This window comes from Urocitellus parryii, chromosome 16, assembly GCF_045843805.1.
Source record: "Urocitellus parryii isolate mUroPar1 chromosome 16, mUroPar1.hap1, whole genome shotgun sequence".
NCBI classification, from domain to species: domain Eukaryota; kingdom Metazoa; phylum Chordata; class Mammalia; order Rodentia; family Sciuridae; genus Urocitellus; species Urocitellus parryii.
In genome coordinates this window covers 13,067,054-13,210,781 of record NC_135546.1, presented here as the reverse complement: position 1 = coordinate 13,210,781, position 143,728 = coordinate 13,067,054, and the positions used below count along the sequence as shown (strand labels likewise).

The following is a 143,728-nucleotide window of genomic DNA, read 5'->3' as shown; positions in this document are numbered from 1 at the left end:
GTTCTGTACAGAGGGTGAGAGAACACAGAAACACAGATTTGGAACAGAAAAACCTGAGATCAGAAAAAAAAGGCCTGAATTCAGCTGAGCTAGAGGCTGCACTATACACCAGTGCAGGAAAGGCGCCCTGTGTTTCCCAACTGGCTGCAGAGAGCAGAGAGGTGAAGTCATCTTGAAGCCGCCACCCTGCAGCTGCTACTGCAGAGCCCGGGACAGCCCAGCAAACACTGCCGCGCTGTCCCCAGCAAGCAGGGTCTAGGGTGTACCAACGGAATGGAAGTGAAACAGGCACAGAGAAGACTGTACCCAGGAAGACTCAAGTCAGAAAAGCAAAGTGTGGTGGTGCATGTCTGTAATCCCAGCAGTTGGGGAGGCTGAAGCAAGAGGATCGCAGGGTCGAAGCTAGCCTCGGCAACTTAGCGAGGCTGGAAGCAACCTAGTGAGACCCTGTCTCAAAATAAAAATAAAAGAAAAATAAAAAAATAAAAAGGTCTGGGGATGTGGCTCGGTGCTTGGGAGCCCTTTAGGATCAATCCCTGGTACATCAAAAAAAGAAAAAAAAGACATTCGAGCATAGATAGCGACCATCTATTCTTTTTATTTTTATTTATTTATTTTTGTTGTAGATGGACAGAACGCCTTTATTTTATTTGTTTATTTTTATATGGTGATGAGGATTGAACTCAGTGCTTCACACATGCCAGGCAAGTGCTCTGCCACTGAGCTACAGCCCTGGCCCAACCATCTATTCTTGTAGACTATTTTGATCACCTCAGTGGACATGATTTTCTCATTTTTCATTATGAATCTTTTTCCTTTTTGTGTGTGTGTGTATATGTGTGTTCCTGCTGTCTGATTGGTTCATGGACACATACATACACACACATACATATATTTGTTTTTCTTATTACTTTTAGCATTTTCTTAAAATGTAGTTATTTCTCCTTACCTTGTCTTTTGAAGCTTTGAGTTTTTTGTTTGTACATTTTAATTTTGTTTTGTTTTAATTTGACTGTTTCTCATTTATCTTTTCCTCTTTTCTTCTGCTGACAGCCAAATTCTATTGTTCTCTCTTTCTCCCTCCCTTTGCTTTGTTTCTCCTATTTTTTCTTCCTTCTTTATAACCATCAATCATATCCTACATCACTTCTGTGCTCTCTCTGCTCACTTTTTGAATTTGTAAATTCTTTCACTATCACATTTTTTTTCTTAAGTAACTATATTTTTACCATCTTTGGTTTTTTTTTTTTTTTTTTTTTTTTTTTTGGTGTATGGGATTGAACCCAGGGGTGCTTCACCACTGAGCCACAACCCAGCCCTATTATTTTTTATTTTGAAGCAGGGTCTCCCTAAGTTGCATAGTACCTCCCTAAGTTGCTGAGGCTGGCTTTGAACTGGTATCCTCCTACTTCAGCCTCCTGAGCCACTGGGATTATAGGCCAGCACCACTGAGTCCAGCTATTTTTACCATCTTTTAGAACTAATTGGTTTAGGGGCTTGGCATGGTGGCACACACCTATAATCTCAGCAACTCAGGAGGCTGAGGCAGAAGGACCGCATGTTCAAGTTCAGCCTTAGAAACTTAGCAAACTAATTGGTTTACATAATTCCTGCCCCCACCATTCATGCTGTTGAAATCATTACTGCTGTGGATGACATAGTTGTCAACTGTTATTTGCTTTAATGCCAGATCTAATTTGTGGTTACATATGTTTTTACCATTGGCAATTGCTAAGCCCACCATGTCTGTTTTTTGTGGAAGATGTCATTGTAGGAACTAGGCATTTAGCTGAATGTTATATGTTGTTTGCATTGGTTGTTGCTATTGTTTGTTTCTTCTTCTTCTGTGAGATGCTGGAAACCTACAGGGACATTACAGATTCACAGGGTAGGGACACCACTACTGAACTAAAGTCAACTGGAAGTCAGTGCACCTTGCCCCACAAACAAATGAATGACTCTCTATCTTTAGCTATACTTCAAAACAAAGAATAGAAAAGACAAAATCACACAGTACCCAAGTAGAAACAGCTAGAGGGTGGGCCCCCAGGTTCCACCTATGGATGGAGACATCCATGACTACAGTAAAAAAACAGAATTAACACAAAGACTGTGGATACCACACCTACAAAGGGGGGTCTCAATCTGGATCATTCTAGGACACTTTGACAAGTGAACATTGTGCCCCAATAAGGCCCACACATAAGAGTGGAAGAGAAATCCTCCCCAACAGATGCATACAAACCAACAAAGAAATATGAAAAAAACAAGATGACATGACACTTCCTAAAGTTCATAATTTATTGGCACCTGACCCCAAGATACTGAAGTGGATGAAATATCAAACAAATAATTCAAAAGAATTGTCCACAAAATAATCAATGAATTCCAAAAGAGCACAGAAAAATAATGAAAGGTTTAAGGAAGTCAGTATACAATATGAATCATAAATTCAGTGAGGAGGTAGAGATATTGAAAAAGAACCAAACAGAAAATCTTGGAAATAAAAGATAAATAAATTATTTATCCACAGTCTTTGTGTTAATTCTGTTCAGTTGAAAATCTCTCTAATAGAGTAAACTGTGCCGAAGACATAATCTCAGAGCTGAAAGGCAAAGTCGTCAACCTTGAACAGTCAAACAACATTAAACAAGAGAAAATAAGTAGCCATGATCAGAATATACAATAATTCTGGGACAACAAAATTTAATAATATAATTGAGGAAGGGTGTAAGATGCAGGTTAATGGAATGGATAACCTTTTCTGGGAAATAAAAGCAGAAAATTTTCCAAACCTTCAGCATGAGATGGACATCTAGATACAGGATGCATTCAGAATCCCAAAGAGACAAGATTAAAAAGATCCTCTTCATGACACATTTTAATTAAAGTACCTAAGATAGAGAACAAGGACAGAATTTTAAAATCCTCAAGAGAAAATGTCAGGTCACATTTAGAAGCAAGCCCATCAGAATCACTTCTGATTTTTTGGCATAAACTCTAAAAGCTAGGAGGGCTTGGAGTGATGTGTTCCAAGTCCTGAAAGAAAATAACTGTCAACCTAGATTGCCATATCTATCATTAAAAATTGAAGGAAAAATAAAAACCTTCCATGATAGGTAGAAACTAAAAGAATTCATGACTACTAAATTGGCACCACAGAACTTACTTAAAGAAATACCCTTCCACACAGTAAAAATAAAAAACAAACCCCAGAGCTCACAAATGAACAAAACTCATTTGAAGAGTAATTAAATAAATTATAAAAAGGACCAAATGAAATATGATAAATAAATCAAAATGGAATTAATCACATCTCTCTATATAACATTAGATCTAAAGGGTCTCAACTCTCTAATGAAAAGAAATAGATTGGCAGAATGGATTAAAAAACAAGACACAACTAAATGTTGTTTGTAAGAGACACACATTATAGGAAAAGATGGCCATAGGCTGAAAGTTAAAAGATGGAAATTGATATACTATGTGAATGGAGACCCCAAAGAACTAGAAGTAGCTATTCTCATATCTGATAAAGCAGACTTCAAACTAAAATTAATCAGAAGAGACAAGGCTACTTCATACTGGTAAAGGAAATGATACAACATGATGATTTGACAAGGTGGGTGCAATTAATTATACAAAAGTGACAGCACTCAGCTGGGTGTGGTGGCTTATGCCTATCATACCAGCAGCTTGGGAGGCTGAGGCAGGAGGATTGCAAGTTCAAAGCCAGCCTCAGCAACTTAGGGAGGACTTAAGCAACTCAGTGAGTCCCTGTCTCTAAATAAAATACAAAATAGTGCTGGGGATGTGCTCAGTGGTTGAGTGCCCCTGAGTTCAATCCCTGGTACTAAAAAAAAAAAAAAAAAAAAGGGACCACTCATATTGAAGCATCAAAGAGACCCCAGTACAATAATACTGGGTGATTTTAACACACCTCTCTCACCATTGAATAGGTCACCCAGTCAAAAACTTGGTAAATACTGTTCAGACCTGAAAAATATTACGAATCAAATGGACCTATCAGACATCTGTTTCATCCAATAACAGCTGAATACACTTTCTTTTCAGCAGCTCATGGAACCTTCTCCAAAATAGATCATATTTTAGGCCACAAAGCAATTCTTAGCAAATACAAAAAAATTGATTTAATTCCTTGCATCTTATTAGATCATAATGCAATTAGAAATCAACACAACAAAACTCTGTAGAAACTTTATAAGGACATATAAAGACATATAAAAACTGTATAAGGACATATAAAGTATTTTGCAATGGAGATTGCAAAATACTCTTTTGAATGGTCAGTGGGTGATAGAAGAAATCAAAGGAGAAATTGAAAAATTCTTAGATTCAAATGAGAATAGTGATACAACACACCAGAACCTCTGAGTCACCATGAAGGTAGTTCTAAGAAGAAAGTTTATAGCTATGCGTACCTACGTAATAAAATCAGAAAGGTTCCCAAATAAACAACCCAATGATGCATTTCAAGACCCTTGAAAAAGAACAAACCAATTTTAAAACCAGTAGAAGGAAAGAAATAATCAAGCTCGGAACTGAAATCAATGAAACATAATTAAAAAAAAATACAAAGATCAAAGAGTTGTTTCTTTGAGATGATAAACAATATTGATAAGCCCTTAGTCAAACTAGCAAAAGAAAAAGAACATCCAAATTAATAAAATGAGAGATTTAAAAAGGAAGAATCACCACCGATGTCAGAGAAATCTAGCAGATCTTTATGGATTATGTTGAAAAACCGCATACATTAATAGATTGGAAAACCTAGAAGAAATGGATACATTTCTAGACTCTTACAAACTGCCAAAATTTAATCAAGAAGACATAGAAAACATATACAGGCCAATAACTAGTGATGAGATATAAATAAAAAGTCTTCCCTATGTGACCCCAGTCTTCCTTAAGGTGCATCATGGTACATCTCCAGTAGCACATCTGGGTTGGAGAGTCTGTTTAGACTCATCTGGAGGAGAGTGATGATCTTCCAAGGGTTGCAGTTGAAGGAATTTCTCCCCTAATGCAAAAGGTTTAGGAAAAGACCTTTAAAACTTTGCATATGGGGCTTGGGGCTGTAGCTCAGTGTCTCTTGGCGTGCATGAGGTCCTGGGTTCAAACCCCAGCCACTCTGCCCCTCTACAACCCACAGATTTTTCCTAGGGCCCAGGTGGGTATGGAGCCAGTAGTAATCCACAGATAGGATGGTGGACCGTGCATCCTGGGTTGGCAGCCAGCTCTTGTTATGATGTGCTATGTAGTTTTGGAGCCTCACTTCATAACCCCAGCCTCTAATGAGAAAAGAGCTTGGTGCCCAAGACCTCAGTCTGGGTTCCCAAATGTTCTTACCCCCTTCGACGGGATCTGCCTGTGGCTATTAAATTTTTCTATATGGCCCTGCCCCTACTTGGAAACCTGCCTCCCCCAGATGTACAGTGTGCTTGGTGGTCAACTTGAGAAGCAGGTAGTCAAGGCTTTGAATCCCAGCTCAGAAAAATGGGAAGAATCTGAGTGTCCCTCACACAGAACTGCAGCAATGGCCCAGGGAACTCTAGAAGCATCCACAAGCAAGTGGCAAGCCAGAGGCTCTTGTGGGGAGGAACCCCAAGCACCCGTGGAGTGGGTGCCAGGCAGCCTCTCTGATGGACACGGTGGCTTTGCCTCTGTTGTATGCAAATCAGGTAACAATGGGCCTGACGTTCTGGGAGGGGCCCAAGGGTGGCCCCTTAGATTCCTGCAGCTGGCCTTCAGGAACGCAGACACTGTCTTGACTGGAGGTCTAGACCATGGACAGGGACCTGAGTGAAGACGACAGTAAGTAGAGGGTCAGGGCTGGTGTGGGTGCCTGTCCTCCGTAGCCAGCACTGAACAAGACCCTGTGTCAGCCCTGAACATGTCTCGGGTCTGGGTCTGCATTGCCAATAACTTCCTTCTTTTCCTCCTTCCTGCTGTCATGATAAAGCTCATTTGCAGCCTGCAACCTCTTCTTCTATTGTGTGCTTCTAGACAATGAAGAAGGACCGGCAAAAATGAGCAAGAACTTTTAACAAGGACCTTTCTCCCTACCCATTGGGATGATGTGCAGCCTTGTGCTCTTTCTTTTTCCTTTCTCTGGCTCTCACCTCCCCCCAACCCCAGCCAAACATAAGCGTGAATATCTGGGTTCTTACTTCGATCACATTCTTAGATGAGGTTGATTTCGTAGACACGGTTAATTTTTGTAGTGAAGTCTTTATGTAGGACCTGCCTGTAGCAAAAACCTGCTCGTTCATGAGTGCTGGGGAAACACAGCCCTGGTGACCCTATTCTGTCATCCCTAGGACAGAAGTACAATGGAATTTAAAGACTAATTTAAAACATAAGGAAGGAAATGGTATTTTAGGAAGAAATGTGCTATGTTTAAAACAGGAAATTTTTCATACTGTTTTGGAATGGGTAATGAGACAGAACATAAAACACGGACGCTGGGGGACTGGGAGGCCAGGTTCAAGACCTGGTTCTGATTTAAAGAGGTTCTGTGATCTTGGGCAAGTCATTTTACTTATCAGAGCCTCAGTTCCCCCAACTACAGAAAGGATCAGGAGTCTTTAATTTGAGGACCCCAAGGGTGGGGACAAGATGTCATGTAAATGTAGTATTTGCAGAGTGTTGAGGAGTCTGTGTCTTTCATCTGAATCCTACAGGGGCCTGTGACACAAATACATTGTCATTGTCACTGGACCTGATGACCTTGAAGGTCCTTGGCAGATCTGACACTCCATTGTCTTTAATGTTGGTATGTTTTAAGATTGAAATAGAGCCAGGGTGCGGTGGTGCATGCCTGTAATCTCAACAGCTCTGGAGGCTGAGGCAGGAGGATCAGGAGTTGAAAGCCAGCCTCAGCAAAAGCGAGGAGCTGAGCATCTCAGTGAGACCCTTTCTCTAAATAAAATACAAAAAATAGGGCTGGGGATGTGGCACAGTGGTCAAGTGCCCCTGGGTTCAATCCCTGCTCCCCCCCACCAAAAAAAAGATTGAAATAGAATATAAAGTTAAGCTATGCTAATCTTGGAGAGAACTCAGTTTAAATTTTGTTGGATTCCTTTTTCATATTGAACTAGGAGACAGTATGGAGATATTTTTCCAAGTATTTGAGGAAGACCTAACATAATCTCTGATCTACTGAAACGATGTGTCCATAGTCTTATTTTGATCAGTTTGTGGATGTTTATTTTACAAATATTCTAATGAAATCTTTTCTCTTCAAACCATTTTTCATTAGCAGATTTTTCAAGGTATAATTGGAGTTTCTCTTAGTATCCATGGACTACATCAGATGTAGATTCTAATTCAAGCTCTTTCTCCCTAATGGTTGGGTAACTAGGATCAAGTCATTTAACCTCTCTGAGCTTTATTTTCCTTATCAAAAACAGAGATGGTGTCATTCTGCAGGGCTGGTGGAGGATTCATTGGTTCTAAAGTGCCTAATACATCACCAGGGCCAGAGTAGGCATGGAGTAAACACTGACTGTCAGAAGTGACCAGATGATGTCCCCAGAGCTTCAAAAATTAAACTGCCATTAACAGCAATTATTGTCACCTGTGAGGTTTTTGTCTGGGCCTCACACCTTTTGGTAGGCTCTGTGAGAACTAATGAAGGATTTAGTTCCCTCATTATCCTCCAAGCCCAGGGTCTGTCATAGGGTTGCCCCGTGTGTTGGCTTCAAACACCATGGGGCTAAGGTCAGAAGCTGGGGTATCTGGGTTCACCCAGAAAAGATTTTAGAAATAAGTGGGTGAAATATGAAACTAGGCACTTTTTTCTCAGGAAGGGGACCCTCCTGTAATACTTACGTATGTGACTTTTAAGGTGAGCAGTGTATCCCAGTTCATCTTAGGGCTTTCCCTTCTTCTCACTCAGTATTTGAGCCCTTAATTTGGGGGTCCCTAATATAGGTGGCCTCAGAGAGAGAGGAGAACTTCCTTCCTTCAAAGTGGATATGGATGAAGACATCCTGGGCGGTGGCATCCAGGTGGAGATTGCCCTGAAGGCCTTTTAGCCTCCCTGCCTCTCTGCAGCATCCCTGACCAGGGCAGGTGCCTTCCTCCAGTGGCTGCCACATTCCCGTTGCTGAGCTTGTCCCCTTCTTATCTCTGAGAATATTTCTTTCTTAAATTGGAGTGACATCTCTTCTACTCTTGCTCTTGATCTTAGGTGTCAAGGCTACTTGGAACATGGGTGTTCCTCATTTAAAACAAGAGCCCTTCAAAGTCTTTTCTTCTGCTTAACGTGTCACTGGTGACTTCAACAACTTTTGCTTAACCTGCTCCTGCTTCTTCAGCAATCCCAGGTGGGAAGTGGTTTCAATTTCTAAGAGCACCATGTCCTGGCACAGAGCACAGGAGGAAAGATCTCCTCCCTTATTTTATACACCATATGTCCTGTAATATAACTTCCTTTGTTGCAGACTGAACACCCCTCCCAAAAATGGAGAACAAGAGCTTCTTCAAGTAAGAGAGGCTTTTATTAGAGCCCCTGGTAATTTTAGGAGAGGGCTTCTCTGGCCTATAAGACCTAGATTGTACCTCCTGATCTCTGGGAATTGGTCCCTTGGAGGAGGAGAGGTTTTGAAGTCACAAGTGACTGACCTGAGGCCATACCAACCATCACCTTCAGTGGCCCAGGGCTGAATAGACGGGGCTCTTCTTTTGGATCACAGGCCAGCTCTGTTTCCAAAAGGCTTGTTCATTAAAGTGTCCCTCCTCTACCAACAAAATTCTGAACTGAAGATATGAGACTGGGTTTGAGGCTGCCATGGAATTGTGGTGGAAAAGGATGCTGGACTTCCCACAAGGGGCCCAGAGGCTAGCATCCCTAATGACTGACATGGGGCCTCAGTGTTTTGCACACATCCTAGTGATGGAGCCACAGCCACCAGGAATCCGGGCTTCACCTGCTGGGTCAGACATGGCCTCATGGGGCCTGTACAGTGTTTCCTGCACACTCCACATTGCTGGAGTGGATGGTGGGTCCAGTAACTCCTAACAGTAGGACAGCACATCTAACCTGGGGAGCCTGTAAGAAATAAACAGCTTGAGCGAAGTCATATAGAGCTTAGCAGGGCTCTCCAGGTCAGCTGTGGAGCCCTCTCTAATCCTTTGCCCCATCTGTTCCTGCCAGTGGCTGTATTCCCTAAGACTTCTTTTTAGGGAAGGAAATTAAAGCCCTAAAATTAAATTACTTCGCCCCCCAACACTACCTGGTGGGCTAGGTATTTTGCGCTAAGCTCGGCCTGCAGAATGAGGGTAAATCAAACACCTCCTACCTCATGGTGCCCAAAGTCTGGTGGGACCCAAGTAGACATTTTATAAAGAATGTGTTGGAACAAATTATGTGCACACATGAACTACTATGTATAAATTAGAATATGCTGATAAAATTGTTTTTTTAGAAAGAATTCTTAAAAGCCATCTAGCAAAAGCAACAACAGGAAGAGAGAGAAAGTACTGAAGGGGCACTTGGGGGTGCCAAGGACAGGAACAGGCAGAGCAAGGCTGGGAGCAATGGCCTGTGTACCAGTGAGGGCAAATGCAAATGCAAAGCAGGGACAGACCATAGAAAATCCAGCTGCCCCCTCCATGGTCCTATCTTGGCAAAATGGAGCTCTTTACAGTGCATAGGTTATACTTCCCAGATAGCTGTAAAGCAGCTGTAAATCATAATCCCAAATAATTTTTAAAAATCGCAAATCATGAGCCTTCATAATTAAAACAAAATATTGTAATATGCGCCTCGTTTTCTCCTGCAATGGCAGAGACCTACCCAGCGTAGAGCAGAACCTCCCCCAGGTCTGAGTTCCCCATTTCTCTTCATTTTGCTCTTGGCATTTTGGTCTTGCCATATGGTGGGCATTTGCTCCTGCAAATGTTTTCCTGGTGTCTCCCACCCCGAAGCACCTACACTTCTCTCTCTGGCCTCAAGCAAGCCTATCTCCCTCCTTCCATCTTTCTGCATTTATCTTTATTGCCATCTCCCTTTTCCTCACCCTGGTCTGGACAACATAGGAAGACTTTTCCCTGGCATGTGGACAGATGAGAATCCCCTTTTCCTGTCCCTAGGTAGGGGCCCAAGTAGGGGCCTAGGTAGTGTCAAGCTCAGGGGTTCAGTAATCATGAGCCTCTGCAGGGTTCAAATGAGGGGGTGCCGTGGTCAGGTTAGCCTCGCCAAGAAGTCCTTTAAATATTGTGGCTAATCATTTACTCATTTGTTCTTCTTTGCAAAACAGATCTCCTTTCTTTCTTCTTCTCCTCCTCTTCCTCCTCCTCCTCCTTCTCCTCCTCCTCCTCCTCCTCCTCCTTCTTCTTCTTCTTTTTAATGTTTCAATCATTGAATATCTACTTTTTAAAACTTATTTTTATTTGTGGTAAATTATACGTAACATAACTTTTGCCATCTTAGCAGTTTGTTTTTTTTTTTTGGAGGGGGAGGGTTTACTGAGGATTGATGTGGCTCTTAACCACTGGGCCACATCCCCAGCCCTTTTTATTTTTTATTTTGAGATAGAGTTTCACTAAGTTGTTGAGGGCCTGATTAAATTGCTAGGGTTGGTCTTGAACTTGCCATCTTCCTGCCTCAGGGTCCCGAGTTGCTGGGATTACAGGACTACGCCACCATGACTGGCTCCTACCCAGTTTTAAAGGTAGAATTTAGGGTATTCACACTGTCCATTTCTAGAAGGCTTTTCGTCTTGCAAAACAAAAACTCTGGACCCATTAAACAAAAATTCCCCATTCCTTACCCTTCCCCCAGGCCCTTGACAACCACCATTTTATTTTTCTCTCTGTGAATTTTTTTTATTGTTATTTATTTGTTTGATTAGTTTTGCTTTGGTACTGGGAATTGAATCCAAGGGTGCTTAACCACTGAGCCACATTCCCAGCTCTATTTTGTATTTTATTTAGAGACATGGTCTCAATCAGTTTCTTAGGGCCTCCCTAAATGGCTGAGGCTGGCTTTGAACTCACCATCCTCCTGCCTCAGCCTCAAGAGCTACTGGGATGACAGGCGTGCATCACCAGGCCCAACTTCTCTGTGAATTCGACCATCAGACTATTTCTTGCACAATTTTAAGTATAATTCAAGTCATAACGGATTTTTGTACACCAGCTGTATGTCCACCTTGTTTGACACTCTGTGCACGGAACACTTGTATGTCTCTACTGCATGCCTACCCTTTGCTGGGGTATACAAGAGGGGCCTCTTTCTCAAAGGTGCTGTCATACCTGTTGAAGGGGATGAACTATGAAACAAAGTAAAGCAAGATGGTAGTGGTGGGGCCATTGGAGCATGATGTCAGTGTTTTTAAGATGATTAGTTTGAAATCAGGGGCAAAGGGCATGGATTCCCTTTTTCATCTGAAGGAAAGACAGTGACATTTTAAAAAAAGAAAAGGTTAAAGGAGTTATCCATTAATTATTTCTTCCCCACAAGAAAAAAAATCCTTTTATAAAAAAGAAAAATAGCTGGCGACTGGTGAGCAGAAACACTCCCTTTTCAGATGTCCTTGCAAAGTTTTCTCAAAAACCACTTGATGCCATTGCCATGGAGACTTGGAGACACACAGAGTGGAGTTCAGTAGCAAGGTCTTTGGGCTTGCAGTCAGGTCTGAGTTTTAGCCTCTATTTCTGTCTCTGCCATGAACGTGCCAGCTAGTTTAGCCAAATCACATCTCTGAGCATCTGGGGGACACTGGTGACCTTGAAGTGCAGAAGAGGTCGTATCTGCAGCCTTCCTCTGTGAGCCACGGGTTGCAACATCTATTTCAGGGTGGGGTGGCCCAGCTGGACAACTGCCCAACACCATGGGGACAGTGACACGGCTGGAAGCCCCCATCCAAGTGCCCCATGTTAGGAGTTGCACAATGGCCAGTGACGTCCACGGTCCTGTTGTGCCTGTTGGTTTTTGCACAGGAAATGACGCATCCTTCTGGGGGTCAGTCTGGAGTCCTTTATTTTTGCACATAGCATAATGGTGAGATTAATTTAGCTCTGATGAATTGCAACTGCCCCAGAGGTCAGGGCAGCTCCTGGTTGATGGATAGAGCTCTTAATTTCCCACCCCTCATTCTTCCCCCCTTCCTGCTTCTTTTGTTTGGTTCCCAGCCATATGGCATTTCCATCTTCCCGTCAACGAGAGCATTAATACCCCAGCCGACCCCAAGACTGCTCTGCAGGCAGGAGCCATCCCAGGGGATATGATTGTCTTTCTTTCTACACTTGACATTTTCTTTGTTTTCCTCTGATTTAAAAGAACACAAAGAAAGAGGAAGACCCACCCTCCTCAAATCCAAGGCATTCACTGAGCACTGCTTATACGCCAGGCACGGGACTAGAGACGGCTCAGACATTGGCTCAAATATGATTTGCTCCATCATAAGGTCCAAAGTCTGAAATATTTCCTGCCTGGCTCTTGACAGCAAATGGTTACTGTCAGGGTCCCTGCTAGCTGCATTTCTTCAAGTGCTCATAAGATCACTCAAAGCAAAACAGTATTGAAGACCAAGGTTTTAATAAGAATTCCAGAAGAATGATCATGTTGGGGACATTCGTGCACCTTGTCTGGCCTCTGTGTGAGGTTTTGGGATGATGTCACTTTGCATCACCATCATACCTGGTCCTGCCTAGAAAGACACTCTCTTTATCTGCAAACGTTCTTCTCATTTTCATTGGTAGGTTTCCTGCAAGAGACAACTACCGCAGAGATGGAGAGAATATTCTCAATGTCAGAGGACAAGGGCATTCCTAACTTTGAAGGGGCAGCTGAGGGGCCATATTCATTTGTCTTAATGACAACCCCTCTTTCCTCTGCCCTTCCCCCCCACACACACACACATTTCAGGATTTCAGTCTTCCTCATTCCTTGACTTTCAGATAAACCTGGGTTGCTCTCATTTAGAACAAGAGCTGCTGATTAGTCTGACCTTCATTTTTATTAAACTTGAAAGCACGGGGCATGTCATTCTCTTATTTTTGTGGAAGTAATGATATGTAGGCTTTCAAGCAGCGGATCGGCTGGGAAGTGCATCAGGTGGGGAAGTCTGACTTGAGTATAGTAAATAGCACCTCCATTTCATAGCCCGCTCTTTATAGGCCTTGTAGTGAATTTCCTGTGGCAGAGTTTCCTCCTAGAAAGAAGTCAGAGCCAAGGGATTCTTGCCCCCAGCACAAGGGCTTGTGGGAACATTTTTGAGAGGCAGTCAGTGGGGCAGGCATAGCACTGAGTTCCCCCTCTAGCCCCACAGCTGTGTGATCCAGGAGTACTGCAGTAGCCTCTCAAGTAGAATCAAAAGTCCCTGCCTTCCAGTCCTCCGAGGAGGCAAAGGTGTGGCAGGTGCTTCGTGAGCCCGCCATCACGTCTCACAGCTTGCCTTACACTTGCCTCTGTGGACTCTGAGGGCCATCTGGATCCATGCCACATCTGGCAGGTCACGATGGGGTACTGAAAGCAGATACGCATGCAATGATTTCCTAATAGTGTTTCACCTTATGAAAAGTACCCAGAAAGAGCTGGAGCTTTGGTTTGGATCAGTGCCACTCACCGCCCGCTGGCTGGATGATCTTGGCCGAATCACAGCTTTTGGTGCCTCAGTGTCCTCCTTGGTAGAATGGGGGTGGGGGTAGTGCTAGTGTGTCAGTCTGGGTCACCTGAGGTGCAGACACCACGGTGACATGAGGCATGCCAGCAAGTCCTGGGATACACTCATGAAAGGAAAGGGCAAGGAGGATCTTTGTACTTCAGTGGGACACCTGCAAAGGTAGAGAGGGATGGAGGGACACTGAGGAGAAGGACCTCACCCTGTGGCGTGGCTCTTAGGCAGCCTTGGCTCTTAGGCAGCCTTGGCCAAGTCTGTGGGGAGTCGCAGAGCAAGGACTACCCACTGGGAGTAAGCCATGCACATCTCAGAGCCTTTAGGCGACACTGGTGTTATATCTCAGGATTTTGTGGGTCAGGAATTTGGACAGGACCTTGCTGGGAAATTCTTCTGCTCCATGTAGGGTTGAGTAGGGTCACTCAGTGGTACTCACAGGCAGCTGGCTTGGAGGGGCCCAAGATGTTTTTGCTCACATGCATGGTGGCTTAGCAGGAAGGCTGGACTCCAAGAAGCCCTCTCCATGAGTCTCAGGGCCTCTCCTCGTGGTTCTCTAGCAGGACAGCCTGCCTTCTCCAAGGCTCAGGATCGCTCGCTATCTTTCCGCAGGTGTGGACCTGAGTTTTGAGGCCGAGAGTCCTCTGGCACCCCCTGCTGAACTCCTGGAGAGGCTGCCCAGCTATGATTGGCTTCTTCATGGGGGCGGTGGTAAGTTCTCTTTCTGGGGCTCACGCTGGTTGGTGAGGACAACTCTGGAACAGGTTGGCTGGTGCTGAGGTAGCTCCTCTTTCCCCTGGTGGGGTTGGGAAGCCCCACATCATGGTTGGGTGGAAGCGGGCAGAAGTGGGGCATAGCCCTGTGATTATGGACGTTCCTGACTACAACCCAGCGTTCGGCCTGAATGAAGCTTGTCTTGGAATCCCCATTTGTTTGCATTAGATGCACCAAATGCCCGTTCCTTTCCCTCATGTTCTTGCCCACGCTCAGCCAGGCTTTCCTCCTTTTGCCTCACAAACATCTGTTCCTTGGAGCTGCACTGTGCAGCCCCTGGATCATTTCCTCCTTTCCTCCAGGGCAGCAAATATTCTTCCCACCTTCGGAAGCCCCGGTGAGAACCCAGGAACCACCTTCCTGGTCCTCGTTTCTGGAACACAGGTGACTTTGGGGTTCTGTGTCTGCACCTGTCACTGTTTCCCTATGAACACCCTCTGGCTGGAGGGTGTGTGTGTGTCTTAACCTGGGAGTGCATTGGGATCCATTGAGTGGACTCTCTTCATCCCAGACCCACTGAACCAGATTCTCCAGGGAAGGAGCCTTGCAATATACATTTTACCAGGTTTTTTCAGGTCATTTGCCTACAAAGCCAGATTTGAAAATCATTATCAATACCACAAGTTTGCAAACTCCAATCTGTAGGCCAAATCCAGTCCCCCCATTTATTTATTTACTGGTACTAGGGATTGAACTCAGGGATACTTAAACACTGAGCCACATCCCCAGACCTATTTTATTGTATTTTATTTAGAGATGAGTCTCACAGAGATGCTTAGTGCCTTGCTTTTGCTGAGGCTGGCTTTGAACTCGTGATCCTCTGATTTCAGCCTCCTGAGCTGCTGGGCTTATAGGCTTGTGCCACCACATCCCCCCGCCCCACCATCACCATTTATTTTTATAAGTCAAGCTTTATTGGAACACAGTCACACTCATTCATCCAGCATGGTCTATGGCAGCTTTTACACTCTGATGGCAAAGTGTAGCAGTTGAGGTGCAGACGATGTGGTTCATGAAAACTAAAATATTTGCTAGCTGGCCCTTGGCTGCAGGAGTTTGTAAGCCCTGGGGCTAGATCCCTCACGGCCTACCTGTGTTGGTTTTAAGAGTGCTGGGGTAGAGCTCTGGGTTTCTAATCAGTTTTGTGCAGAAAGAAGGTGAAGCCCCAGGGGGCCCCTGCCCACTCTCTGGGTCCAGCCTCCCAGCTGGGCAGCTATGGCCTGCCAGATAGGAGTCTCCTGGGTGTTCCTGGTCCTCCTGCAGCCACAAACAGCTCACCTTCTCCTCTGGGCTGCCTAGCTTCTGTGCTCAGTACAACCCCTTCCTCTGTGGACCTGCCTCTGGCCTCTGCAGCCCATGGCATCTCTGCTGCCCACTGATCTGAAGGCACGTGCTGGGCCTAGTGGGTACTGGAGACACCAGGTGTCCATGTCAGGTTCAAATGGCTCCAGGGTTGCCACAGAGGTCTAGCAGAGGAAGATATGAGGGCAGAGGAAGGAGAGGGCTCCTTCTTACTGGAGGGGGTGGGGACAGGAATAGCTTAGCCAAGGACGTGGCCTGGCCTCAGGAGGAGGGGAAGCTGTTCAAAGAGAGGGCAGAGGATGGGCCCTAGATCTGCCTCCCTCCCCATCATTATCCTCCAATACTCTGCTGCTCCACCTCCTCCAGTCAAGTTCTCTTAGGGCAGAAGCCTCATCTTTTTTTGTATGTGGATGTTCTGAGATTCTCTGAGTCCCTCTCCTGAGCCACATACTTTCACTCACATGGCTTTGCTGACCTTTAGAAAGGCCTACTTCTCCCCCTGGGCATCCATTCATGCTCGGGTCACTGTCCCCAGTTGGACTCCTTGGGGCTTCACAACCACTGTTGACCTCAGGACTCTTCCCCACTCTCTGGGCCTTGGTGCCCAGTTGTACACCGAGGGGGCTGGCCTGGATGAGCCCGAGGGCCCTTCCCAGACCTCTACCTCTCTGGTCCCCAGCAGAGTCCCTGTGGTGACAGAGGAGGTGGCCCGTGAGGCCCTTCTCAGCTTCGTGAACTCAAAATGCTGCTATGGCAGTGCAGCCGCAGATGACCTCATCATCCGGGAGCTGAGGCAGCAGACTCTCTGTAGGGTAAGGGGGCTGGGCTTAGTGGAGGCCCTGGCCAAGGGGCTGGGGCATGGGGACATTGGGACAGAGGGGATATTTATGGGAAGCCAGCCAGGAACAAGGAGTCCTGGTGGGGGGCAGCAGGTGAATGGTAGCAATGTCCAATTCCTTCTGCACCATCTCTGGTCTGTACCTGGGAATCATAATGAAGCAAGTGAGTGCTGTCAGTCATCATTCAGATGTGCCGCGCTTCATGGAAACGCGCGGCATCCATGTGTTGCCACACCCTCCTGGCCACCCTGCACTCTAGCCTTGTTGTCAACAGCTTGGAGAGGAGGGTAGGAGGCCTGGGAAAGCAAAGTGACTTACACAGGAACATGCAGTAGAAGGGTCGGAGCCTCAGTCTACAAACCCAGGTTGCTTATCCCAGAGCCTCACTCCAGTCTTCCACCAGGGGCGGGCTGATCCCAGCTCCCTCTGCTTCTTCCAGATCATGTCCACACTGCAGAATCATTCATCCATCACTCCAGGGCCATCCTGACTCTGGTACATTCTTCTGTCTCCTGCATTAAAGGGGGAAGAGGGACAGCTTTTCTGTCCATATTTTTTGAGTGTCATGGACACAGCTGTCCTCTGATGAGCACATACTCATGCAGAAACACAGAGCAGCTAGATTGGGGATCTGGAGGAAGCGGCCACTTTAGAGCTGTTTGACCCTGGGCAAATCAACTGACCTCTCTGAGCCTGTTTTCTTACATGTGAAAGGAGGAGCCAAATTCTGAGATTTTGTAGATGAAGATCTATAATATTTTGACATGAGTCAGATAAATTCTTCCTAATAGGGACCCTCAGAACTGTGGACTCCAGTGGCCTGCATCTAAAGGACAACTACTGCTTCCAAACTTGCCTCATTGAACATTTCTGCGTGGAGATTCCTGGGGACCTGAAATGGTTCAGATTGGGAGCCTGTCAGGGGGTTTCCCAGGACTGCCTGAGTTCTCTGCAGATGTCTCAGGGCATCTATAATAAAAATCACCATTGCCAGCCTGTTCTAAGCAACCAGAGGGCACCATGCATAGGAGCCTGGGTGTCCCCAACCAGCCCTGGCAGATGGGCTCTGTCTTCCCAGGAACAGGAATGTGAAAGTGCTCTTTTTCCACCCTCTGTAGTATCGACTAGAGACCTTCAGTGAATCCAGGATAAGCGAGTGGACATTTCAACCTTTTACGAGTAAGTGAATCGTCTTGAAATCAGTATGACAGGTAACAAACGAGGCAGGGGGCTGGTGGAAAATCTCAGGGCTTGGCTCAGCAGCAGACCTGGAACAAGGTGCTCATCTGCTCAGAGCCTTGGTTTCCCCATTCCCTGTAGAATGGGGGTGAGTGGTGGATGCTGATCTTGGAGCCTCTCCCGCATTGACCACAGTAAGTAAATCCTGCCTCCTGGAAGTGGTTTGCAAGAGGCCTGAGGAAGTCCAGGGCTTGCTTCGGCTGCAGGCTGGTGCTGGCAGGAGGGTTCAGACATGTGATTGGCATCTGCCCGCCTCCCGTGCCACCTCAGCCCCTCAAAGACTCAAGACTGTTGCACCACCCCCCTCATCAGCTATACCTCCCACCTTCCACGAACCCCACTAGAGGCTTATGGTTGTTTGTTTGGGAAGCCCTCTGTCCTGCCTGTGTTCTCGGGTGGGCCATTCTGGTCCCTTCTTCAAGATGGAGCTCATGTGTCACCTCTTCTGGGAAGCTTGTCAGGATTTCTTGTTTGCTATCCGCTGCTCATTAGGATAGATCCATCTTCTGAGTTCTTACAGTCGTTCATACAACTTTTGCCCAAAGAACTTATCATATTTCATGACATAAAACTGAGGTTGTATGCTGTGACTCTCTGTGATCAGAGAGGAGGAAGATGGGATGGTGAAGGGGATGGTGGTGATAAGGATCAGAGCTGGTATTGATTAATCCTTCAGGAGACCTGTGCTAAGCATTTTATATATTTTTATATTTATTTTTCTCTACATTCCTGTAAGGTAGGTGCCACTATTAGCCCCATTTTAGAAAAGAGACAGTTAAAGCTCAGAGAGGTTAAATAACTTGCCTGGAGTCACACAGCTAGGAAATAGTAGAGCCAGAAATCAAACCTGGGTCTGTCCAGCCCTACAGATTGAGTTCTTAATCATGGTCTCCAAGGGGGCTCTTTTATACCTAGCTGTGTAGCCCCAGAATCTAACCCAATGCCTAATTTCTGATGCTCTTAGCTGCTCTGATGATCGTTCCTTTTTGTAGACCACTCAGTAGACGGGCCACAAAGAGGCACCTCCCCTAGGCTTTGGGATATCAAGGTCCAGATCCCTCCAATGTTTCAGGAGGACACCAAGAAGTTCCAAGTCCCTCATTCTTCACTGGTGAAGGTAATGTACTCATTGGAACACGTGCCTGTCTCTCTGGGCTAATTTTTCAAGTGTGGAAAGTTTCTTCTAACTTTATCCCTTTAGGAAAAAAACCCCCAATCCAGCCTGGTGGTTCATTTGTGGGTATAAATAAGCCTCCGTTTAGAATATCCAGGGTATGGAATGTAGTCTCATACATAATTCCACACAAATTAGGGACTGAGTCTTCACATAGCAATTTCAGAATTGTCCCCAGCCTTAAACAGTGAACAGTAACATTCCTAGACCATTTGAGTGTATTTGTATCTCTCTTTTTAATCTGACAAAAATAACTGGAGGGGTGAGTGAAAATGACGTGAAATAAAAGTTAAAAACATTATTGGGATCTTCTTGGAAGTCAGTAGGGAAACGGAATTTCACTTCCATCCTGTTTGATAGAAATATCATCATAGCTGGGTGCAATGGGACATTCCTATAATCCCAATGACTCAGGAGGCTGAAGCAGGAGGATCACAAGTTTGAGGCCAGTCTCAATAACTTAGTTAGACCCTGTCTCAAATTAAAAAAATATTTTTTTAAAAAAGGGCTGGGGAGGGGGTGAAGCTCAGTGGTAGAGCACCTCTGGGTTCAATCCCCAGAACAGAAATATAATCATGGCATGGAGTGAGGGGAACCTGGAACAGGTATTTTATATTCTGTTCTCATCTAATTCCTGCCTGTTTTCACCTAAGGACTTGACTGAATGTGTAATTTTATTCTCCTGAGTTTTTATACAGTTATGAGATGAAGAGGTCGCAGAAAGGTCAAAAAACATTCCATTCTTTTTTCGAGGGTGGAGAAGCTATTTTCATTCAGTCATGAAGTTCCAGTAGTTTTCTCGTGGCCTTTCACAAACATGGCGTCCATTCTGTGTGGCCCCTCTTCCTGAAGACCACTTTCGCCATGATAGGCAGATGTCATCAGACTTTGCAGTGTAGCCTGGTGGGAAGTCGTGGGGTGTGGGTTAGCCCAGAGTAAACTCTGAGAGCCCCCTTCTTGGCCCACAGGATGGAGGGGGCGGGGGCCTGCAGGCAGTGATAACGCAGTGTCCTTGACTTGGCCTTCAAAGCCTTTGGGGATCCTGGTCAAATGGGAAGGACGGTACCTTGCTCATCGTATCTTCCTATCCCTGTTCTCAACGGGCACTTCTATTCAAGATGGTGACATCACGGGGCAGGGGGCTGGTGCTTGGGAAACTGGAGCTAAGGAGAGCGTCTCACTTTCAGGAATGTCACAAATGTCATGGGCATGGGCGGTACAAGTGCAGTGGCTGCCACGGGTCCGGCATGGTGAGTCACATATGGGCCACTGGTGAGTGAGAACTTGTGTGTGGGAGGGAGGGACACGGGAGAGGAGGGCTGGGCTGGGGCTGTGGGGCTCCCTGTGCATCATCTTCCCTTTCTGGGCCGCCATTTTTCCGTCTGTCCAATGGGAAACCTAGCTGGGGTCATCTCTAATGACCTTCACAGTTTGACATTCTAGCTGTAAGTGTTCTCTCCCGTCTGATTCATCTCCCAGTATTCAATGAGCCCCTGCTTACTGCTTGGCCCTATAAGGGGACTGAGACCTGGGGTCCTTCGCATCAGAGACACCCTCTGTGGGGGACAGTGACAAGCCATCAGCATCTGTAGCCCAGGGTGATGAGGGCTTTGATAGATAAGGTAGACAGGTGCCTTGTACTGGTTCCCCAGGGCTGCTCTAATGAATTAGCACACCTGGGTGGCTTAAAACAACAGAGATCCCCCAGTTCTGACAGCCAGAATAGCAAAACCCAGGCACGGGCAGGTGTGTCCTGGAAGGCTGTGAAGGACAGGCTGTCTATGCCTCTTTCCCAGCTGCCCACCGTCCTTGGTATCCCACTGGGTGGCTGCAGCACTGCCTTCCCTGCCTCTATTGTCCACTAGCCTCCTTCCTGGGGTATCTTTTCATCTTCATCTGTTCTTCTGAGGACACCAGTCATTGGAGTGGGGGCCCAGGCTGGTCTGGATGAGGCTGTTGAACCTTGTCTTAACCAAAGGCATCTGCAAAGACCATTTCCAAATAAGGTCATGTGTTGCGGCTCCAGGGCACTTGAGTGGGGTTGAGTTTGAATCCAGCCCAGTGCAGGCCTGGAGCAGGCGACCAGGCTCTTGGGCCATCAGTCTTCTTCTCTGAAACTTTCAGGGCCGTGCCTGGGAGTAGAACCAGACTCCCCACGTGTTCTCCGCTCTGCCAGTTCAAGTCTGATCTTTGGACACCTACTGACGACTTCATCCTAAAATACATCCAGTCAGCCCTCCACCCTTTCCGTGGCTCATTTCTCCCCTCTGGGTGCTGACCTCCCACCCACTCACACTCTGTTTTTTCCAGCAGTGGCCTGTGCCTGGCTTTTCTCTGTTCCCTCCTGTGTCCTCATCCCTGCTACCTGCCTCCTTGGCTGTCCCAGGACACCCTCCCCTAGGGTCTTTCTGTTCCTTCCTCCACTCCTGCTCTTCCTGCTTCTCACTGGGCAATGCCTGAGCCATTTCTGGGGCCACTATCGAAAGGGATCTCCCCCACTCCCTCTCTCCTGCCTCCAGTTCCAACACCAGGTCCCCAGCCGGCCACTCTGCCCCCAGCTCCCTGTCCACACTTGGTTGGGGAAGGTCTCTAGGGTTGTGGGAATCAGAGAGAAGGAGGGGAGGCTGATGTCTCAGAAGAAACATCCCCAACCGAGGACGTGGAGTCTTTGAAAGCTGTATCTGGAAGGGTCCCACATTCCATGAAGGGACTGTGGCCCAGGAGGCAGGGAGTCACTTGTGCTAACGTCACCAGGCTGGTCTTGGGAGGGTCTTGGCCTTGCTGCCAGGAGCCAGTGGGGCTGAGGCTGTGGTGTGTCTCCAGGTGAGGTGCCCGACCTGCAGTGGAGCCAAGCGCAAAGCCAGGCAGCCCCGGAGGTGTCAGATGTGCTCGGGCTCTGGCAGGCGAAGGTAAGAGCCCGTGGGCGTCCATGGCATGCAGGCCAAGGGTCTCATGTACTGGCTTTCTTGCTTTTTACCCTCTGCTCATCTAGAAGGGGGGCAGGCGCCTGTCTTGTCCCTGCTATGTCCCCAGGAGTGTATTTCTGGGATGGCTTCAGGTTGAACTGGATCCAGGGGCTTCAACAGTATCACCAGGCTGGAGTGGTGGAGGTAGCTTCAGCCTTAGGAATCCCAGTAGACAAAGATGCTCTTTTCCTGATAGTCTCAATGGTTGTCATAGGATGGGTCTCGCTGCATTCACCTGGGTCCTGAGTTGGCCTTTGTATCAGTTATCATTGCCAGAGAGATGAAACGATTGACCAGGCTGGCATCCTAAGCTGGTCAAAGTAGGGTGGGAGGGCAAAGCCCAAGAACCAAGCAGACCAGGAGGGGAGGTCCCCAAAGACACCCTGCCACCAAGGTAAGGTAGGGAGATGGTGGCGGGTAAAAACGATGCAATCCCATCCCCATCTTCCTCTCTGAGGAAGGATTTGGGGATGGGGACCTGTGGAAGTCACCAGAACCCCGTGACTGATTGCAGGTGCAGCACGTGCTCAGGAGGGGGAAACAAGACGTGTGCCACCTGCAAGGGGCAGAGGAGGCTGGTGCACTTCATCCAGCTGGTCGTCATGTGGTAGGTGGCAGAGCTCAGTGCTGGGCTTCAAGGAGGTGGCAGAGGACATGTCCCAGCCTGGCTGCTGCAGAGCAACTCCATGGAGCAGGGAGCTGCCAGGACACAGAAGGGGGAAGAGTTCCCTGGGAGAGGCTGCATGGGGTGGTGGGTCCCACAGGCTTTAGAATAGAAGGACCTAAGTTCAAATGCTGACCTTACCGCTCTGTATGCAGCAATCCCTCACCAGCTAAGTGCCTGTGTCAGGGAACAGAATCCCGGGGCCCTAAAAGCTACAGTCTGGAAGTCAGTGCTCCAAGGCATTAAGGGTGTCACCTGGGCCCTCATAAAATAAGAACTCACAGGGCCAAGCCCGCAGGCTCCCCTGTTGGACTCCCACTGCAGGGGAGCTCCCAGGCTGGGAGAGGCCCCGAACTTTCCCAGAGCCTACCAGTCTGCGCATGCGCCCTTGAGCCCAGGTGTGCCTGATGCCGAAGCCCATGTTCTTGCACTGTGTGCATCATCCCACTCCCATGTGCTTCCAGGAGGAACAGCGTGTTTGAGTTCCTGTCCCAGCACCAGCGCCACTGCCCCCGGGAGCTGCTGGCGAAGGCCAAGGGAGAAAACCTCTTTAGGGATGAAAACTCAGCGGTGAGGAGGGCTTTGTGGACAGGTGACCAAGGCAGTGGGGTTCCTTGTCCCCTCCTGCAGGAGGCAGCTGGGTGGGAAGATGGGCTGTGTGGGGAAAGGCTAGGAAAGAGGCTCTGGGACCCCAGGGGCTGCCGGCTCCCGTTGGACTTCAGTCCTGGACACTTTGTCCCTGTTTCTGTCACTTTGTACTGTCTTCCTTCCTCTATTCCTCTCCCCCTCTATTCCCCTTTCTCTTCCATGAGGTTTGAGGATTCAAGTGCACAAACAAAGCAGTGGTCTGGTGCTGGGGATTTCATGGCCAAAAAAAAAAAGCAAAGTCCTGTCCTCAGGGCTCTTACAGTCTGGAGGGGGAAATAATGGCCGTTGCCAGGTGGTGGTAGGTCTGGTTATGGTGGAACACTCAGGAAGGGTGAGGGAGCAGGCTGGGAGGGGTAGTTGCCTTAGCTGGGGTTAGGGAAGGCCTCTCTGAAGAAGGGACCTGGGGTAGAAACCTGCACACCCAGTGCATTGGGGAGTAGTAGCCTGCGTGATCATGGGAGCCAGGGGACAGCTGGGCATGGCAGAGGGCAGAGAGCAGGGCTGAAAGAGAAGCCTGGGCCTGACAGGTGCCTGACAGCCAGAGGTCTGCAGATCTGGCCCACTGCCTGCTGTTATAAATCAAGGTTTTTATTTATTTATTTTTTTAACCATTGATTTAACCCTGGGAGTGCTTAACCACTGAGCCACATCCCAGCTATATCTTATTTAGTGAAAGGGTCTTGCTGAGTTTGTTTGGGCCTTGCTAAGTTGCTGAGGCTATCTTTGAACTCACAATCCTCCTGCCTCAGTCTCCCAAGCTGCTGGGATTACAGGCATGCGCCACCATCCCTGGCTATAAGGTTTTATTGGAACACAGCCCTCCATTTGTTTATTTATTGTCTTTGGCTGTGTTCTTGGTTCTGGGGTAGAGTTGAGTTAAAATAGACTGTGTGGGCTGCAAAACCTTCCTGTCATGGCCTTTGCACAAATTGTTTGCTGAGGGCTGGGGTGGTGGCTCAGTGCTAGAGCACTTGCCTAGCACGTGTGAGGCACTGGGTTCCATCCTCGGCACCACATAAAAATAAATAAATAAAGTTTTTTTTTTTTTTTTTTAAAAAAAGAAAAAACACAATTATTTTTTAAAAATGGGGGCTGGGGTTGTGGCTCAGTGGTGGAGCGCTTGCCTAGCATGCACGGGGCACTGGGTTCGATTCTCAGCACCACATAGATGTAAGATAAAGATGTTGTGTCCACCTAAAACTAAAAAATAAATATTAAAAAAAATGTTTGCTGTCCTCTGCTGCATGGACTTTGTTGGCAGACTGAAAACTACTTGAGTTGACTTTAGCACATCCTCAGGCTTGCAGACAGAGCCTGGCACTCAGCAGGCAATTCCAGTATTGAGTGAGAAACTACTCAAGTGAGCTTTCTAGCTGCCCGTGTCTGTGACCAAGGCAAATGTGGTCCCTACGGCCTCCCAGCCCCTAGCACGATGTCTGGCACACAGTAGGCACTCAGCAAGGGTTTTCTGGGGGAAGGTAGGCTTCAGGTGAAGGGGTCCTCTTCCTGATCACAGATCTCCTCCTCTCTGTGTTGACCTTCGTGGGCCTCTAAGGAGTGTGTGGGAAAGAGGCTTCCTGTGTGGCCCTGGGCTCCCCCCACTGCCTCTCTGGGCCTACTCCTCTGTTTGGCTCAGTTTAGTCCCAGTGTCTTCCAAACCTCCGGGTTCTAATGCTCTGAATCTGAGAAAGTGAACTGGTATCTCTCTGTCCCCCAGGTGTACCCCATTGTTGACTTCCCCCTGAGGGAGATCTCTCTGGCCTCCCAGAGGGGCATCACAGAGCACAGCGCCTCCCTGGCCTCCTGCGCCCGCATCCTACAGCAGGTGAGCTGGAAGGGAACCTGGGGTGAGGCCTGGAGGGGCTGCCTGGCTCTGATCTCTCTTCCTGGGGCCCATGACCTTTTGGGGATGGGACCTGGGGCTGTTGAAGGGGAGGCTCCCGGGGCCAGGCCTGGGCACTTCCTGAGCTCAACAAAAAGGGGAACCTAAGCCCTTTTCTCTGCCTGGAGGATTTCCTGAGAATGTCAGAGTGGTCCAACCAGGAGGCCAAGGGGAGGAGTTGCAGGTGGGGAACACCTGGATGCCAACCCGAACCAGTGCAGCTAATAGGGCAGACACAATGGTCAGGACCACAGGCTACCCAGAGAGGCTGAGGGTGTTATTCTGAGACATCAGAAGTTGTTGGCAGGGTTTCACGCACACAAGAGGCCTAGTGTGATTTAGATCGGGACTCCCTGGAATTCAGAAAAAGGAATGGGTTGGAGAATCAGGTCATAGGCTGCTGGTGGCCACTAGGTGGTGCTGGTGCCTGCCCTTTCTCTGGGTGTAACTGAGCTTGGAGCAGGGGTCTGGCTCTAGAGCTCCTGTGATAGCCATGGCCTGCACCTTGCGGTCAGGGTCAGACCCTGGGTCGCCTGCATCTTGATGTGACCCTGGGCCAGCTACTTCATCCTCCTTTAAGTCTAGTTTTTCACTAGTACACCACCTTGGGGGGTAGGGGGGTTTGCTTAAAGTGGTTGGCAATTAGTGCTTGAAATGTCCCTTTTTCTTCCCAGCCCCTCTGCAATGAACATTTACACTGCCTCCTTCCCTTTCTCTTACCTCTCTTTCTCTCTGTCTCTGAACATCTATCTTATTTGCATGAGAGAAAAGGATGCATTTAGTAAAAATTAACAAGGGCCATTGGGACCTAGAAGGGAACTTTGAAATCATGCAGGTGGTCATATGCATGGGAGAGCCCCGCATCCAAAGGGGCCAATAACCCCTCAGCTTTGTGCTGGCACCGTGCCCAGAGTGTCTAAACTTTCCCATGTCCATATTTTCACATGAGACTTTCAAATTTTTAAATATTCACAACAGAATCCTAACAAAGCTATGAGCATCGCGTGGGCAGATGGGGTCACTTGGGGCTTCTGATCCAAATGCATGACTTTTCCCATAAATGAGAGGAGGCCCAGAGAGGAGAGGGACTTTGCCAGCAGCTTAGTAGCCACTCAGAAAGCTACTGGAGACTTGGTATCTGTGTCACCTGCCAGTGAGATGTGGGATTCAGATCCCTTTTCATTGGACCCAGTGCTGCAGGGACGATTAACTTATGGAGTTAGCGCCTCCTCCCAGCTCTGACACTCACTCGTGATTTTGATCCCCCCTTTCCCTTCCTTGGGCCTCGATGTCCTTGCTTGTCAAAGGAGAGGCACTGGCTCTTGTTTTGGGGTTGGGCTCTGCAGAAGCAGAGACGAGGACTTGCATCCACATCATTTTGGGGGGAAACTGAGAAGGAGTGGGGGTGGGGAAGAGGAAGAAGCCAAGAAAGGCCCCCACTTTGGGTGACAACTTGGCCTCTCTGTGACCCCACTCCGAGCTTAAATCACCCCCAGAAATCACCCCTTGCCTGTCCACGTGCAGGCAAGGGAGTTGACTGTGTTCGAGGGAATGTGCAGTCATGGGGCACATCCTCCTGGGCACTATCTGGCCCTTGTGTAGGAGGTGAGCTCTGTACCTCCAGGTCAGGACTTGGGAGCATGGAGCTGTGGACAGCTGGACACCAGACATGAGGGGTGGTGAGACAGACTGGGGGAAGCCTGGGGAGGGGGTGGCACGAGAACAACCTACTGAATGGTCTCAAGGCGGCTGGCCCTTACAGAACAGGTGAGCTATGACTTAGTTACAATTAAAAGAGCCCCAAATCTTGAGGCATCTCCTCTGGGAATGGGCAGAGGGTTCACAGGCTCTAAGAAAGTGAGGAGACTTGGTGTTAACCAGCGACTTCAAAAGGTGGGAAATCTGAGTCCTCTTTGGATCCTTCATTTGGCAGCGGGGGAAACTGAGGCCCAAGGAGGAGAGGTCAGTCACCTGCCTAAGATCATAAGTGTGAGTCTCCTGGGTCATGTGTCCCTCCTGTAATGTACTCCCAGTGATATGAACCACCTGTGGACAAATTCTGGAGCCAGAAAGGGTCAACCAGGTGGCATGCACATTTTTCTTTAAAAGGGAACATAATAGTTTAAGAAATCAATTCTGTGAAACATTTTTCTCCATCGGCCTTTTGGTCCTGGAACCGAAGATAAAGATTCACATTGACATTTTACTGAAGATGCAGAAGGTGGCAGGTGGAATCCAATCATGTGGAGACATCTGCCATTTCGCGGTGCCACGGCTGTGACGCAGAAACCTGGGATCTGTTTCCTACGGGGCATGGCCAAGCCATCAAATGACAAGATGACCACCTGATGGCCACTGATCTCTTGAGCAATTTGTGGTCTCAAAGTCAGATACTCATCAATCCTGTAATAGGTAGAGGCCGGTGGAGGTGGGGATGGTGTTGCTGTGTTCTTCTTTGATCTTAGTAGAAAATTCTGGAAGCCAGAGGGGTCCTGACCCGGCTGTCCAGGCTTTCTGAGCAGTGATGTCAGTTCTCATTTCCTCATGCCCCTGAGTTGGGACCATTTACGATGAAATTTCAAGAGAAATCTTCTGCCTTGTGTTTCCAAAGTCATGATTTGGATACCAGTTTTTGGCATGAGAAGAAAACTCAGTCCTCCTTGGATTTCCTTTGGTTGTGTCAACAAGACTGTGAAGTAGTTTTCATTCCCTTTTCACAGAGGAGGAAACTGAGGCTCAGAGAAACAGGGTGCAAGATCACAAAGAGAGCTTAACAGACATTTCCCTCCCTGACCCGGATTCCCCTCTTCTTTCCCCATTGGCACACTGCCCTGGCTCCTCCTCTAGTAAGAGTTGAGAGCCTGCTTCTTTTTCTTTTTTAATTTTTTAAAACTATTTTTTAGTTGTAGAGCCTGCTTCTTAAACCCCCCGCCTGCCCCATTCTCCTGGGTCAGGTTTGTTCTTGTGCAGAGAGAAGTCAAGCTGCTGTGTGGTTTGAACCTGAATCCCTCCCAGCCCCTTCCCCCAGGTCCTCTGTCCCATCAGCTATCACAGGAGTGCTCTGGGCTCATTTCCCAGCAGGAAGAAATCGCTGCAAGTAGTGGGTGACAGACCCTGGGCCAGTCCCACTACCTCTCCCTGTGTTTGACATCCCCAAATCTTAGTGTGGGACTTAGGACCACTCTGTGGTCAGGGGAGAGCGCTCCCCATTCTGATGGGGCATTTAAAAAGAGGCAGATGTTGCTGGGCACGGTGGCACATGCCTGTGATCCCAGCAACTTAGGAGGCTAAGGCAGGAGGACCACAAGTTGGAGGCCAGCCTCAGCAACTTAGTAAGGCCCCAAACAATGTAGTGAGAACTTGCCTCAAAAAGGGATGGGGATGTGGCTCAGTGATTAAGTCCTCCTGGGTTCAATCCCCCAGACAGGGCTGGTACCAAAAACAAAACAAAACAAGACAAAACAGAACCAGATGTAGGGGGAAGGAATTTGAGCCTTAACTGGATATAGTTTTGGTGAGCAGACAGGGCTTGAACTGGGGTAATTCCACACCGAAAACTTCATGAGCCCATGGGCCTCCATTTCCTCATTTATAAAAAGAAGGGAATGTTTGCGGAAGACTGCTGCAGGCAGGGTCAGCCCGAAACTGTGGCAGTGGTGGGGAGGGAGGTCTGAGGACATAGCCCAACACAGCCTACCAAACTTGGAGGTTTCTTTGGTACCAGTGTTTTATCTTAAAATTTAATTCAGAATTTATAAATGCCTCCCTACTATCTCCATGGTTGTTTTAATATATAAATCTTTTTAAAAAATCACTTTATCCTCCTCCTTCCTCTAGCACCTTGACTAAAAATTAATGCCTCTGGAAGATGTTGTGTTTGGCTGATAGCTTTTCATGTACCAGAGAACTTCCCCAAAGATGCCTCTGTCCTGCTTGGTGAAACTCGGAAGTGGATGGTGGCTCAAGATGAGGCATCAGTTTTGCCCAAAGCTTAGGTTAAGGGAAAAGGAGCATGGTAGGAGATATAGGCACCAATGCTAGAGTGCATGCCAACTTCAGAGAATGAACTTTATTCCATAGGCAGTAGGGAGCCACTGAAGATTCTTGAGCAGGTGAGTGACATGAACAGAACACTGAAGTTTTTGTTTTTGTTGTGGCCATTTGTTTCCTCAGCGCCAGACCATCGAGTTGATCCCTCTCACAGAAGTTCACTACTGGTACCAAGGAAAGACTTATGTCTACTACATCTATGGCACCGATCACCAGGTGTATGTGGCAGATTACCCTGAACGATACTGCTGTGGCTGTACAATTATCTGACACAGTGGCGCAGCTGTCCCCAGAGCCCACCATTCACACTTGCCCGGGAGGTCTCTGAGTTTTCTCTGCATTGGCTGAACTGAACAAGCACACACAAACCCTGAGTATCCTTCTAGAAAACTCAGTCATCTATCAAGCATTAATTGTTCTCTGGTAAAATCCATATTTAACCTCCAAGAATACAACTGCACATGTTTCTTTAGAACAAATGACAGAAACACACAACACACACACACACACACACACACACACACATTTTGGCACTCAGATTGAACCCAGGGAGGCTCAAGCACTGAGCCACATTTTATTTTTTTGAGAGAGGGTCTTGCTAAGTTGCTTAGGGCCTCACTAAGTTGCTGAGGCTGGCCTTGAACTTGCAATTCTCCTGCCTCAGCCTCCTGATTTCCTGGGATTACAGGCGTGCGCCACTAGGCTGGCTGAGAGAAATAATTTTAATGCCCCTGTGGAGCTCGTGGCTTTATTTTGCTGTTCCTTCTGTTATCTGGGTTCTACAGGGCTGCATCTAGTGTGACCCTCATACCAAGTGAACATTATTGAAATGCTTAAACACACACACAAGTTGGCTGCCCTTAATCCAAGTAGTGTCATGTTTTACTACCTGTTCTATGGGTGAGGAATTTAGGGATGCTTTATTTGTGCCCCATGAGAGATGGGACCTCACCTGGAAGATTCCAAGGCTGGCGTGGCCCAAGGAAAGGATTGAAGCCATTTAAATGTTGTTTTACTCAGACATCTGGTGGCTATTGTTGATGGATGGCTGAGGCACCTCTTCATGTAGCCTGGGCTTCCTCCCAACATGGCAGCTCTGATGGTGCACATTCCTTGTGCATGCCTCAGTTGAAAAAAATACAGATTTTTCCCAAACCAGAGAACAAACAGGCTGCATTGGATGGACTGAGACTGTATTTGCTGATCCCTAGCCAGGGGCCCATGCAAAGGAGTTTAGAGAGTGATTTTGAGTAGATACAGTTTTTGATGTCACAGGTAGCAGCCATGGAGCCTGTCCATTGAGCAAGATGAACTGGGTGTGCCCTGCATGCAGGCACTGGTGGATCGAGGCTGAGAAGATGGATGGATGCCCTGAGGACACAGTGCCGTGTCAGCTTTGGAGAGGATGTGTTCGGCTGGTCACTGTGTACGTGGTTGTAGGGAACTGAAGGCCCCTATCATCTGGTGTCTCCTGCCTTGGATGCAGAAAGAAGATGCTACGGAGGGAGTGACCTCTAGCAGCCGACCTGGGTAGGGCCAATTGGTATCCTGTCTTGATGTCCAAGCTGCAGCCATCCTGCCCTCTACCCGCTCAAACCACCCTAGGAATGCATGTGGATCTGGGAGGCCTGGTTGGGAGATGTTAAGGGGACACAAACCATCTCCCTGGGCATCCCTGATAAACCACTTGGCTACTGTTTAGATGTTGCTGTTTCCTTGGGCCTGACTGAGCCACACACTGGAAAGACCTGATGGACAGGTCCTGCTTGTTGACAAGAGCAGCAGGTTCCAGGATGGGAGGGGTGGTTTCTGACTCCATCAGGACTGCACAGTGGATTAATCCACTGTTTAGGTTACACGTCCCATAATCCAGTCATTTTCACCTCTGAACTTTCTTGCGTTATCTTACACAAGAGCTTTTGGGGGACACCTCATATCTAAACCATAACATAGTGTGTATAATCATCCGCCGATTTCATAATAGGAATGTTCTCACGTGACTTTACAGATTGAAATACATGTATTTTAAAAAATGACTGTCTTTTGATTTCTGTCTTACATTTAAGTTTGGGCATTAACTTGCTTTTTATAAAATGGTATATAAGTGGGCTATGTGTACATCTTATTTTAGATATAAAGGAAGTGTTGAGAATGTCAAGGTTGACACCAAATGGCACTTACACACCGTTGGCTTGTGAACCCAACAGGAACAGTCCAGCCAGAATGAAGTGGGCTCTCAAGTGAGCAGCAAGCACGGGGAGCCACCAGCCAAGGAGACCTTAGCTGAGATGATTTGGGAACAGAACCCAGATGGACCCTGGCCCTCCTGCCAGTTGCAGATTTTTTGCTACTGGATCCTCCTGTTTCCATGCTCATCGCTATGGCCAGGATTGGACTTATTTGCTATTTCTGCCACTCCCTACTGTTGAGCTGATTTGCTGATACTGTGAGCCCTAGATCCAGCTGAAGTCACTGGAGGCAGAGAGTAGAACAGAGGACACTCCAATCCTATGTCCTTTGTCCTAAATGATATCTTATCTCTCCTAAGTCCTGCTTTCTCTTCCCTGTGTTTGTTGGGGTTGCAGGTTGCTATTCTGCTAGATTTTGATGATTAGAAATGAGAACTTGGGCTGAACTTGGGATTCCTGTGGCTCTCAGAAGAGGCACAGGGTCTGGAAGGGGAGAGAGTGTATGTAGGTGCAAGTGTGTGTGCATGTTTGCCAGGTGGCAGGGTCACTGCCTAGAAAGCTGAAGGGACATCTCCCCCCCCCCATTGGGTTTATTCCCCTCAAAGTTCTCTGTAATTCTCAGTGCCTTGGCCTTCAACAACTCAATTTGTAGTTACAGTAGTCCTTTTATGGATAAACGATGAAAGAACAAATACAACTCCAGTTCTAGATCCATTGCCTCGAACCTTCTAGAACTTCTTGACACAGTAGCTTGGTTCCTGCAGGTTTACATTCGGATTTTCAATATCTTCTCTACCTTCTTTCTTCCTTCTTCCCTTTCTCCTTCCCTCCCTCTCTCCTTTCTTTCCTTCCATTGAAACTAGGAATGTTCTAACTTTAAGCTACATCCCCACCCCTTTTATTTTGAGACTTCTAGATATAGTAGCTAGAACCTTGCAGAAGCTTCTACATACAGTAGCTTGAATTCTGCTAGTTTACCTTCAGGTTTTCAATGTCTCCCTATCCTTTGGATTTTTTTTTTTTTTTTTGAGCTGAGAATTGAATCCCAGGTGCTTTACCACTAAGCAATATCCTTGGTCTTTTTAAATTTTATTTTGAGGCAGGGCCTTACTAATTTCCTGAGACTGGCCTTGAACTTATATCCTCCTGCTTCAGCCTTCTGAGTTGCTGGGATTAAAAGCATGTGCCACTGCACCTGGCTTCAATGTCTCTCCATTTGTATGTAACATTCTGGAATTTTGGAAAGAACTCGGGCTTGGAAATCAGACATACTTGGGTTCTAATTTTGGCCCTGCCTCTCAGAAGCTCTATGATATTTAGGCATCTCGGTTGACCTTGCCAAGCCTATTTTCTCATCTGTGCAGTGGGATGATGCCATTTGCTTTGCAGGATGGGGAGGAAAGATCCAAAGAGGCCAGGAGCTCAGAGGCCAGCCTCAGGAGGGCCCGGGTACCTAGAAGAGCCCATTTCTTCCTGGATTTAGTTTTTGGGTATAGGTCAGTGCAGATCACCTGTCCCAGGGGCTCTCCAGGGGGCTGATGAGCTGGCCATGTGCACTGCTGTGGCCTTACGTCCCCTGCTGGGTCCCCTCTTCACTCATCTTTCAGCTTCCTTGGAGAAGTGTCCCCTCGCCCTTTGCTCTGGTCAGATGCTGTTGCCCTTCCCTAGAGCTCGCCTTCTGGCGCCCCAGGTACATATACTTGTCTTGTGTCTGCCTCTTCCACTGAAATGTGGGTCTCACAGGCTGCAGGGCTGTGTTTTGCTTGTTCCTGAGTCCCTGTTCCCGAACACTACCAAGTACGGGTGAATGGCTGGATGAAGACGCAGGGTGTGGGTTTAACGCAGAGTGTGATTTTAAAGCCAGCCTGGCCTCGACAGCTCTGCCATCCTCAGTGTGTCCTTTCATCTCAGGTTTCCTTTTTTTGTGGTAGCAGGAATTGGGTGGAATCCCATTCCCCCCTCCTTTTTTTTTTTTTTTTTTCCTTAGCAAGGGAAACTTTTCTCCTCTTTCAAATAAAGTATTATGTGGGACATGGACATATAGATTGCCTCAAGTGGAGCTGGAGCCAGAGGTGGAGGTGTGGTAAGGGGACCTGGCTCCCCTGCTCCCAACACCCAGCCCTTCTCACATCTAGCCCTCAGCTTCTAGGATCCCACTGAACACAGCCAGACCAGAGTCACTGTGCAGCCTTGGTGTCCCAGAGTCTGTCCTGTGGGTCAGAGAGGTGGGCTGCAACTCTTGTAGACCACAGTCTTCTGGAAGTATTTTCTTTTTCTCTTCTTCTTTTTCCTCCTCCTCCTCCTCCTTCTTTTCCACATCCTCCTCCTTCAAGAGTTAAACTCTTGGCACAAATTGAATTTCTCAATGACGAATGTTTAGAACTATAGAAAGTTCGGCTAAGGAATACTCTGGGCAGCTGACAGCTTTACTGTACTTTACCTGGAGCAGAAGGGGCCTGGAGCATCCAGATTTGGGGTCCCTCTCTTTTTCTCCTGGTCACCAAGGTGAACAGTGCTTCTTGTATCCTTGTCTTCAATTCCTGAATATTTCTTTGCTTTCCCCAACCCCATCAGCTGGCAGAACTGAAATCCAGCTAAAAGAACAATATAGCTGGCTGCAGTGATGCACACCTGTAATCTCAGCTGCTCAGGAGCCTGAGGCAGGAGGATCGTGAGTTCAAAGCCAGCCTCAGCAAAAGCGAGGCACTGAGCAACTCAGTGAGACCCTGCCTCTAAATAAAATACAAAAAAATAAGGCTATGGATGTGGCTCAATGGCTGAGTGCACCTGAGTTCAATCCCCGGTACCTTCCCGCCACCCAAAAAAAGAAAAATGTGGTTTGGGAATGGGGTGGGGGCTTGTGCCAATCTATTAGGTGAAAATCAGTCACAGTGCTTTTTAGTAATAGTTTCTGTCCCATGATCAGAAAATAGGACAGGAAGTTCAGGGGACCAGAACACAGGATGGAGACTTTTCTAGGGAAGACAGAATAGTAGGCTCCAAAGACAGACTGAGTGTGGCCTCTGTGATCACAGCCTGGTGTTCCCATCCTGGCTCAGCCGAGTGTCACTGCTTGATCTCAGACACCTCTGCTTGGCCACTCCGTGCATGAGGGTCCCAGTGACTCTTGGAACCATGCTAGAGACCCAGTGCACTGGCCTGTGAGACAGGACCTCTTAACTGTTAGTCATGTGAGGGGCCATAGGCAAGTCCAGTGTTAGAGGTCAGGTCCTCAGGCGTTGAGAATAGAGCAGAAGGTGCTCATTGAGACCTATTTGCACCAGACTCACCTGGAAAGTTTGTCAGAATGCATGTTCCATCTCTCTCCTAAGCCCTGGGGGCAGGGGTGGATAATGATGGCTGATATTCTGATTTCATCTGTGAAATGGGGGATAATCCCTAGCTTTGGTAATGATGGCTGATATTCTGTAGTTTTAACCAGTGTCCTTAGGGGATTTATATGCCCCCTCAGAATGGGAAATTAGAATCAAAGGAATTGGGCTTTGGAATCACAGTATTAACTAAGCTTGTACTCATTAGCTTTGTGTTACATCAACAGAATACCTGAGGCAACCAACCTTATTATAAAGAGAAAAGGTTTATTTAATGCGTAGTTTGGAGGTTTGGAAGTCTGAGATTGGGCAGGGGTTTACGTAGGTTTTGGCCTCTAACCAGATAGCAGTGGCCTCAAACGAGGCAGAGAGAGAGAGAGAGAGAGAGAGAGAGAGAGAGAGAGAGAGAGAGAGAGAGAGAAAGAGAGAATCCTCTTCAAGGGTACACTCTCAAAGATCTGAGGACCACCTCCTAGTGGTTGCCCCACCTCCCAATAGCGCCCTGTGCAGATTAAGCCTTTAATCGTGGAGGAAAATATCGAAGCCTTAAATGTCGATCCTAGCTCATCTTGCCTGGTCTCCTTCAAGCCTCAGTGTCTTCGTCTCTGAAATGAAGATAATCCCTGGCTACTTTGCCTGGCTGTTTTAGAGCTCACACAAGGCATTGAATGAGAAAGCCCTTTGTAAATCAAAGCAATATTTGGAAACCAAACATTTTCCCCCTGATTTGGGAAAATGACTTCCAAGGCTCCCTGCTGTTTTGGACTTTGTCCACCAGAGGGCAGGTGATACACGCACAAGAAATATGCCCACCATTCTACAGAAGCTCAATGCCTGTGTCAAATCTCTTTTTAGTCATGGAGCCCCTGGGCAGGGATCAGAGCCTCAGGGAAATCGAGGTAGCTCTGGAAAATTTGTTCAGGAATGGGTTTAGTATGTCCTCTATTATTTGGAGACTGCAGTTAAAGTGTTTCATCCTCCCAAAGAAGAACCCGAGGGAAGTCATAGTGCCCGTCCAGGTTAGCTGCAGTGGCTATTTAATCCAATCCCTTCATTCATTCATTAGATTTGAAGTGAGCCCCTTCTCTGTGCTGGGCACCAACTAGGTCAGCCTCTGGGGAGACTAAGGCCAGGCAGGTGCTGATCTTGCCTTGATGATTCTGGAACTTAAAATGTCTGGGGACCACCCCTAGGGCAGGTATTGTTCCTGACATGAGTCCTGTGAGTTAGGCATTATTCTTCCCTCCCTTTGATAAAGGAGGGAACTGAGTCCTGAAGAAGTTGACTCAAGGTCACCCATGAGGGGAGGGGAAGGGATTTGGAGACAGGTCCTTGAATTGCCACACTCTCTCTGGGTTAGTAGGGAAGCAGATGTATAAAAAAGTCACTGAGGCCTGAGCCACATGTGATTCCCAAGCCTGCTGCTGCTTCCTCACTTTGAGCCCCTGGTCTGTCCATCTGCCACTTTCTTCACTTTCTTCCTGTGGACAGTGCAGGGAAGTAGGGGTATTGCCCCTGGGAGTGATCCTCAGCCAGTGACCCCAGCTCCTACAGTAGGTCAGTTCAGTAGCATGTTCTTTACTGCCCCCTAGTGTCTCCCAATGGAACTGCACTCCAAGTATCCAGAGGGCTACCCCATTCAGTACTGTATCCTCCCTGGCTCCCTTCCCTATATTCCTACCGTTGCTTCCTGAGATTGCCTTCCAAATAAATGATTCCCATTGAAGATCTTGGTGCATGGAACCCAGCCTGTGACACTGTATCTTTCAGAATTTTCTATCTTTTTTTTTTCCTTCAAGTTGTAGATGGATACACTATCTTTATTTACCTATGTATTATTATGTGGTGCTGAGAATCGAACCCAGGGCCTCACAACTGTGAGGCAAGGGCTCTACCACTGAGCTTCAGTCTCAACCCCAGAATTTTATATCTTTTAAAGAACAAAGAGTTCAGTCTTAGTTTTAGCTGTAGTCCAGCCCAGAACACAGTAGGGACGAACAGAGTGGAATCAGACTCACTACAAACATTTGGGGGCATTGCTTTATGCCCATGGAGTGGGGGGGATAGAGAAGGCCTCTCGAAGGGATGACATTTGAGTTGCTGGTTCTGAACACTTCCCTCCCCTGCTGAACCTCTATTTAAAGGGGGTCCTCTCTCTGATTTCCTCTTTCTCTTTAGAATTCATGCATTTCTCTGAAGTCATAGGAAGCCAGGAACCAGCCTTCGAGAGTCCCTGAACCCTCTTTACCTGCACTTTTATTCTTTTTTATTTTTAATATTTTTTAGTTATATAGATGGACACTTTATTTTATTTATTTATTTTTATTTGGTGCTGAGGATTGAACCTAGTGCCTCACACATGCTAGGCAAGCGCTGTACCCACTGAGCTATAGCCCCAGCCCCTGGACTTTTATTCTTGCAATGTATTTATCAGACATATTAAACAGTTGGCTGCTTCTACTCAACTTTTCTGTAGCCATTTAAGGCCACAGATATTCTCCTAGAGCCTTATTCCTGTGTCAGTAAAGTGGAGATGATAAGCCTTCCCTCACAAAGGGCTGAAGAGTCTCCAGCGAGAGGTTGGGAACAGCTCAGGGTTTCCCTGAATGGAGACCTCAGCCCTCCCTGCCGCTGGCTGCGGGCTGTGTCTGGGTCAGCCTTGGTGCCCAAAGGTGGCTCAGGCACTAGTTGCTTATATCTTCAGCCCTGCTCTGAAGTTGGACGCTTTTTCAGTCTCATCCTTGACCCCCTTTATGGTTTCCTGAGTTTCTAGAAGAGCCAGAAGAGATGTTCTACTTCTTTCTCATCTTTTTCATGTCCTTATCACCTCCAGAAGAAACCAAGTACCTCCTTTGAAGGACTCAGGTCCAAGCAGACTCCCTGACACCATGCCCAATTTCTGTTGCCCACCCCCGCCTTGTTTTTTTTTTTTTTTTTTTTTTTTTAGTAATTCCTGCATGTCATCTTCTGAAAAAAATTTTATTGGTCAGATAACAATTATACAGAATTGTAGCATATTTGTCCATGTATATTATAGAATTTGAACAATTGCATTCCCCCTTCCTTTCCTTTCCTTTCTCCTTACCACTGACCTCTTCCTCAATTTTATTGGTTTTCCTTCTATTCTCATGTTGATTCCTTTTTTTAAAAAAAAAAAACAACATTTTTATCTCTAGCTTCCACTTACAAGAGGAAACATTTGACCCTTGAATTTCTGAATGTGGCTTATTTTGCTTAACATGATGCCCTTCAGTTCCATCCATTTTCCTCCAAATGACACAATTTCATTCTTTCTAGTGGCTGAATAAAACTCTATTGTGTATTTGTTACAAAACACATTTTCTTTATCCATTCATGTACTGATGGGCACCAAGGCTGATTCCATAATTTGGCTGTTGAGAACTTTGCTGCTATAAACATGGGTATGCATGTTTAATTTTAAAGTCAGTATGCTGACTTTTAATTCTTCAGGGTAAGTATTGAAGTCTGGTATAGCTGGGTCACATGGTGTTTCTATGCCTAGTCTTTTTTTTTTTTTTCCTGGGGCAGGGGGGTACCAGGGATTAGACTCGGGCACTCAACCACTGAGCCACATCCCCAGCCCTATTTTGTATTTCATTTAGAGACAGGGTCTCACTGAGTTACTTGGTGCCATGCTATTGCTGAGACTAGTTTGAACTCAGGATTCTCCTGCCTCAGCCTCCTGAGCTGCTGGGATTACAGGCATGCACACTTCCACAAACTTCATACTGATTTCCAAAGTGGTCATACTAACTTAATTTTCCAACACTGGTCTATCAGAGTTTCTTTTCCCCGCCAGCACTTATTGTTATTTATATTCTTGATGACTGCCATTCTGACTGCAATGGAATCTCAGTGCAGTTTTGACTTGGATTCCCCTGGTTGCTAAAAATGTTGAGTATTTTTTTATATATTTATTGGCCATTTGTGCTTCTTTTGAAAAGTGACTGTTTAGTTAATTTGACTGCTTACAGATTTTGGGGGCGGGGGTGTTAGGTTTTTTGAGTTCTTTATAAATCTTGCATATGAATCCTTTGTGGGAAGAGCAGCTGGCAAAGATTTTTCTCCCATTCTGTAAGCTTTCTCTTCATACTCTTATTTCCTTTGCTATGTAGAAGGTTTTAAATTGATATCATCCCTTCTATTGATTCTTGGTAGTATTTCCCGAGCTATAGGAGTCCTATTGAGGAGGTTGTGGCCTGCATTTCTATGTTGGAGAGTTTCCCTTATGTCTTCTTCTAGGAGTTGCTAAGTTTCTGGTCTTCCTGCAGATAATCCTAACAGCAAACATTTATTAATTCTTCCTCAATTGCTAAGCGTCATTTGAACCATTTTATGAAGGAGACGCTTCCTCTTCACAATGATCTTATGAAACAGGTACTCTTTTCATTCCCATTTTACAGATGTGGAGATTGAGGTCCAGAGAGTTTAAATCACTTACCAAAAGTTAGGGAGCTGGGGGTTGCAGAGCCATACTTTTTTGGCTTTGAATCTTGTGTGTATGTTATATGAGAAAAGTTGACTCCCAGGGATGCCCAGGGATGAATGTGCAGATCAGCAGACAGGGACAGCAGACTCCCCTAACCCCCAGAGCCTGGTGGGGGACCCTGGGGCCAGTAGCGAAGCATCCCTGCCAGGAACAGCTGTGACAGCTAGGAGGCCCCAGCTGCCAGCTGCTGAGTGGAACTGGGTCGATCTCCTTGGGCAAAAATTTGGGGCTCCTTTGCTTGGTTTTCAAGGCTGGCTTGGCTTCTGGCAAGGTGGACTGGGCCCAGGTACCCTCTTTAGCCACACTTGAGATTAGAAAGATCTTCATTTTGGAAGGCAAGCCACAGGTCTCCCCACCACTTCCTGTTGATGTCATTGCCCAGGGTGGGACCAAGACATATACATGTATATAGATATACATAATATGTAATATATAATAAGTTTTATATTTATATATAACATATTGTAAGATGGCACTTATCTTTGAATGCATCTTGGTTCTTCCTTTTCCCTGTCCCCAGAGGTTGACTTCTCAAATCCCTCTGAACTTGGTATGCTCATCTGCAAAATGGGCATATGAGTAGTATCAATAGGTATTGCTCCTAGACCTGCCGTGAGGACTAGCAACAGGAGTGTATGAAAGTGCTTTAGAGCAGAGCTGCACACCTGCTAAGCTCTCAGTAGTTGTGACCATTGACAATCCAACGTTAAATAGCATTGTCATTATCACTGTTACTTTTTTTTTCTTGCAAAATGGCCACGGGATTTCAATGAGACAGCAGAGTAAGTGTTCATTCGTGGGTGATCTATTAAATTGCTGCTGTGATTGGGTTTCACAAAGTTCTATTTCCCGCCTTTGAGCCCCACTCCAGATCTGAGGGAAAGCCGGGATCCATTTTCTCCTATGAAAATTATTGAAAAAGATGCACACAAAAAAGCAAAATGTCTCATCACAGGTTTCCTGAACAGTAAGCTGTGATTGAAATTTGGATATGTGGGCTCAAGATTCCATGTCCTCCTTCCTAACCACCAGGAATTCCCAGTCAGGGCTAAGGTCTTGAAGGCCTTCCTCAGACTGCCCCCCTGTTATATACGAATATAGCCTTCTACCAGCTACTAACTGCCTCTTATGGACCCAGATGTTGTCCTTGCAACATTCATGTGCCAAAACCTAATCCCCGTTGTGATGGGGTGTGAGTGTGAGTGACTGTGCCCTTGGGAAATGATTAGGTCACAAGGGTGGAGCACTAGGGGGTGGGCTTAGTGAGAGTCCTTGTAGGAACGGGGAGAGAGAAGGAGGGAGGGAGGGAGGAGGAGAAGCAGGAGGAGGGAGGGAGGGAGGGAGGAGGAGAAGCAGGAAGAGGGAGGGAGGATGGGAGGGAGGGAGGGAGGAGGAGAAGCAGGAGGAGGAGGAGAAGGAGAAGAAGAAGAGAAGGAGAAAGGGAGGAGGAGGAAGAGAAGGAGCAGGAAGAGGAAGAAGAAGAGGAGGGAAGAGTGAGGAGTAGTACTCTTTTTGAGGATACAAGGAGGTGCCATCTGCTACCTAGAAGAGAACCTTCTCAGAACCTGCCCATACTGGCTCCCTGGTCACCCACTTCCGGCCTCCAGAACTATGAGAAAGACAATTCCATTTTCATAAGCCCCCAACTCCAATTTATGCTATTTTGTTACGGAAGACAAAATGGATTTATGAAACACTGTCCCATCCACCATCCCAATTTAATACTCTGGTGACTCCTTTGAGGCTTCTTTAGTTTGAGACCCATTTCAGATAAGAAACCTGATGTTCCAGGAGGTTGAGCATTCTGCTCAAAGTCACCCCATGAGTTGGACTGGAACTGGAGTCTTTGGTTCTGTGGTTACTGAAGAGAGCCCCTCTGTGTCTAGCAGAGGCTTGGGGTATTCCAGGGAGTGCTACCTCCATAGATGGTGGCTTTCCCTCCCCATCCTGGCTGTCTAGTAGCTCCTGTGGTGTGGGATGGCCAGCTTCTGATTGTGGCCTCTGTCCCTTCTTCTAATTGATGCCTCCTGGCAGCAGGCTGTGCCTTAGAATTCAGCACACCTAGCTTTTCACAGCTCAAAGTGGGGAACTTCCGAAGAGCCTGTGTCACCATTCTACCCCTGGTTGTCCTTGGGTACTGCTCCCCTGTTCTCACCTCAGACCTGCTAGCACACAGTCACCTGTCCACCATGTAGCCAATCAAGGGCTCTCACCCACCACACCCTGCTGTCTCCAGAAAGATATGCACAGGATGGATGCTGTTAACATTGCCAGCAAAGAGTGAAACAAAGAAAAAGGAGATGTCCCCCATGGGCATTAGGATACTTGGTTGCAAGTGACAGAAACCCAGCTCACCTGAGGGAGGCAGATGATTGGCCTGCGGAACAGTCTGGGCATCCTTCCAGCTCTGGGCCTGGTTGTTCCTAGAGGTTCAAACAATGCTGTCAGGAACCAGCCTTTTGCCAGCTTCTCTCCCTGCTGGTGGCAAGATGTCTACACTTAGTTCTGGGCTCAGGGTGACATTCTCAGCCCTCCAGCAGCTAAGTGCACGTGGCTTTCCTGGTTGCTTTAGAAATGGTTCTGCAACTGAGACTTGTTGGGCCCAACGTCCTGGCTTGGCCTTGCGGTGAAATGAGTGATTAGCCAGAGAATGGCATCAGCTGCATCCAACTCTCCTGGATCAAGCAGCAGGGAAAACTGGCTCTGCAGGACAATGCAAAGCCACCACCAACCAGAGCAGCTTTTGTGCATGCAGTAGCCCAATGGGTTCCTCAGCTTATCTCTTTCAATATAAGGAAGTAAGCTTGGGTCTGTTGAAGGTCACACATGAACTTGAGAAGAATCCACTGTGTGTTCCTCTGAGGAGGCAGGAACTGGACTGCAGATTCCCAGTCTACACCAGCTTGAGTCCAGGAGCAGCAGGCTCCCAACCTCCCTTCCTCCCTGAGCTCTGCAGCATCTATGGATATAACCCTGCCTGCTGGGGGAGGGTTGCTGAGGAAAACAGATGCTGGTTGTTTCTAAGGGACATACAGTGCCCTTCTTGGGTATAGAAAATGGACTCTTCACTAGAGTGAATGAGGACACGCCAGGCTGCAGGAGCCAATGTGGTCTACCCTCAGGGAATCCATGTGCAGACGCGGGCAGGTGGCTTTGAGTCGGTGGTTGTTTGTGAGCACAAGGGAATCCAAACTCTTGCCGAGGAACAGATCTGATCCGATTATAGAAACATGAAAATCCTCCCGGCTCCAAGCATCTGCTTATTTTTCTCGTTCCCCAGCTTGGCTCAGAGACAGTTTTCTCAACGAAGCTCCACTGAGTGGCTGCCCCTTACAATTAAAGAAAAGCCTTCATTTTTTCCCCCCTGAAGCACATCTCTGTAAATGCAGCAAATGATCCACGAAGGGATGGGATTTGTATTGACACACACATGTTTATCCAGATCAATTAGGGAAAATCATTTTCTTCCCCACACTCCCCAAACAGGATTTTGAAGCTAATAATGATTTTGAGCTGTGCGACATGAACGCCAAAAAATGTGTGATGAGATGAGAAAGCTGTTTGCCAGATTGCCTGTTGGGAAGACAGGGTATGGTAGGGGGAAGAGATGCCCCCAAGGCGTGGATGCCTGGGAACAGAGGGCAGGGTGCATAATTAAGGAGGGAGAAGTTCAGAGTCAGGGAGGGAGCCATGGGATTTAGCAAAGCAGACCACTACGTGGAGGGAGGGCAGGGGAAAGGGAAAATACCGACACTGGAGGGAAAAGGGGCCTAGGGAATGTTGATGTTTTCAGGTGGGAAATGTTGGAGGGAAGTCCAGGATACTGGGTGATGCACACTTAAAGTCAATAAAAACTGTTAAGAAATCTCCAGGGGCTGGGGTTGTGGCTCAGTGGTAGAGCACTTGCCAAGCATGTATGAGGCAGTGGGTTGGATTCTCAGCACCACAAATAAATAAATAAAAAACAATAAAGGCCCATCAACAACTAAAAAAAAAAAAAAAAAAAAAAAAGAAATCTCCAAATGTTTGGTGGGCTGAATCTTGTAATTTTGTCTCCAGAGACACTCTCTGCTTCTCATTAGGTCTGAGCATTGGAAGGTGGTTCTGCAGGACTCCCCTGCCCCCTGCCCACTTCTCCCAACTTTCTTTGGGCTCAACCAATGAGAACCCTCATTTGGATTTGACTGACAAAGACATTTTGAGTCTGACCAAGGGGGAGGGCCATGCAGTAAATACCTCCTGCCTCCCAAATTCAATGGTGAAATCCTACCCCTACCCCCAAGATGATGGTATTATGTTATGAGGGTGGGGATTCGTGCCCTGGATGGAGTTTACTAGGGTCTTTCTTCAAGGCCTTAGTCCCACCCCCAGACCCTGGCTTCACCCCCCAGATCTGGCCATGGCACCAAATCCTACCTCTATTGATCTCCGTGAGTGTGTTTTTATTATAATTAACACATTAATTGTACAGATTAATGGAATTCACTGTGATATTCCATACATGCCTACATCATGCATTGGTCATATGTACTTTGCCTTCTTCTGCCTGCCCTCCAAGCCCCCTCTCACCCCCGACTCCAGTCCCTAGTAATCCACCTATTTTTCAGATTGAAATTTTTTGTTTCCACATATGAGAAGATACTTGTCTTTCTGTGTCTGACTTCACTGAAGGTGATGTTTTCTAGTTCCATTCGTTCTCCTGTGAATGACAGGACTTCATTCTTCAGTACTGGACAGTACTCCATTGTGTAGATCTATAATATTTTCTTTACCTGTTCATCAATGGCCAGATACCCAGGCTGGTTCCATATCTGAGCTACCTTGAAAAGTACACCTGTAACCATGGGAATGCAGGTATCTCTTTTGTATGCTGACTTCATTTCCTTTCAGTATGTGCCTAGAAGTGAGATAGCTGGATCACATGATCAATCTATTTTTAGACTTTTCAAAACTTTAAAAAATTTTAAAATTTGTTTTAATTAGTTATATATAACAGTAGAATGCATTTATGCACTTTGATATATCATACATAGATGGGGTATAACTTCTCATTTTTCTGATTGTACATGTTGTAGAATCACATTGGTCATGCTGTCATGCATGTGCGCGCGTGCGTGCACACACACACACAAGGTAATAATGTTTGTTTCATTCTACTATCCTTCCTATCACCACATCCCCTCCCCTCCCCTCCCTTCACTCTCCTCTACCTAACCTAACTCTATTCTTCCCTAATGCCCCCCTTATTGTGAATTAGCATTCATATATCAGAGAAAACATTTGGCCTTTGGTTTTTTGGGATTGGCTTATTTCGCTTAGCATGATATTCTCCAACTCCATCCATTTATGGCAAATGCCATAATTTCATTCTTCTTTAAAACTGAGTGATAGTTCATTGAATGAATATACCACATTTTCTTTATTCATTCATCTGTTAAATGACACCTAGGGTTGGTTCCATAGTTTAGCTATTGTGAATTGAGCTGCTATAAACCTTGACATGGCTGTGTCAATGCAGTATGCTGATTTAAAAAATTTGTTCTAAATAGTTATATATGACAGTAGAATGCATTTTGACACATCATACTTAAATGGAGTATAACTTATTCTTCTGATTGTACGTGATGTAGAATTACTCCAGTTGTGAAATCATATATGCACATAGGGTCAAATGTTTGATTCATTCTACTGTCCTTCCCCCCCATATCCCTCCTCCTTTTTTCTCCCCTCTATCTAATCCAAAGTACCTCTATTCTTCTCTAGGACTACCTGCCCTTATTTTGAATTAGCATCTGCATATCACAGAAAATATTCTGCCTTTGTTTCTTTGAGATTGGATTATTTTGCTTAGCATAATATTCTCTAGCTTTATCCATTTACTGCCAAATGCCATAATTTCATTTTTCTTTAAGGCTGAGTAATATCCCATTGTGTATATATACCACATTTTCTTTATCCATTCATCTGTTGAAGGACATCTAGGGTTGGTTCCACAGATTAGCTGTTGTGAATTGAGCTGCTATAAATGTTGATGTGGTGCATCCTGGCGATTTTAAGTCCTTTGGGTGTAAACCAAGGAGTGGAATAGCTGGGTCAAGTGGTGGTTCCATTCCAGGTTTTCTAAGGAATTTCCATACTGCCTTCCATAGTGGTTGCACCAATTTTCAGTCTCACCAGCAATGTATGAGTCTCCTTTTTTACCACATCCTTGTTAACATTTATTGTTGCTTGTGTTCTTGATAATTGTCATTCTGACTGGAGTGAGGTGAAATCTTAGAATAGTTTTTATTTGCATTTCTCTAATTGCTAGAGATGTTAAACATTTTTTATATGTTTGTTGATCACTTGTATTTCTTCTTCTATGAAGTGTCTATTGAGTTCCTCTGTCCATTTATTGATTTTTTTTTTGGTGTTAAATTTTTTGAATTCTTTATCCCAGAGAAGTTCTATCTGAGGTGCATGTGATAAAGACTTTCTCCCATTCTGTAGTCTCTCTTCATGTTATTAATTGTTTCCCTTGCTGAGAATAAGCTTTTTAGTTTGAATCTATCCCATTTAATGATTCTTGATTTTACTTCTTGTGCTTTAGGAGTCTTGTTAAGGAAGTCAGTTCCTAAGCTGACATAGTGAAGATTTGGGCCTACTTTTTCTTCTGTTAGGCTATAGTGCCTAAGTCTTTGATCCACTTGGAGTTGAGTTTCATGTATGGTGAGAGATAGGGGTTTAATTTCATTTTGATACAAATGGATTACCAGTTTTCCCAGCACCATTTGTTGAAGAGGCTATTTTTGCTCCACTGCATGTTGTTAGTGCCTTTGATTGAGATAACTGTATTTATATAGGTTTGTCTCTGTGTTTTCTACAGTGTACCATTGGTCTATGTGTTTGTTTTGGTGCCAATACCATGTTGTTTTTGTTATTGTGGCTCTGTAGTATAGTTTAAGGTCTGGTACAGTGATGCCACCTGCTTTACTCTTCTTGTTAAGGATTGCTTTGACTATTCTGGGTCTCTTATTTTTCCAAATGAATTTCGTGATTGCTTTTTCTATTTCTATGAAGAACATCATTGGTATTTTAATAAGAATTGTATTAAACCTGTATAAAGCTGTTGGTAGTATGGCCATTTTGACAATGTTAATTCTGCCTGTCCAAGATCATGGGAGATCTGTCCATCTTCTAAGGTCTTCTTCAATTTCTTTCTTTAATGTTCTGTAGTTTTCATTGTAGAGGTCATTCACCTCTTCTGTTTTTTTTTTTTTGATGGGGGAGGCTATTGTGAATGGGGTAGTTTTCCTGATTTCTCTTTCAGTGTGGATTCATCATAGGAACATGTTTGATCTATAGGTGTTGATTTTATATCCTGCTACTTTGGCTGAATTCATTTATTAGTTATAGAAATTTTCAAGGAACCTCCATACGCTTTATATAGTGGCTACACTAATTAATATTGCCACCAACAATGTGTAAGGGTTCCTTTTCTTCCTCATCAGCATTTGTTATTTTTGGATAAGGCCATTCTAACTGAGGTGAGATGGTATCTCATCCTAGTTTTGATCCGCATTTCCCTGATGACTGATGATAATGGAACATTCTAAATATATTTATTGACCATTTGTATTTTGAGAAATGTTTATTCAGATCATTTGCCCATTTTAAAAGTGTGATCACTCAGTTTGTTCTTAATGTTTTTCTTGAAAGTTTTTTGAGTTCTTTATATAATTTAGAAGTTAACCCTGGGTCAGTTGAGTAGTTGGCAAACATTTTCTGCTGTTCTGTAGTTGTCTCTTCACTTTGTTGATTGTTTCCTTTGCTATGCAGAAGACTTTTAGTTTGATGGAATCCCATTTATCCGTTTTTACTTTTGTTTCTTGTGCTTTTGGGGTCCCATCCGCAAAATCATTGCCAGTACCTATATCTTAAAAGTGTTTTCTCCTTGTAGTTTCAGAGTCTCGGGTTTTACATTAAGGTTCTTGGTCAATTTTGAGTTGATTTTTATATAAGATGAGAGATAAGTATCTAGTTTTGATATTCTATGTGAACACCTAGTTTTCTCAGCACTATTTATTGAAGGTGTTTGGCAACTTTGTCAAGAATCTGTTGGCTGTAGATGTGTGGATTTATTTTTGGGTTCTCTGTTCTATTCCAATGGTCTATGTATCTGTTTTTATGCTAATACCATGCTGTGTTGGTTACTATGGCTCTGTAGTCTTGTAATAAGGTATTATGTTGCCTCTAGCTTTGCTCTTTTTGCTCAGGATTGCTTGAGTTGGTCAGGGTCTTTTGGGCTTCCATATGAATTTTAGGATTTTCTTCTTTATAGTTCTGTGAAGAAAGTCATTGATGTTCTGATGGGAATTGCATTGAATCTGTACATTGCTTTGGGAAGTGTGCACATTTTTACCAACCTTAATTTATCCATCCCATGAGCATGGGAGGACTTTCCACATTTAAATGTTGTTTTCGGTACTTAGCAGTTTTTTATTCTGTAATTTTCATTGTAGAGATCTTTCACTTCCTAACTTCAGTCCTAGGATATTTATTTTTGTGGCTATTGTGAATGGAATTCCTTTCATGAATTTTTTCTCAGGAAATTTATTATTTATTATTAGTATATCAAAAACCTATTGGATTTTGTAAATTGATATTTTATACTGTTATTTTACTATATATATGTATTTTGGTACTGGGTATTGAATTCGGGGGCACTCACCCACTGAGCCACATCCCCAGCCCTATTGTATTTTATTTAGAGATAGGGTCTCATTGAGTTGCCTAGTACCTGGCTTTTCTGAGGCTGGCTTTAAACTCACAATCTTCCTATCTCAGCCTCCTGAGCTACTGAGATTATACTGGATTTTTTTTTTTTAAAATTAGTTCTTATAGTGTTTTGGTGGCGTTTTCAGGATTTTCTATGTATAGACTCCTATCCTCTGCAAGTAGGAGTGATTTGGCTTCCTCCTTCCCCATTCTAATATGCCTTTTATTCCTTTCTCTTGCCTAATTGCTTATGCTAAAATTTCTAGTGCTATACTGAGTAAGGGTGGTGAGAATGGACACCTTTGTCTTGTTTCTGAACTTAGAGGAAATCTGGTGTTCCATCCATTCAGTATAATGTTGTCTATGGGCCTATTATATTGAGGACTTATCCTTCTATCTAATTTATTCAGGGCTTTTCTCCGGAAGGGATGTTGAATTTTTATCAAATGCTTTCTTTGCAGGTATCCTGATGGACATGCCTTTTTTACCCTTCATTCTATTCATGTGCTGTATTACGTATATTGATTTGTGTATATTACATTATCATTGCTTCTCTGGAATGAAACTAACTTGATCATGGTGTCTGATCTTTTTAATGTGCTGCTAAGTTCAATTTGCAAGTATTTTGTTGAGGATTTTTGCATCTATATTCATCAGGGATATTACTCTATGGTTTTGTTTGTTGTCTCATTGTAAGGTTTTGGTAACCACATAATGCTGGCATCCTAGAGTGAATCTGGAAGGGTCCCTTCCCTTTGAATTCTATAGAATAGTTGGAAAGTATTGGTATTGATTATTCTTTAAAAATTTGGTTAAATTTAGCAGTGAAGCCATTTGGTTCTGGCCCTTTTTTTGGCAGGGCGGGGGCTTTTATTGCTGATTTGATCTCATTTCTTATTATTGGTCTATGCAGGTTTCTTATAACTTCTTGGTTCAATTTTGGTAGGTCACATGTGTCCCAAAATGAGTTCATTTCTTCTAGATTTTCTAATTTATGAGCATATACTATTTCACAATATTCCCCAATAATTAAGCTGGGCGTGGTAACTCATGCTGGTAAACCCAGCATCTTGGGAGGCTGAGACAGGAGGATCGTGAGTTCAAAGCCAGCCTCAGCAATGGCGAGGCACTAAGCCACTCAGTGAGACCCTGTCCCTAAATGAAATACAGAATAGGGCTGGGTATGTGGCTCAGTGGTTGAGTGCCCCTGAATTCAGTCCCAGTACACCCTCCCCCCAAATGTCCCAAATAATTCTCTGAATTTCTTTAGTATTATTTGCAATGTCTCCTTTCTCATCTCTTATTTTATTATTTGGGTCTTCTCTCTCCCTCTCTCTCTCTCTCTCTCTCTCTCTCTCTCTCTCTCTCTCTCTCTCTCTCCACATTAGCCTAACTAAAGGTATGTCAATTTTGTAATTTTGTATATCTTTTGAAGCAACCAACAGTTTTTTTGGCTTTTTTTGGTATCAGGGATTGAACCCAAGGTGCTTAACCACTGAGCCACAATTCCAGATCTTTTAAAATATATTTTGTTTAGAGGCAGGGTCTTTGTAAATTGCCTAGGGATTCACTAAGCTGTGGAGGCTGAGGCTGATTTTGAACTCGTGATCCTTCTGCCTCAGCCTCATAAGCTGCTGGGATTACAGGCATACACCACTGTGCCTAGTCCAACAGTTTTTCTATTTTTCTTCATTTATTTATGCTCTGATCTTTATTGTTTATTTCTTACTAATTGGGGGTATGCCTTGTTCTTGCTTTCGTAGGAACTTGTCCTACCTCCACTGATCTTAAAGACAAGCCCAGTGTTAGTGAGTACGTGTCGTGCATGAGGGCTTCTCTGGTTTCAGAGTAATAGGTGCTTATTTTCTACTTTCCAGATGCTTTCCCCCTCTATTCCACCACTCCTGCAGAAAGGGATCTATTCTACCACTCCTCTGGGATCTATTCCACCACTCCCTGGAAAATGATGTGATGACATTGGGCTTCAGCCCAAGGAGAACAGGAGAGTTTTGGCAAGTTCATGGTATGTTGGTGCCAACCCATTTAGAGCAAAAACACTGTAGGTTGCATTGATATGGAAGAGCATATGGATTCAGAGATATCACAGCCTCCCCCAAGAGACTCCTTGGGTAGTAAGATCACCTTGGAGGAGAGTGAACAGAATGTGTTTGAGAAAGGATTTACATCGTGTGGTGCTGACAGGTATAGATATTCAACAGATAAGCAGATCTGGAGCTGTGGCTCTGTAGAGACCACCCATACCAAGTCAGTTCTGGCACGAGAAATGCATATCTCATTCAGTAGTCAGGGGTTCCTCATTTGTGTGTGTTAGTGTTAGAACTTTCTTAGGGCCTTTACCACTGAGTTTAGATTGGGCTCATATAAGTGCACAAACATATACAATGTATCCCAAGTTTATGTTCTGTTGTATTATCCATTGTGGGTGATAGATGATGTGTGTGGATCTGTTTAGGGCTGCTTAGAGCCACTGGTACTCAGTAAGCAAGTATTAATGAAGTCCAGGAAAGCAATATGGAACCTCTAAGCTAGGTCATTAAATCCAAGGCTGAATGGCATAGTGATGAAGAGTTGAACTCTAACGCTAGACTGGGTTCAAATCCTGACTATGTTGCTTACTTGGTGTGTAAAGATGGGTGATTCATGCAACCTCTCCAGGTTTTCATCATCTGTAAGATAAGCTGGATCACAGCATCTCTGCTAATGAGGCCACCAAAATAACTAAAACAGAGTCTAAGCTCTTAGTATGCAGTAAGTGCTATTAGTTACTGATAGTGATGATGGTAGTGGTGATGTTGATGATGGTGGTGATGATTGATGCTAATGGATGGTGTTGATGATGTGATAGTAATGATAATGTTGATAATGGTGACATAATGATAATAGTGATGGGATGGTAATGACATTGAGACTGGTGATAATGATGACATTGATGATAATGATTATGATAAGATTGTGATGGTGGTGGTGGTGGTGATGTGGTGATGGTGGTTGTGTTGATGGTGGTGATAGTGATAGCAGTGGTGATGGTGACAGCGATGGTAATGGAGGTTGATGATAATAATGGTGAGGATGGTAATGATGATGGTGTAGCAATGACAATGATGATGATGATGGTGACAATAGTAATGACAGTGGGATGATGGCAATAATGGTGGTTAAAGATAGAAGGGATGGAGATGATCAGTGGGATGTGGCAGGGAGTCAAGGCTGGCTCCCAGAATTCTAGGGCAGAATGACTAGAAGAGCCCTTTTTTAAAAAGCACACAAAATAAGTTCCTATATTCGAATACTTTTGTACAAATAGAAAAGTTGGCCTTGTCCATTGCAGGGGCTCAACTGCCTTCACTTTTCACTCTCACTTCCTCCTCTCTTCTTCCTCTCTGCTGTCTCTTGGGGCCACTCCCCCACAGTCCCCTGCAAACTTCATTAGCTCTGTGTTAAATCTATCTCTGTTCCCTCACAATTTGCAGAATGTGCCACTTGTATTTACTTAACATTTCTAACACTGTCTTATGGTTGTACAAGGGAAACCAACATCATTTCCATAGATAGATTTGGGTTTAGAGCTACAAACGATGGTGATCAGCCAGATTATTCAATATTGGGTTGATACTCTTACCTATAGATACCCCCAAAATGAGACCTACTTGGTTTTGATGAAACTGGAGATTAGCTAATATTAGCAAGGCGGGAGGGACGGGTACCCAAGTGAGACTTTCTCCTTGATGTAACCATCAAATCATGAAAAGAACTGCTGATAGTGTATGGTGAAGTCTGGGTTTTCCCTACACTGTGGACAGCCCTGCCCCAAAGATAGGCTGTCATACTCACGCCATGTGACCTCACTATTCAGGACCTGTGGAAACTGACATCAACAGGTGGACACAGGTAAAAATTAGCTCAGAGCTAATCAGCCTGGCCTCTCCGCCTGGCTCTTGCAGAAAGGCAAATGGGGAGGCATTATCAAACAGAGCTTCTATTTCGAGAAGGCATCTAAGCAGCTGGGCTGTGGAATGGGCCAGACTCTGCAGAGGGGATGCTTGATCTGCAAAGCAGACTTGCTATGGGTGGGGTGTCACTGCAGCCAGTGGGCATTCGCCCAGCTCAGAGGTCACTGTGAAGCAATTCCAAGCATAGGAAAGGCTCCCCTCTAGGGCCATGTGCAGTGAGGAAGAGGAAGCCTCTGCAATGAAGAAGGCAAAAGCCAGTAGCTAGATCTTTCAGAAAAGAGGCAGGAAGTGAGTACAAGCGACATTTTTGCGATGTTTTTTATGAGTGTGCTTCTCACACTCCCGGTCTTGCCCAGTAGCCGTTTGCTCAAATGACTTCCAGGGAGACTAATGAGCTCTAGAGTAATTCTGGTCACCCAAACTCGGCCTTGGCTGAATATTCACATCCTCTATGACTCTCTTTCTAGGCAGTGGCTTGGCAACAGGGCTCAAAATATTGGCACCATCTCCTTCTTTTATTTTTAATTATAGAAAATTTCAGACATACTGAGAATTGTCAGAATCATGAGCCCCCCTCATCTCCAGTCCCCTGTTTCAGTAATTATGAACTCAAGGCATTACAGCCCCTGTCATCTCTCCCCATTAGGTTACTTTGAAGGAAGTCCTAGAATCGTGTGCATCCATCAGCAAATACACGAGAGTGTATCAGGCTGTGTGAGACAAGTGCATTTAAAATGGAATTATTTCTTTGGAAGAAGATTCAAACATAGCTCACTTATTTTGACAGCACCTTCAGTCTCTGACTTTCTTCCTGGGTCCCCTCCGTTTACAGTCACCCCCAAGAGCAGACACTTGAAAAGGAGGCACATTTGACCTTAGAGCTCCCAAGCTCCTCTGGACCTTGACTTCTCTCTGTGGGATTTCTATCCAGTCCCTTTAGGCATTCAGAAATTGTCTATTTTCCATTATCTATTTATTTTTTTCTATCTGACTTTATTTTTCATTTTCTTTTTTTTTTTTTTTTTTTTTTTTTTAAAGAGAGAGTGAGAGAGGCGAGAGAGAGAGAGAGAGAGAGAGAGAGAGAGAGAGAGAGAGAGAGAGAATGAGAGAGAGAATTTTTAATATTTATTTTTTAGTTCTCGGCGGACACAACATCTTTGTTGGTATGTGGTGCTGAGGATCGAACCCGGGCCGCACGCATGCCAGGCGAGCGCGCTACCGCTGAGCCACATCCCCAGCCCTTATTTTTCATTTTCATATTTTCTTCCTTTTTAAGAATTTTTATTCTCAGCAAACCATAATTCCCTGAAGAAAGAGTTTCCTATGGTAAGAGGAGAACCAGTGGTTGGGGGGTGCAGAGGTCTCCTGAGTCATTCAAGGCCTGGGGGCTGACATTTCTAAGAAAACTTTGAGGGTGGGAGGAGACCTGGGTCTGACCCTCAGCCTTGCCATTGCTCTGTGACCCTGGCTAACTCACTCAACTTCTCTGGGCTCTGGTATCTTCATATGAAACAAGAGGGAATGTTTGTTCACTTATTATTTCCTTTCTTTTCCCATCAGAGTTGAGGCTGATGTCTCACATATCATAGGCACATGCTCATATCTACTAAGTAGGGGTCATGCTGTCCACCATGGTTAAGACTCTAGCCAGGCCTGTGTTACTCAGGGCTGGATACCACCTCTCATCCTGGACTATGTTTGGCTGGTTGAATAGAGGGAGAAGTGTATGGGGCAGTGGAGGCCACTTCTTTGTGTCCTTGACTGAGTGTCCGCTTTCTGGGCAACAACCTGGGTCCCATTGCTCATCTCTATTTTGGTCATCATTTGGCATGAATCACTGGGGCTTTGGGCCCTCAGGGACGAAAGTCCAAAATCTGCTATAAGAATGGTAATTTGAGGAAACTTGGCCCCCTGCCCCTGGGGCTTCGCTGTTCTCTGGGACAAGCGGAGTGCTGATATCAGGGACTTAATTACTTTCTGCATAGGGCCCTTGTCTCTGGGCAGCAGCAGTGTGAGGACCCAGGGAGCCTAATTTAAGAAAGGGAATCAGTGGGATAGCAGCTGTTTAAAGTGCTTGGCTTCTCTCTTTAGCTGGAGAATGTAAGAAACAGGTGCTTGGAGACACCTTGCAGCAGAGACAGGTCTCTCCTGAGGCTTCTGAGGAAAAGGCTCAGTTATTGGAGAGGAGAGGCCTGCAGAGGTCATCCGGGCTAGTTAATACCTGTGTCTCCGTCTTCCATGGAGGTGCTCATTCTGCCTGTGCGTGGTTACATCCAGTGACAGGGAGCCCAGTCTCTCCAGAGATAACAATTTCATCATGGGATCTCGGTGTTAGTCGGCACCACGTGACTTCTACCTAGCCCAGATATGTCTCCATGTCACTTTGCTGGCCTGTGGTGCCAGAGAGAACAAGGTTAAGTTCCTTTTCCTTGTAATGGCTCTTCAGATATTTGAAAGCAGCTCTCCTGTCCCTCCCTGAGTGTCCCCAGGCTAAACATAGCTCTTTCAGCATGGCACACATGACATGGCTCCCGTCCCCCTTACTGTCCTCATCAGTTTCTATAGGACAGGAGCCAGTTTTCACTGTCCTCCTTAAAGCCTGGGACCCCAGAGTCTCTGCTCAGAGCTAAGGCAAGTAGAACACCCCACTTTTTCCAGACTCTCCCACGTCTGTGATCGCAGCTCCGCTTGGCAGACGCCGTGTACTCTGGACACACAACAGAGTCCCCCACGACTTTCTCACACATGCCACTGTGAAGCGGTGCCACCCACTCTGAGATTTGGCAGCTGCATTTCAGGGCCCAGCATAGAGCTTTCCACCATCTGTCCCTGTTAAAGCTTGGTCTTGTTGGACCCGTGCTGTGTTGTTCCAGGCTGTCTGGGTATTTTGCAGTCCTAATGCTCTCATTCAATGTTTGGCAGCTCCTCTCAGTTCTGTGCCACCAACACCGTCCATTTACAGGCGGCCCATTTCCCTCTAAGTCATTGATAACCATGCTCAGCTGTGTTGGGCTTGGGTGTGGCTTTTGGGCTGTCATTCAGCACCCTCTGGGGGATGGTCGCATTGCACAATACAGGTCGTACTATGACGCAGCTCCCATTTCTTCACCTACCCACAAGAGTGTTTGGGAAACCTGATTGCAAACCAGATATTCCATAGCAACACAAGACCCCTGACCAGCGTGCCCCATCTTAGTATTAAAAGCGATGAGTTGAGTCACCCATATCCTAGGCTGGGTTAATCCCTGCTGCCTCCTAGTAATCGCTCCTTCTAGTTAGGGAGTCAGCAGAACTCTGGGTTGCCCTGGAAGCAGAAGAGAGCAAGCCACGAGGTAGCAATGGTGGTCTGGGACTCTGATAAGCAGGTGGTGAAGACTGTTCCAAGTCACTAGGAAGACTGAGTTCGGGGTGACAAATGGAGGGAAAGGGGATCCTTTTTCCTCCTCTGTAGGTCAGCTCCAGAAACATATTCCGAGGCTGGGCTCAGTGGTTTTTCTCATTAGAGAGGGTGATAGGACTCATTTCTGTGCTCAGTCTTCCTTCTTCTTCCCCTCCCTTTCCTCCTCTCTCTGGATTCCTTTCCTTCCCTCCTTCATGTTGATAGTTGTTCATATTTACCATTGCCCCAGAGGTTTTCTGTGTCTGGTTCACAAGCCACTGGGTAAGACATGTGTCAATCATCAACCTCCATGTCTGTGCTCAGAGGCTGATCCAAAGCACACCAGGGAATTCATGGGAGCATGGCGGTGCTGGGTACTCCCCACTGTGGACACCAATCATTGAACTGCCCCAGGAAAGAACACACGTTGGAAGCCAAATGACAACTTCTCAGATTGGCTTTCATACATGAAGGAGAATAAAATTCCTCTGTTGGATTTTGAGTTCGTTTTTCAGTTTGGAAAATGTATCTCCATATTAGGTGAACTTCAAGTTAGCTCAGGTCATTTTGAGAGTTAAGATGCCATTGAATTTGTTGGGGACCCACCAACCCAGAGTCCAAATGATAAAGAGGAACCAAAGCCAGCTATGAGCTAGGAGTGTGAGAGGATTCAGTACCTTCTGGTAAGAGGTTACACTCATATTGGATGGTCTTGGGTTTGTATGGTGGTGGTTCTTATCTCTGTCTGTGTGGCCTTGAGCTTCTTAGTGTTTCTGGGCTTCACTCTTCCCCATCTATAAAGTAGGGGGTGGTACGTAGCGGGGTTATTGTAAGGATTCGTTGACTGAGCATAGTACCCGGGCATCCATTAGACTGTTCCGTTTATTCACTTTTCTGTCTTGAATAGTACGATGGCTTCTTTTAAAAAACCCATGACTCTTCTGAAAAGAAAAAGGTAGATCATGTGAATAATATAGGTTCCATAGGTTCTTGAATTAGTTTCATAATGATTTCTAATTTGTGTTTCTCACCTAGGTACATTTTGTGAGTTCACCTTTCTTTGCCATTAGGTTTTTATTAGAAAGTCTTTTCAGAAGGGAAAATTCAGCTGCATTTCATAAGTAAAATCCTCTATACCCTGCCTTTGGTACTGCTGGGCCCTACAAAGTGGGGGGTCTGGTCTTATTGAACAGGGATTCGAGGGTGGGCCTGCCTTGCTCTGTGCTCCTTGCTCCAGGGAGCCTCCCGGAGTTGGAAGTACTTATGTATGGCTAGCACAAGAGGATTAAACCAGGACCATAGAGTGACATGCACGAGGGACAGGTGGCTTTGCCACTCACTTCTCATGGCTCCCGGCCAGGATTCAGTGTTGAGGAGACTCAAAGTTGGAGAGGTTCCTCTTGCTCCTCTGACTTCCCTCCCCCTTCCATCTTCGAGGCCAAGACCTTGAAGTTCCATGTTCTTCATCCCAGTCACTGAAACCTTTTTATTTCCTGGCAGGACTCAGGCCAGCCCTGAAGCCAGCTCCTGCAGGTCAACGTGATCATTTCTCTGATGATAATTTCTCTCCTGGACAGGTCTCCGATCTTCGTCCCTGCCCCTGAGTCCCAACACTGTGCGATTTCATTAGGATTTCCCAACTCCGCATTCCTATGACGTCCTTCCACAAAGAGGTAGGTCAGCAGATTTTATCCTATTTATAGAATGACGCCACCGCCTGGCAGACCTGGTGCCATGTCTGCTGGCCTGGCAGCCGTGGTAGAGTTTCTGTTCTTTTCTTCCTTTATTCTCTAAAGGTTTAAAGGTAACTATTCTCACAAGTAATACACAGATACAGTCTCACTTGGAAAAGATTTTAAAAATAGAAAAATGCAGGAAGCACCTGTAAAGTGACATATTTAGGTTCCTCTTCATTCATTTCTCACTTAATGGTATGGTTATGTGTTTTGGTCATTTTCTTTTTGGTCATTGTGACCAAAAGATCCAACAAGAACAATTTTTGGAGGTGGATATTTTATTTGGCACTCGAGATTTCAGAGATCTCAGTCTATAAACGGCCAAATCCATGACAGAAGAGTTGGTGGAGGAAAGCAGCTCAGGACATGGTATTCAGGAAGCAGAGAGAGCTCTGCTCACTAAGAACAAAATATAAACCCCAAGGCATGCCCCCAGTGGCCCATCTCCTCCACCCACACCCTACCTGCTTATAGTGACCACTCAGTTAGTTTGTATCAGAGAATTAATGCATGAATGTTTGGGGTTACCAAATATCCAAGCTATAAATGGTATGTTTCATTTCAGTTTTATTTTTCTGCATTTATGTATAACTCATATTGTCAGCCTAAACACAAATGTGAATATGTATGCATGGGTGCAGTTAAGAGTTTTGCCTAAAAGGAAGTCTGGCCTTTGGCCTCTACTCCTGGCAGGTGGTTTTTGTTTGCCTGGGGGTTTGGTCTACCTGAACAGTGATTTTTGGTGGGGCTGAGCCAAAAGAGAGACCACAGTGTGATTTAGGGTGGATGGGGGCTTTGTGTCAGGCACTGTCCGTGGACCTGGAGAGCAGGTCAGTCACATGGGTGATCTGTCTGTCCATCCATCCTTCATGCCTGTGTGAGGTAAGGTGAGGTAAGCACCCCCAAACCTTCTGAGCACCGACACTCAGGTGAGCTTCCCTGTCTGGTGATGCTCTGGGCATATTGCCACACAGGGATGCCAGGAGAGGATGGTGTCCCCGAGTCTGTGGGGAGAAAACACAAGGAGCTCCACATTTGAGACTTTCCCTGGATTTTGTCTGAAGAACTTCTCTCTGCTGATTTTCATCTGTGTCATTCTCTGTAATAAACTAGGCTGTAGGAGCATAGCTGCTTTCAGTGAGGTCTGTGAGTTCTTCTAGAAGATGACTGTACATGAGGGTTTGAGAACCACACCCTGAATGTGCAGTTGGTATCAGGAGGGCAGGGGGTCTTGGGGAACAGGGCCTTCTAACTTAAGAATTGGTCTAGGGCTGGGGATGTGGCTCAAGCTGTAACATGCTCGCCTGGCATGTGCGAGGCACTGGGTTCGATCCTCAGCACCACATAAAAATAAAAATAAAGATGTTGTATCCGCCGAAAACTGAAAAATAAATATTAAAAAAATTCTCTCTCTTCTCTCTCTGTGTCTCTCTCTCTCTCTTAAAAAAAAAAAAAAAGAATTGGTCCAAACTCATAAGTTACATAACAGGGAACTCTGTTCATGGCCCTTGGGTTCAAGTTTTGCTTTTCATCTGCTCAGAGGCCTGCTGTAATTATTTTGTGCCTCAGTGTCCTCATGTGCAAAATGCAGTTGATAAATAGCACATGCATCCAGAGGGCTGTTTTGAGGAATGAATGAATACACATAGAGGTCTTAGGACAGTACCTGCCATGGGCTTAGGGCTACAGAGTGCAGATAATGATCTCCATACCAGCCCTTACTGCTTTTAATCACTGAAGGGACTTCACTTAGTCACCTGTGGGCCTTAGAGAGTATTTGGGCACCAAAGTGCTTTGCAGGAAATGACTCTTGGGCTGCATGACAGAGTTTAGTAAATTAGTCAGCTAGTCGACAACAAGTATTTATTGAGCACCAGGTATTACCTAGAAAACACTAATTTGGCACACACTATATACAGGGCCCTGCCCTCATAACCATAGTGTTACAAAAACAAGTATATTGGGAAAAGAGAAAAGAAAAAAGTAAACATCTATGTTGCCATCTACTAATTTTCTGTTGCTGTCAGTTTATTATTTCATTTAATCCTCATGCCAACCCCAGAGGAAAATTACCATTGTCTAGAAAATAGGTTAAAACTCTTGCCCAAGGTTACATAGCAACATGCTGAAGGTATAAAGTAAGCCTTGCTATGCTTCATTTCAAAGCCTGTTCATCTTGAGTGTGTTTCAATGCTGGACAAGATGTGGAAAGGGTACTTTTTTTCTGTTTGGAAGAGGGGTGGTAGAGTTGGGAAAGAGGAGACATAAAGCCATCATAAAAGGCTCAGACTTTGGTAAGCACTTCCCCATTTTACACAATTGCTTTGTGACTCTGTGCAAATTAGTCAGCTTATGAAGAGTAAAGATTTACTTTCACAGTTTTGTGATTTCAGTTTGGTTGGTTGGGGCCTGTGGCAAGGCAGTGCATCCCATGGTGGGGAGCACAGGCAGAGGAAACCTGTCCACCTTATGACTGCAGGTGAAAGAGAGAGGAAGAGGAAGGGGATGGATTCCCACAGTCCCCTTTGAAGGCACGCCCCCAATAACCTGACATCCTCCCACTAGGCTCCACCTCTTAAAGGCTCCACTACCTCCCAATGGCATGAACCTGGAGCCCAAGTCTACAAAACAGCAATATGTCATTGCAGTTTTCAGGACAATTCTGAAATAAGCAAGCATATAATGTACACTTATTTGCGGGCATAAAAGACAGTTGCCTCTGTACTGTCCATAATAAGTGTACTTCCATAATAAGTGATCTTTTTCTTGAAGAGGAAGACAGGTGTGCCATTCCCTAACACCTTTGCACCAAGCCTTAGAAGGTAGTTTGCCTATTGTGTGACTCAGTGCCAACCTACCTGGGAGTCATTGTGACACTGCAAACGTATCCCTTTGGGCTTTGGGTAATATAATATTCCAAAATTGAACCTGAATTAAAAACAAGAGCCTTAATTAGTTTCCTTTGCATCTTTATCTGCAACCAAGTACATGGCTGCCTCTGGAGAGTTTGCTTCAATTTTCCAGGTCTGAGTCATCAGGGCAGCCTAATGTCTGCAGAGCATTTAAGCTCTGCTGAGTAAAGTAGCAAAAAAATTCAAGTTCAATCCAGAGATGGCCACAGGGCATTCAGTGAGTGACTTAGGATGCCTTGCTTCATTACCCAAGTGTGGGCTTCAGCAGAGTGGCAGAGCTCTGAGCTGGCAGAATAAGGTCATAAATGATATTGACATTTATTTTTCTAAGTAAACTTCAATTTATGACCCACTGCTTGGATTTACATTCCCTGTAGAGAAGGCCTCATGTGCAGGGGTGGGTCCAGTTTGGGGGAAGACACTGTCCCTGGTCCCAATCTGCACCTGTGTCCTAATCCCCCTGGAAACTGGGATCTGTCTTTATTCTTCAGAATTCCAGATGAACAAGGATCATATATTGTAACCATCTGTAGGTTCTTATCCTGAGACTCTCAAGATTCTTAGGAGCTTGAGATAATTCAGGAAGTGTCTATTCTCAGAAACCTCTACTTGGCAGAAGCAGTAGCAATTAAATTTGCCCAATTCATCCAGCTACTTTTAAGTGGGCACCCACTGTATCCAGTCGAAGAGCTCAGAACAGGGGATACTGATATGGGGAGAACAGACTTAGACCATTTTCCCTCCCCAGGAAGCTTGAATACAAGGCATTGCTGGATTTAGACTTTCATCATGACCAAGTGCTTGTGCAGCCACCATCTCAACTGACTTCCAGAAAGTGTGTGAAGGAGCCAGGTCCCATCTTTCAGGCAAGGAAACAGGCTGAAGAAGACTATGTAGGTTTGACAGTCAGAAACTGGTATTGGACCTGGGTCTTCGAGGTCACAATTCTCTAAAAGCCTGGCCTTCAAAACCAATAAACTGGTATTAGTAACACTTTTGGAAAGTAACTTCAAGTTTCAGAGCCTCCATTTCCCCTGTTAGAAGATGGGGATAAGAAAATCTCTCTTACAGAGTTGCTGAGATGGTTTTGTTAGGTAATATATGTATCTTCATAGATACAGGTAGATAAAATACATGATAGTGTGCTTAAGCACTTGAGAAATAGCTGAGAACTTAGGAATAATCCTGACTACTATGATAATACTGTCCCATATTTATTGAGTACTAACTATGTTCTAGAAAATTTCTATTATTTTCCCTATTTTACAGCTAGAAAAACCTGAGTATAAGGAGGTGAGGTTTCTTGTCCAACGTTACATAATTCATTGATAAAGATCATAAAGAAAATATATAAAATTTATAATACAGATACATATTTTGTATAACTCAAAAGCAGTCTCACCTCCTGAAGTAAGATGGAGCCTCTGTTTTCTCACCTGTTCAGTGAGTAATAAATCTCTCAAGGTTGTTGTCAAAATGAAGACTGTAAGAATTGCTTTGCAAGTCTGCAAGTGCTGTCCACAGAATTCCTTATTCTCGTATGTTAAGATCAGAGGGCCATAGCATAAAGGATTTGTTTAGGTTCAGATGAAAATGTATCTGCTAAGTTGACATCTCCAAAGATGGTATTTTATTGGAAATAAAGGACACCTGGTCAGCCATGTTGGAAATTTCAAGTAAACAATTTAAATTAAATACTGGTTTACTGATGACTCTCTCTATTCAAGCTGAAAATCTGACTTGACTCTCATTTTTTGAAGATTTGTTTGGCAATAATAAATTCTGGAGTGGATGTGGGGAAAAAAACTCACATACTGCTGTGTTTGTTATTTAGTACAACCACTATGGGAATAAGTATGGAGGTTTCTGAAAAGACTAGGCACGGAACCACCATAGGATCCAGCTATATCCTGAAAAATTAAAGTCACCATATTACCACAATACATGCGTACTCATGTTTATAGCATCACAATTCACAATAGCCCAACTATGGAATCAGCCTACGTGTTCATCAGTGGATGAGTGGATAATGAAAATGTGGTCTATGTACACAATGAAGTTTTTTTTTTTTTCAACCATAAAGAAAAATGGAATTATATCCTTTGCAGGAAAATGGATGGAGCTTAAGAACATTATGTAACTGAAATAAGTCAAACTCAATGTAAAGGACCAAATGTTTTCTCTCATTTGGGAGGTAGAGAGGAAAAAGGAAAAGAAAGGTGTTGTAGTGGCGGGGAATCTCATGAAAATCAAAGGAAGATCAGAAGAGGAAAGAGACCAAGTGGGAATGGAACAGGAAAATACTGGACAATGATATTGGCCAAAATATATTGTTGTATAATTGTGTGCTTGTGTGAATATGTAACAACAAATCCCACATTATGTACAACTATAATTCACCAATAAAAAAAATCTGAAGAAAAAATTTGTTTGGAAGTAGTTTTCTGATTCTCGTTTTGCCTTTGGTAGCCTGTCTCTTATCTTAAAATAAAGGTTGGTGTCATTGTACAAGGCACATAATTCAAAGGGAGGGAAAAAAACTATAGAAAACCGAAATTTCTTATGTCTCAAGAAATGAGGAAAATTGAAATACTCTCTGCTATGACACCAATTTCCAGATGTGAAAGAGAAGAAATTTCAGGCAATAATTTCTTTTTGTAGATTTTTCTTTAAAAGTATTTTTATTGTGATAAAATAGAGAAAACATAAAATTTACCATTGTAACCACTTTAAGTGTCTAGTTCAGTGACATTAAGTACATTCACAGTATCACACTGCTGTCACCACTATCCATTTCCAGAACTTTTTCATCATCCCAAAGAGAAACCTTGTGCCCAGTCAGTAATGACTCCCTGTCACTACTCCCCCTAGACCTGGTATCTTCTGTTCTACTTTCTTTCTCTATGAATCTCAATACTTCTATTAGCTCATATGATTGCAGATTTCTCCTTTTGTGTCTGTCTTATGCATTTAGCTTAATGTTTTTGGGTCTCAGCCATGTAGTAGCAAGTTAAAGGATGAATTATATCCTTTCAGTTCCCCAAATTTATATGTAGAAGTCCTAAACCCCAGTCCCTCAGAGTGCAATCATGTTTGGAGATGAGGCCTTTATAGTGGGAATTAAGTTACAATCAACTCATTAGAGTGGGCCCTCATCCAACATGACTGGTGTCTTTCTAAAAAGAAAATATTGGGACACAGACATGTACAAAGAGAGATGATATGAAAATCTAAGGAGAAGGTGGCCATATGTAATCCAAGGAGAGAGGCCTGGGACAGATCCTGCCCTCAAGACCTCTAAGAAGGAACCAACCATGCAGTACCCTGATCTGAGAATTCTAACCTCCAGAATCATGACAGAAAACCAATTTCTGTTGCTTATGGCACCGAGTCTTTTGTATCTTGTTATGACAGCCCTGAAAAACATAGAACACATTGTAACTTTATTCCTTTTTAAGGCTGAATAATATTTCATTGTGTGGATATAGCTCATTTTGTTTATCCACTCACCTAGTTTTTAGTACCAGGGATTGAATCCAGGGGTGCTTAATCACTGAACCACATCCCAGCCCTTTTTATTTTTTATTTAGAGACATGGATTCGCCTGTCAATGGGTACTTGGGTTGTTTTCATCTGTGGGTTGTTGTGAAGAATGCTGTTAAGAATATTAGTATACAAATACCATCTGGAGTCTCTGCTTTTAATTCTCTTGTGTATTTATTCAGAAGTGGACTATATCAAAAAGCAATTCTACACTTAACTTTCTGAGCATCTACACAACTGTTTTTCAAGGTGGTCACATAATACATTCCTGTTAGCACTAAGCACAGGGCCCCAATTTGTCCATGTCCTTGTCAACACTTGTCAGTCTCCAAGTTTTGGAGTATTTGTAATTCTTATTCAATCAGAGGCATTAAAAATCAAACCAGGGAGGCCTACTTCGGGAATGGCAGAATAGACTCCTAATAGGCCAGTCTTCCCTCAGAGAACATATATAAACTCTGGGTACAAAGTACGAAAACAAAACCCAAAGTCTCTGAAAAATTCACTAAAGCCAGAAGATCTTGGAAAAGGTCAGAACTTGAAATCAGCACCAGTTAAGTTTCTAGTTTGTATGTCTTTTGCTTGAAGGCAAGATCCAGTCACGGTGAAATGAGCACTAGCTAAAACTTCAATAGAAATCCCATCCCATTTGTGGCCTGGGAACCAAAGTGAGGTTCTTCAAGGCTTCTGTAATTACTGGAAAGTGGAGGTAGCGTTCTGAGTGGAAGAGAAGAAGGGGACCCCACGAATGCCTTGGCTAAACACTTCAGATGCTTGTGCAAGCAGCTTATAGAAACAAAATTAATTGTGCTTGTACACTTTGGTAGCAAAATTTCTAAAAATTTCTGTGTCATTAGCTTAAGAACGAATTCAAAACCTCTGCAATGAAAGACATCTACAATAAGATAAGTGAAAGAAGATCTAAATAAAAGGAGTGAGATACAATATTTGTGGATTAGAAAATGCAATATTGTCAAGATGTCAATTCTTTCCGAATAGATCTATTGACTCTATACAATCCCAATCAGAATTCTAGCAGGTGCTTTTGTAGAAATCAGTGAACCCATTGTCAAATTTGTGTGGAAACGCAAATGACCTAGAATCAACCTAGATAATTTTGAAAAAGAACCAAGTTGGAAGACTTACCCTCCCTGATGTCAAGATAGTACAGAACAGTAGCAATTGAGGCCATATGGTGTCCTGGGGAAGGATAGATATGTAGATCAGAGAAACAGAAACAAGGAAGAGTCTGAAGTAGATCTGCACACATCTGATCAACTGATTGTCAACAAAGGTGCCAAAATAATTCAATGTGTTATGGTTTGGACATGAGGTGTCCCTCCAGAACTCAGGTAACAGACAATGCAGGGATGCTTCAGAGGTCAAATGACTAGATTATGAGAGCTGTAACCTCATCCGTGGATTAATTCATTTTGATTGATTAATACTCTGGACTGCGCAGTGGTAACTGTAGATGGTGAGGTGTGGAGGAAGTGGTCACTGGGGGTGTGTCCTTGGATTATAGTTTGTCCCTGGCTCCTGTCTCCCTGCTTCCTGGCTGCCACGAACTGAGAAACCGTCCTCCACCACACCCTTCCGCCATGATGTTCTACCCTACTTCAGGTTCAGAACCATGCAGTCAGCCAACCATGGACCGAACCTCTGAAACTCTGAGCCCAAAGCAAACTTTTCCTCCTGTAAGTTTGTTCTTGTCAGGTCTTTTGGTCACAATAATAAAGAGTTGACAAACACCATGTGAAAAGAATAGTCTTAGCTTTTTATGGGACCAAGTTTGTCATAGGGCTGGTCCTGGTTTATGGAGTACGAAAATAATGTCTGCCTCTTGGTGGGAGCAATAACAAAGTCACATTGCTCGGATCATGGTCACAGGAAAACATGAAGGCCTGAATCCATTTTAGAAATGCCATCCTAGGAAACCTAGATGAGCCATGAGGACCATTTGTCCGACAACTCTACTTGTCCGCTTGGGTTTCTGCTCAGAGGCCACCCCCTCTGAGAATAGCCTTCCCAGGCCACTCTATCTCAAGGTGACCCACAGTGACTTTCCATTTGATTTTCCTGATCAGTTCCATCTTAGCTCTTCTACAGTCTTGTTTTTTTTTTGATGCTTCCTTTGTTTATTGGGTGTCTTGCTCGTTAAAATACGATTGAATTTTAAGATGGTTTTGTGGTAAATGAAAAGGAACGAGGTTAGGGAAGTAGCCAGAGGCCAGGCTGGGAAAGGCTGGAGTACTCCAGAAAGGAGTTTATTGACATTTTGTTGTAAAGAAACAAAGAGGGTTAGAGCCAGGGTGTGACCTGATAAAATTGGCATTTGATAATAAGACTCCTGTGGCATGGGTCCCAGAGTAGGATTCCTTGGGACCCTCTGTCGTGGGAGGTGGTATGAAGGGTGGATGGGAGAACGAGGTCACAGTGGAAACCTTTATGGAGGTGCTATTATATCCTGAGTCAGAGAGAATGGCCTGGCTGCAGGGGGCAGTGGGAACAGGAGCTAGGTCCCTGGGGTGGCCAGACCTTCTGATTTTCTGACAGAGAATGGACATTCAGATGTTCTATGTAGACTCTAATGATTTTCCGTCACTGCCAACTAATAAACATGTTTAAATGGTGTCGTGGGGAAGGCTGTGGCCTAAGCCCCACTGGATGGCTTTGTGGAGTTGCCTGTCTCTCTGCCAACCATAATACAGTCATGATTTCACAGGCATTAATTGCAACTTCACTTGAATGCTTGACATAAAGGTTAGGCTGTGTGGTTTGCGTGTTCAACCCTAGATACAGCCCCCGAGAGACAAGACCAGGAGGTGTGGAGGACAAGAAGCAACAGGGAATTGTGAGCCGCACGGGGAGATGAGGCCCAGCTCTCTATCCTTATGTGGGACCTTGGGCTGTGACACGTGACAAATGATCAGGACGTGGTTTTGCCAATTCCTGGCTCTGCGTGCTGGCTTGGCCAAGCCACTTCTTCACTTGTTAGAACTCCTGTTTCCTGCTTGGTGTTTGGGGAATAATAATCCCTTCTTCTCGTGGCTGGCTTGTGAGGAAAATAAGAAAGTATAATTATTTATACAGGGTATCCTGTGCACTTCTGTGTACTTTGCCTAAATGAATTTGCTTAGTATTCATGGCGTCTCTCTTGAGTTTATTATTTTCACAAAGACCCAGAGAAGTTTAGTCACTGGTCCAAATAGCCAAGGAGTGTGAAATCAGCCTTTACACCCAGGTTTGAAAATTGGTGGCTCCACACACTGGACTATATGCATGTATGTGAAAATATCTGATGCTTAGTAGGCCCTCAGCAAAGTCATTTTCCTACTGTGTGCCAAGCATTGTGCTGGGCTCTGAGGGTTGCTTGTAGACTAAAAAAAATGACTTCTCTCCTCATTTGATTTTTGTTGTTATTTTATTTTGGGAAATTGAACCCAGGGGCACTAAAAAACTGAGCCACATCCCTAGTCCTTTCTGTATTGTGTTTACAGACAGGGTCTTGCCAAGTTGCTTAGGGTCTCACTAAGTTGCTGAGGCTGGCTTGGAACTCATGATCCTCCTGCCTCAACTACCGAAGCCTCTGGGATTATAGGCATGTGCCACCATGCCTGGCTCCTCATTTGATCTTTTTTGAACATTCACTGAAGGTGGGCTCTGTTTGCAGGTAGGAGCTTCATTGAAATGTAGGTTTTATTATTATTCAGGTTTGGTGAGACCAACAGATCAGGAGAAGGCTGTCATTGAAAAATACTTTTTTACAGTTCCCTTTTCATGCCTTTGGGGACTGTGTGGGGGCACCAGGTTGGTCAGGAGGTAGAGAGAGTGAGGCAGAAGCATGCACCTGAGTCTTGATTGTGAAGGAACGGGCAAGGCAGAGTTGGCTTGTTTGAATACTTTGGTAGGCTCTGGGAAATGGGAGTGGCACACAGTTGCCTGAATCCTGGTTCTGGTGTGATGTTAGGCAAATGATGATACTTCAGCCTGCAGAAACTTTATAAAGGAGGCCCTGGGGAAATGCAAACGGAAGATTTGTGGGTCTGCATGCCAGAGACATGGTGACTGGCAAGGTGTTGGCCATCTTAAAGGATTGGTGAGTCCCTCGCCCATCAGCAAGGATCCAGATGCAGACCCACAGGGAACAGAAGTGAGCAGCTTGCTTTCCCTGCACCAGCCTGGGAGCCTCCTTGCCCAAACTGGTTCTCTAGTGCATGGCTCTGTTTCTAAAAGATCTCTCCGGCTGGGTGAAACCACCAAGGCCTTTCAGGAAAGTGGCCCCACAAGAACCTTCTTAAGGACTTACAAAGCTCTGCTCTTTTATATGCCAGGGTCACCTCTCCCTGGGAAGAGAGCACATGGTGGAGAGTTCTGGACCTTGAACTTCCTTTTCACTACCATTTGGGTGAAACAGAAACAGCACTCCAAGCCCCTCCAGCAGGTGCCTTGACTCTGGGTGACTCTGCCAGGGTCTTGTTGCATTTTGTCCTGACTCCTGTCACGAGTTCCAGTCGGAACATATTATATTGTGTGAAATGCCGAGGCCCCATCCTGGTCTGTAGCTTCCCGCCATTGGCTTTAGGCTTCTTACCTTTCTGAGCCTCATGGGCAAAAAATAAATAAATAAAGGGCCCACGTCACACCCCTGCTTCTGCATAAGTCAAAATACTGGGCCAGGGCAAGGTGCTTGGGACACACTATTTCTGGGCTGTGACTGTCCTGATATATATTTTTCCTGTTCTAACTTTCCTTTGTGACCTGCTGAGTGTCAGGTCATCTATGAAGACACCCAAGGAAGCGACACTGTTGTTTTGGAACAACAAGTGCTACCGGGAATGTCAGACTGGGGAGAAAGCAGGAGCAAGCAGGTACCCCAGTTGTCCCAGCCCAGGCGCCGCGGTCACAGTTCATGGGTTCATTGATGTCATTTCCTGCTCCATGGTGGTGGTTGATGGTGCAGAAAGGGGCCACATCAGGGTGGACTAAGGATCCTTCCCTGACCTCAGCAGCTTGGGTGGGACACACGCCCCACATCTCCCATCTACACAGCTCTGGCATCTGCCATGGGAACCGACAGCTCCCGGGAGGAAGGGTCGCGACATCTGTCTGGGGTGGGTTAAGAAAAACAAACGCAGGGCAGTGTTTCTCTGGCCTCCTGCTCATCACCATGTGGATTGTCCAGACAGAGCGTGGGTGGTGATTTTCTCTCACATCAGACATGGGGGAAGGCGGGCTTGGGAAAGCCTCGACAGTCTCTGCACAGATTTCCAACCTCTTCTGTAGCCACTGGAGTTGTGCAGTCTCCCATCCCCAGTGACAACCTTTTCCCTCTTCTCCCTGAGTTGAACCTTCCTGTCAAATTGCCTGCTCTTCCTTCTCTCTTCTCTCAGAGTTTTTCCTTAAAGGACTTGCTGAAGAGTGGCCTGGCCAATCGGGAGGGACTGTCTCAGGTTTAGGATGCTGTCTCTAGTCACGGAGGAGCCTGTGGTTCAGTAGGTCTTGACCCTTTCCTGGCTGATCTCCAGGGTCCCTGGGGGTCTGAGAAGGGGCCTCAGAGGCTGCCACGAGAGGCAGGTGGCCGTGTCAGGGGGCAAATCTCTAACTCCCCTTTCCCTAGTTATAGGTCCTGCTTTTATTTATTTCAAGAACACTTCACAAAATTATTTGAGCCTGCCTGAATCTGCCCCTTGGGTGTTGCCAGAAGAATGTTCCTCTTAAACCAGATTAGGGGAAAGCCCCTACCAGGTTGTGTGTGGCTAGGACTCTTTGTCATTTACACAGCTCACTCCTCTCTGCTCTCCCATTTACTCCACCTGAGATGTCATCAGCCCATTCTAAAGGTGACTATCAGGGCTTAGGGAGGTCTTGTGTCTTGCCGGGGTGTGGTAAAGCTCAGGTCTTGGCCAGAGCTTCTTTGGTTTTATGTGTAGAAACCACGAGAGAAGAACTAGAGAGCCCTAGGCTGCTGTGAGAGGGCCCTGGTTAGAAAAAGCCTAAACTAGCTGGGCACAGTGGCACACGCCTGTGATCCCAGTGGCGCAGGAAGCCGAGGCCGGAGGATCGCAAGTTCAAAGCCAGCCTCAGCAACAGGGAGGTGCTAAGCAACTCAGTGAGACCCTGTGTCTAAATAAAATACAAAATAGGGCTGGGGATGTGGCTCAGTGGTTAAATGCCTCTGGGTTCAATCCTTGGTATGAAAAAAAAGAAAAAAAAGAAAGAAAGAAGGAAAGGAAGAAAGAAAGGAAAGGGGAAAAAAGGCCTAAGTTACTGAGCTGCAGTGCCCTGATGTCAGGGTAGCGATAGAAAGATGCAATGAGAGAATTAGAATGTGTTGTTGCCCTCAGGAACCTAAGAAAGTTCTTTTCATTAAGTGACCCAGGCACTGATTTAGGTGGGTCGTTTGGTGCAGGGTTATAGTATCTGCCGTTTTCTCTATTCTCAAACCTTTTCCTGAAACCTTGTCATTGAATGTAGGAGAGAACAGCCCAGACGTCTGGGCTCAAGGGGTGTGTACGTGTGTGACCCCCTTTTTGCCCTTCACAGAAAGAAAGTCTGACACTAACACCAGCTGGTTACTCGCTCACGTCTGGGCTTTTCAAATAACTGCCCAGTTGACTGCTGATGACTTGGTCATCTGGAAAATGCCATCATTGAAGAAAACAGCTCTAATTCTGTATTATGAATGACCCAGACAGGATCCAGATTAGCTCTGTCTTTTAGGTTTATGTTTTTCCCTTTGGAAAGTTTCCTAGTGTGGAAGATGCTATATTGTGTCATTAAAACCTTCGTCTGGAGCTCAGTTTGTTTTTGAACTTGGGAGTGAAAACAAGTTTCTCAGAGCCAACAGTTCCCTGACCCTGAAGCAAAATCAGTCCCCAAGTCACTCTCCATAGGAAGTTAGGGCCATCAAAAGAGCCACATGTGCGTTCTCCTGAGAGGGAACCCTCTTCAAAATGGTAGAGGGCAAGGGCAATGTTGGCAAAATCTAGAGGGTCACACTGTGACTAGTGGATCAACGCCCTAACTAAAACAGAAGGAAACTACCCCTGAGTACAAGTCAGAAGGTGTCTGTGGGAAACTAAAAGAAAAGTGGGTATCCCAGAGTCAGGCTGTGTGCAGCCAGGTATTTTTAGATTTAAAGGATTCAGTTGCTCACTGCTAATAGGAATTGTCTCTGGAACTATTTAACTGTTGGTTCATCATTCCAACATGAGGCATTTTCATTTTAGGCTGTAGGTAGGTGTTTCGTCTAGAACTTTTGGTCTTTTCTTCCAGGCCCCTATTTTAACAATGCTTTGTTTTAAAAAATGCTTTCTTGACTGGGTGCAGTGGCACACACCTGTAATCCCAACGACTTGGGAGGCTGAGGCAGGAGGATTGCAAGTTCAAGGCAAGCCTCAGCAATTTAGTGAGAAAAAAGGGTTGGGGATGTGACTCATTTGGTTGAGTGCCCCTGGGTTCTCATAGTAAAATGAATTTTAAAATGCTCTCTTTTAAAAATATGAATATGGTGCATTCTCTCAGACTGACTGGCTAATTTAAAATTTGGGACCATTCAGCCGTTATTGAATAGGTTTCCTTAAGTATAGTGACACTGGCTGTAGATGATATTTAACTTCCAAAAGGAAAGAAAGATTTTTCTCCTGCTAGTTCCAAATGGATCAAATCCATTCACTAAAGCACACCATGAAGTTTCTAGCAGGTGGACAGGCACTGGTTGTGCTGACTTTGAATTTCTGCTTGCCATCTCCTGTCGCTGTGAACCAAGGAGTCAAGTGTTTTAAACCAGCGCCCTCCCTGAGGCTGGTATTTTGAAAAGAGCTGCTTCAAGTGACTGATGTCCCCATATGCATGGTTTTGCCTCCCTGTGCATGCCCCCTCCTTGAGGACAGCCTTGTGGGGTGCTGGGGGAGAAACTGCTATGTTAAGTGTCCACGGGGACTCCTAAGTGAATCCCCATTTTAGAGAGCTAAGAACTTCAATTTTATATCCTTTGGAACTGAGGACTCAAGAGAACTAACTTCTAGAATATTTACTATCTGCTCTAAGGTTATAGGGGATGCAAGGCCAGCCTAAAAGCATTGAATAGGTTTCCCTAAGTATAGTGATGAAGTTTCAAGAAATAGAGGAATGAGTGTGTACAGAGGTGCATGCCTGTTATCCCGGGGACTGTGGAGGCTGAGACAGGAGGATTACCAGTTTGAGACCCACCCTTGGTAACTTAGCAAGGCCCTAAGTAACTTAGCGATACCCTGTCTCAAAATTTACAAAAGTAAAAAATGTTTTAAAAAGGTCTTGGGATGTGACTCAGTGTTAAAGCACTCCTGGGTTCAATTCCCAGTACAAAAAAAAAAAATAAAAATAAAATCAACAGACATTGTAATTGTAAGGAAGATGATGATAGGCACCATTATCTTACCAGTTGGTGATAATTGTTAGCATTTTAGTCTGAAGACCACTTTGAAATGTTTATTGACCATTTATTTGTATGCTGTGTGCATGTGCATGAATTATCTGTTCATAGTCTTTGTTCATTCCCTTAGAAAATTTTTATTTTTAATTGAATTTTAATACGCATTAAAGAGCATTGACCCATTGTCTATAATATTTATGACAGAGCTTATTCCAGTTTGTTATTTACCTTTTAAGTGGATATTTTCTATATCTTTGAGGTTTCCTTCAGTAGTCAAATCTATCAAACTTTTTTCTTTAAATTCTATGTTGCTTTTATGTTTAGAATCTTCCTTATTCAAGTGCTAGTAAAAAGTCATACCTGTGCACATAATTCTATTTCTATCAATATATCTTTTTCTCCACTTAAATTTTTCATTTAACTCTTCGATTCATTCAAGTATTTGTAAGTTTTAGTTGCCAGTAACACTTAAAAGAGGAATTTCACATCATTACCCTAGGTACATGTATAAAGACAGGAATGGTATGATTCTACTGTATGTACAACCAGAGAAGTAAAAAAATTGTGCTCCACTTGTATACCATGAACTGAAATGCATTCTGCTGTCACGTAGAACAAATCAGAACAAATTAATTAATTAATTATTTTTAAAAGGAATTTTAATGGCTAATTTTCCTATCTGTCTCCCCTATTATATGGGAAGATCCTTGAGCCAAGACATGCTTTTTGTTCAGCTTTTAATCTCAAATCTCTTTTATGAGGCTGGCATCTTATTTTCACTATATGTGTGTGGGGGTGTGTTTAATTGAACAATGAGTATAATTATTAGAACAAGTGGACTACTTGCTACCTTTTAAAGTTAAAAAAATAAATAAATAAAGTAATGAGCTTAGTTCCAGCTGCTGGTACCTGGGCTGCTCTGTGCATTTACCAATCTGCCTGGCTCCTGGAGGTCCGGGGATCTTGTCGTGGGCTTGGCAGATTCAGAAAGGCTGTTGGTGTGGAACTAGAGAGACCAGGTTGCAGTCTTAGCTCTGCTGGGAACTTGCTTTGCGGTGCTGATAAATCTTCTCTCCTCTGGCCCTCGGTTTCCCCACTTCTCGGGGGAGAGGCAGACCGCGGGGCTCTCACCCGTCCTTCCAACACACCCCCACGATGCTCCTCCAAGTGTGGCCTCAGACCAGGAGCCATCAGGGGTACCGAGTCTCAGGCCCCAACCAGCCCCACAGAACCAGCTCTGCATTTTAACGAGCCCTCGGGAGGTTTGTCATGAACACTCAGGTCAGCATCCTGGAGTGACATGAGTGGTAAACACTGGCTTTCATTTTGTAAACTTGAGGCCTTTGGGGATTTCAGTTCCTGAGTTTTAATCCTGCTTGGAGTGAGGCGAGATGGAGGGGACTGTGCCCTCTGTAGAGTGTTCCCCAGCCTGCTCCCAGGTGGTCTCTTGGGGCTTTATGGGGACCCACAGTGAGTCTGAAGGTCCATCCTGCTCCTTGTCATTCGTAAAACGAGTCCCCCACAAATCCAGGACAGGCAGTGCTTGGCTGTGAGATGGCAGGAAGGTGTCACCAAAGTGAAGTGACTTTTCTACCAGCGTCAGGATTGGAATTCAGGCTGTCTAGTGCCAAAGGCCGTGTGGCTAAGGGCCATGCTGAGCTGTGCAATATGGGGGGTGAGGGGAAAGACCAGGCCCGGAGGATCTCTGGGAATGGAACATAGTCTAGAAATGTGCTGGGGTTCAGGCATGATGGAGTGGACAGTTATCTGTCGGTTCCTGCTCCCATCCAAGAGACTGCAGCTCCTTTTAGGCAAGAGCCATATCTGCTTTGAAAAAAAATCGACCAGAGTGCGAATGAGTTGCCCATTGTTTGGGACACAACTATGGAGTGTTAATACAAGTACAGTGTAAACCAGGGCCATGTCTATCATACAGTTGCTTGAGACTCTGAGAGCTGTTAGGAACCTCTGGAGTAATCCCTGAGGGCTTCCTGGAGGAGGGAGCTTTGTGCTGAACATTAAAAACAAAGGCAGCTGTGAACAGGCTGATGGCTCTGTATTTGCAAGCTCTGGTCCCAGATGTCACAGACACCTCCCCTGTGGACTGGACCACACAGGCAATGTCCTAAACAGGCAAATATCTTCCTGCTTGGGCCTGGGGCTTGGGCCGAAGCATGTCCTTCCATCCAGCTTTGGCACCTCGTGGTCCCAAGCTGCCTGCCCATCTGCTCCTTCCCCGCTGTTCCCTTATCAGCTGAAGACGGACTCCACAGAACTCTTCTGTCAGCTGAAGCACAAACCATTCCCTTGTAGGGCAAAAGCCTCGCGATTCCTTGTAACAATATTTCATAATTTATATATTTGATTAAAAACCGGAGCCCGTGCCAGAAGCCTGCATAATCTAGCATATTGGGATCATTAGCTGTCTGTGTCACTCTTCTATTTTAAAACTTTCCATATTTGAACTCATGGAAGCCCATCCTTCACATTTATTAAACTTTTCCCATAAAACAGTTTAGTAAGTCTCCATCATCTTTCACAGGGTTTAAAAGAAAAAAAGAAAAAGAAAAAAAAAAAAAAGGACCGCTATAAAACCCTCTCCATAATTCCTTCAGGGAATGCCATTTTATTTAGGCCTCTTAAAATACATTTGTCTTATCTTGCCAGTAATTAAAAAAAAAATCAAGACAAATGAGCGGTTTAGTGGTGTTGTAATTACTTTACGATGAGCCTCGTGACTTGGCCTCCTTCTGCGCTCCAGGCAGGAGTGTCCCCAAGCTTCCTGTGAGCCTCTGTTCCCAGACCTGGAACAGGCTTCGTCTCCTTGAGTCTTCGCCCCCCTCCAACATTTTGGATTGTTTCTCTGCTTTGCTTCTGTTTGATTTACCTGAAGTTCCCTGCTGTTCTTTGGCAAACGGTGCCAGCTCTCCTTTGCCCCAGAGGACTTTCTCTTCCACCTCCACCTTCTGTGTTTTACAAGGAGCCTGTTGCTTGTGCTGTGCAATATGGCTGCCTCTTTTAATCCTTCCCTCCCTTCCTTAGAGGTTGGCCAGTTGGCCCATTTCAAGGCAGGGCCATTTGGAGCACCCCAGCGCTGTGGCACAGACATTAGGCAAGGGATGATTCTGGTTGGGTCAAAGTCATTCCTGAAAAACAGACAGTCCTTTGCCCTTGGGCTTACTGTACCAAAAAGGACCACAGGCCCAGCTGCTGGTGGTGGCCACATTTGCTACCATCTGTGTGAGCCTGCCTCAGAGTGAAACCAACATGGAGGAAAACAGAGGAGAGTGAGAGCAAAGAAGCCAAGTTGTGACTCGTAACTTGATTTCCTGGATCTAGTTGTTCCTGAAGCTGGAAATTCTTTAACCAGAAAGTAGATTCTAGAATGTAGATCCTCTCTCAGTTTTCTGTTTGAAATGAACTTCCCTTACTTGGCAACAAGAGAGAGAGATATCTGGAAGTCCAAGTTTCTGGAAGTCCAAGTTCTTTTCTGTCTTTTAAGAACCAACGTTGTCCCAAAGTCAGGACAAAGGAATGCTTTATGCCCATACCTTCAGTTTCTATTATTATCGAACAAGAAAGTCAGCCCAAAACTCTTGTGCTTGAAGCTAGTAGAATCTGACCAAATACAAACATTGATTAAGGAAAAACAAAAACAAGAAAACCCCACACACCTCATTGCCTCAGGAGGCTGAGGTAGGAGGATCTCAAGTTCAAGGCCAGCCTGAGCAACTTAGCGAGGCCCTAAGCAACTTGGTGAGTCCTTGTCTCAAAATAATAGAAAGAAAGAAGAAAGAAAGAAAGGAAGAAAGGAAGGAAGGAAGGAAGGAAGGAAGGAAGGAAGGAAGGAAGGAAGGAAGGAAGGAAGGAAGGGCTGGGGATGGGGTTCAGTGGTTAAGCACCCCTGGGTTCAATTCCTGGTATCAAATCAAAAAGAAAAGAAAAAAAAGAGGAGGAGAAGGAAGAAGAAAAAGAAGACGGTGGCAACGACCCACACAGGCAGCCTTGTCTCTGTTCTTGTCCAAGGGCAGGGAACCATGTGAATGGCCGACCCTCCTGCTGCTGTGCAGCCTCATCTCTCCTGTAACTTTCTCACATTGGAAGCCAAACTTTTGGAGCCAAAGCATGATAACCCAGAGTATGCGGCATTCAGTGTCACTATGGCTCATGTCCCCAGGGGACAGACTGGATTGGACGTTGCTAAGGCAATAGACTCAAAAGTGTTCTCACCACAAAAAAATGGCAAGCACGTGAAAATGGCAAGTCTCAGAGATGCGGATGAGCTTGATTTAGCTGTCCCACGGTGTATGGGTGTATGCGTATGCAGCCACACGTTGCCTGAGGATGTCTCAGAGAACAGCAGGCCTCATATAGGACAGTGGGTCCCGTAAGATGGCAGTGGAGCTGAAACAGTCCGTGACCTAGAGATGTGACTGCCATCGCATCTTAGTTGCATTACTCCTATGTTTGTGGTGACGCTGGCACCAAACAGCCTACTGCCTCACCAGTCACATGAAAGCAGAGCATACACCATTCTGTACATACTGCTTGGTAACAACTCACGCTATCATTGGTGTATGTATTTACATTATTTTAGAATGTACTTCTTTCACTTTTTAAAAAAAAGTTCACTGTAAGCTGGGTATGGTGGTGCATGCCTGTGATTCCAGCAACTCAGGAGGCTGAGACAGGAAGATCACAAGTTTGAGGCCAGCCTCAGCAAAGTTGAGATCCTGTGAGACTTAGTGAGACCCTGTATCAAAATGAAAAATAGAAAGGGCTGGGGTATAGCCCACCTGGGTTCAATCCCCAGCACCACTACCTCCACCAAAAAAAGAAATTTATGTTAGGACACTAGGCATGCTACACTGGCCGCAGCCTCCTGCATCTCCTGTTGACCAAGTCTCTTGATTGCATCTAGAGGGTCTGGGCCACCTTGGTTTGTGTAAATGCATTCTATGTTTGCACAGCTCCAAGATTGCCCAACAATGCAATTTCTCAGAATGTAAGCCTGGGTTAAGTGACACGTGACTGTATCACAATACCACGAGAGCATCATAAAAATTGATTATTTTTTTTCTGTCAATTAGAAGAGTCTAAATGAACCAGGAAAATATAATGACTTCAGAGATGCATCATTCACACAAGCTACAGTGTGAAACATCTCGGGTGTCAATCACAATTCTTTTGGCTGCAAAGAACAAAATCCCTACTGATAGGGCTGGGGTTGTGGCTCAGCGGTAGAGCGCTTGCCTTGCACGTGCAAGACCCTGGGTTCGATCCTCAGCACCACATTAAAAAAAAAAAATAAGTGAAATAAAGGTGTTGTGTCCATCTACAACTAAAAAATAAATGTTAAAAAAATCCCTACTGGTAAAAAAACTATATGAAGAAGAGATGTGGAGTGATGAGAAAATAAATGAATCTTCTCCATTGAGCAGGGATTGTCCTGTACAACAAGACAGGAGGCTGATTTGCTGTCTTGGTGTAACTGAGGAACTGGATCTGGGTAACCCCAAGCCCTGGTGACCTCAGCTCCTTGGCGTGGTTTCCTTGTCTTCTCCAGTTTCTGAGATGGTCTCAGGACTTCCCACCCAATGACACCCAGCTGAAGAAGAAAGTTCTAGACTTTTTATCACAAAAGATGTTACTGGGGTCATTGGTGACCCTCTGAGTTCCAGAGCTAGGGCAAGGAAACACCAGATGAGCCTGCAGCACTATAATTTTTTTAGGCCAGAATATCAGGTGATCAAGGCATGATGGGGACAGTCACAAGGCAGAGCAGATGAAGTGAAGGTGCTTTCTTTGGCTGCATTTGGGATAATTTGAGAATTAACTCATTCTGTTCCACCAACCCAACTGTGGACCAATGGCTAACTGTGGAACCCCTTTAAAAACTTAAATGTAGTATATAATGTAATTATATAACAATATAATTATAATTCTTATACCAATATTAATGTAAATATCATTAACAATGATTATTATATTGTTACTATATATTAATTAGACACTATAATAAATTTATATACAAAACATAAGTATATCACATAAATATTTTAATATAATGAATAATAATGAATTAATAATTATTAATGTTTTATTTTATTTATTTTTCTTATTTTATATCTTTTATGTGTTCCTGAGGACCGAACCCAGTTCCTTACACTTGCTAGGCAAGTGCTCTTCCACTGAGCCACAACCCCAGGCCCATGATTATTGATATTTTATATCAGTATAGCTCTAAGCTCTAGATTATGATTTCCAATCTCCTTTAAGGTGCCTGTGTCGATTTTGTTGCAATACTCGCAGAACTGAAAACTTGGGACTTGATGGATTGACATAAATAGGAATAGGAATAGTCTATAATTGATTTAATATATGTATTAAATAATATTTGTTATAAATAATAAATAATATATATATTTTGTTATAAATATAATAAAGAAATTCATAATCCCAAACCAACATAAATAAATGAATTAACAAATGGGGAGTAGAGCTTTTTCAAATAATAGAGTGCTAGTTAATAAATGTTAAAGGAATGACTGGATTAGAAATATCAGCATTTGGCAGCTGGCCTAGTAATCATTCATTCAATCAAGAAACAGCAGTTGCCAGGTGTGGTGGTGCACATCTGTAATCCCAGCAGCTCGGGAGGCAGGAGGATCGTGAGTTCAAAGTCAGTCTCAGAAACTTAGTGAGACCCTCCCTATCTCTAAATAAATAAAATTAAAAAGACTGGGGATGTGACTCAGCAGTTAAGTGCCTTGGATTCAATCTCTGGTACCAAAAAAAGGAAAAAAAAAAAAAAAAAAAAAAAAGAAGGAACAGCAATGGATACTGAGAGACCCTGGAACCAGTGGGTGGACTTTTTATGAGGACGAGGATATTGACATAGTTTCAAAGATCTCCCTACAAAAAACTTATTAAGTGCAAAAGGAGAAAAAAGTAACTTTCTGTGGAAAAACTTGGCAGTTACTAGCATACACAGTGTTCAAAGTTAAAATTAAACCTGTGCTTTCTGATTTGATGCAACAAAAATTCAACAGCACCACTTCTGCAATATTCCTTCCCCAAAGGAGTGACCTGAATCTCGGGATGAGCAAATATCAGACAAACCCAACTGATGGACGTTCTACTCATTAACTGGACATCCTCACATGAGTATTAAGGAAAGAACTGGGGACCAGTGGCTAAAGAGCCAAGGCAAATAAAAGGAACGTATGAGAATCTGGACTGGACCTTTTTATCATAAAAGATGTAACTGCGGTCATTGGTGACCCTCGACTTGGATCTGAAGGTCACATGGTAGACCTGTGTCAGTGTTGCTTTCTAAATTTGATGGTTGTATTGGGGTTACAGAGGAGAATGTCCTTATTTGTAGGTATGAGGGGTGGGCTGGGGTGTGACTCAGTGGTAGTGTAGCATGAGATCCTGGGCTCCATCCCCAGTACCCCTCCCATAAATAAAAATGAAAAAAGAAAATATTCAGGGACAATGAGGCACCATTAGCAATGTCCTCAAATGGTTCTTTGTTCTAACTTTTCTTTTGCTAAGTTTGAAATTCTATCAAAACAGAAGGTACAGGGATTTGTGGCTCAGTGGTAGAGTGCTTGCCTAGCATGTGTGAGGTACTGGGTTCGATTCTCAGTACTGCATGTAAATAAATAAAGGTTCATTGACAATTAAAAAAAGAAGGTAAAAAAATGAAAGCAGGTTATTACCTCTCTTCATTAAGAAAGAAAATTTTTCTAAAGAAGCACCTGATGGAGAAGCCCCTGACCACTGCTGAGCCCTTTCTCTCACTGAAAAGGATGCTGGGAAAGCAATGGGAAGGGGAGCAGGGGTGTAGACAGGCTGCACACAGGCAGCCACCAGTGTCCCCCCTCAGTCTGGAATCTTTATGTTTGGTCTTGACCATTTGGGAATACAGCACCATTAGTATCACTATGTCCACCTTATAGCATCCACAGTAGCTATAATTTTTTGTGCTAGGCAAGTGCTCCACCACTGAACGCCAACCCCAGTCCAACAGAGGGAGCTATTTAAGAAAAAGATCCCTGGGGTCTGGACTGAGCGTCTAGGACTCATGTCATTTGATCCTCATATCCCCAGTGGAAAATAATTTTTTTTTTTTTTTTGGTACCAGGGGTTGAATCCAAGGGTGCTTAAGCACTGAGCCATTTCCCCAGCCAGTTTTAAAATATTTTATTTGGAGACAGGATCTCACTGAGTTGCTGAGGCTGGCTTTGAACCTGGGATCCTCCTGCCTTAGCCTCCCAAATGTGTGCCACCACGCCTGGCTGATTTTTTGTTTGTTTGTTTTGTTTAGTAATTGTCGAAAGGAAGGAAATTAGATCAAGGGCTGAAAATACAGAGACCACAAGAGAGAGGTTAAAATCTGGCCTCAAGGTCTCTGACATTTGCTCACTCAATCAATGATCAGTTGGCAGTTTTTAAAATTGAGAGGTTTCTCATAAGTCCCTATTTTTTAAGAGCTATGCATACTGTTCCCATGTCCCCTGTGGCACCCTATGGTTGGGCTTAGGTGGATTTGTTTGAGAGCTGCCCACACTCTCTGGGTCCTACTTCCACAAGGGTTCAGTATCTGTCTAGGCTCCAAGGGCAGTTGGGTTGGGTCCCCGGCTAAAGAGAAGTTCCTCAGTTCCTGGGAGGCCACTTTCTGATGTGCCAGGAAATGGGAAGCTGTTTTCCATCAGTGATCTGGAAGTTTCTGTGATGGAAGGACAGGAGGGGGGGTCTCTGTCTGGGGAAATGTACATCCAACGGAAGTCCCGGGAGACACTTGATGAAGGGGCTCATGAGCATTTACCGCATTTCCTGCTAGCACCATCCTTGAGGAAGATGGGGTTAACTGGATGTTGCAAAATCACTGCTGTGTTGTAAATAAATAATTGGATAAAGGTATCTGTAGACTTCATAAAACTTTTATTGATATGTTTTTCATGCCAAAAATAGTTGTTTATTTAAAAATCCAAATTCCACTTGAAAGAAAGAGACAACAAGTGACAGTTGGGATCACAGCCTGTTCCCAGGGGAGCTCCCATGTCCAAAACACAGCTCACATCCTACAGCTACGTGACGGGCTCACTAGGGAGAGAACTGCATTCTGGGAAATTCCCCCTAGACTCCCTCTCCGGGTACCATCTATGTCTTTAGGAGGCTGTAGCTGGGAAACCACCACCACCACAAAAACAAACCATTCTAAGAGTTCTTAGAATATTTCTGATTTTGCAACTACTGACCCTCAAGGATCCATCACCACTCAATCTAGAATATTCATATATTCCCACTGGAAAAAAAAAGAAATCACTGTTTATGTTTCTTCCTGGCTGTCCCATCGGCTCCTGAGGATGGCCTCGGCTTCTCAGAGGGACCTGGTGGTTTCTGGCTGTGGGCGGGCTGCTCCTCAGGAGCGTTTGGACTTGCTGCAAGTGGGGCACAGGAGCTGGCCCTTGGTGACAATGTAGGCCCGGCCACTCAGCAGCTGCTCACAGCCCTCACAGACAAAGTGCTTCCGGTGCCAGGCCAGATCCTCCACGCGCTGGTAGTCCTCTGAGAAGATGATCTAGAAAGGGAAGCCGAAGACACACGACGGATCAAGTTTTGTCCCTAGGTGGAGACAGTGAACACAGGGCCCGTTTGTGGGCTGGTGGTGCTTCCTCCCATCCCATCTTGTTTTGACCTTTAAGTGCCTCAGTGGTGAAACCTGATGCAAATCTGATGTAGTCAGGGTACTATTTGGTGGCCTCTTAGCTTCTCAGATGGACAAAATAACAAAAAACTTTCTGTTAGAGACAGGTTTTTATTTATATGGCACCTGGGATGTTTGTGTGAAAACGCAAAGGCTGGTTGAGACTGGATTCTGCATCCCCCATGAGGATGAGGACAGTGCATGACAAATAAGCTGCCAGTCTTCAAGAGCAAGAATCCAGAGGGTCACTTGGGCTTGCAATAAAGTGACACTCTGGAACATACATACTCAAAGAGCCCCGAGGCCCAGGAAGAATGGAGTAACATGCTTAGAGACTTTGGTGTGAAAGAGGAATCAGGAATGAGCTTTCATATAGACACTTACCAGCTCCATGACTTTGGCCAAATTACTTTCCCTGAGCTTTAGCTTCCATGTTCATAAAATGGGGACACATACATTTCCCATGCCTAGGGTTTGTGAGTGCAAAATGAACCATGACACACGGAATGCTGGGGGAAGGGACTGGCCCAAAGTTTGACTTCTGTGTAGGTACCATCCACCTTTCTCAGCTGTCCTTTTCTCCTGTGTAAAATGCCTGCACCGCGATAGTCTGTCTCTGGAGGATCACTGAGAGATAATAATGGCACATGATGCCTAAAGTACGGAGCAAATTATTGATGCCATTGTAAGTCTTCAAGGAATGATGGAGGGCTGGGGTTGTGGCTCAGTGGTAGAACGTCTGCCTAGCATGTGTGAGATGTTGGGTTTGATCCTCAGCACCACAAAAAAAAAATAAATAAATAAATAAATAAAGGTATTGTGTCCATCTACAACTAAAAAAAAATGCTAAAAAAAATAAAAGATGATGGACAGCTGGGTGTGGTGACGTGGGAGGCGGAGGCAGGAGGATCAAAATTTCAAGGCCAGCCTCAGCAATTTAGTGAAGGCCCTAAGCAACCTAGTGAGATCCTGTCTTAAAATAAAAAAATAAAAAGGGCTGGGGACGTGGCTCAGTATACAGTGCCCCTGGAGTGCATCCCCAGTACAACAACAACAACAACATCAAAAAGAGAAGAGGGAGAATTGAGATTTTGAGTATCCTGTTGTCCCCTCGATAGTGAGGTGATGGGGTGTGCCTGCCACAGCCCTTTTCCTTCTTCATGTCACTCAGAAACAGTGCAAGCTTTTCCCTTCCTGTCGGGACCCACAGGTAGAAGGTGGCAGGAGATGGCAGACTTTGGCTCAGACCCTTGCCTGTGCCAGAGATGAGGGGAGCGCGTCTTCCGCCTCCAAAGAACACACTGCTGTTGTAATCATATAGTTATCATTCTAGTTGTCATTATTGGTATACTGTCACGGCTCCTTTCATCTCCCCTACTGGAGCCTGGGCTCTCTCCGACGCCATCTTTGCATGTGGTGTTGTGTTCCAGTCGTTCTGCCATCTCACATTCCATCACGTTCTATCATATGTCATGGTACTTCATGGTGAGACCAATAGCGGCTACCACTTATGAGCAGCCAGGTCAGGCCCTGTGCAAGCATCTTCCTGAATTATCTCCTTTGTCCCCATGGGGAAGGTCCTGTTCTCATTTAACGCTTTATAAATGACAAGGACTGAGGTGCAGGTGTTTGGGAAGCACAGGACTGATTTGGCCCAGGGGCCATCTGCCTCCTGTGTACCCCACAGCATTCTTCTGAGAACTCACTAAGTGCTGGACGGTGTGCCCAGGACAGGACCCCACAGGACTCTGGGTGACCCCTCCCAACCACCCATGGGAGGGAGCAAGTGTGAGTCCTGTTTGGCAGAGGAAGAAACGGGGGCCTTAGCGGGGGTCTACCTCGGTTTCCCAGTCTGGAGAGCGCATCCCCAGCAGAGCCACCAACCCCCAGGCCTCAGGTTCCCTCCCTCAACAGGGAGCAGCCCCTCTCCCCACCGGGCCCGCTGGTGCCCACCTCATCGCAGCCAGAGCACCGGGGCCGCAGGCTCTCGCAGTAGTGACGGCCACACCAGGGTGCCCCGTCCTTCCAGAAGTAGATGAGGTCCACCAGCGGCTCGGAGCACTTGACACACACGAAGCAGGCTGGGTGCCACTGCTTGCTGTAGCCTGCCCTGTCTGAGTAGACCACGGGGCTGTCGGCCGGGGCTGCTTCCTTGCAGAGCTCACAGAACTGGAAAGGTAGGAGAGAAGCACAACGATACAGGTAGTCAGGAAAGCCTGGTGACAGTGAGCTTGAATCCCACCCCTCGCCTATTTCCTGTGCAACTTTGGACAAGTTCATATACCTTTCTGTTCCTCAGTTTTATCACCCTCAAAGAAGGATAATTACATTGTCTACCTAATAGGTTATTTGAGAGGAGTAAATAAAATGCTGTAGCCCAAGAATTCTCAAATCATTTGGTCTCAGTATTCTTTGTATGGCAGAGATTATTAAGAGGTCCCAGTCCAGTTCTTGTTCATGTGGGTAACAGCTATTGCTATTTATCATAAGAGAAATAATAACAGAGAAAAATTTAAATATCTATCCAATTAAAATGACCACCATGAACTTAAAGAACATGCTAACGTAGACATGTATTACTAAAATAACTGGGTCTGGGAGTGCGCTCAGTGGTAGGGCGCTTGCCTTGCATGAGCAAAGTCCCTGGGTTTAATTTCCAGCATCACAAAAATAAGCACTACCCCCCCTACCCAAAGCTATGTTTTCCAAAACTAAAAATTTAGTGAGAAGAAAAATTTAAAAACATTGTTTGGACATTTTGCAAGTTCTCTTTAATGACTTAGGTAAGATGGCTGGATGCTTTTTTTTTTTTTTCAGTTGTACTGGACACAAACCTTTATTTGATTTATTTTGATGTGGTGCTGAGGATCAAACCCAATGCCTTATACATGTCAGTCAGGCAAGTGCTCTACCAATGAGCCACAACCCCAAGATGGCTAGATTCTCAGAGCTACGGCGGTGTTCCGTCTTTTGTTTTACGTTCGTTTTGGTTGAAATATATGAAGGCTACCTGGCCTGACACTGATGGAAAGTTGGAAAAGGAAAAGAGGTGCCTTTTTGTAGCCTTCCCAGATAACTGTGGATAGCATTCTCTGGTAGCATGTCAGAATCAGACAGGAGATGGTTTCTCAAAAGTCACTTGCAGCTGGATGAAGCAGCACACGCCTGTAATCCCAGTGACTTGGGAGGCTGAGGCAGGAGGATTGAGAGTTCAAAGCCAGCCTCAGAAACTTAACAAGACTCTCAGCAATGTAGCAAGACCCTCAGCAATGTAGGAAGACCCTGTCTCAAAATAAAAAAAAAAAAAAAAAACAAAAAGGGCTGGGGCTGCGGATCAGTGGTTAAGTGCCCCTGGGTTCAATCCCCGGTACCGAAAAAAAAAGAAAAAAAAATCAGTTGCAATGTGGAATCTGAGGCCTCTCAGTAGACCACTCACACTTGGTTACATTCTAATCTCTTGCTCTACCTTGCACTTTGAGTGGATCATTTATCATTGCATCATTATTTTTTTTGACAAGCTTTTTAATTTTTATACAGTTTTAGATTTACAGGGGGAAAAATGGTAAAAAGAGAGGATTCTTGTACCCTACACCAAATTTTTTTCTGTTCTTTACATTTTACATTAATATGGTATTAATACCATATTAATATGGTATTAATATGGTATTGGCACAACCAAACAATATTGTGCCACATCAAGTGCAGTACAGACTTTACTCAGATATGCTCTGATGTTACAGGTTTCTCCACTGTAAAGTGACTCAGTTTCCCCTCTCTGCACACTGTCCCCTTTGGAAGGAAGTCGTGTGCTGGAAAGAGTGCCCCACCTTCTCGAGTACCTACATGCTGCGTGCTTGGGTGCCTGAGGGATGTGCATCTGTCTCCTCCACCTAGTGATGGACTGGCCACAGGGGGTTGTCTGAAGGGCTAGGAGGGTCCCAGAGAGCGCATTCTGACCTGGCAAAGGAAGAGCTTCTGCATGGCTCAGAGAAGCAAAGCAGCTTCCCAGAGGCCTCGGGGCCCTGGCTCTCTCTGGTCCTCTTTGCATCGGGCACTCTGCCTTTCATTAGCAGTAACATTGCCACTGGCTGGCTCAGGAGCCCTAGTGGAACTCTCCTCCTGCTGCTCCCTGGCTGCAGTTCCTGTAAAGTTCCTGGGGAGGGCAAGAGAGCCCTGGAACCAGACTCCAGGACTCTGCCCTCTCTTCCCCAGGAGCAGAGAGAGCTACCAGAGTTCCTCTGTTGGTTCACTCCTTCACATGTTCATCCAACGCACATCTCTAAATTGCCTGTTTCCATCCTCTAAAGAATGGGAACATGACAGTTTTATCCTATTAAATCTTTTTCTTCTTCTTTAAATTTTATATTTTAATTTGTGCTGATTAGTTACACATGACAGCAGAATGCATTTTGACATACTGTACACAAATGGAGCACAACTTCTACTTCCTCTGGCTGAACATGGTGCTGAGTCGTACCAGTAGAGTAATCATACAGGTATATAGGGTAATAATGTCCATTGCATTCCACCATCCTTCCCTTCCCCACGCCCCTTTCCCTCTGCTCACTCCCCTTTGCACCATCCAAAGTTCCTTCATCCCCATCCCATTATGGATCAGCATCCGCTTATCAGAGAAGACATTTGGCTTTTGGTTTTGGGGGTTTGGTTTATTTCTGTTAGCATGATATTCTCTAGTTCCATCAATTTACCTGCAAATGTCATAATTTTGTTCTTCTTTAAGGCAGAGAAATATTCCACTGTGTATATATACTACATTTTCTTTATCCATTCATCTGTTGAAGATTGGTTCCATACTTTAGCTATTGTGAATTGAGGTGCTATAAACATTGATGTGGCTGTGTCACTGTAGTATGCTGATTGTAGGTCCTCTGAGTGGGATAGCTGGGTCAAATGGTGGTTCCATTCAAAGTTTTCTAAAGAATCTCATTCCTGCTTTCCAAAGTGGTTGCACCAATTTGCAGTCCCACCAGCAACGTGTGAGTGTGCCTTTTCCCCCACATCCTCGCCAATACTTATTGTTGCTTGTATTGTTCATAATTGCCATTCTGACTGGAGTGAGATGAAATCTTGGAGTAGTTTTGATTTGCATTTCTCTAATTGCTAGAGATGTTGAACATTTTTTTTCATATATTTGTTGATTGATTTTATATCTTCTTCTGAGAAGTGTCTGCACAGCTCCCTTTAAATCTTTGAGCCCCTCTGAGTCCTCTTCTGCTCCTGAAAGGCCCAGCAGTGATGACAGATTCTATGCCCTTAGTTCCCATCTGGGACCGGTACTCAGCTCAGGACTTGGCCCTCATTGCTAATACCCCAGATGCAAATCAAAGAATTATTTCTCCTCCTAGAGTTATCTCCACATTAGGAAAATCATTATATTCCCCCTTAGAGATGGCAAAACTGAGGTTCAGAGAGATCCAGGATCAGATTCCTAGCACAAGGGACAGAAGGCAGAGCTGGGGGTTGGAGGGCCATGTCTGCATTCCGTCTTTTGTATTACGTTGGTTTTGGGTGAAATAAAACCTGACTCCAAAGCCAAGTTCTCTCTACCACATCTCGTGGCTTTTACATCCTGATCCGTAAATGACACCCTGGCACTCTTCAAGGAAGTGACACATTTTCTCCCCGCCCCCCGCCCCAAAAGAATCTGGCTCTTCTCATTAGTAGATCTAGATTTCAAGACTAAAATACATTGAATGATTGCTGTATTTTTAATTTCATCTATAAAAATCTTGTAAAAATTTGTTTTATTATGTAAGGCGCTTACAGGATGCCATTAATTTGGGCTGGTGACTCACAGTGCCTGAAATATTTACTACCCGACCATCTACAGAAAATATTTGTTGACCTTGGACTTGAGATGATAATTTTAACTTACTAAGCACCAACTATGGTGTCAGCCAAAATAGAAATGGTCATTATTTTTCTTTGTGCATATAGGGAGGTAAATGTTAAAGAGTTTGCTGAAGTTCCGATGGGGAGTGTTAAAGGCTTTGTCCCAACCTATAGTGCCACCGGGAGGTGGCAGAACCTCTAGGAGGTAGAACCTGGTGGACATAAGTTCAGTCACTGGGGAGGGGATATTGGGACCACAGTCTCTTCTTCTTTCTCTGTTTCCTGGCTGCTGTGAGGTGGGAAGCTTTGCCCTGTCACCCATTCTCGCCCTGATGTACTGTCTCACACAGACACAAAACCAGTCACACTGACCAGGCCCGAGACGTCTGAATCCAGGATCCACAATAACCCTTTCCTTCTTATAAGTGGATTATCTCAGGTGTTAGTGACAGTAACAGAAAGCTGGCTTGACACAGAGCTCGGACACTAGCCAATGTTCTCACCTGGTGTCATTTCCATGTTTATCATACTTGTGTATATGAAAGAGGACAGAAAGATGAAAATGGTGGAAATCGGGGCAAGAAAACCATGTGACAAAGAGCAGCCTTGTACACGCATCTGACCCCGAGCCGAGTAGCAGCCGTAAAACAGATGTCTAGACACGGAACGTGTCTGCTGAGCTGGGAGGGTCCTCTGGCTCCATCCTCTCTGCCTGATAAGGCCCCTCAGAACATGCTAGACTTGCGGTTTCCGTTCCGCCCACGGGAGCAGAGGGCGTCCGTCCCTCACCTAAATGAAATCTCTGTTGCTCCTGCCGGAGCCCTGCCGGCCTGGAACTCGTCAGAGGGTCTGAACCAGAAACAAGTGATGAGTCAGCACCCATTCATGGCCACCAGCCCCGCCGCCGCCGCCAAGCTGGGGATTGTCAACGATTTGGCAGGGACGGTTCAGAGTACAAAGTGAGCTTTCTGTCTGTCTGGCTTCTAAGTTTCACAGAGTGAAGTTCGCAGCCCTTTTCCTCCTACACAGAAGGGACTCACTGGCCCACGAAATTACACCCAGGTGGTAGCACTCCAGGACTCCAGATGTGGCTGAATATGGAAGTAAGTGGAAGCAGAGGGCCATGAAAACACCTGGATTTGTCACCGTGGCACATGGACAGGCACCCTTAGAAGGGAGTCCGGGAAACAAGGCCCCAAAGACAGCCTGGGTGATGGCAGGTCAATTCGAATCCCTGGTATGAGTTGGAACTTCACTCTGGAGGCCATAGGGAGCCACTGCAGGTCTTTGAGGGGAGGAGTGGCTGGGAGAGAACTCTGGTGGTAGCTTGGATGAAGGGAGGGAGATTCTTTCATGGAGCCGAGTCTCCACCTTCTCAACAGTCTGAAAGTGCTTCCTCAAGCCCCCCCCTTCCCTTGGGGGTCTCCCTAATATATCTGGCTCTTAGCTCCATTAGCCTTTTCAACAAATGGTGTCAATGGTTGTTTCATGAAAACATTTTGGGTGCTGATTGTCACTCTGTCTCAGCAGTTTGCTCTTCTTACCTCTGAGCTGTTTTCTGGGTCCCTTCCCGGGTCATCTCAAAGGATGAGAGATCTCAGGTGGTCCTAGGGCTGTCCATCTGGTGGCCGCTCAGCCACCGGGAACAGGCTGGCATCTTACCCCCAGCTTATTAGGGTCCTAGGATCCTGGTCCCATCTGTCTCTGCACAAACTTAATTAACCTCCTACCATGATTTTTTGTACTGAGGTTCTCTATTTCTAAAATGCATCGGGTGGGTCAAGAAGGGAGTTCTCAAGTCAGACTGTCTGGACCCGTTGCTGTGTAACCTCGCAAGTTACCTAACCTTTCTGTGCCTTGGGATTTTTTTTTTTTTTTAACTTGCCAAATAGGGATACCCATAACAGCAGCAGCTTAGGACTGTTATATGGCTTAAATGAGATAATGAAATCATTGGACTTTTTAAGCAATCAATAATGATTAGTTGAAATCACCTTTTATCCAAGAGAGGGAATCGAGCTGACTATCTGTTCATCATCAGCCACTACCCGGGTCCACAGCAAGCCTCCCAGCTTGGAAGGTCTGCTTGCTGCCTCTGACTCACCCCTCCTCCACCAGAACCCAAGGTGGTGGTTGTAGGCTTAAGCCTGCCCCAGATTCCTTTAGAGGGTTTGTTAAAACAGGTCATAACTCTCCTTCCTTTGCATGTCTGATCCAGGAGGTCCAAGATGGGGCATGAGAATGTGCACGCTCCCCGGGGACACTGGGATAGTGGGGCCTGCACCCTGAGAACCACTATTTGTTGAGTGCTAAAACACTATTTTATACATATGTTCAGCAAAAATGATATCACCTATTTGGCTCAGTTCCCACAACGGTCATTTTGAATCCTACAATGTTCCAATCTGGACTCGCTCTGAGCAAGCCACGTGACCTTTCTTATGCTAAGGATGTGGTACAGGCAAACACCTTTAGGACCAGTGTAAACAGTGTAGAGGAGAATGATTCTTAACATATTGGCTGGTTCTTGGCTCCCAACTATCTTAAACCAGACTTTGGCCATGAGGGATATTTTCACCACTTTCCATAGAACCTTGTTTGCAGAGTATTTTTCTCCTAGAGAGAGAAAATGTGGAGGAAACCTTTCATAAATAGAACATTGGCCTCTGCGGACCTCAGTGCCAATGACATTTTTCTGTCCTGTTCCTATTCAAATGAAAGAAGATTCCTAGTTGAAATTGTTGAGGTGAAAGGTGTTGACTGTTCCATGCGTGGGGCCTTGGAGATTTGTAGACAGTGGCTGTCAGCAAGATGAGATGTGGATTTGATCTGTGGCCTCCAAAGCTGAGCCCCCGTGGGGTTGTGGGGTTCCTGCATTTCCCATGTTTCCAAGTCCTGTTGGCAAATCCGTGGGTACGTTTCCGACCAACCTGGAGTTGAATTCCCTCTCCCTGAAAATAGTCCCAGCTTGGTGACTAAACTGAATGGAACAGAAAGTGGAGGAAATAATGCTTCATGGTGTCCCAGATGGTCACAAGGCAAAGAAGTTGCTCCTAGACTTACAATGGGCTTATGTCCTGATAAATCCATTGAAAGGCGAAAATTTTGTCAGTTGAAAATGCCTTGACGATTCCTGACCTACGAGCATCCTAGATGACCAGCACCGTCCCCGGGAGTGCTAGAGTGCATCGACTGACTAATGTCATAATCGAGTAGCTGACGGGGGCCGTGGGTCTCAGTTATTGCCTGAAATCACGAAAAAGAGCAGTTTCTATTCCTGTCCCCGTAGATGATTGGAATTTGAAGTTCAGTTCTTCCTTGAATGCGTGTCATTTTTGCAGGACTGCAAACTCAAAACAATTTTAAGTGGAGCCACTGTAAATCAGGGGCCGTGTGGGTAGCTGTTCTCTGGGCCCTCTGAGCACTCACCCTGGGGGAGCCCTGAGCAGACAGGAAAGGAGGTCCCGGTGCTCTGTGGCTCCCCTGCTTGGGAAATCACGTGAAACCACCTTGCAGAGATAGAGGGAGAGAGGCGAGGATGCTCTGCCCACCCAGCCCGGCTGTGTCCAGGCCAAACACCTCCATGATGAGAAAAACACACACTGGCATCCCTCGATAAGCCCTGCCCAAGGGGACAATTTGTGAGCAAAATCAACACTGTTGATTTAAGCTACTCGCCTTGGGATAGAACCCTAGGCAGCATCAGGTAACAGGGGCGTTAAATGTCGACACGCAGAATTATCCCAGCTTCCGAAATGAAGCAGCCAAGATACCATGTGATTCAGGCCTCAGCAGATTCAGGAAAGTGGCCAAAGCATACACGGCTGAAGAACCATCCCTAAGGACCCAGCCGTGCTGGCCTTCAGAGAGCGATCTGCAGATAAGGAGAGGCCTCCGACCCCAGTAATAATCTCTCCCTCGGGCTTGCCAGAAATCCTGTCTCAGTCATGCTGTTTTCTTCTGGAAGGTTCTTATCCAAAAGCCTACCCAGTCTAAACCCAGAGCGCCTTGTGAAAATCTCACCATCACAATACAGTAAATATTAACACAAGGGCCCTGAATCCAGGCGCTGGGTTCTTTCCAACACAAATACTCACAATTTATTTATAAACAGCATCTCCCCAATTCCTCTTATGGTGATCAGGCACCATTTTTGCTTTGTGGCTTTTTGTATCCCAGAAGGGCTTTTTTTTTTTTTTTTTTTCCTTTTCTGGCCTAAATCATTTCTGCAACCTTAGCTCCCTTATGTTTTGTGTCCCCACACCACAGCCTTTCTGAGGTTTCTCATGGTGCAAAAGAAACAGGCTCCCCATTCTGTGGGTAGGGCCACAGGCTTTGGAATGTGGTTCTCTGATCCAGCTTTGGCCGGCACGGGCTCCAGGACCAGCCAGCAGGATGCTGTTTGGTCAGCGGTTCAGTAGGAAAGTCTTGATGTGTCCTGCTCTATTGGAGCCTCCTGGGTGCTCTGGAGATGGGAGCTGCTGTCATTTAGGGTCTGGGTGAAGTTTGGGGTGAGGCAGGTCTGGGTTCTAATTCTGGCTTAAGTGATCAACAGCAAGGTGATGAGAGAATTTTATGCTTTTCAAAATTTTTGCTCTTGTCTGTGATCCACAGTAGAAAATACACTTTATATCCTAATCTGATCATATACATAGTCCTGAAATCAATGTTTCTAGAAAAAAAAATCTTTACTACCCCGACCTACTCTTTCTACTTTAACTATTTAAAAAGAAAAGATTCTGGTTGTAACACGCTGAATTGATGGATTGTATCCTCTAATGGATGGGAACCTGAAGTGTGTAAACACTGTTAATTTTACCAAGAAATGTCTCAATTTCCTTATCTGTAAAAAAAAAAAAAGGAGATAATATACTTTGTAGGACAATGCTTGGGATTAAATAAAATGAAATGGGAAGTCTCTGGAACACAGTGCCTGGCACAACCCAGGTAGTAAAGAATGGCAGGTGATGACATCATAATCAGCACCAACATCACCATCATAACCACCATCACCACTTCATCACTATCATTATCATCATCACCATCACTGTTATTCTCACCATCATCATCACCACCATCAAGACCATCATCACTATCACCAAGACTACCCTATCATCATGATCACCATCACCACCACCACCACCATCAGCAGCAGCAGCAGCATTATCACCTTCATGATCACCTCCATGGACCAAATCCATCTCCTTGCCTGTTTTTATAAATAAAACTTTATTGGAACATAGCGACAGTCATCTGTCTAGATACCACCTGCAGCAGCTTTAGTGCTAAGTCTGCAATCCCTGTTTTAGTCAATGGAATATTATGTAGCTACTCAGAAAAAGAAAGGAGAAAAAAAAGATGCTTCTGGAAGCCACCTGGAAATATGGAAAAGTATTTAGAGCATAAAAAAATGGGATAAAGGAAATTTTCTTTGGAAAAAAGACCTCCTTTGAATGTCATTAAAATACCTCCACTAGAAAGAAAGAAAGGGAGGGCGATGCTGAGAACTTGGTAACCATGGTGATTTTGCAGATGGCTCCCAGGTCCATGGGTACCTGGGTTGTGGGTGGGAGAAGAGAGGGTACCAGGGATCCCTCTGGCTGAGTGCCCACCAGGTTTGTCTCTGCACCTCTCATCCCCCTGCCCTCCCGCTCAGAAAGAAGTGGCTCACAAAGTGGGTGGGGTGATTTCAGATTCCCCAGTGGGGCTGGCAGGAACGCCCGTCATTCAACCCGCAGAGCCCACAAGCCAAACATCTGCTCGGACAAAGACTTGGAAGTCCCTTGCCCACAAATATGTCCCTCTGTTGGGGCTGGAGTTGGGCTGAGCTGCCAGCTGCTGTAAGTTTCCATCTGAGAATCAGCCCTGTGGCAGGAGGGGTGGGGGCCAGGGCCTCCTGTTCCTGCCCCCCCTCCCTTTGCATTTTTTGTGGGAGATGGAGAAACAGGATCCAGGCCTGTTCTCCATGGCCCAGCAGGGAGCTTGGAGCCCTGCGAATACCTTTGCTTCTCTCAGTTTACTCTCCTCAGTCTCTCTTTGGGACAATCCCTTGGCCTGAGATGATGTAGCAAGGGGCAAGGTGGGGACAGGCCCCTGGCAGGAAGGAGAAACACTGCAGAATGGAGATTACATTCAATGCTATGTTCTGGCTTTCTGTCCCCTTTCTTCAGTTACAAGTTTGGGGTGTGCGGAAGGGCGGAAATTCCTGGGCAAAACGACCATGCCCAGGAAATCTGTATATTTCATTTCCAAGAAAAAAAAAAACATCCACAAAGCTCTCTGAATGCAGGGAAATAACTCGGAGGAGCCGTTACAAGAGTATTCAGATTGTCACCCACACTGTGCAGGTGCCTGTCAACCTCACTCATTGGGAGGAAGGGGAGAGCGGAGGGCTTGGGAGAGGGTGAGGACCTCTGGACCAGACTGGGGTGAGAAGGGGCAAAGAGCAGGGGCAGCCAGCAGTTCTGTGGCCCTGCACCCTCTGATGCTCCCAGGTCCCAGGACATCACGTGGGGGCCAGAACTGGGTGGGGCAGGAAGCCCTGCTGTTCTTGGCAAGCAGATAAAAGGCTCTCAGATTCCTCAGTTGGCTGGACTGTGAAGGACACCAAATGCTGCTGTGACCCCAGAACATAAACGCTCTCAGACACACGCCTGCCCTTGTGTGGTTGGAGGCCCTGCCAGGCTTCCCCAGGGCTGCTGGACCTTCAAATCCCTGGCGAAGCAGAAAGGTTGGAATTGGAGCCTGAATTGGAGCCTGTGGCTCATCTGCAAGTGGCTAACCTGGCTGAGCTGCAGGTTCCCTGCCTGTGAAATGGGTATGACAACCCCTCTCATGGTTGCCACAAAGACAAAGAGATGGAGATGCCACCCAGGGCCCCTGAGTAGGACACAGTGGGGCATGAGAGAGAAAGAGAGGGAGGCTTCATAGTCTTGCATGTAGAAGGTTGTGTTTCTCCTTTGGGGGTGACAGTGGGTGAGTTCCTATCTGTGACTGGGGTTTTTCTGCTCTATTTCCTCATGGGGAGGGAGGACTCTGGCCCTCAGTGGCTGCAGGCATTTCCCGTGGTGTCCTGCCTCTGCTGACCTCAGTGGTGTGATCATAACACTTTGAGAAACTGCTCAGAGTCAGTCGTAGCCTGCCACGACTCTTGGATTTACTGCTCAGGAAGATGGACGTACCATGGCTAATTGTAGGTCTTCCTGATGTGTCCGTAGCACCTCCCTGCAGGCGGCTGTTTGCAAGCCGAGGGTGTGGGTGACAGTATTTTTTGCTCAAAAACAACTTAAGTGGGGCAGCTCCAGCCATTTGGATGAGCAGGGGTCAGGGAGCATTATATCCTGCCACCTGGCTGGCCCACTGTTACCCAGTTCCCTCAAAATACCAGCCCATTTAGGAAAGGCTGTGGCAGTCAAACTCTCCTGCCCTGGATAAAATTTTCCACTGGGAAATATTTGGTGATGGGTCAGGGGCAAGGAGGCTGCAGCAGCCCAATTCCACCATACCTGCGTCCCCCTGAGATGTCGGAGGAAGGACACCACTGTGGGCCAGGGCTGACAGGTCAGTACACAGGGCCATTTGAGCGCATGGCTGCATGCATGGTAGACAGAGGCAGCTCCTGAGCCTCAGATGGCTCAGATGTAGTGTCTTCAAGGACAGGAGTGGTTGGGGCGGTGCCAGGTTTCATTCCTGTGTTTCTATAACCAAGGACCAGGCAAAGAACCAGGACACATTCTCCAAGCGGGGGGCTCCCTTGCAGTGATTCACCAAAATGAACGTAAAGCCAGGAGGCCACGTGAATTTAGAAACCTCCCAGGTTACCACCTCTTGGATCCTTACCCTTTACCGAATTAGTATCATCTTTGCTGAACTTGCACACGAGGGAATTTTGAACACTTTTTCGCAGGGCATCTCAAAGTGTGGCCCCCAGACCAGCATCCATTTCAACTGGGGACCCGGTAGAGATGCAGATTCTCAGGCCGTGCCCCACGGGCCTACTAAGATGTGGACTCTGGGGCTGGCACCCAGTCTTCTGGAAGACTTAGGTTTAAGTACCACTGCATCAGCCCACTAAAGTCCTGGTATAAAGAAGCCCAGGTAGTTGACTGCCTCTCCAACTTCCGTGGCTGTGAGACCCTCTTGTGGCATGACATCTGTTTGCCCTCCTAGGAATAAGGTCTGGGAAATGGGAATGAATTTGGCCTTGGAGTCCGGTCTCACTTCTGAGGCCAAGCAACCTGGGGGTGGGTGGGGGAGGAGCGCAAGCTCTTCACAGCAGGGGGGGGGTTGTGGGCTCGGTATTGGATACTAGTGTCAAGTCCAGTCCTTGAGCAGAGAACACTGCCTGCTAAGCTATAGCTGCCAACATAATCACCCCTGGGGCCAGGATGGTCAGGTGCCACCAGTCTAGTTCCAGTATGTTTCATATGGCTTCTTTTTGCCCTTCATATTTCCTCCTGCCCCTGCCCCATAAATCTCTGGTTTGGGGATGTCAGATTGTCTTCCAATTTCCTCTGCATACTCTCACCCTCAAGGTGAATACCCTGACCACTTATGGCAAAACTCATTGCCCTGCACCGGAGGAACTGGGATCAGGCTTCTTTCCTCTGTTCTTCAGGGCAGGGGTTGTGGCTCAGTGATGGAGTGCTCATCTAGCATGTGTGGGGCACTGGGTTTGATCCTCAGCACCACAAAAATAATAAAGAAGTAAGATAAAGGTATTGTGTCCACCTACAACTAAAAAAATAATTAAAAAAAACACACACAGTCGTCTTCTTCCTATTCTTTTTTTTTTTTTTCTGCAGCTAATAACAAGTAAGGTGCTAAAATTCAACATCATGCAGATGCTGGAAATAGTGGGGATTTGGAAAAGGATCTCATTGTCTCTGATCCTCAGATTCCTGCCCTCTCTGATGATTCTGGTGAAATTCACCCTAGCAGGCAACTGTGAGAATTAAAGATGGACTCTGGACTTGTGAGCCTGGGATTTGGCATGGACCAGATGCTCAATCAATGTGGAACTGGAATCATACCACCTTTTAGGCAAAATGGCCATGCAAATTGTGGCCATCTGTCAGGACTCAATTGAATTCAAACACTGATTTTATTCATCTGTGGAGCACATGTTTTTCTGAGTATCTACTATCTATATCTATGACACCTACTGCAGATACAGAGATGAACAAGACCTCAGTATCTTGAGCGGGTGACAGACATCAGCCCCCTAATCACATAATTGGGTGTTGAGTTCACATTGTGGTTAGGACAAGAAAGGAGAAGTCTATCTTTTATAGCCAGCCCAGCCCAGCCTAGCCCAGGCCAACTAATAACTGCTTCCTTTGGATTCCCTGCTTTTTCTCTTTTTGGTTCTAGGGTTTGAACCCAGGAGCACTTTACCATTGAACCACATCCCCAGCCCTTTTTCTTTTTCATTTTGAGACAGAGTCTCCCTAAGTTGCTGAGGCTGGCCTCCAACTTGTGATCCTCCTGCCTCAGCCTCCTGAGTCACTGGAATAATAAGCATGAACCACTGCACCTGGCAATTCCCTGCTTATTTTTCTAACTGTGGATCTGACATTCATTGTCTAGCAGTGTTATTTAAGCAATTCTGAAGTATCACAAGTATTTTCTAAAGTTAGCTGTAGGCAAGGACCCGGAATCCCAGGCCACCTTTGCCCCAGTTCTACGCTGAACAAATGAGGGGAGCTCATGCGATAGTAAGATCTGCTCTCAGATCAGCCTTTCTCTCCTGGGAATGGCAACTTGGAAGAGTCATGACAGCCTCAAAAAAGTTTCCTTCCAACATGGAATTCTCTGGAATTATGCCTTACAAACAGACAGCTATTCCAAGGGTGGACAGAGGGCAGAACTGGGGTGGGATGAGGAAAGACCAGTTTACAAAATGTGGTAACTGGAGCTAATTTTTTTTTTTTTAAGGGCTTAGGACCTGTGTTTCTCTTGAGAAATGGGTCTTTAAATATCATGGCCAAATCTGTAGTGGAAGAGACAAATTTTGTTCTTTCATCTTAGAATCCTTGGCTACAGCATTCTGAGGCCACAGTTCTTGGATGGCAATCCTAGATCCTGCTAATGACATGGAGGCTGGAGATGGAGGGCACTCGGGGGAGACAGTGTCCTGCTCTCTCTGGTTCCAGCAATGGCATCATCTGGGTGGACATTTCCCTGGGTGGTTGGATCACGGCTCTCAGCCTGTTCCCAGGGAAAAAGGTGATGAGGACCCTGTGAGTTGGAACTTTTATCTCAAATAGGGAAGGATGAGGCCCCAAGGCTGATGGGTGGAAAGAACTAAAAAGATGTGAGGGGCACTAGGGGCTGGACATGAAGTGAATGTCCGTTAGCCCCATGCGGTCTCAGCTTGTCCTTTTGCCTCAGTTTCAGGCAAATCAGGCTGGACGCATTTGTGGTGCATGCCTGTAGTCCCAGGGTTTGGGAGGCTGAGGCAGGGGGCCTGCAAGTTCAAAGCCAGCCTCAGCAAGAGTGAGGCACTAAGCCACTCAGTGAGACCCTGTCTCTCAATAAAATATAAAAAAGGGCTGGGGATGGGGCTCCGTGGCCGAGTGCCTCTGAGTTCAATCCCCAGCACCCCATGCCCCATAAAATACAGACACATCTATGAGGTTTTCATCTCCTGAACACTGGGTTCTCCAAACATCCCCCAGTGCCTCACTTCCCAGTAGCACTTCTGCTCCTTGCTCTTAGAGAACACTTTCTAAAACAGAACTGGGCTCATGTGCACACTCTGACTGAAAATCTGCCTGTGACCCTTATGATCCATGGGTTTCTCCAACATGGGGACAGTGTCCTCTGTTCGTCTGTCTGACTCCCTGGGGCCTGGCAGATAACACAAGTGAACCAGAATTTGATTGACAGATAAATGGACAGCATGACTCTCCAGGAAGTTCCTACTTACTGACCTCCCCAGCCTCACGTCCCCTGTTCCCCTTGCACGCCATGCTGTGTCACATGAGAACAGGAGACTGCTTTTAATCCTCTGACTCATCTCTTGAACTGATGAATTTTTTTTTCACGTTAACCTCCTTAAGGGGGCACACACTGTCCCCTCAAAACCTCAAGACTTGGGTGGCTCCAAGCCTTCTCCAAGTTATTCTCTCTCTCTCTCTTTTTTTTTTTTTGTACCAGGAATTGAACCCAGGGTGCTTTACCATGGAGCCAGCCACATTCTCAGTCCTTTTTTGTATATTATTTAGAGACAGGGGCTCGCTGAGTTGCTTAGGTCCTCGCTAAATTGCTGAGACTGGCTTTGAACTCACGACCCTCCTGCCTCGGCCTCCTGAGCCGCTAGGATGATAGGTATGTGCCACGGAGCCCGGCTGGCTGCTAGTTATTCTTCAACACCAGCTTGTGCCTCATCAACGTCTTGAAGTTTACTCTCATCCCCAAACTCGGTTAGATGCCCTTTCTTTAAGCTATAGCAGTCACCTTCCCGTGGACTGTGACCTTGTATTATTTCCCGTGGGACAGCACCTGGGACAGAGTAGATGAGCACCAACTACCTGCTAAATGAATGAAGGTACAAATGGTTGCATGAACAGTGTGGCACGAGGGGACCCTGGCCCTGCAGCCCTGCGCCTTGGTCACTTCAGCCAGGCCAGAGGCAAGGGGACACTCACGTATTCCACCTCCTTGGACGGGTCGCCCAGGCTGCCGTTGGTGGTGGGCGCGGCCTCTGTGCCCTCTGGCTTCTCCTGTTGCTTCCCCTCCTCCTTGGGCAAGCCGCCCTGGCCCGGGAGGGCCACTTCTCCCACACCCAGGGCCTCGCTCTTATACTGCTTGACAAATTCTTCCATCACTTTCAGCTCATTCTCCAAGAGTCCGCGGCAGCGAGAGGGGTCCTGGTCGTAGATGGGGAGCTGGTGCATGAGCTGGCGGCGGCGGTAGTAGGCACCCTCGGTGCCTGTCACCGGCTGCTTCTCCTTGGGGATGAGTTCCATGTACTGTAGGCCCTGGGGGAGGGGGAGGAAGAGACAGTGTCACGTGGATGGGGCTCCAGCAGTCAGAGAAGCTATGTCAGAAGCCACCTAAAGTGCCAAACGCAGTGTCTTTCAGTGTTCTTGGTGACTAAGCATGCACAGTCTTTATCTTTTAATTTAATGTAGCTTTTTTTTTTTTCAAATGACAAAAGCAATACCTACCTGTCTGTCATCAACAGTTAGGAATCAGATGAAGGAATCGTACAAGAAACGTGCATCTTCTAACTTGGTGTGTCTAAGAAATATTGTGTATCTGACTGCTGGTGACATGGAACTGTGGAAGTCTGTCTCAGAGTTCACCAAGCTGTAACTTCGGGATGCCTGCCTTTACTAAATGCACGCTGGACTGAGAGTTAGCATTTATACCTGGGTGTGGTGACGCATGCCCCCAACCCTGGGGACTTGGGAGGCTGAAAGCATGAGGATTGCCAGCCTCAGTAACTTGAAGCCTAAACAACTTAGTGAGACCCAGTCTCAAAATAAAAAATAAATAAAAAGGGCTGGGGATGTGGCTCAGTGGTTAAGCACCCCTAGGTTCAATCCCTGGTACCCACAAAGAAAAGAAGGAAGGAGGAAAGGGGGGAGGAAGGAAGGAAGGATGGAAGTCCTCTGTCAGTAGGTTTCGGTTTTCTGATGATTACAATAGACCATGTTCACACTATGGGAGAGAGAATAGTTCATTTATTTATTTTGTGGTGGTAGGGATGGAACCCAGGACCTCACACAAGATAGGCAATCACTCCACCATTGAGTTACCAGTCTCAGGAGCTGTCTCGTGTGTAGAAAACGTTCTAGATCTTGCTCTTGGTGAGGGTGTGGTCAGGTGAGAAAGAAAACCTTCTTTGCCTCTGTTAATTTATGCTCCGTCTGCTCACTATCTAGCCACTTCTCCACTGCTAATAGTAACTAGTAGCATTTTATTATTTATTCTTCCCAAATTGGAGCTGTAGCTTTCATTTTGGGATGGCCCTGGGAAGAGAAAGGAATCTACGTCTACTCCTTTATATTCTCATCAGAACGGTCAATAAAGACCATTTTGCTTTGTTCTCTGACTTGCAAGCAATGGTAACAATTATGATCACAACTTTTGTTCCTGTCTTCAAGTTGCTGCTTTAAAGCCTCTTTTCTGGTATCACTGGATGGACAGTAGTCAACAGAGAAAACTCTTCCAGTATAATAATTACAGTCGTGCGTTAATAACCAATCTCATATAATCCATACCCACCCAGGACTGTCTTGTCACTCATCCCACGATTGATGTTCTTAATTTCTGCCTCTGCTCCTAGAGGTGCCCTTCAGGGAGAAAGGAAAATCCTTCTTTCCTCTTGCCCCTTCTTACGCTCAGTACCATATGCTTTGGCCACTCCCTCTTCCTTAACCATTCCTTTTATGTTCAAGTTCCCCCCTCTAAAGGGACCGTCCACTCCCAAAGGCAGGCAGTGTCCTTTCTACTTTAGTAGCAAGAGGGAAGGTTCTAAAGATGGCCTGTCCTGAACCAAAATCCCAGTTCTAGGCATGCCTGCTGTGTGACTACAGCCACCTCACACCCTGCCTGTGCACAGGTTCCTCAATTGTAAAAACAAGGATCATAAAACCTAGGGTGGTTGAGGGGTTCGGTAATAGAGCATCTACACTGGGTGCATTATTGGTTTTCCCCTTCCTTTGCCTTCCTCTCTGTGTCTTTTCTATCTTTTTAAAGTCTGTCACTGCAGTCAGAGGTACCAGGGACACCCTTCAAATTGGTTTTTCTCAAGAGACACAGTGTTTGGGAACCATGTGAAAAATTAAATGCAGATTCCCCAGCCAAGGCCTCAGTTCAGTAGGAAAGCTGTGGGGTTCGGGAATTTGCATGTTGGAAAACGTCTTATTTCAAAATGGAGATTCCCTAGGAAGAAGTGTGAATTTTATTAACAGCCAACAAGGTTCTAAATGAGCTCTCATTCTGTCCCGGGCTGTAGCCACAGATTCATGTTCTTAATGAGACTAGTACAATCTAAGTAGGGGTTCATTTCGATTTGCTGGCTCTGCAGTATGGATCTTGTTTCTTTCAAAGAAGGATATTTTTTTACTTCATTTACCTCAAGGGCAATGCTCCTAATTAAAGGGAATAAAAGGCAATCCAGTTTAAAATTGCTTTTCTTAGAAAAGTGTAATTAGATCATTATGGGCATAAGGTATTTCACGGTTTATTAATTTTAAAATATGCAAAGACACCTTCTCAGAGCAGAATCCACAACGTCTCAACTCAATAACATTTGCATATTGAAATGACTGGTATTTATTGGAATAATAAATATATTAATGTGTTCACAGACAACTGTCTGATTTAGCTTTGGGTTGTGTGTGAGTGTGTGTGTGTATTTTAAATCTTTCCCTTGATGAATCCCAGGGATGAGATGCTGCAGGGAAGATGAAGGTCTGAGGTCACAGTGTGGGAAACCAGGAGGCAGAATATTTATCCTGGATGGTGCTTTCCCATTTCTGCACCTGGCCTTGAGTCTAACCCTCACCACCAGGTGGCCTGATTCCTGTCACACAGGTGAGAGCAGCCACATTGCTCCTCTGTGATCCTGCCTGCCCATATCTCATCACCTGGGGCTGGACTCATTTTGGAACTGGGGGAATCAACATGAAAATTCAACTAAAGTCCGTCAAGAACAGTCCCCGATGTTGCCTGATTTTAGAGCACAAGGATGGTATAGTTTGGGTCTTCAGTGTCCCAGCATGGAGCTCTTGGGAGGTGGTGGAACCTTTAAGAGGCGGGGCCTAGTGGGAGGGGTTTAGGTTATTGGGGGCATGTCCTTGAAGCGGATTGTAGAAGGCTTGCCTCCTCCTTACTCTCTTGGGCCTCCTGGCCCAGGTGAGTTGAGTGGTTTTGCTCTGCCAAGTTCTACCATGATGTCCTGCCCAAAGCGATCATGGACTAGAACCTCCAAAATCATGAGCCCAAACAACCTTTTTGCCTGTATAAATTAATTATCTCAAGTGTCTGTTACAGTAACAGAAAGCTGACCAATACAAAGGAGGAAAGAATCTGGGACTGAGGCAGGTGTGAGTCCAGAGCCTGGTCCGTGCCAGATTTCCTAATGAATGAATTCTAGAGAGGAACATTCTTAGAAGCAGAGAGGCAGGTGCTCTGGGTCCCTGTAGGAGTCAGATGGAGGGTTGCTCACTCTTAGCCCTGAGGGCTCACAGCATACCAGTTAATCAATCCCAGGAGCATCTGTGTACTCCCAATTACTTTTCCAGGACACAGGAGATAGCCAGGGCAGGGGACAAAGCCCTGGGGTGGGGGTGAGGGTGTCATTAACTCTGAATTCATGTCAAGTCCTTCTGCTCTTCTCTGTGTCAGGCTGAGTAAGTTTCTAATCCTCTGGGCCTTAATTTCCCTATCTGCCAAGTTCAGGGTAAACTGCCTGATCATTAGGGTTCTGAGCACTGTGAGAAGCTAGTGGCCTTTTCTCTGGACCCATCACAACAAAGAACAGCAACACTGCTGACTCAAATCCACAGCCCAGGGAAGGATCCAGTGGTAGATCATAATCTGTTTCAGGCACTTCCCAAGTGCTTTACATATGTTTACCCATTTAATTCTCAGGGCAACCTTGGAGGAAGAGCTATTGCTACTCCTTGGGAAACTGGAGCTCAGAAAGGGTATGTAACCTTCCCAAAGCCACACAGCTAATATGTGACAGAGACATTCTTGAAATCAGCAGCTTGGGTCTCATGCCCTTCTCTGCTATGCCACCTGGGCCAGGATTGTCAATTTCCTGAATGTGTCTGTTTTTCTGACCTTTAAGGATACACACCCCACCATGCTCAGCTTTATAAATAGACTGTGTTAGGAAGCCTGGAGCAGTGGCCCAGACAGCCAAACCATTTCTTGAACGTTGCACTCAGTGTCTATTCACAGCTCCGTGTGGCCCTGGGTGTCTGTAGCTGCAGATGGGTTCCTGGCTGGGGCCCGAAGAAAGGGAGATTTCCTTCTCAGGGCCCAGTGTTCCTGCTGCAGCTCAAACCCCCAGCTGAGGGCTGGCTGTTGTCTCTGCCTTGTCAAGGTCACGCATCTAACTGCCACTGGCCCTGCCTGGCTGGTCTGAGACTCCTGTCCTCAGTACCTTTCACACCCATGCAGACATTGCTACGGGATTATGGCTGAGGATCCCAGGGTCTCCCTCCATACATCCCTTCAGGCAATTATTGATTGGCATGGACTTGGGAAGGGGATGTTAGGGACAGAGCTTTGGGTCCCAGTAGCTGCCTGGTGCTGCTGTGACACTGTAAGCGGATCTCTAGGAAGCTGACCTCATGGGCCCAAAGTCTTTAGCAAGAGCCGTTTCCTCAGACCAGTTGGAAAGATTGCTTCAAGTTTAAATTTTTCCCAGGGACGTGTGGTATCTGGTCCTCTGCAGTCTGGTTGGGGCATTTAGGGTGGAGAGGTGTCCAGAATCTCTCTGTGTAAGGGGACATATCACAATGCTAAGAGGAAAGTGACAAGGGGCCCTATATTTCAGTTTGGGCAGTCGGTCACATCCGTCCTGAGTCAGGGTGCTCTGCCTGATTCTCCTGTTGTCAGCTAATGACGGTCACTGGGTTTCATGGCACATGTCAACCCCAGTCAATTCCGGCTACCTGGAACTCTGGTGTTAAGAAGGATCCCGAGGCTAGATAGGACTCATTGGGGACAGTGCTGTCCGTGGCCACGAATGTCTGCCATGGGTATGGGAGCAGAGGGTGAGGTGTGAAATCAGTGCCACCCTGACGTAGGCTCTTCACGAGCCTCTGGTTGCTCCTCTGTGAAATGGGTCTATAGCATCGTACTCAGCACAGGGGGATTGGTGATTGGTCATGAGGTACATTTGCAAAATGTTCAGTAGAGGCTGGCTACCTTCACCTTCTCCCTCTTGCCTCTCCCCAAATCCTGTGAGCTTGTCAGAACTTCTCAAATTACTTTCTTATCTTGAAAACCTTCCCTAAAAATGCTCACCCAGGGACTTGTTCCTTCCTGCCTCACCCCTCACCTATGAGCTCTCCCCATGGTCCAATGAGGAAGCACCTGAGTTTGGGAGGCAGGGAGGCTGGAGCTCAAGGGCTGGCTGTGTCATTTAAATCATGGGCAGAGCATTTGACTAGTTATCTCCTAAGCCTCTGTTACCACCTCATAGATGAGGGTCATGGCAGTACCTTCTACCAGAACCGGGAAATTAGATGAGGCGGTACGCAGAAGGCTCTCAGCATAGAAACTGGCACAAAGTAAATCCTCAATAAACAAGAGCAGTTAGGCTTATTGTTTCCAGCTTCTGAGGCTGATGGATTTCTCTGGCCTGCCTTCTGGTTGGGAGGGCCGACAGACAGCAAGGTTCTGTTCCATTTCCAAAATATAATCTGTCCCCATCACTTGGTAATTAGGGGGGGAAAAAAGTTGGAAGAGGTAGCGGGAAGGGAGAATTGGCCAGTTTCAGACATGAGCCTTGCCTCGGCAGAGCAGAGGCCCGGCACACAGAGGGGCTCTTTATAGCCGTGTGGTTTTACGAGCTGGCATTAATCACCGCCTCAACACGCCTAGCCCTGATCACACTGGGGCCGAGGCGTTCGGGGTTTTCACCAGCCAGTTCCTGACACCTACAGCCAGCTCTTTTATGAGCTGCTTGCTTAGTTTCCACTGACACGTTGGAGAGCCACTTGATACCTCACCTAGACCGGGAGCGGGAGCGGGCCCATGTTCCGAACCACCTGGGCCTGGCCTGCTTCTGCTATTGCTCCAAATGCCACCCTCTAGGTTTGGGGATAGCCCCTGCCTAAGCCCCACAGACTTGCAAAGGCCAATGATTTATTTTTTTTTGCTTTCTCACATGTAGGACAATTCCCACCTTGCAGGGGGGTGAACAGTGAGCTCATGAATGCTTAAGCATTCTTTTAAATCGTGCTTCATGCTTTTCAAAGAGTGCAGTTAAAAAAGAAAAAAGCAGGGGCTGGGGTTGTGGCCCACCGGTAGAGCGCTTGCCTAGCATGTGTGAGGCACTGGGTTCAGTCCCCAGCACCACATAAAAATAAACAAAATAAAGGTATTGTGTCCATCTACAACTAAAAAAATATTAAAAGAAAAAAGAAAAAGCAACTCAGCTTCTCTTCGCTCTAGGAAGACTCCTCCACCCTCCCCTGAGGGACAGAACTGTGCTTTTCAAACTCCTTCCGGTGAAGGATCAAGGCGTGTTTGGTTTTTCTGCTCACTGTAGAATGATGTGTGGTCTCACTGCTTGTGATTAGAATGTGGCTCATGCCGCATGAGGCCCCATGAGATGAGTTTTCCTGTGATCACTTGGAGGTCAAGATGCTTTCAACACTTTCCACCATTTATTCTTAATTTCTGTACTGTTTTCATTGTGCACCCATCTTAAGGGGCTTTGGGAAATGGTTTGGAGTATCGCTGGCTGGAGGGTGACCTTCCAACAATACACCTACCATGTACCCTGCTGATCATCTCAGGTATTTTGTTGTAGCAATGGAAAGCTGGCTAATACACCTGTACTGTATTAGTTGTGGGGATGTCCTGGTGTGACAGGATGCATGCCCTCAGGCACTTTGCCTCACTCCAGGGTGGAGAATAGGGGCTAAACGAAGCACTGAGGGATGCACAAGATCATTACCGCTTATAATATAAGCTTCTAAGGAAGCAGGCCCTGAGAATGGGCCACATCCACTGTAAATTGGGCATTTAGGAAAGGCCTGCTTGACCCCTGATTGACTTGGAAAGAACTTGGCCATTCAAAGAGCACAGAAAGGACTTTTCAAGCAAAGGGAAAAGCAAGTGAGAAAAATAAGTTCTAGAACTAGAGAGAGGAAGTCACTGTGGAGGAGCCATGGAAGAAGCAGGCAGGGATACAACATGCAGGACTTCAAAGCCTCCTCTTTTCCTCCCAGAAAGATTTAAGAAAATGCCAGACTCACATCTCTCAAATTGTTGAGTCTTTTTTTTTTTTTTTTTTTTTAAGTACCAAGAATTGAACCCATGGGCACTTACCCACTGAGCCACATCCCCAGCCCTTTTTATTTTTTTATTTTGAGACAGGGTCACTAAGTTGCTGAGGCTGGCTTTGAACTTGCAATCCTGCCTCAGTTTCCTGAGCCACTAGAATTACAGCCGTGCACCACCCCACCCAGCCTATTGAACACTTTTGAATCTCGTTCCTTTGTAGAAATCATCTGGCCTCTTGCTGTTCCCAGAGAGGTCTGGGGACCAGCAGCCTCAGCATCACCTGGGAGTTTGTCAGGACTGCAGAATCTCAGGAGGGGACCCAAACCTACTGGATGTATTTTCATGAGCTCCCCGGATGATGTATGTGGATGTGGACATTTGAGAAGCACCACTTGGGTGCTCTGGTTCTTGAAGGGGACTACGGGTTGAGTTCCCCTGGAGAGTCATTTCCTAAGCTCCCACATGGTGACTACTTCTTGCTTGTGGAGGGCATATCTCAGGCCACAATGCTGTGAACACCTCACAGATAGAGATAAGCACTCAGAGAATTTTAAAATTTCCCATTCAGAAGTAAAGAGCCCCTAATGGGACAATGAGTGCCCCTGTGTTACAGCTGGAAAGCCCTTCAGAGTTCATACGGATGCCTCTACCTATTACACTGATGAGGAAAACTGAGGCCCGGACAGCCTTGACTTCAACATGACATGGTGTAGGAACAGAGTTGAAACCAAAGCTGGTCCTACCATTTGGCAGCCTTGCCCTCTTGCCCCCTCATCTTTGAAATTCAGGAACCCTCAACACAGCTCCTATTTACAAGGGCAGGAAAAAACAGCCATTTGATTGGAAACAGCTGTCTTACCAGTTTCTGGGTGACTCCAGGGGGAGCCCACTCATAGGTGATGGTATCAAAAGTGGGATCTTTCCCGGTGGCAATGGGGTTGGTCATGATCATCCGGTTCCTCTTGTAAATCCGGATGCCATCCCCGCCTTTCACCCGGGCGGTGAGGGTGGAGTACTTGGAGTCCATCAGCAGGCGGCCAATTTTCCGGTCATCTTCTAGGTCGGAGCTTAGGCAGTGGTCCTCCTGACTGCATTTGCACGACTTGCATATTTTCCTGGGGAGTGGGGACAAGTGACATCAACCTCTGGGAAAGAGAAGCAGAGTCTCCCCTTGGCACAGCATCTACCCTTTTGAAAGCAAGCGCCAAGCTTAACAGTAGTGCCTGGAAAAGGGTAGCAGCAGAGAAGCTATAACCCGAGACAAAAAAGCCTTTGGGATTTGGATTTGTATTTGGGAAACACCCCTCTGTAAGTCTGTTTGTGGGAATGTGGGGTGTGAATGTTGTGAAGCTTTGCAGTCCAAATTTGCTGGTAAGAAGAGTAGCCCCTTTTCCTCCTGGTGGTTGCCAGGGCAAAGGCTAATTCATTCATTTAAGATGCTGTTAGGCTAAAGTCTGTGCATTCCTGGACCTGAACCTGGCCCACAACTTGCTTTGTATAAATAAAATTTTATTGGAATACAGTCGTGATCATTCACTTGCATGTTACTGAGGCTGATTTGGGGTTGGAATGGTAGACTTGAGTAGTTACAGTAGTGATTACGTGACCCCCAAAGCCTAAAATATTTACTCTCTGAACATTTATAAGAAAGTTTATTAACCCCTCCTCTGAAGAATTGGTCTCTCAGGCTGGGACTGTAGCTCAGTGGCTTGCCTAGCCCATGTGAGGCACTGTGTTGTATCCTTAGCATCACATTAAAAAAAATTGAAAACAAATAAAATAAAGCATGCTATCCATCTACAACTACAAAAAAAAATTTTGTTTTGAAAATGGTCTCCTATTCTTCATGAGCCCCAGACCTCCAGCAACTTTCAAACTCTTTAGCACACACACTAAAGTGAGACTCCATTGGGAATTTTCTTTAAGAAATGTCATGACAGCCAGGTGCGGTGGCTAATATCTGTAATCCCAGTGGCTTGGGAGGCTGAGGCAGGAGAGCCTCAAGTTGGAGGCTAGATTCAGCTTCGAATTTACTGAAACCCTTAGCAACCCAGCAAGACGCTGTCTCAAAATAAAAAAAATAAAAAGGGCTGGGGATGTAAGCTGATGGTAAAGCACCCCTGGGTTCAATCTTGAGTATCAAAACCACCAACCAACATGTGCAAAGGAGGCTAAGGGAGAGATGAGCTGAGAGACTCCCTCCAGTTGGGAGACTGATGCTCTGTTCACTGGGAAGACTTTGGCAGGCGTCTGGGAGAAGAAAAGACATCTTGGGGAAAGTTCAAATTGCCTTGAAAGTCTGATGCTTCTTTCTGACAATTAAAGAGTGGCTGCTTTGTGTCACCGTGTTAAAGTTGAGAAATCCAGAGTTGCATAGTGTGAGGGCAAAGGTGCTCTCCTTCTATGGGCCTGTCACCATAAATGTGCTGTGCTGTGTCTCAAATGTTCTGATTTAAAAAAAAAAAAAAAAAAAAGCATGCGATTTAAGAGCTTGTTAAGCAAAGTAAGCAATGTCAAGACCAGCTGTGGGGACAATGAAGGACTAAATAAGGGAGCTTTGCTGCAGTTGGGTCACAGCAAACCAGTCCCTGGGGCTCTCCTTTTTTATACCCAGCAAATTAATATGTTTGGTCAAATATCACAAATACCAGTTGTGGGGCCGACGGAGGCTTGCTTGCATGGATGGTCCACATCAGTAGTTCCCCAACCTAGATCAGTTCTGTTCCTCAGGGGCCACGTAGCCCACGTAGCCCATGCCATAATGAGGAACAAAGGGTGCTATTGGCATCTAGCAGACAGGAGCCCTAGATGCTGCAAAACCTCCTACAGTATGTAGCATGATCTCCCAACGACAAGGAATTATCAGGCTTAAATTGGCAATAGGGCTAGGGTTGGGAAGGCTTCATTTAACTGCAATCTTTAAGGAGCTTGAGGAAAGAAAGAAAGTGAAAAGCATATGGAAAAAAACTGAAAGTAGGATGGGTTGGGCTATGACCGAGTTGCATGAGACCTGGATAGTTTTGCTGGCCCCAGCCAGCTCCCCAGGGTGTGACTGGGTTGCACCTACATAAGGGCTGAGTGCTAGGTGGTTATGAGTTTCTAGAAGTGTGGGTTACAGTAGGTTAAACATCTTTCTTTGTGAAAGGCTACTGCTCCCTGTCTTTAATACACCACTATGCAGGGTGGCATTTTGGTGCTATTTGAGAAGCTTGCAGCCCAAGTTCACATTCAGCAGGCTGCAATGTGAGAAATGCTAAAACCATCAATTTCAAGGCTTCCTTCCAGCAGTTCAAAAGGGAAATGACCCTAAGGGTGCTGCAGGACAAACAAGAGAAGTCTTTCCTTTTGGGTCTCTTAAGAAGGGTTTGCTTGTTGTACAGAATAGGGAATGTTGGTTTTTTGTTTGTTTGTTTGGTTGGTTGGTTGGTTTTTTTGGTAGTGAGGATTTAAGCCAGAGGTACTTTACCATCGAGCCACATCCCCAATCCTTTTTATTTTTTATTTTGAGACAGGGTCTCACTAAGTTGTTTAGGGCCTCGATAAGTTGCTGAAGCTGGCCTTGAACTTGGGATCCTCCTGCTTCAGCCTCCTGAGTCACTGGGATTACAGGTGTGTGCCACCATTCCCAGAAGGGAAATTTTATTCATGATCCATATTATACTCTTCCCTCTCCTTGGAGGAGCTGGGCAGAGACTAATTCTCTAAGAGTGCAGGTGATGGCTAGCACTAGAGCTTTACATGTGACAGTGAAAGCAACGGAATTGGGAGGGAGAGGAGGAGGAAAAAGGGAAGCAAAGGAAAGCCCAGGGTGGAGGGACACGGGTGTAGCCTGGATACCAAGTCCTCTGTGTCCTCTGTGACCCTTTTCTCTTCCCCATATCTTCCCTCCATGAAACTGGAAGAGGAAACCGCCCTTTGCTGTTTTGGTTAAGGTAGAATCCCAGGACTCTAATGGAGACAATGGGGATGCAAAACTGTTTCAAGTGGGAAAATGTTAACAAATCTGCGACATTCTTTGAGACTGTGTCCACCTTATTTCTCCTTTTCTTCATGCTCTTCACATGACCGAGCAATGAGGAAGACTCTCCTCCCACCCCACTCTTGCTCTTTGCAGCCACCCAGACTGTAAGAGACACAGACACATCCCCAAAGAACCTCGGTAGTGTTTGCAATCTGCAATCTTCATCCACAACCTGGGATTGAATCCCATCCTGTGATGACCAGCCAAGAGGCTTCCCTTCTAAACCAGGCTGGCTGGAGCCTGAGCTATGGAAATCTCTTTCAAACAACGGACAATATGAAAATGTTTGACAGGTCTCCCAACTAAGGTTGTACAATATCACGACTTCAATAAGGGTGGAATTCGGGTGCCTACTACGGTGGCAGCAACCAACAGACCATCTTGATATTCAGGACCCACAAGATGCCATCTGTATATTCCAAAGACAGATTCACTTGATGTCCGAATCGTTTCCAGGGTAAGGAGGCCACAGATTTAAACAACAGACTTCTTCCAGCCATGAGGAACAGAGTCAAGAACTATTCTTGCATAAACCATTGGAAGAGCTGATGAAATGCATTAAAAGACTGTTTTTAGATGGTAGGTAATAGGCCGCTCAGGACAAATCCCTGAGATGAGGGAAAGCAGGATTCAATTCACTTGCTGGCTGTAATTTGGGGAACATTCTCCATCTATTCCAAGAACTGTACAAAGAGACTTCCTAGCCTTCTTCACGGAGCTGAAAAGAACTGAACCTTGTCCGAGACCCTGAGGAAAGAAGCTTTGGTACCAGTGGCGTTGAGATGATATGTAAGCTGATTTTTTTTTTTCAAGATCAGGAAGAGCCCAAATGGCCAAAATGGAAATGCAGGGCTCTGTCCCTCCAAGGATGTTTTAGTTGTAGGAGGAAATTTTTCAAGGAATGTGAGCCAGGATGAGATGACCTTGAAGACCTTTTCCATCAGAAGACCTAGAGGGCTCTCCAGGAATGCAGTCCACAGATGGACTCCTGCTTGGAAAGCTCCTAGTTCACCATATCGAAGACCTGAATTCAAATCCTGCCATTTAGTTCCTGTCTCCCCATCCACCACCCACAGGATCCTGATCTGCTGAATGGAGAGAGTAACATCTGCCGCTCAGGGTTATTTCAACTGGGAAGATTTCACTCAGCTCATGTCAACAGCCTCTTTGAGGAAACACCTTGTAAATGTTGATTCCTCCACCCAGTGTCCAAGGTGACACAATGGCTTTGATCACAGAAACTCCTTGCTTGTTACTGTCTTTCACAGAGCTTAGCCTCCCTCTCTCAGGGCTGCAGGTGGTCACACAGGCTGTGCCCTGCACAACTCCATCCCTATAGATACTGAAATGAATACCACTGGGGCCTTCTGCAATGTGGCAGCCTCACCATGTTGTCAGAATCTTTGGTGAAAAGAAAGAAAAAACTCTGCAAACCCAGCTGGATCCTGTGGGTCCTCCTGCCCACATGTGAATACCAGGTCCTGGTTTTGAAGTTCTGTGGGCAGAATGGCTTTTACTTCCTGCGGGGGCCACTCACAGACCCAAACTTACCAACCAGAATGATGGTGTAGTGGAGTCAGTGAGATTAATCCCCTCCACCAAGCCCCAGGGCAGGCAGCCCTACCCTCTAAGTCTCCCCTGGCCCCATCTTCCCAGATCAATCCTTGCTGAGCTGGGCTCGGTGGCCTCACCCCTTGAAACTAAGCTCCCCCCCCCTTCAGATCTTTGTTCCCCAAGGCTTTTTTCTTGTTCCTGAATTGGGACAGGCAGGAGAACCCTCCCTCCCCAGCCATCCTTCCCCAACAAGCAGTGCTCCCTAAGCCGTCCCAGCAGAGAACCACCAGAAAGGACAGCCAAGAAGTGAAGGCAGGCAGGGTCCCCCCAACAAAACCTGTTACCTCCATGAATGTGGCTCGAAGCCTGAACACATCCCCTTACATCTCAGACAAGTCACGCTTCGTGCCGCCTGCTGCTGGCCCAGGGACATCTGGAAAAGGAGAGAGAAAAGAGAGTGTTTTCCTCCCAGACACCTTGGACTGAAGATGCTTGACCTCTGAAAGCCTTGGCATGCCAGCAAAAGGACTGAACGGGGTTCAGAAGACACCAGATCAATAAGCCATCACTAGCTGTTTACCAGGGAGAGGGAAGAGCAGCTGGGAACGGGGCCACAGTGCAGGCAAGTGTGAAGGGTGAGGCTCCTCCCAAGAAAATTGCAACTGGTACTCATTCCCAGGCTCCGGGACAGTCCCCGAACACCAAGCCTGGCTGGAAAGGCTGTGCCGTGAGTGACCATCTGCTGCTCACCCACCCGCCCACTCCTTGATCCACTTGTCACCAGAATGACATCTTCCCACTCAGTGCCTCCTCTTCCCCATTGACTTCTGATTTATCAATAGAATTGATTAAACCAGAGCTACAGGCCTAAGTATACATGCTGCCAAATGTTTATGGCTTAGAGCAAACCTTAAGTATTTTGTTAACACACTGAAAAATCTCCCGGGCATTTACCATAAAAATCTCCTTTGGAAGGAGAACAATGCACACCACAGGTTTGATCAAAGTGCGTTTGCCTGCTGCTGCTGCTAGGTTTGGACCTGAATGGGGTCTTAAACAAGCAGCCTCACAAAGAAGCTTGCTAAAAATGGTAGACCTGCATGTGCTGCTGCCATTTATTGAGCATCTACTGTGTACCAGGTGCAGGAGATATAACATAAGCTTCAGGGGTGCCCTAGAGCAACTCACAGTCTAGGGGAAAGCGAAGAGGGAAACATACTTGTCACCTTGGAAGCCCTGAGGAGGAGGAAAGGAGGCTTCTCCTCTTGCAAGCTACAGGCTTCAAAGACTGAGATACCAGAATGCAAATCTAACTTTTGGGTTGCATGTAGCTTATTGGTTGCACGGTGTTGGAAAAACTGAGCCTCAGTTTCTTTACCTACCCAATGGGTTTAGAGATAATATACATGAAATACCAGATCATATTAGGCACGAGAAATGGAACCACTATTAGTTTGCACATAGACTTCAGAAGTACAGAGAAAGGTGTCAATAAATCCATACAGAGAGGATCAGGGAGGCTTCTTGATGTGACTTTGGATTTGGTCTATGCAAATGAACAGGCAGAAGAGGAGACCAGAAGATGCCTGCAGAGGGCAGAGAACAGGCAAGGGCCAAACAGTAGCAAAAAAGGTGCAGTGGGAGGGGTATGGAGATCTGAGCATGCTCTTTGCAACACTACTCTATTGGGTTTGCTTTGAAAGGGGATAAAAAGCAAGCTGTGAAATTCATGAAGCCTTCCTCATGGTCAGTGCTAGAATCCAGAGAGAGATGTAAGAACTGTTACCCTTCACAGTACTTCTTTTCTGTACCCTAAGACTCCCCATGATAATGCCAAGCTGGACACCCCTACTGGCTACCTGCCGATTGTGCCATGTATCATGCTGCGCTCTTCTGTTGTGCACATTCAGGCTTTAGGGAGCAAGACCCAGACTGCACATATCTGGAGTGGAGTGTGTTCATGCTTGTCTCAGTATTAGATCCACATTAAACATGAGAATAACTTTAAAAAGCTGGGCACGGTGGCGCACACCTGTAATTCTAGCAACTCCAGAGGCTGAGGCAGAAGGATCACAAGTTTGAGGCCAGCCTCAGCAATTTAGTGAGGCCCGAAGCAACATAGTGAGGCCCCGTCTCAAAATAAAAAATAAAAAGGGGCTGTGGATGTGGCTCAGTGTAGAGTACTCGTGGATTTCATCTCCAGTACAAAAAAAAAAAAAAAAAAAAAAAAAACACCAAAACAACCCACTAACTCCTCATTGCCCTAAGTGGGGGAGCCTCCATTCATAGGCAGAATTTTACTCCCTAAGGGCTGGGGTTATGGCCCAGTGGTAGAGCACTTGCCTAGAATGTGTGAGGTACCACATAAATTAAATAAATAAAATAAAAGCATTGTGTCCACCCACCATTAAAATACAAGAGTCTTGTTTTCTAAAGCCTTTGGAATCTAGTGTTATGAGCTTCCACCTCTTCTTCTTGGCACCTTGAATTCTACTCATTGAAATGCATAGATCTTTCTACACTTAATCCTTGAGAGATTCCAAAGTTACTTTGGGAATTACCTCATTTACAAACAGGGCTTCAGAACAGAAGAGACCTGGAAGCATTTTGTGCGGCCCAGCCCCTGGCTTGCCTGAGCGCAGTTGTTGTTCCAAGAGGAGGCACTGAGTCGTCCTCCTAGGAGGGGATGGGTCCTGATGCTTGGCCTGGATTGCTGCCCTCCGCTGCCTCAGGGTTTGATTGAGCAAGAGTGAGGCAAGGAGGGTGGTACTGCAGGCCCTCAGCCTGTGATGCAGGGCACCAGCCTCCGGGGCCGGCACTGGCATTTATTAGCTCTGCAACTGAAGGCAAAGGCACATCTTGGCCCAAACTAGAACTTCATAAAATGAGAAAACTGGCCTGGTTCGGAGTTGCCTAATTCTATTCTGAAGGGATGCTCATCTCTAATCCACTGACTTATCTATTATTTTTAGTATGCAATTTTATGATGTTTTTCCATATTTTTTTTATTGGAGCATGACTGTTGTACATCATGTTGGGATTTGTTGTTACGTAGCCGTACAGGCACACAATCTCACAATATAATTTGGCTAACATCATTCCCCGGTATTTCCCCTTTTCCCTCCCCTTGGTCCTTTCCTCTACTGATTTCCCTTTGAGTTTCATGAGATTGCCCTCACCTTCCTCTTCCTATTTCTTCTCTACAAGAGAAAACATGACCCTTGACCTTCTGAGTTTGGCTTATTTCACTTAACATAGTGTTGTCAAGTTCAGTCCATTTTCCTGCAAATGATATACTTTTGTTTTTCGTTATGGCTGACTAAAACTCTGTGGTATATCTATATCACATTTTCTTTAACCATTCATTTATTGATGGACACCTAGGCTGGTCCCACAGTTTGGCTGTTGTGAATTGTGCTGCTATAAACATGGGTGGGTGCGTGCACCGCTGTTGTCCGATGACTTTAATTCTTCAGGATAAATACTGAGGAGCGGTAGAGCTGGGTCCTGTGGTGGTTGCATGCCTAGTCTTTTGAGGAACCCCCATACTGATGTCCATAGCAGTTATACTCATTTACAATCCCACCAACAGTGTAAAAGTGTTTCTTTTTCTCCCTGGCAGGATGCTTAGTTTGTGAGATGTTACAAAGTGGTTCCTGGTTGCAGATGGGAAGGAGGATTACACCAGCAAATAAAAGTGGCAGCACTAGCTGAGCAATGGCTTCCCAACCTTTGGGGTGCCAGCCTGTGCTTCTAGAAGCAAGGAGAGAGGTGGAGAGCAGGCGGCTGTTTCAAGTGGGAAGACCCAGGCTCTGGTACCAGGCTGCTCAGGGTTTCTGCTCTGGCTGAGCCAGTGACTAGATTTGGTGATTCTCTGTGTTCTCACTGTGTATGGAGGTGACAGGAACCCAGCTTTCCTTTGAAGGTTACATGAAGGAAAGGACTTAGCACACACTTATTATGCACTTGGTGTTTATTATTGCTATTGTTACTCCTTATGAAAAAATGGTTTGAGAGACCTTGAACTTGATGTTCTCAAAGCATCCCCCCCACCCCAGCTTTATATTTTTTTAAATATTTTTTTTAGTTGTGGATGGACACAATACCTTTATTTTATTAATTTATTTTTGTGTGGTGCTGAGGGTCAAACCCAGTGCCTCACATGTGCTGGGGCAAGTGTTCTACCACTGAGCCACAACCCCAGCCCCAACTTTAGTTTTCTAAGGAACTTTGGAGGAAGTTGTTTTCTAACTGCACACTCCAGTTAGACAATATTTTACTATTTTTCCCCCTGTATATAAGTTTTGCCTCTCTGGCTAGATTTTTATAAAAGCAAAAAAAAAAAAAAAAAAAGACTTACACACATTCTGTAATTTGCAATTACCTCATTATCAAAGCTGTCTCTAGGCTTTGTCCCGGTAGTGATGTACTCCTCATCCACCTGAATAAAATCAATATTACAAATCCCCCAAACACCGAGAAAGCTCAATGGAGTCAGGCAAGTGACAGTCAGGAGATCCAGCCTATTTGGGCCAGATCCTTAAACTACATGTGGGTATAGAAAGCAGAGAGTTGGTCCTAGCATACATCCTGCTAATGGGACAGCTTCCATGCCAATAGAAATCTGTAGGAGAGAAAAATAAATGGCCTTACAAGGAGAAATAGATTGGGCCATCAAGCCACACTTGCACCCAGTTTGGGGCTGTTTAACACAATAAATAGTCATTTATTCATTGCATGCCATTTATCCAAGAGTCAGACAGGCCCAACTGTGTTCAGTGAAGAGAGAAATGATGATCTTATTTATTGAGGAAGGGAAAAAATCAGCCAGAAGTAGTATTCCAAGCAAGACCCTCTGTTAGTGGCTTTCTCTGATGTGGACTCTATGTTTCTTGCCAGAGAGCAGACATGGGGCCCCGCAGCATCTCCCAGTAGTTGACTGAGATGAACTTAAAAGGAACCATTAATTCTTGAGTGTGGTGATGTACACCTTTAATCCTAGTGACTAGGGAGGCTGAGGGAGGAGGATCACAAGTTCAAGGCCTGCCTCAGCAACTTAGCAAGGCCCTAAGCAAATCAGCGAGACCCTGTCTCAGAGTTAAAAAAAAAAAAAAAAAAAACCCAAAAAACTTAAAAAAAATCAAAAGGACTAGGAATATAGCTCCGTGGTTAAGTGCCTCTGGGTTCAATACTTAGTAGCTTAACCCCCTGCCCCGCCCCCCCCAAAAAAGTGGTCTTGAAATGTAGCACCTACTCTGTCCTTTCTCCTGAGAGGCAGAAAAAGAAATGTTCTGACAGTTTTTTGGGGGACTCATGTAGATAGGATGTGGGTTCATCTGATGTCACCAAACTGAATCATGTCAGAGGACTTAAATCAGATGGGTGAGTCCTGGGGATGCAAGGAACAGGGGCAAAGTTAGGAGTGTTCCTTGGACAGTGGCTTAGGGGACTACATGTTGAAAGTTCCTTCCTAGAAATTATAAAAATTAGAACAACACCCAAAATAACCAGAAACGAATCATTTCTGGTTTGATTCCTAACTGTTAATAGTTTGTCTATATTAAAGATACTAGTGTCCATTTCATTTGGAAGTTGGGCTGGATCACTTTTCAAGTGGTAGGATCATGGGGTTAAATGTCATAAGGATCCCCTGATAAATTTGGACAGGTGAGGTACACTCTATCTATTTCTATTTCCTTGATATCTCCTGATTCTATCTGGATTCTCTCTCTAATCATCTGGGTCTCTTAAAGTCTTCAGGGAAAACACCAGCTTTTTGCTCTGGCTTACGTCAACCTCACAGTGCCACAATCCCATAATCCTTTAGGGACCAACTTAAGTCCCATCTTTTCCATAATAAAAAGAAATAGCATCTGTAAAACAAGTACAATCAGCTCTCCACCCCGGCAGTTTCCACAACCACACATTCAACCAACCTTGGATCAAAAATATTACAAAAAAGAAAAATTTTGTCTGTACTGAACATGGGCAGACTTTTTTTCCTCTTGTCAAATTCCTTAAATGATACAGTGTAACAACTTATTAGGTAGCATTTACATTGTATTAAGTTCAGTAAGTCATCTAGAGATGATTTAAAGTGTATGGGAGAATGTGCGAAGGTCATGTGCAAACACTAAACCATATTTTTTAATATTTATTTTTTAGTTGTAGTTGGGCATAATACCTTTATTTCACTTATTTATTTTTATGTGGTGCTGGGGATCAAACCCAGGGCCTTGCACGTGCTAGGCAAGTGCTCTACCACTGAGCCACAACCCCAGCCCCAATACTAAGCCATTTTATGAAAGGGATTTGAGCCTCTGCAGATTTTGGTGTCTAATGGGTCCTGGAACACTCCCCTGCAGATACTGGGGCACCACTGAACTAGGATTTGTGGTTTTCCAGGCTTCTTGCTAAGCCTAAGCTCACGCACATGCTACATTTGAGGTGGGTGTGCAGCCTTGGAACCCAAGGTGTGGTCCCCCAGCAGCCGCTGTAGCAATACCAGCAGTACCTGGGTGCCTGAGCGCATTGCAGAATCCTAGGTGTCACCCTAAACCTAGGAAATCATTCACTGCAGTGGAGCCCAGCTGTCTCTGTTCAAGTCCTCCAGGTGATTTTGATATGCAACGGAAGTTTGAGAACATGATATTATTATTATTAGTATCCCCAACTTGCACACGAGTCACCTGGAGGGTACCTGACTGTCCTGGTTTTGCTAAGTCTGTGTAGCATCTCACATGAAGAACTTAGCACTGAAACCAGGAAAGCCTGGGAAGAACCAGTATGGAGCTGTTTTTCCTAATTCATTGAGGTTTCCAGGGTTCAAACTAAAGTACTTAAGTTGAGTGTGAACAGGGTATCTGAATTCTGAAATCTACATTTTAATATAATTTAACAAAATGCATTTTAGTGCCATGTCAAGAAATTGTTTTTCTAGATATGTTGGGGTCTCAAGCTTTTTTCCTCAAATAACTTACAAAAATTACAAGGGCAGACAGTGTCAGGAGGATAAAAACAGGGTGCCATGAGGCTGTACCTTACTAAGGAGATGTGGCCTGGTCTGGGTATGTATGGAGCACAGCCCTTCTTCAGTTAATCAGACTCTCTGATTAACAAAAAGATCAACCTGGGATCTAGTTCCAATGCACATTTTGATTGCATAAGTCTGAGATAAGTCTGACATTTCATAGTCCTGCCAACCTCTCTGGGGAAGCCAGTGCTTCTGGTGCAGGACAAGGGGGCTACAACCATGGTCCTCAAATTTCTCTGCACATTGGAATCCCTTGGGGGAACTTCAGGTACCTCTAAACCCAGGCTCAACTCCAGGCCAAGTGAGCCTCAATCTCTGAGGGTTGATCACAGGCATCAGTACTTTGGGAAGCTCTCCAGGAGATTCCAGTGTGAGATAAGTTTGGGAACCATTGGGTTCCCTTGGCTGCTCCAACTGGACTGTAAGGCTCCCAGCTCATTAGCTCAATAACTCACTCTTCCTGAACTCTTAGACACTGTGGGTGGGAATATAAATTGGCACAGCCATTATAGAAAACAGTACGAGGTTCCTCAAAATATTAAAAACAAAAGACACAATGAAGCAATCCCACTTCTGGATGAGTATCTATATTTATCTATCTCCAAAGGAATTGAATTTTTTTTTAAAAAAGAGATCTGTACATCCACACACCCATTTTTATTGCAACCTGATTCACAACTGCCAAGATATGGAAACAATCTAAATGTCTGTCAAAAGATGAAGAGAGGAAGAAAAATGGGTGTGCACATGCGTACACACACACACACACACACACACACACATTGGAATATTATTCCAACTTAAAAAAGAAGATAGTAATGCCATTGAGTGACCACATGGATCAACCTGGAGGACATTAGGTTAAGTGAAATAAGCTAAGCATAGAAAGTCAGATACTGCCTGATCTCATTCATACTGAAATCTAAAACAGTCATCTTTATAGAAACCCAGAACAGAATGTTGGCTTCCAGGGGGGGTGGGGGTTGGGGAAAATGGGGAGATGTTGGTCAAAGGGTCATGCACAATCAGTAAGTTCTGGGAGCCAGAGACTGTAGCTAAGTTAGTTCTGGATTGCATCATTGACATTTGCCAAGTGTGTAGATGTTAGGTATTCTCACTATAAGAAAAGAGGCAACTGTGGGGGAGGTGATACATACCTAGTTTGATTTATTCAAAGTACATACAGATATCAAAACATCAACCTGTACACCTTAAATACATATTTTATTTGTCAGTTATATTTCAAGAAGTCTGAAAATCCCTTCTTAGCACGTGGATTGTCATTCCCTAAAAGAAGACGTTTTCTCAGTAAGTCTGACTTTGTTCATCTTGTCATTTGGGTCACATCTGTACTGGCACAAACCTGCTATAAACTGTAGGGCCAAATGCAGTAGTTCTAACAGGGACAGAAGGAAACCACAGCCCTTCCTCTTCCTTGAAATGTCCCTGTCTGGCTGATTCCCCTGGGCCTCTTGCTTGTACTAAGACCCTGTCCCCAGGCTGAGACCAGGGGTGGTCCTCACACCTCCCTAACTCCAGGCCAAAGGTGGCCAAACGATCTTCCTAGATGGAGAAGCCTAACCTGGGAACATGGAAGACCCAGATGGTTCCAAAGTGTGTGGGAAATCATTGTGGTTTTTTTTTTCACTTTTATTTATTTTTTTTAAAGAAGTATGATCTTTTCCGACAGTGGTCTGGTCTGGAAGCCTTTTCTCACTTTTGCAGTTAAGAATGCTGAGGTCTTGGGCTGGGGCTATAGCTCAGTGGCAGAGCGCTTGACTGGCACATAGGAGGCACTGGGTTCGATCCTCAGCACCACATAAAAATAAACAAAGGCATGCTGTCCATCTACAACTACATTTTTTTTTCTTTTTAAAAGAAGTGAAGTCCAAACCTTTGTTAAGACCCCAGGATTCTTTTTTGTAGTTGTAGATGGACAGCATGCCTTTATTTTATTTGTTTATTTTTATGCGGTGCTGAGGATCAAACCCAGGGTCTCCCATGTGCCAGGCAAGCGCTCTGCCACTGAGCTACAGTCCTAGCCCTGGACTTCACTTTTTGAAATTCCCCAACAATTGAAGCAAATGAGTTGTCCAAATGGCACCAAATCTTAATAGAGTAATGAAATAAAAACTACTCAACTCACAATACAATGTACAGAATTTAAATTCTACATTTGCTGCTCTTTTTATATGTGGTTTAAATCCTCTGATCCCTCCTCCCTGGGACAGGTCCTTAAGCAGGTCAGAGGGTGAACAATCCAAGGATGGTATAGGAAGGTGACTCTCTGCTTTCTGGTTCCCTTGTCCTGAGTAACTGTCCTCCCCCAAGTCCTTCTGCCATAATGTTTTACCTCATATTGGGCCTAGAGCTAAGGGGTCTGCTAACCATGGACTGAACCTCTGAACCCCTGTACTAAAATAAACTTTTCTTCCTCTAAGTGGCTCTTGTCAGGTCTTTTGGTCACAGTGCTAAAAAGCTGACTACCACTAAAAATGGGATTAGAGAGTGGGACGTGTGGTCCAAACCCTGAAGGGTCCCATGTTTCACTGTCTCGATCCTGAAGACGGCTGGCTGAGAACAGAATGGCAATAGGTAAAGAGATATGTAGAGGTGGCTGTTGTCTTTCTCTTTCTTTGAGCTTCCTCACCATTTCTGAATTTCTCACCATGAATGACATGGAAATCAACCATGGAAATGGCTTTGGATAAAATATTTCCTGAAACCACATTGAGTCTTACAAAGACCTTGTCTTCCTTAGAGGGCCTGCGACAGATGTTTTTTTTAGGGAGCTCATGTGTGTGGGAGTATATCCAAATCTATGGTTTCCACCCTGGGGTAGCTATTTGGGCATTTTGATTTCTCCATCTGTGCAAGAATGAATGTGAATAAATCCCTTCAATTTAGCTACTCTCGTCTCCCGAATTGTGTAATGAGGATAAAAACACACAGATTAAACAAATTGAGATGGACTCTACTGAGATAGCACTTAGAATGCTACAGACGGAAACTTGTCCCCTCCTCCCAATCATTTTTATTTAAAGCAACAGATAAGGACAACAGATGGCGGGCGACAAGCTGGGGCAGAGCCTCAATTGACAGCGCTTCTGGGGAAAGGGCCAGTTGTTCTCTTTAGTAGACTGTATGTTAAATTCATCCTGTGAACTGGTTGCAGTTGAGAGAGTCAGATGGATGTGTCTCATGATAGGGAAGTTTCTAGTGTCCCCCAACATAATTCTAAACAAATGCCAAACAAAAGAATATTTTTCTTTCTTTGAGAAATATTTCCTTTCAAATATTATGTTTTTCATTCATTTACTCATTTTTGTCTGTTTTATTTATTTATTTATTTTTGCAGTACCAGAGATTGAACTCGTAGGCACTTACCCACTGAGCCACATCCTCAACCCTTTTTATTTTTTTAATTTTGTGACAGGGCCTCACAAAGTTGCTTTGGGTCCTGGCTAAGTTGCCCAGGCTGACCTCAGAGTTGCAATCCTCCTGCCTCAGCTTCCCAAGCCACTGGGATTATAGGAGCGTACCACTGCACCTGGCTTTCATTTTTGTCTCTTAAGATAATTTATTCAGGGGCAGGGGCAGTGAGTCAGTGATAGAGCACTTGCCTAGCACATGTGAGGCACTGGGTTCAAGCCTCAGCACCACATAAAAATAAATAAATTAAATAAAGGCATTGTGTTCATTTACAACTAAATATTTTTTAAAATATTAAAAATAATAATATGTTCAGGTTCAACTTTAGTACAGGATAAGTTTGGGGCAAAATATATCATGATCTCCTTCCTGTCCTCCTCTTTCCTAATTAAACACAACCATTGAAAGAGGTTTTCAACTCTGAGCAGGTCCTGATATGCAGGACATGGGGGCAGAAGAGCTACAGAGTTCTATGAAATAATTTGCATGGCTGGTTTACCTCTCCCACTTTGTATTGGCAAAAGGCCCAGAAAAGGCATAACCTGGAAACAGTCCCTGAATATCTCTTGTATCTTTCAAAGGTGATGAGTTTGAGGTCCACTTTAATAAGACAGTTGATATGGAACAAGGCAAAACAAAACAAAAAAAAACCTTACAAAACCTAAAGGGTGTGATTCAGGGTTGGGGGATCAGGTCTGTGTGATGGCGCATGGAAAAATCTGCAAAGTTGGCAGTCCCTGCCGGGATGCAGACTTCTTTGTTTAACATTCTACTGGCAGAGTACAAATGTTGATGACCCAGGAGAAAGGAAACCAGCCTCTTTGGCTGCCAGCATCTTGCTGATAGGCCATAGTTTACACATCCTCGTATCCAAAGCAGGTCCACAAATCTTATGTCCAAGACCCCTCTGGACCGACGCAATAGGACTTTGAAGACCAAACTCATATTTTCCTTTGTCACTTAGCTTCCTTTATACAAGCTACAGACATTACCCAGGCTAATAAGAATAGTGAATTCTGCAAAGGCACACAAAACCAGCCAAGAAGGGGCAAAATCATTCTCCTGTGTGTGACAGTTCCCCAAGTTTCTAGAAAAGTCGGTCTCCCCACACCAGGGGCTGGCCTTTAATTAATCAGTGAGAGGATGGTGGTTCTCCTACCACCTCCCACCTCTGAACATGTTAATGGATCTTTCCAGACCACTCCAGAAGGGCATGGTTTTAACTGACTAACTCCTTTAGAACTTAAGAAATATAATTGACTATGGGAATTCCTTTAGGTAAAAATTGACCTTGCATTTCCTGCATGTTTGTAGAAGTTCCTGTGTAATCTTTTCCCTTGATTATCTTTCCTTCCTTCCCTGCCAGCTTTTTTGGAAGATGTAGTAAAGTTCTCAGTCTTATTCTGAAAGTTATGGAAACCCCTTGGGAATCTTATTCAGAGATTTACCTAGTACCCTAGGGGAAGTCCAGATAGGAAAAAATAAATTCCCTATGGAATCCTTCCTTCCTCCCTCACCCCACCCCCACTTCCTAGATGAGAACAAGCTGTTGAGGTCTGCAGGCCTCCTGTCTCCTAGTTACCCCTGGAAATTAAATTCTAATTGGTTTCATAGTTCTTAGATTTCACCTCTTCATAGACATCTTCTCAAATATAACACTATAATCCTGGGGCTAGCTATACTTAACTTATTTTACCTCCCAGTTTTATGAGACACTTCTGATTTTAGCAGCCTGAAATCTTAACATCTTAAGAATGTCATTCTGTAAAAATGTAATTTGGGGTGTGTGTGTGTGTGTGTGTGTGTGTGTGTGTGTGTGTGTGTGAATTCTAAATTTGCAGCATTACTGATCTTTCCAAGGATAACATACTCTTATTGGAGTTAATTTTGGAATGGGGGAAGACTAAGAAAACCAAGTCGGAGGATTTTTTAAAATCTTTCCTGTCTGAATCTTAATATCTTAAAAGAAAATATGCCATATAAATGTTCAGCTCTGTTTATTAAAAGTCTGAGGGCTTTTGCTTACACAAATGCTTCCTGCTGGGAATCTCAGACCTAAATTGCTGGTTCACTGGCAATGGAAGCATACACACACACACACACACACACACACACACACACACACACACACACACACACACACTCTTCAATCAACATCAATGGCTCCATGGTAAAAGATTCTGTAAAATAACACTTGTGTTTCAGGGCTGAGCATTTAGCAAGATGTTTTCAGGTTTAAAACAAGCATCCTACGTATCAATGACTCCCACTTCTCTCTTTTTTTGCCAACATGTTTTTAAAACTAACACCAAATATACTTTTTAGTTCAAATATTTGGTCCTTCCTTTGATTGTTCTCCCTTCATAATGTGTACACACCATACACAGTTGGATTCTGCATGTAAGAAAATCACAGGTTCTTAGAAGTGAAAGACCTTTATAGAACTTATAGGCTATCCCCCGCCCCCACTAAGCCCAGTTTTATGAAAGAAATTAGTGGACGGTCAGTCACTTTGCAAATAATTCACTTGCAATATCCCATTTTTGAAACTCACTGGACTCAGTTCAAATGTAAAATGAGAATTGCAGAAGCCAAGTTATTTTCCAGAAAATTATCTCTTGAGTAAATTCAGCCTATTCCTTTTACCATAGCCCACCCCTAGGAAAGATGCCAAATTCCTGTAGAACACTGAGCTCCCCCACTACTTTCCTCTGCCTGGACCACTTCTTTCTCCCTTCACCTAACAAATCCCTCACTGTCCTTGAGTTACCTCTATGATATCATCTTTAAAAACCTGGGACCTAGCACTTGTCTCTAGTACCATGGTGATGATAACGACTACTTCAGGTCTATAATTCTCTCATGTTACTCTTTCCTGCTCCACTATGAGTTCCTTGAGGGCAGGGCCCCGCTATGCCTAGTTCATTGCTCCTTAGAGTAAAGCCTTGCACATAGTAGCTTCTCAATTAAAATGTGTTTAAACAGCTCCTTTGATAGCAACTTTTATTTCCTCTCTGTATCAGTGTTTCACATCAAAAGCTAAAACATGTTAGATAGCCTCCATCTGAGACCGATGCCTGCAGAGGAAATTGGAGGAGGGAAAAAAAGCCACCCTGGTTTCCTCTGGTTTCCCCAGTGGTAGCCACCCTTAGCCATCCCATCCTCTCTGCTGTCTTTAGTGGCTCCCCTCTCACCCCAAGATTACAGCAACAGGCTTTTGGGATTTATCCAAATGGATTGAATTCTTCCAGGCAGTTCTTATTTTTCTCTCCAGGTGCGTCTTTCGCACCTGGAATCTCAGCGCCTGAGCACATGGGATGGCCACTTGTCCTCTTTGGCAGCAGAACCTCTGGTTCTCCCTATGTCTCCCTATGACTGTCCAGTTACCTGGATGTGATGGCTGAATCTCAGTCACCACTCATGGTGGACTTGTAAAAAAGAAGAAGAAAAAAAAAGCTTCCTTATTATTTAAGAACCTGAGTTTTCTTTGTTGGGTGGTTCCTGACTACTTCCTGTCAGCCCTTGCATGGTCATACCCAGAAGGTAAGAGATGATCCTCTGACTCAGATCCTTGACCTTCTGGAAGGTGACTTACTAGAGAGGGGAAATCAGATTTCTCTAAAGAAACTCCACCGTGGGCTTCTTCATGAAGTGGAATACATTCAACTACTGGGAAATGGAGAAAACTCAGGCCTGTTGTAGAGAATCATTAAACTTTTGCAGACCTTCCATGACATTTCTGGTTTTGGCTCATTGCTTTGAAATATCCCTTCATCCACTCCTGCCCTTGGGATCATTTGCTGACCAAGGGTTGGGGTTGCTCTGTGCATGTTGGAGCCCGAAACCTTGAACTTGAGCTCTGGCTACCCTATGTACTTATCTATGTGACCTCAGCGAGCAGCTTCTGCTCTTTTGACCTCGACTTTTTCCATCTTTAAAATAAGTCATAGTCCATACCAGCCTCACAGGGTGGTTGTGAGAATCACATGTGATGATGCATGAAAGGTGGTTTGAAAACTGCCAGGTGCCATAGAAACCAGGGAGAATCAAAAACAAGATGTTTTCAAAATCCTGCATTTCTCCTTCGTGGATTTTTATACTCCTGTGTACCACCTTGTAATTACTTACTTATGATTTTCCAGTATGCAGATTACTTTATAAAATACAAATTACAAATGTATTTCTTGAAAAGTAACCTTACCCTTAAAGTGCATTAAAAAGTAGAAGGTAGCTGCACAAAAATACAGGAAGTGATGAGAGCACATAGTCCTAACAACTAGAGTACCAGGAAGGTTACAGGAAGTAATGAAATGACATCATTAAATTCTATGTGGATCCAGCTGCCTTGGAGAAGCCCCGAGCTTGCTCACCCCTCTTTACTGTGAATTTGGGCAAATATTTAAAGGCATCATAAATATCACACAGACACTTTCTCCTTAATATAATCAGAAGGAAGGAAGACCAAAAAGTTGGAAATGTCCTGCCTGATGCGGTTCAGTGTTTTGAATGCACATCTGAGTATTGACTAAATTCCACTCGTGGCCAAATTCTTAACATAAACTTCTAGAACACTGGACATGGGTTAGGTACAGAGGGAAGAGCTTTGGATTAAATTTACTATACTTTATTCCTGTTCATCAATGACTAATTTTATCATGGTGGCAATTTATTTAATCCCTCTGAATCTCAGTCTACTCACCTATAAAATGGGATTATTATAAAGTTGAGGGGAAAATGACATAGCCCAATTCCTGGCACATGGCCCCTACATGATAAGAGCCATTAACAGGCCTCCTGCAAGAACAAGGCTTCTATTTGACACCTTCATGTAGAGGACAGGTAAGAGGGAAGTTTCTGGTATTTGGGCCTTGAGGAATAGAAAATGATGAATAAAATACTAAGAACACCCGGGGCCATTTCTCTACAAGCAAAGTAAAGAGGGCAATAAAAGTGATTCATTGGATCATTTAGCTCTTTAAAATATTTTCAAATATCAACCACCACAGGCATTTCACCCTGCAAAACTTTGACTAGACTTATGCAATCCTTTAAAAGAAGGTTCTTGGTTAACATGGTGTCAGAGACTTGGCTAAAATTATAAAGCACCAAGAGGTGTTGATATTCAGCATTTATTTTTTTTTTAAAGAATGCCAACTTTAAATCTTCAGGATAAGAAGAAATACGACGGCCCAGGGGCTTCTCAGAATTTCTTGCACTTCAAAGAGCACGGACTTGGCAAAGCTTCCCCCACTTTCCTGAGTTTGGTCAACGTGGCTGAGGAGAGGCAAAACTCTTAAAAATTCATGCAGATGGAACTTTTCCACTGGCCCTATTTTGGTATAAATATTCATCGAGGACTAGAAACTTAAAAGTAGATATCAGTCTGAGCTAGGAGTGGTTTGGACTCTACTGCAGCCAGTATTTGGTCCTCTCCCTGGCTCCTGTCTCTCACCGGGGCCAAGTCTTCTGAGACATGGGTGCTGTTGTCCTGTGATCCCAGCCAGCTGCCTCCCCAGCTCATGGAAACCACTGGAGTTTGTTCTTTAGAGACTTCCAGCCAGAAAGAGAGGGCCCCAAGTTTCGGAGGAATCTCCAGCGCCTTGTTTGAATAGGGGAAACAAATCAAGGGTTGGCTCATCCACCACCCTATAGCCAGCCCCTTGGTAGACAGGTTTGAAGGAGGTTCATAAAACCTGGGTTGGCTCATCCGCCACCCTATAGCCAGCCCCTTGGTAGACAGGTTTGAAGGAGGTTCATAAAACCTGGGGCGGGTAGAGCCAAAAAATTCAGGGTCTGTTTTGGCAGGAGGCCCTCCTCCACCCCTCTCACTTTCATTTCCTTTTCATCTTAAGATCCCTCCTAAATCCTACCAGGGAGGCTCCCTCCTATTTCTTCACCCAGTTGCTGTCTCTGGCCCTGGTCCACCAATCACGGGGCTTGAGAGAAAGCGACATGCATGGGGGGCCCACTGAGTGGCACTAAAAGAGGTTAATGGTCTACCCTACTCCATTCCTCATCTGCTTTGTATCCTCCATGCTCCTCTCCTCTTTCAGTCCTCTCGGGGAGGGAGGAAGGGAGAAGGAAGCTCTTCTTACTCCTCCCATATTTTTCCTTCTCTTTTCTTTCTGGTGACATTTCTGAGGGTCAGGTTTCCAGGGAGTGTACAAAGGGGACTAAGGCATGGTTTCCATCCCTCAAGGAACTTCCCCCGTGGAAAATTCCAGTCTAAACAGGGTATTAAGGTCCAGGAGGTCAGCAGGCATTACAGTAGTTGTGGATGGTCGGGACCATTCAGAAAATTAAATGTTTGTGGAGCAGAAGAGTCCCAGTGTGCTGGAGTTCAGAGCTGAGAATGTGGTCTGAGTTGGTGGCCTCATGGAGGAGAGCGCCGAGGGGCTGGATGGAAATTGGGCCCAGGGAGGAGGAGATTTTCTCAGCATGTGTGTGGGCAAGGAATCATATATTCAGGGAATGAGTGGAGATCATTTTGGGGGAAGAAGAACATTGAAGGGAAATGCATGGCTAAGAACAGATTCACTGTATAGAACATTAATGCCCATGGAGAGATTTGGAAGAGTCTTAGTGGGACAGAGTCTCTTTGGGACAAAGTTCTCCCTTTAAGTGATAACAACCATGGAGCTGCAGGAGGAGCTCTGCCCTCAACCCTTCTGACCCACCTCCTGCGCTGCTATATACACAGACGTATGTGTGTGTGTGTGTGTTTAGATTTACACATCTATATATAGCTATGTAGATATATAGAGACATGTATACATATGACCATATGTATTTTTCTTTCCTACTGATTATCAAATATTGCCTTTTGTATTGTATAGCCAGACCTCAAAGTAAAAATCACAAAACAGTAAAAATTCACAAGTCTTACATAGGCACTTGATTACCTGTAGATTCCATGGGACCACCACACAACTAAAACTAAAAAACACCTCCTGTGCTCCAGAAGGTTCCCTTGTGCCCCTCTCTTGTCAATAACCTCCTCTTTTTATAAAGGTGACCGCTATTCTGACTGGTGAGTTTTGCCTGATTTGAACATCATGTAAAAGAAATTACAGGGTGTCATGGCCTTGTGTCTGGCTTCTTGTGTCCAGTACAGATTGCCTGTATTATTGAATCTGTCAGATGTTTAGAAATGACTTATTAGTATTTTGTTATATAAATATAAAACATTTTGTTTACTTATTCTCTTGCTGATGGTGATTTGAATAGTTGGGAGCTACTTTGGGTACTGGGGATTGAACCCAGGGTGCTTTACCACTGAGCTACATCTCTAACCCCTTTAATTTTTTAGAAAAATTTTTTTTTTTTAAAGAGAGAGAGAGGGGGGGACAGAGAGAGAGAGAATTTTAACATTTATTTATTTTTTCCTTAGTTCTCGGCGGACACAACATCTTTGTTGGTATGTGGTGCTGAGGATCGAACCCGGGCCGCACGCATGCCAGGCGAGCGCGCTACCGCTTGAGCCACATCCCCAGCCCTAGAAAATTTTGAGACAGGGTCTTGCTAAGTTGCTAAGAATGCCAGTAAGCTGCTGAGGCTGGCTTCAAACTTGCGATCCTACAGCCTCAGCCTGTGAGCCACTTGGTCTGGCAGGAAAAAGTCTGAAATAAGGACTCTATGAAAGAGGTGCTTTAATGCAAGATTCTGTCCACCAAGTTCCCATATTTCTGAAGGCTGGTTTTCGTCCTCACAGTGCATCTAGACTCCTACTTGAGATTTCTGTTCCCCTAATTGTTTTAAGTGACACTGAATTTTCAAGGTGAAGCTGGGGCGCATACCTCCCCTATTGTACTAGAGGGTGCTTTCTTGTCACATGCATAGCATGCATATCACAGAGGACCTATTTCCTTCTTTTCAAATATTTTGCACATGATCAGTTTTCTCTCTCTCTCTTTTTTTTTTCTAGATCTTTTCATAAAAATTCAAGTGAGTTTCCTGGAACTCCGTTGCTGCACTTGGGAGACTCTCAAGTCAAATGCCACAAGAAGTTTTCTGCAGGCCCTGTGGCAGGCCCTGTTGTCCAACCACCCCAAAGGGCTTTTGTTGAGGAAAAAGAATAAGTTCTCAGATAAGAAAATAAAAGATATATGTCTGTGAATGGATGGATACCCTGGAATGTATCTCCGTGGTCTAAGAGAAACGATACTCGTAAGTTAGACGTCAGCTATGATGGAGAATATGAGTGTTGGATTTGGAAGGCACCAGACTGGACTGTGACCTGATCCTCGTTCGTCTTTCAACACGGGGCTCAAATATCGCCTCCTTTGGAGGCCTTCCCCGACCTCCCCAGGTAAGATTAACTACTTCCTCTTCTGCTGTTTCTCAGTCCTACTTTCAAACCTCTAGATACTAATAATTCGACAAGGCTCCTCTGATTTAGGGATTCCTATACTTTTATTTCTCTATTTCCCAAATGAAAATATAATAATTGTATAATACACATTTAAACAAACCAGATTCTTAAAGTTGGCTAAATCAGGTAAGTAAGAAAATCTCATCAAAATAATGTTTGGGATTTTTTTGGACCGGAAATTGAATCACGGGCACTTTACCACTGGGCTACATCTGCAGCCCATTTTATTTTTAATTTTCACAGACAGGATTTCTTTTTTTTGAGAGTTTTAATATTTATTTTTTAGTTTTTGGCGGACACAACATCTTTGTATCTTTGTATGTGGTGCTGAGGATCGAACCCAGGCCGCACGCATGACAGGCGAGCGTGCTACCGCTTGAGCCATATCCCCAGCCCAACACAGACAGGATTTCACCAAATTACCCAGGCCAGCCTCAAACTTGTGATCTTCCTGCCTCAACCTCCTAAGTAGCTGGGATTACAGGGGTGCACCACCACATCAGTTTATTAGCTCTCTTAATGGTAATGATAATTATGTGTAACACACAGTCACAGAATGACCAATTCTGTGCTAAGAACTTAACAGGTTAATGAGTATAGTGGTGTGTAGGCCCATTTTATTGAAGAAACTGAGGCTCAGGGCGAATATAACTTGTTCAGTGGGAACAAGGGGCAGAACTAGGATCTGAACCAGTTTTCTACGCCAAGAGCCTCAGATCTCAATCCATCATAAATATATATATATATATATATATATATATATATATATATATGTTTATATATACATATGTGTATATATATATACACACACATATGGGCATGTATAAACATAAATACATATGAATTTTTGTGTATATGTATAATACCGTTAAAGCTTTATCTTAATGGGGATCTTAATGTTTTGGGGGGCTCTTTTGGCTGACTGGATACGAAGTATCTCTTCTCAGAACAATGTTTTAAATGCACAAAATACAGTTATAAAGGAAACCAATGCTACTGAAGTAATATCCCCATATAAAAGCATCCTGTGATTTAGTAACATATGTGCCTTTGTGAAGTTAATTATCAAGATTCAGCTGTGGACCTGATTACTGTCACTTCTGAGCAGGGGAAGGGAGAGTGTAAACGGCAGGTCAAGGACCCATCTCATTTGGATAATAGGACATGCAAATACCTGATTTCATGGGTGTCAAAGGCACAGGGGCTGATAAACTTCTAGGCTTCTTGCCTTGATGCATAATAGGAAAAAAATGCCAATTTCAATTTGAGGTTATTGATATAAAGATGAATTTTTTTCCCCTCTCATTTGAGTTCCCTGACACACTGAATTCTACTCACAGATTCCTGGTTAAAAACCTCTCGTGTGTCAACTAACAAGATTTCCAAAAATGTCCCTCCTATTCTTCCTCTAAAAGAAGGAGCCCCAAATGCTGACCCCTCCTGCATCAGAGGAGACTGCTGGCCACAGAGCCAGGGGTGGGGTGGGGAACCCAGGCGTGCGCTGATAGGTGGGCTGGCTGTCCTCCAGGATGAGACGACACTGGGATCCACTTTCCCTTCCACCCCTTTCAGCCAGCAGATCACTTGGGTCAGTCACCTGGGTGGTCAGCCTCATGAATCAGTACCTAGAAACGCCACTTAGTCATACAGCCCAAATAGATACTCTCTTCTTAAGGGCAAGTTTCTTAAGGGGGAATCAGGCAGCCAGGAGACCTTTCCCCCCACCCTATGCTTTTGCCCCTTGGTGTCCTAATATCAACACCATGAAGAAAAGAAAATAGAGCCCAGGGTGTTGGGCTGTCTCTGAGGACACATGCTGAGAGTGGACAGCTGGTCTACGTGTGTGTGTGTGTGTGTGTGTGTGTGTGTGTGTGTGTGTGTGAGAGAGAGAGAGAGAGAGAGAGAGAGAGAGAGAGAGAGAGAGAGAGAACTGGAAGGGCTACTGGGTTACCAGAGACACCTGAGAGCCACCAGGAGTCCCCTGGCCTCAGGCGTCCTATTGCTTAATGCCCTGGACGTGTGAGTGCTGGGCCGTGGCAAGGTCAAGGAACACACAGAATCATTTTGTCATGATTTGGCCTTCCTCCTGCCGAATGTTAAATGAATTCCACCAGATTCACATTTACATGGCAGAGTCCAAAGCTTTCTTATATTCTGTCTTATATGGCTAGCATATAGTAGATGCTAAATAAGTATTTGCTGCTTGAAGAAACAGAGGACTATTACCGTACCTTATAAGGAAGACATCTGAGGGTAAACGCCTATGTAAGATCACAGAGCTGGGGTCACAGACTGATCCAGGACAAGGTGAAGGCTGCTTTTGACAGGGGAGCAGCAAGACACCCCAGGGGGAACTGTCATGATTCTGCATAATGATGTAGTCTGAGTGTATTTCTGGCTAAGGTCAAGCGAAGTTACAGAGAGAAATTCCTGCAGTTGGATAGCTCAGAAACCACATGTGATGTATATAAACCAAATTTTGTCTTCCAATATCCCAGCCCTTAATGACCTAGGAGATTTTTGCTTTGTGATGATGAGAGGGGGTACCAAAAAGAGCAGGGAGAGGTATACACTGAGTACTTACTGTGCATATAGGCACTTAACCTGCTTTTATCTCATCAAACCTTCTTTGAAATGCAGAGGTATTGTTAGTTTTTGTTCTCAAGTAAGGAACCAGGGGTCCAGGGAGGATTACAAACCTGGCAAAGACTGTAAAACTGGCAAATGGCAATACTGGCAGATAGATCTAGATCTATATGCTTGCAAATGTTGTGTGAATATTTTGCTCCTTAAAATGGCCTCTGAGGGCTGGAGCTGCAGCTCAGTGGTAGAGCTGCTTACCTACCTAGCACATGTGTGGCACTGGGTGTGATACTCAGCACAAGGAAGGAAGGAAAGAAGGGAGGGAGGGAGGGAGGGAGGGAGGGAGGGAGGGAGGGAGGAATTGTGTCCATCTACAATTAGAAAAAGAAAGAATTATAAAGAAAAAAATATGGCCTCCAAATCTTGTGGTCAAATCTCAGGTCCCAGCCGAAATGTTCACATGAACTTCTGAAGTTTGAGGACATGAGGTTGACACAAAATTGGGACACTCTGGGTTTGGAGGTGACAGAGAAGATACCTTTTTCTCCTTCATTCAGAAAAGTTGCAGTTGAGTTGAAGTGTCCTGGTCCTGGGACCACTTAGGTTTGTCAGTGTAAATTTCAGACATAGCATTTGATTATTAGCATCTACTCAGCTCTTTTATACAATGATTCATGTGCATTTTTCTCTAAAGATGAATTTTTAAAAGGATCCAATATTTTCAAAGAAGAGAAGGAAGGGAAAAAAAAAATCAATCCATAAACAAATCATGTAGATTTGAAACAGCCGCTGGGGGCCTGGAAACTGTTCCCTCTTTGTCCTACAAAAGAGTAACTTGCCAAATGGAGACTTTGGTTTCTTCCCCTTTAGCAATTTTATTTCCTTTTAAAATATGTCCTAGTGGGGGCCTGGGCTATGGCTTGCTCATCTGATCACATGTTATCTGGTGGACTATGAGTCAGGCTAACCAGGCAAGTGGAAATTGATCAGCATTCCAAGGCAAAGCCTGTTCCCCATGCTAGAGCTTCCTAGAATCTCTGGGCATAGGAGCTCTAGGATATTTTTTTCTTTTCAGTATAAGGATAACAAATGCAATTCCTTAAAAGGTCCCTCTACCAGCCTCTTGCCTAGAAGTTATATGAACCTTCTGGAAAAGCAGGAGAAATCTAGAAAGTCTTTATTCAATACCTGAGAAATGGCTTTGACTTGGTAGGGGTGACAGTGTACCTCTGGTGGTGACCAAGAAATATCAGAGGGGACAGGTGCCTGGTAACATTTGGATAATGCTGGGCAGCTCCCCTTAGGCAGTCAGTGAGTTTAGTAAGTTGGGAGAACATGCCCGGTGTGTGAAGTTCATGGTAGTAATCGCTGTCCTTCTCCATAAGATGTCTGTTTCTGATGAATAAGTCTTAGGCCAGTTTGACTTCTTAACCTGTCATCATGTAGACTTAGGCCAGTCATTTTAAACTTAGTCTTAATTTACTCGTGTGTAAAAACAATACTAATGTTTGTTTTGCACAGCATCTAAATGAGATAATGTATGAGAATATGTCGGACAACCTGAGTTCTCAAAAGATGTCTGTCCTGCCTCTCTTTTGCTTTTCCCTAAACTTGGCTGTCTTCACAGAGAACAGATAAGTTTATCAGGAGACAGGAATCCAAACAGTTGATCAAAGTAAGAACAAACACATTCTTTCTGAGTAGAAAAAAAAATATGAAAGGCTTCACTTTACATCCAAACAAGCAGATAAGAGTCAAGGAGTTGATTCGGGAGTTTCACAAAGCTTAGCAATTGCATTTTCATTTCTGTTTTTGGAAAAAAAAAATAATTCTGCATCAAATACTTGGACACTAAATATATGTTTTGGCCACTCAAAGAGTCTTAGTGCCCATGTGAGTCCCAACTTCCTGTCTAACTCTTTCTATAAAAGTTTCATAGAAACCTGGAGCTTCTGTGGACTCATGCTGTTGATAGGTGGGACTCCAAGAAGGGTTCACAACACCACACATCTTCTGTATCTATGAAGTTCAGGAAATGCCCTGGTCTTGAGGGAGCCCCCTAGAAGTGGCTGGTGGCCCTGCCTCTGTGAGGTGCTAGCAGTTGCCAGACATGTTTCTTGCTAATATCAACTGAAAGGTGAGGGGGCAATATTTACAAAGGAGGGCGCTTCAAGAGTGATAGCTGTCTCTTCCTCTGGGGTGTCCTAAAAATGTCTCTGCGATTCTGCTTTCAGTACAAGGGACTTGTTATGTGGGATATGGCTGTTGTGAAAGGAGGGTCAGGGTGCTGCCGGCAGAAGCAATCTTGGTTTTCACCCAAGTTCTGCCGCTTCCTAGGAATTGTGTGTGCATAGGCACCCGGTGAGTAAATGCCTGGATATTATAATGACTCATCCCCCCCCCACCCACACACACCAGGAATCTATTCTTGAAATAAATATTTCATTGGTGTTGGATGAATGGTGGAGGATAAGGACTCCTGAGGTCTGCTATACATCATGGCAAATTTCCACTTGATTACCCTCAAATAATTTTGAAAGCTTGGGTTGGAAAGAAAGGATGATCCTCCCTCCCAAAGTCAAAGTGAATAATACCTCTTGGGGAGTCCACTCTTTCCTCACTTCCAATTACCTGATAGTTTCCTCACCCGAAGTGCCCAGAGTAAGGGTGGCAAAGAAAGATGCACACAAGTGCCACTGTGGCAGCAATCCCTTCCTGTCCCCCACCTTTGCTGGATGCAGCCTATTCTCCTTCCTCTGTATCACCTTCAGTCAGTGAATGTGAAGAGAAGATTAAATTAGAGTATCCTTAGAGGCCACCACCATCCTTCCCTGCTTTCTGCCTGCATGAATGCCCGCAAGCCCTGTGCTAGTCTTTTGGCTTTGGAGCTGAGATAGCTCACGTTAAAACCCGGAGTGACCTGTGATCCAATCTTTCCCTGCCTTCCACCACCACCAGGGGCAGATGGACTGGTGAGAGTCAACCATCAGCCCCTGAACTTACCTATTCAGACACACCTGCAGGCTAGGACGAGAATCTGCACTTTACAAAGTAATGGATTCAATATCTGTTTTTTTGGAGATGCTTTAAGACAAACTTGGATAATTCCCTCCACTTCCCTTCCCTTCCCTCTTTCTTCCTTTCTTTGAAATAAGGCTGTCTTTGAGGCTGAGTTGCTTATACACCTATGGGCTTGTCTCCAATGTGTTGGCTATTAAGATCTCTAAGTGACAGCTTAATATGTTTTTAAGAGTGAGGGAGCCAACAGCAATGCTTGGGGAGCTGTGTTTACGTTGGACAGGCTTCCCTGGGCCACGTGCCAGCAGTTTTGCACACTGCAGGAACTGGAGGTGAAGGCAGGAAGGGCTGGGAACAGAGGGGAGAACTAACCCAGAGGGCAGGAAAGCCAGGAGGGATATGACGTGAACAAGTGTAAAAAGAGAGGCCCAGTTGAACCTGGCAGTGCACTCAGAGATCCAAAGGCCTGACCACATCTTGACTGTGCTTGTGCCCAAGGACTGGCTCCACAGATTAGGTTTTCACCCCTCAACACAATGCTCAAGGAGCATTAAAGTGACAGGTCTTCTTTGTCCTCTTACCGTCCAGATTCCCACAATGGCCCCTTGACGTCAGGGGATTCTTGCAGAACCTATTAAGCTTCAGTATGCCTTCCCAGCAACTCCCAAGCAGGAGTTTGACCTCTCTAGTCTCAGTTTCCTTATCTAAAAGGTGAAAGGGAACTCCAGGTCCTCCTCCAGGCTGCATAGTGACATGCCCATGCCTGGCAGGATCCCTGTTCAGAAGGAGACTTCATGTTTGTGAGCAGATTTTGCCTCTGTTGGTTGAGAATGAAGGCGAGCTCATTGGTCATCATCCTGGCTTATCAAGGCTGAAAAACTGGCTTGGGTTCAGCTGAATGAAAGTTGGTTGCTCTTCAGATAGGCAGTCATAAATAGAAGTGCATCATCCATTCATTAAAAAACCCTCTCTCAACATCTATGTACTCACTGAATATGTCATCTCTGCCAAGAATAATGATGGGTCATTTTAATTGAGTGCTCATGTGCTGAATTTTTATGTACATCATCTTCTTTAATTTTCACAATCACTTTGGGAAGCAGATGCTGGTGCCATCTCCTCAATTTTCAAATGAGGTGAGGACACAAACTCAGAAGTTAATAAGCGTGCCCATAGTGAATAGCTAGTGTATGTTAGAGCAGGGATTTGAACCCAGATCTGAGATGGGAGAGGGCACTAGTGACCACTTTACTTAACAAACAGTAGAAGTACAAATCCATAATTATGGTTGGTTCCACCAAAAGTAATGGCATTTGGCCTTCAAGGCTCTCTGTTACCAGGGAATGTTGGCAATTTTACTAGGTTCAGCCAACTCTCTGTGCTAGGGAAGCTTCTCTTTCCTGGTACAAAAGCAGATGACAGCTTAAGAGCCATCAGTGGAGCATTTGGCTCAGTGTGGATGAGACACTCAGAAACTGCCACCCAGCTCATGAATGTTTGTGATCCCCACTGAGTCCCACAGCCTGTCTGGGATTTAGTCAGATGATCTCTAAGGCTACTCCAGTTTTGGATTTTTTGTTTCTCTCTTGAAGACCTTTTTATGACTTTCCAGCTGCTGGGGATTCCTACCCCTCCCAGTCCTTTGGGGTAGGACAGCAGAGACAGTGTGTGTGCCATTTTAAGCCATTTCTCATTTTGTAAATAGGTCCCTTGCAGCTTGAAGAGTCTATGGAATTGTTTCAAAATGTCTAAGTGTGATTATGCATCCTGAAGCCAAATGTTGTAACCACCCCCCACCGTTGCAGATTTACAAAGTAAATATGCAATAAAACTCTCTTCAGTGTGCTGTTGATATGACATAGTACTTAGTCACTGCTTTGCAGTTCAGTAAGGCGAGCTACTCCCCGGCTCCCTTCCCAGCCCTCCACTTTTTGGGTTGAACACATTGGATAATCTACAAAGTGGATCTTCCCCCCAGATTGTTGAAATCCCATGAGGTAAAAAATATCTACCCTTTCATCTCTATGCGCCACATTCTTTCTTTAAGCCTGTAATTGGATCTAAATGGAAAATAAACCCTTCGCAGACCAGGGAAATTGGCACTAGAGGGTGACAAGAAGAAGAGCATATTCCACCTTTAATTCAGATAATCACACTCTTCTATGCAAAGGAAAATAAAAACAAGACTTCCTCCAAGAGAAGAGAGGTTTCCACAGATTTCATCCGTACTTCATATGCCCACGAGATGATTGTTAAAATAGCCAGGAATCATTTTACTTTCCAGAGGACAATGAAACTGTCACCTTAGACAGTTTAGCCTTGGACTTTTTGGAGAAGCATGTTCAAACATATATACTACAATATACAAGTTTAAAAAAATGCATGTAATGTCACATGTAAAAACATGGGGGGGGCAGATACTGTCAGTGGTTCACTCCGTTCACTTCATTTCTTTAAGTTCTACTGTGTGTGGTGTGGAGTGCTGGGTTGGGGGAGAGATCATCAAGAAAGGTCTGCCCTCGAGGGCTTCAGAAAAATGTACAGACATGAGCGCAAAGCACACGTAACTCTCTAATAGGTAGAAATTGATAGGTATCTTCCAAAGGCCTAAAGTGTTATGGCAGTCCCTTAGAAGGAGAGATGACTTGATTCTGCAAATAGTCCGAGAAATGCAACGCGGGGCATGGTACATTCCAGAGAGATGCCCAGATTAAATGTGACTTGGCATACACATTCACAAGGATTCACTGGCCTCTGAGGAGGTCTGCGGCAGGTCATCTATAGAAGGGCACAATTCTAAGTTGATAAATGTTGTGCCTCTAAGGAAATGACTGTCATTTTGATTCTGATATTTTTTTTTCCCCTTATTCTACCTCACAATTAATGGCAGATATCTAAGGAGGACTTTGTCCTGAAAGACTGAATTCTCTGAAATCAGAATTTAATAATTACTGCTTTGTGTAATTATTACACAAAATGTTACCATTTGCTGTTTTATGGCTGTTTTGAGGGAGGTGGGGGTCTCTCAAACCTACTTTAGAGACAGGAAAACAGGCTCAGAAAAGTAAGTTGGTCAACACTGTGTGTAGCCTAAAAAATGCCCGGCCAGGGTTTGAATACCTAAGTCTGTGGCCTGATGGAGCCAACTCTCTGTGGCCCTGACCCTCAGTTCCTCCATCTCTCAAGCCTAGCTCGACTCTCTTCCTTTACTGTTCACGACTTTTTAGCCTCTCTCCCAAGTGCTTTCAGGTGAGCAACCAGAGGGTTTTGGAGCTACAGGGCACAGCTGCACGTTCTTCCTGCAGTAATTTACCCTTGACCTTCTGGGCTGCCAGCCAGCCATTCTAGAAAGGGGAACGGGCAGACCCTGGGGACAGAAACTAGTTCCCTTGTGCTAGAAATGCCGCCACTGCCAAAGCACCAACTGAAGAAATTGTGTGTGTGTGTGTGTGTGTGTGTGTGTGTGTGTGTGTGTGTACAAAATTGGTGGAAATCCACAAACACTAGGATAGCAGCAAAAGGGGAGTCTTCTCCTGAAAATATATCACACGCCCCCAATTCTCACGTTAACCATTCCAGAGGTGTCCAGGACCTGGGAAGCTAGGACTTCCCCCTCCACAAACCAGAGGAAAAAACGCCCTACAAGTTTTACCTTGATTCAGTCTTAATTAGCATCATCAAAGATCAAACACACTTTGCAAATACTTTTCATAACAATGGCTTAAAGAGTGGATTTGGGGGTGTGCGCCTGTTAGCTCACACAAGTATTCCCAACTATTTTTGTTTTCTGTTAAAGTCTTGGAATTTTACGAAGTTTTTTCTCTTTACATCTCTGCTCACTGATGGGAAGGGGAAGCAGGAAAAATAATCTGGGAAGCTACAGACAGATCTCTGCTCACCTTTTGCAAGCGTGGGCTGAGGTTCTTCGCCACTTTTGCCATCTTCGTCTGGGATGGAGAGGCAGCGCCTGGCTTCTCAGGCAGAGGCGCAAGGGCGCGCGGCAGCGACAGCGGGTGGCTGAATGGCCAGGTTCGCTGGCCCAGGTGGGGGGAGCTCTGGGCTCCGCTGGGCCCGGCCGCGCGGCTTTAATTGGAGAGCGGGACTCCCTCTAAAACCTCTCCAGCCAATCCACGTGGCCACTCACGCTGGGCCAGCCAATCCCAGCGCGAGGCTGCTCCCCTCCCTTTGGGTGGCCTCTGCCGGGAGGTTGCCAGCGGAGCCGAGCTCGGTCCTGACGTCAGTGCGGCCGCGGGCCCCTGTCTGCCCCGGGCGGCTCACATCTGTCCCCGCTGGGGCAGCAGGAATCCGTCCCCACGCCCTTCTCCTTTAAAGGACAATGAGCAGAGGGTGGGGCTGGCGACAGGCTGGGCGACCCATTCAGGTCAAAAGGGAGAGTGATCAAACAAGAAGGCGGAGGTATTTTTAGTGAGCTGGGTCCAAAAATAAATTCTGAGCAGTGTTCCCCTTGCCACCCTTTCTGCCTTGTCCCGGGAGGTGTGGGGAGGGAGGGGCGGAGGCAGGTGGCTTGCTGCAGCGTTAACTTGGGCTAACTTTTCCCAACTTGGGCAAACTCTTCAGCCACCGATAGAAGAGGAGATTTCGGATGAGGTTTTTTTTTGTTTGTTTTTTTTTTTTTCCTTTTAAACTAAACATTTCTAAATTACTAAACTGTCTTCTTGTAACTTGTTTGAATGCAAATATTATCTTTTACTCCCCCCTTATTATGCGAGTAAGACAGCCCCAGCCTTATTTAATAGATGCCCCTGTGGCCTCAATATTGCCTCATGGATTATTAGGATAGCAAATAGTAGATGAGGAAATTTACCCTGAAAAAAAAAATGAGATTGAAAAATTATCTGGGGGAAAAAAAGGGGGGGCACAGGATGACAAACTATAAACTAGGAAATTAGTAATGTCATGCAGGCTTGGACAAGCAAGTTCCACCTGATTTTAAGCATCCTTAGAATAAGGTACCCCAGTGACATCTAACATAACTAGTCTTATAAGACAGAATTAGCCAGGTTTCCCTTACTGTGCCATGGTATTAGCCTGTAAATCCACAACTCTGTATTGAGCCAGTTCTGCAAACTAGGATTTCCAGAGGCATTTTCCTCTCCTGTCTTGACAGTGGATTAAACACAAGCCCTTTATCCTGGAGAGAATATTGCTCTGTCTATGGTGAAGTGTTCATCCTGTAGCCAGTGGCAGTGTCTCCTGCTAGAAATCGGAACTTGGTGGGCTACAATAAAATGTAGTTGCAGGGAGACTGAAGAAAAGTACATCATTTATTTATTTTTTATTTATTTATTTTTTTGTACAGGGAATTAAACCCGTTGGGGGGGGGGCTTTACCTTTGAGCCAATTTCCCAGCCCTTGTAATTTTTTTTTTTACTTTAAGACAAGATCTCGCCAAGTTGCTGAGACTGGCCTCACACTTGTGATCCTCCTCCCTCAGCCTCCCCAGTTATACACTGAAAACTAGTTTTCAACACATCATCAACTCCAATAATCTCGAATCTTGATCTGGGACCCCAAATTGTGATTCCTTTTTTGACATCCTCCAAAGGGCTTTTTTCCATTTGTGATTCACCCTTTTCTAAGTTGAAGGGTGGTCCATTGCTCTCTTCATGAAATTTGGCTGTATTTAATCTTTGTCTTGCTTGCTCTCAGCTGTAGCATGCAACAGAGAGAACACAAGTTTTTTTTTTTAATATATTTTTTTTTGGTTGTAGTTGGACACAAACCTTTATTTTATTTCTTCGTTTTTATGCAGTGCTGAGGATCGAACCCAGGGCCTCGCACATGCTAGATGAGCGCTTTACTGCTGAGCCATAACCCCAGCCCCAGAGAACACAGTTTTTGAATGAATGGAGATTGGGTTCTTCCTTTTAATCAGCATGGAGCAGCTACAGTACGGCTAGGGAGAGATGGCACGGGATGTGGGAGGACTTGGAGGATGGGCTGCATGTTAAACCACTATGTCAAGAGACAGTGGCCAACAGAAGAAGCCTGCCCTGGAACAGAAGGTTTCCAGGTGAATAGCCCTAGAACAATAGCTCTGAAAGTGCATTGTCCTGCTGGAAGCCATTATATTTCACAGTATGAAAACAGAAGCCAGAAGTGTAACAAGGACGAGCTTTATCCCTTTCAAACTGGGCAAGGGCCTTCTCAGTGAAATCATTTCCTACTTCTTTCCCAGCCACCCTCCTTGCCCCATCTTGAGAAATCATTGTTCCACAGATTAGTGCTACTTTTTAAAACTTTCATGCTGTTTAGTTCCAACCACATGAACTCCCTTCACTACTTCTTATCTAATTCATTAAATTATGTATTTATGTAGCTAAATAGGAATGTATTTATTTATTTATTGTGGTACTGGGGGGTTTAACCAGGGGTGCTCTGCCACTGAGCTACACCCCCAGTCTCTATTATTATTATTTTTTTTTTTGAGTCAAGGCCTCAAGAAGGTGCAGAGGCTGGCCTCAAACTTTCAATACTCCTGCCTGAGCCTCCCAAGTCTCTGGGTTTACTGGTGTATGCCACTGCACCTGGCTCCTCCTTATTTTTACTCTTAGCTCTGGGTAGGGTAAAAATAAGGAGGAGCCAATGATGGAGGCAGGTATTGTGGCTTCTCTCAGAATGTGAGAATTTGGATCTGCTGATATGAGAATCAGGAGCCTCTGGTTGGGGTGGTATATCTCCTCTTTTCTGCAAAAGGCCCTCCTGTGGGCAGAAGAGGGGCCCTGTGCTCTCTGCTACAGCTTGCTCTCAGCCCAGCTGCAGATCTGACTTGGATCCTTTAAACCCAACTCTCGACCCATATATTCTGGAAGTCCTATGGTCCCACACCTGCTTGGGCACCTGAACAAAGTATTACAATTTAGGATTATTCAGGAACCTGGAAGAAATGTGGGCATTGCACCACAACATCACTCTATCTCTGAGGTCATTTTTGCATCTTTTTGGAAGAAAAAATAGGGTCTATTCCAGATTGGAACTGTAGTGAGATCTGATTTCCCCAAGCTTATTTATTGTGGTGCTGGGGCTTATTGAACACATTCATTCATTCATTCATTCATTCATTCATTCTTTCTTTCTTTAAGCAGTTTTGCCTTAAGCCAAGCCCTGTGCTTGGTGCTGGAGACACCCCACAGAATCTTTCCCCTTGGAGAACACATTTGTCTGGTAACTAACATTGGGGCTCTCTGATTGTCAAAGCTGCATCTTAC

At 45.2% G+C, this 143,728-nt stretch overlaps 2 protein-coding genes across 3 annotated transcripts; one reads left to right on the top strand and one right to left on the bottom strand.

The window, feature by feature from the left end:
- Nucleotides 1-5,807: 5,807 nt before the first annotated feature.
- Ssuh2 (ssu-2 homolog) lies at nucleotides 5,808-29,454 on the top strand. Of its 2 annotated transcripts, none has more exons than XM_026383132.1 (12): nucleotides 5,808-5,835; nucleotides 14,259-14,354; nucleotides 14,723-14,804; nucleotides 16,405-16,534; nucleotides 17,680-17,740; nucleotides 18,793-18,917; nucleotides 20,162-20,224; nucleotides 21,798-21,883; nucleotides 22,455-22,547; nucleotides 23,069-23,174; nucleotides 24,970-25,077; nucleotides 29,308-29,454. In XM_026383132.1, exons 1-12 carry the CDS (start codon nucleotides 5,808-5,810, stop codon nucleotides 29,452-29,454), a joined length of 1,125 nt encoding a protein of 374 aa, XP_026238917.1. The 2 variants fall into 2 exon arrangements, with proteins under 2 accessions (XP_026238917.1, XP_026238916.1); XM_026383131.1 differs by having other exon boundaries at nucleotides 16,402-16,534.
- A 51,404-nt stretch (nucleotides 29,455-80,858) lies between these two features.
- Nucleotides 80,859-140,598, bottom strand: Lmcd1 (LIM and cysteine rich domains 1). Its single transcript, XM_026383014.2, has 6 exons — nucleotides 140,399-140,598; nucleotides 112,407-112,495; nucleotides 107,347-107,602; nucleotides 99,152-99,484; nucleotides 83,601-83,816; nucleotides 80,859-81,521 (listed from the first exon to the last, which is right to left on the bottom strand). The coding sequence occupies exons 1-6, from the start codon at nucleotides 140,438-140,440 to the stop codon at nucleotides 81,363-81,365; spliced, it is 1,095 nt and encodes a 364-aa protein (XP_026238799.1). The 5' UTR covers nucleotides 140,441-140,598; the 3' UTR covers nucleotides 80,859-81,362.
- Nucleotides 140,599-143,728: the final 3,130 nt, after the last annotated feature.

Bases quoted from the DNA above. Each gene is read 5' to 3' on its own strand.
- Ssuh2 (XM_026383131.1), top strand. From the start codon at position 5,808: ATGGACAGGGACCTGAGTGAAGACGACA. The intron at 16,535-17,679 runs GTAAGGGGGCTG...CACCCTCTGTAG, and splicing joins GGCAGCAGACTCTCTGTAGG to TATCGACTAGAGACCTTCAG. The intron at 17,741-18,792 runs GTAAGTGAATCG...TCCTTTTTGTAG, and splicing joins GACATTTCAACCTTTTACGA to ACCACTCAGTAGACGGGCCA.
- Lmcd1 (XM_026383014.2), bottom strand. From the start codon at position 140,440: ATGGCAAAAGTGGCGAAGAACCTCAGCCCACGCTTGCAAAAG. The intron at 99,485-107,346 runs GTAAGACAGCTG...CCCCTCCCCCAG, and splicing joins CTGGAGTCACCCAGAAACTG to GGCCTACAGTACATGGAACT. The intron at 81,522-83,600 runs GTGGGCACCAGC...TTCCCTTTCTAG, and splicing joins GGTGCTCTGGCTGCGATGAG to ATCATCTTCTCAGAGGACTA.